Source organism: Cryptomeria japonica, chromosome 7 (assembly GCF_030272615.1).
Source record: "Cryptomeria japonica chromosome 7, Sugi_1.0, whole genome shotgun sequence".
NCBI classification, from domain to species: Eukaryota; Viridiplantae; Streptophyta; class Pinopsida; order Cupressales; family Cupressaceae; genus Cryptomeria; species Cryptomeria japonica.
This window is the reverse complement of record NC_081411.1, coordinates 187400980-187545158: the sequence shown is the minus strand read 5'-3', so window position 1 is coordinate 187545158 and position 144179 is coordinate 187400980. Positions and strand designations below refer to the sequence as shown.

The window sequence follows — 144179 nt, the reverse complement described above, 5'->3', positions numbered from 1 at the left end:
CACGGTGGGGATGAATACCCACAAGTATTCTGAACTCTTCTGAATTTCACCCTGTTAGGAGCCAAGCCTGTTAAAGCTTTACAAAATGTCCTGTTAAGAACGGATCCTGTTAGGGACCACCCGGTTAAGGGATTGACTATAATGCCATGTTAGAAGCAATAGCCTATTAGGAGTAACCTCGATAGAGGATTTGAAATCCAAGCTAATGGATCACTTGGTTAGAGGGTTTAGATAAAATTAACCTGTTAAAGCTTACCCAGTTAAGGAATTTAACTATTGTAATTGTTAGAGAACAACAAGGGTTTTTTGATCTGGTAAATAGCACTACTCTACTTGATAAGATCTTTTTCATGCTCCTATCTTCCTTCACACATACTACAAATACACCTTCTAGTTTGGCAATCAATCACACTGACACTTAACCAAAATTGGCAATACTACAACAAAACAACTCATCGACCTTATAAGCAAAATAATAGGTTTGTAACACATCACAAACCTAAGATCTCATAGAGATTACAAACAAATCAGTTCAAGTATTACCATTAGATTACATAGCAATCAACAACACATTATTTAAGACAACCTCAACCACTCCTTGATCACTGCTCATCGATTCCTATAACTCATCATGTGGTTTCCTCTTCATGCAATGTACTCACTCATTCCCAAGATAAAACCGTTATCTCTATGCACCAAAAACCACTTGAAACTTATCACATACAACATGCATACATGGCATAATCATTACCGATCACCATTTGATCATAAATCAATACAATTGATTCACCAAGCTCCATTGATTAGGGTTTGGCACATCAATAGGTAGGGTTACCAGTTGATCTCACTGCTTTTAAAGTAATACTGGTTTCCTTCACTTGCACAACTACCGGTTGCAAAACAGCATCATAACAACACCATTACTAGTTACAACTGACATCAATGATAATAAAATAGTTCATCAATGCAATCTTCAATCAAATACAAACATTTACGTCATCTTTGGTTACCACTGCATTTAAATGGGTATTATCTTCTTTGTTGACTAGGGTTGGGATATGATTTAAAATATTTAGATCAATTTGATCCACAATGCCATTATTGCATAGTAATTCTTATAAATGTTGTATTTTGGTATCTTGAATCTCCTTTGGATTAGTTAAAACCTGACCATTTGGTCATTTAATTTGGGATATCTTATTCTAGCTTCACTTACTTTTTGTGGTATTTTGATTTTTTTTGCTGGTTTGGTCACCTTCAGCGAGCCATAATAATTTGGATTTTGATCACCATTAACATTCTTATCAAGCAAGGATTTTTTCATATTCACCTAGAAGACTTTTCTCTTCTAAAAACTCGTTATTTGTCATACCATGGTTGATGACGTGGCTACTGAGATCTGCCATTTCTTGCTCCACCCGTTATCTTTCTATGAATATGTCTTTGAAGCCTACTTTGTTCTACACCTTAAGCTTGTTCTTGAGGAAATGCAACCTCTTACTAAATGTGAATATCTCAAAGCCATAGAATACTTTTGATTCCTTCCATCATGAGTTAGCAATTCCAAGAGGTCACCTAATCTGAACCATATCTTTTCAAACTAAAATTGGCACCATGAGGGATGAGATTCTTCTATAATTTGAAGAACCATATGGTAGTGATAGAAAATTACAACTAGCCAAATACAAGAGGTTAGCAACATTGTCATATTGAGCCAATGCTCAAAAATCAAGAAGCAATCAAGCCTCTCTGCAATGTTTGTAAAGCCATCTCTTATTTTACTCCATGTAAGTTTCCTATTAGTTGGGACTATATCAGTTATAGCATTGTTGTGAACAAAGAGCCTAAAATTCTTTTGGGTTTGGGATGGTCTTTTTAGGCCACCTGACTTGTCTTTAGCATTTAGGATAACATTAAAATCACCCACCACTATAAAGTGGTGATCAATGGCAAAAATCTTTGCTTCAATGGCATTCCATAGTACTTTTTTATCCTTGGTCTTTGTAGGCCTGTATACATTAAATAAAATGAAAGACAAATTAGAGGATAAGCTTGAGACACGTACCTAAATCCAATTATGATCGTGTTCTTGATCATTTATACTAAGTTTGTTTAATTTCCACATTATGCCGCCACCCCCTGATGCATGTACAACATTGTTAAACCAAGCCTTTATACTACTTGACAAAAACTTCAACTTCCTAGCTTGATATCTTGGATTCTTGAATGAGAACTAAGTTGATCAACTATTGTTCTAATTGGCATTTGATTGTACGTTGTCTATTAGGGGTGTTTAAGCCCCTAACATTCCACATGAGAATCTTCATCTTCCCCTAAGGGAGGCATTGGCTCCCTTGGATCGAGCGAGGTAAGAATAGATTGTGCTTTGTTCCTTGCAAAGGGAATCTTTGTCTCACTTTAATTTATTAGTTTTCCTTACAATTATTTTTTAACTAGTGTAGAATAAAGCATTATGGTTATTGACTGGGAGATGGTTCTAGGATCGACAATGTCTAATTCATCCTCCACCAATTCCTATTCCATTTCATTTTCAAAATCTTCAATTTTTTTATTTTCCCTTTCAATATTGTCAACCCTATTTGGAATGGATGACTTTTCCACATTAAGATTTCCTCATGTAATGGATTTTCTAGTGCGCTATCTTCTTGGGGTGGAGCTTCAATTAGGGACAAAGTGAGAGATGGTTTCGAATCTTGAACCCCTTCCTTTTGTCTCTTCGATGTCCATCTTTGAGGTATAGGCCATGCATAATTTTCACAATTATGCTTGTGGTTCCTACATCTAGAGGAGAAGAATTTTTATGCTCGGTCTCTATAGGTCAATACAAATTACCAGACTAGGTCCTCAATCAAATTTCGCTTGGTATCTTGTACAAAGTTATAATCTTCATTCGCACATATAGAATTGAGTCCCTATCACTCATATCCATCTACAGGGTGTGTCCAATTGAGTTTCTAATACATGTTAGAACTTCCTCTAACCAATATTCAAAAGGTAAGCTATACAATCTTAACCATATAGCCTTTCTGTATGGACCTATTCCACAAGGATCAAAATTTGGGAAGCAATTCTCAATATAAATATTCTGATCATCAATTTTCCATTGGTTGTTTTGATGAATTTTGTTGTGATCTAATTTGTCATTTAAATTGACAATGGAGAAATACTTTGACAAGAAGTAGATTTCAATTTTTTCGTCGTCCTAATTTATATTAACCCACCTTCGGATATCAGCCCTAGTTTCTATTTTTACTATGATTCTGCAAATAAGGGTCATCTTCTCCAGGGATTCTAAGTCATGATTTACAATATGTCTGACATCAATTGTTACCCCATGTCCCCATGTGGTTGCTTATGAGCATTTTTTGCTTAAATTTAAGTAGCTGGAGTGTTCCCATGTAAAATTCTAATTAAGGGAAAAGGATAAATTGGAATCTTTCCCTATTTTAGTGGAGCAACATCTGCTTAAAAATTGAAAATAAGCTTTAAAAAAAATGGGGGGCTAGAAATAAGTAGTGGCTACTTATTGAAAAAAAAGACACATGGCTTCACCATATTTTTTTTCTCTCCTATTTACTTGCCTAGAATTTTGCTTATGAATTTTATTTATAAAAAATATTACCAATAATTTCATTTACAAAATGATTTAAGAAGATTGCATAAAAATAAGCAACCCTTTGATTATCCATGGGGCCACCTGCTCCACAAATTGCTCCTTTAAAAGTTGAACAATTGTTGCTAGCCAAAATAAGCTAAGTAGCAACATTGGGACATGCCCTTATACTCGACTTAGGGTTTTCTTGATCAAGTTTACAACCATTCAATTTTGCTTGTGCGATATTATGCTTTTTTTTAGTCTTCGACAAAGCTCTCTCTCTCTCTCTCTCTCTCTCTCTCTCTCTCTCTCTCTCTCTCTCTCTCTCTCTCTCTCTCTATATATATATATATATATATATGTATATATATGTATATATACATATATATATACATATATACATGTATATATACATATATACATGTATATATACATATATACATGTATATATACATATATACATGTATATATACATATATACATGTATATATACATATATACATATATATATATATCTGTATATATACATATATACATACATATATACATATATATATGCATACATACATACATATATATATATATGTATGTATGTATGTATGCATATATATATGTATGTATATATACATATATATATATATATACATATATATATATATATATATGTATATATATTATCTCTTCATTTTCTTACTATGTATTTTAATAACAAGTTCTAACTTTTTTCAATATTTGCTTCATCAATATGGAAAGACAGTGTCCTCTCTTGCAACTTGTCTTCGTACTAGTCATGAATGTCATCAAAAGTAGTAATTTCATTATGTTTCTATCCTACTTGAAGTTAAAAAATTATACATTCTCCCAACCTGATTTTCTTTTGAAAGCTTCCAAATTTTCATGTCACATCTATGTTGGTGTGAACCGATCTTTAGTTACACAATGGCATCTTAATCTTCAATTTGCTCTTTGACTGTCTATTTTTTTTTGTCATGTTGTGCTATAACCCAACTTGTTGATTGAATCAGTCATACAGTATTATATGGGTAGTTAGGTTATCATGGATGACATCCATGATATAAGTATGATATATGTAGATGTAGAGGTTTTTTTTATCATTTAATATTATAATTTATGTTCTTATAAGATGTACTTTTAGAGCATTTTTCCTTGAATTGGCTTCTTATTATTAAACATTATCAAGTACTCATTAATTATTCTTATTCTATTATTCTTTTGTGCAATTAATTTAAAATGACAAGTTGTATCAAAGCATGATCTTGGCATCTATAGACAAAAAACAAGGTATTTTTTTAAAAAAATTAAGAGGTTAAGCTATCAAACTCTTATTTGTAGTTTTTTTTAATTCTAAAGGTTGATCAAGAACATATTGAATCATCTACAATCTATACTAAATGTTACTTGAAGTATTTTTAAGGAGTTTCAAGAATAGATTTTCATCCTCATTTTTTAAGATATGCTTGGATATTAAAAATTGAAGTGGTGATAAAAATTCAGAGTAACTTATTTCAATTTTAGAGATTTTTATAAGCTCATTCTACAAGCTACATTTTTTAGAGCATTTCAAAAAAAAATTATATTTTTGGAAACACACAAAAAATAATTAGGGATTTTCTCAGTGATTTTTTTAATTTTGGGGATAGCGTAATTCTAAAATCAAAATTTTCAATACATTAAAATGTATTTGATACAACACCCTAGAAGATTTTTGATAGTTGCAATAAAATTACATGAGTTTTCTTTCCACATATACAATATTCACGATAATCAAAATATTACAATCATCTAACTCTTTAATGAGGATTTTATTTTTTAGGGATCTAAGATGGGTCTCACCAATATGACCAAGTCTTTAGTGCCACAACCTTGTCTTCTCAACAAGAGGCTTGAGGGATCTAAGGCAGGTCTCATTGGAATATGACCAAGTCTTTAGTGCCACAACATTGTCTTCTTAACAAGAGGCTTCATTTCCAAGGAATGAGCACCCTTAGTTACTCATATTTAGCATGACCATGAGAATTAGGTGCAACACATTTCTTCACTACTATTTATAAGGGTGACTATGAAGACTCTAAAAATCTTTTCTTTGAACCAATAGAAGAATTATTAAATTGAACCATGCATGGAACTAGCTAAAATAGAGTGTTGATCCAAACACCCTTGCCAAGCACCATAGCTCACTATCTTATATCCTCCATTCGATAAAATAATCTCCACACCCATGTCATTCAAATTACTCATAGAACCTAGGTTTCATGCCAAATCTAAGATATGCAAAACAACATTGATCCATTTCACTCTACCATAAAGGAATATGATCAATACTCTTCAATGAAAAAATACCTTTAGATGAGTTTCATCACCCAAGTACACCTTCCCAATATTAAATTATTTCATACTTAGAAATTGAACCCCTATGTGAGATCATGTGGAAAGATTCACCAAATTTAATAAGCCACATATTTTTCAGATGCGTGAGTTGCCAAGGTTGTGATTAAAGCATCACCATCATTTTGAGAGGATTTGTCAAAAATCAAAATCAAAGGTATTCTTATTTTTCTCCTTCTTAACTCTTTTTGAAAATTCCATAGTTTGCAACAATTCCAACATTTCACCTTGAACTTTCTAAGAGACATATCTCTCATGAGATTTAGATCTAGATTATTCTTTCTTCTTGTCCTTCTTCTTTCCCTTCTTCTTTAATATACCTCAAATTGTAAGAGTCTCCTCAATTATTTTGAAAGTTTTTCCACACCTCTTCAAATAGTATTCCCACAAATATGGCAACCAACAAAGAAAAATCATGAAATTAACCCCCCTATGTTTTCACACCAACATAACCCAACTAGGCAACAAGCAAGTTAATGTATTTAAATGATCAACTATAGATGCTCCATCTCCCATCCTTAGAGAGTGTAACTTGTTTCTTAGGAATAACTTGTTCACCAAGGATTTATTTTGATAAGCATATTCAAGATTCTTCCATAGTTTTTTTATTGTAATATCTTCATAGACAGTCTAGACATAAAATAGAGTCTACCAAATAGAACCTTATGAGACCCTTGGCTTTTCAATCCACTGATTCTCAATCTTCTTATTTCATATGGGTAGGTTTGACATTAGATATTGTAGCCCACAGGTCTCAGTCTATGAGCATATCTTCCTTTTTAAGCTTGCATAGCTTAAAATTGCCATTGTGAAAATTATCCTTGAGTGTTTCAATTCTTTTAAATGTGCTAATCATCTCCTTCCTCTAATTAGGTCACAAAATACTCTACTATTGTAATTGACACTCATCCAATGGTCTCTGATGATTTCTGGTGGTTTTTTGGTGGTTGAATATTGGTTTAGAGTTGTCATTGATGGCAACTCTTCTTGGAGATCTGATTCAACGGTCATAATTTTTCTTATCTAGAAGTAGGTGTTAACTGGTAGCCAATTAACTGGTATTTCAGGAAGAATAGTGCTTGGTCCAAAAATATTTTCAGTGATTACGGTGATTTTGGTGACTAAGTTCGAGGTGAAAATGATGAGGCCGACAAAGGTGAAGCATTTTGGTAAATTGTTTTGGTCCAGTGTTATGTTTTGTTAGAGATTGAAGCAGACTTGAAACAACATGTTACATTTTTGATAGCCGACTTGGAGGAGATTATTTTTGATATGACCGGATATATAGTATTGAATTGGTGATTGATTTTCGGTGTAATATAGGTGTGGTGATCCATTTTGGTGTGATTGAGCGCAGTTTCATGTGTGCATATGATTCCCAAGTGATCTGGTAGCTAACTAAGATAGAAACAAAGCATATTGCAGAATGAGTACAGTCAGAGATCTTGTGCTTAACTGGAACTAGTTCTTGCATTGTTAGATGCTATATCAGAGTTCTTTAATTGTTTTTCCTCATTTTAATCAAATTGTAAGTCAGTGAGACTTCCCTAAAGGTTGTATCCTTTTGGGTCATTGTAATTGAGTAGTGAGCTCTAGGTAGTGAGCCTGAATGCAAGTGCATTCCCCATCTATGTAATATTTATGTACTCTTGGCCATAGTATATGAATATTGTGATTTCGAGCCCCACCGTGGTTTTTCCCTTTCCAAGTTTCCACGTAAAAATTTCGGTGTTGTGGATATGTGGTTTATTTATTGCTTGCTTATGTTCTTTACTATTATTCATTGCTAACCGATGGATAAAGAATAAGTTTGTGAATTTGATTTCTAGTAGAACACTTATTCACCCCCCCCCCCCTTCTTAGTGCTCCTTGACTCTAACAATTGGTATTAGAGTCTAGTTCCTCTGAGGAAGCTTAAATGCTTGAGGAAGGTCCCGAAGATTGATTCAATGGATTCCAATTTTCAGAGACAACTTAGTGTGGCACTTGAGGATCTTGATGTAGATAGAAATGAGATCTGTACCTTGAAGAAAAACCTAAATGTTGCTGATGATTTCATCAATGAATTGAAGGATCAAGAAAACATCTCTAGAGAGAAGAGGAAAGAATTGATGGACAAACTGAAGGAGAAAGAAGATCAGGTCATGGAATACCTTGATAAAGCTGATGAAGTTAACAAGCTTAAAAGAGAGAATGTTGCTTTGAACAATGAGATGCAATCCATTGTGATGAGGCTGACTAAGGAGATTGAGGACTGGAAGAAAAATGAAGAAAATATGGCACAATCATTGAAGGAAAGAGCTGATGAATGTTTCAGGCTTACCAATGAGAATGATCAGTTGAAGCTTGAGTTGTCACAGTCAAGAAATAATGGTCAAGAAATTCAAAGACAGATTTCTCCCTTGAGGGATGAACTTGCTACTACTAATGAGTACAAAGACAAATTTAAGGATAGCTCAGCAAGGCTTGATGAGATGCTGAATAATCAGAGGCATGGAAAGGACATGCAAGGACTTGGATTTGACAAAGGTGAATCCTCTGGATCTGGACAAGGCAATGCAAAACCTGATCAAAAGAAGAGCAATAATCCTTCAGTAAGACAACCTAATGCTCACAAATTCAATGGTAGATGCTTTACTTGCAATAAATTTGGTCATGTGCCGAATCAATGAAAAAATAGGATGAATAATGGGATGAACAACATGAATAATGTTCCTACCTTTACCAGTCAGTATTTCATATGCAATAATTTTGGTCACAAGTCAAATGTGTGTAGAGCAATAATGAATAACTTTCAAAATAAAAGATGCTATGCTTGTGGAATGTTTGGACATATCTCTAATCATTGCAGAACAAGACCAAATCAAATGAACTTCAGACCTATGCAAAATAATGTTGTTTGCTGAGCATGCAACAAAACCGGTCACATTGCAAAGTACTGCAAAAGCAATAATAGTGTTTTGGTAGACAAGAGTAAATTAAATGAGAAGGGAAAAGTAAAAGTAGAAGAGATCAAGGAGAAGCATGAGAAGATGTGGGTAAGAAAATATGAATCCAGAGCTGACAATGGGTCTGCACCCAAATCCGGTGCAGGATCTTCATTCGACAACTAGGGCTTTATGCCTTAGGGGGAGCTTTTCATGAAGATTTTAAGAACCCCCTCTTTGGTGGTTTGTAATCATTTCTGGAAGGTTGTAGAAGGATTGAATCATATGTGTAGATGATATCCAGAAGTTTTAGAAGGATTTGATGCTCCGGTATGCAATTTCATGAAAATTATGATAACTAGTTGCTGCATTTATTACAGTGGAAAATTAGATTTTTGAGAGATAAAAGTGCATTTTGAAGTTTCATTTGTCACAATGCGATCATGCGATTGGAGCAAAGAAGAGAAAAGCAATTCAGCAACTCCAACAAGCGATTTTAGTGACTCCTAAGCGAATTTCAATGTTTGGTTGTGTAGCAAGGTATTTATTTGTTCAAGCTTTCTATTTATGCAAACCCTAGCATTTGAAATGGCTTCAGCTTCTGGTGTTGCTACCCCATTGATGGTTGAGATTAAGGATAGGGCCCGACCAGTCTTCAAGAAACACCCTTTTAAGTCGGTTGAGGATGATCCAAAAGGTGCTTTTTCATCCATTCCCTATAATGTTCTCTACAAAGAAGACATTAGGTAGGACTTACATTCATTGCGATCTCGAGGAGCTTGGAAACACAAATATGTTGGATCTTTACAACAAGCATTTGGCTGATGGTTTGGGAAATCTGAAACTAGAATACAAGGTGCTTCAAGACAAGGGTTTCTCATAGTTCATGCATTTTCCATTATTCGATGAGGCAGAATGGATTTGGTACATTCTTAGCCATGTACATGATGAATTTATATGACTTGATAGGCCACACAAAATCACCAAGCAGGCAATCCAAGCCGTAACTGGCCTAGCAGAAATCGATGATGTGCCCAATTTGAGGAAAGTATCAAATGACACCGTGATAGCCACCATGGGTTCCAAGTTTGATAGTCTAGCCATGACCATTAATAACATTCTGGATAATGATATAAAGTTTTCATCAATGGTAGTCGGTTACAAGGTTTACCAATCCAGTAGGTACAACTTTGTTTTTAGTACTGTTATTTACTCTGCATACTAGATGCTTAAGGATGATAAAAGGTACGACTTGTGCACTACCCTCCTGAATGAATTACTGAGAAATTTGAAGAAGATCAAACAAGACAAAAAGAACACATTTAAATATGGTTCACTTCTTATGTGCTTGGATTTGTACTTCTCGAATGAGATACCCGATATAAAAGATAAGGTCTAATGGTCCAATGGGCCTATGACAGACCAGTGGCCATGTAGATCAAGAAAGGATTATGGGGAGTTAGAAATGTGACATTGAGGATACTTTCTCTTTGGGGATATTTCAAAACCTTCCAAGTTGCAATGAAGAGCAAGGAGAGGATCCCCGAGGAGGTTGTAGAAAATTATGAGAAAATAATTTGTTTCATGGTCGATAAGGATCAATGTCAAATGGAAGTAGTGGAGCCTCGGATAGTATGGATCAGCCCATGGGGTATGAAGTTGACTCTGTTACACTTGAGGCATATGCCCCACACCTACTGATTCAACTGGTGGATCCCAAGGAAGGGAGATTTGGGACTTACAATGAGAAAGACCTCGGTTTGCACATGCAATTTACTACTCCTGCCCAGAAAAGAAAATTTACTAAGATGGCAGAGGAAGTGGCAGTTCAGATGGGTTTCACCCAGGAGGTGGTGAAGAAAGCAAGGGAAAGTCATGCACAGAAGGAGACTAAGTTTTCTCCTGCTCTGGTAGCCCAACCTGCAAAACCTAGCCCATACGGGAAAGGTGTACTAAAGCGGAAGGAGAAGCCTAAAAGAACCTATGTTGCAGTATCTTTGGTGGCCTCAGAAACTAAGTCTAAGGAGGAAGCAGGAAAGGCAAAGAAGAAGGGACAATTTGTCAGAGTGGTGAGGAATTCGTAGTCCAATGGAGCCCAACAAAGCAAAAAGGAAAAATCAGATCATGTTCCTACTGCAAGGCCCAAGAGAGAAAGGAAAGTCAAGAATCAATCTGAGTCTGATACACAACAAGGTAAATCTGAATCTGTTCCCTCATTGACAACAAATCAGTTAATTGATGAGAGAATAGTTGATGGTAATTTGAAGAATCTTTGAGCATGTTATGGAAATTTTGTTGAAGGAGATAAGAGAAAAATTGAAGAAACAATTGTATTATATCTGCACAATTTTAGTAAAATATTAATTGAATTGCAAAAGTCCACTCCAAAAGACTTGTACAGTCTGATTAATGCAAGAAGAATGAATGCAAGTAAGATTGACAAGGAGATGAAAGAAACAGAATTAATAAATGTTTGCACCTGTGTTTCACAAAGTGAAGCAAAGAGGCTAATTGAAGAGACAAACAAGAAGGAATTTAGAAGTAAAAACGAGATTAACAGATTGATGATTGGAAATGTAGAAGAGGTGAGGAAAGAGATAGAGGAGATATGGAGGAAGATAATTGTAAATGACCCTCTATACAAGGATGCATTCAAGCCATCTTAGCTGGAAGATAAGCAAGGTGTTTCTGAAAGTCAGAAGGTTGAAACTCAGTCTGTTGGAAGACCAAGGTAATACTCCACTAGATGTTGAGACTAGTGATGATCCTCTAGTGGTAGATAGCTCTGCAACCCCTAAGATCCAACAAGTTGATACTGCACCAAGTGGCGATATCGGTGCAACAGATATAAGCGACAAGGGAGAGAAGAAGGATGTTGAGACAACAGAGACTAAGGTTGTTGAGGTTGCCAAAGGCAAAAGTATAGCTGATCTGACAATTGTCACTCCTCCAGTTTTAGGGACCCCGCCTTAGATTCCCATTAATCTTGATGGTTCTATTGATCTTGGGAAGATGTCTCCTATTGAGAAGCTCATGCTCGTAGTTGTTGTACAAGCTCAGGCTAACCAAGATTTGGTGAAGTCTAAATCAGAGGATAAAAAGCTAATTTTGATGTCTATAGATGCTTTGCAGAAGGTGGCCACTAATGTACAATTAGATTCAACTAACAACCCCTATGGTGAATTGTTACAGTTAATTGATAGTGTAAATACCAGTTTTGATTCTTTGGAGAAGATGACTTCACATAAAGTTTTGGATAAGCTCAAGGATGTTAGGAAACAAACATTTCAGAAAATGATTGAAGATGATAGAGTGAGATTAAATAAGAGATTGCAGATTATTTCAGACACATTGTCAAAAGCCAGTAAATTGTTTAAATCTTGCCTAAGTTTGTCTAAGTTCATTGTTGATATTGATAAGTAGATAGGTGTTTGCCATGGTAAGCTTGCTGGAATTTCTCAGTCCTTTGCAACTCTAACTAGAAGTATTGAAGGACAAATTATAGCCTTAAATGATTAGATCTCAAGCCTTCAAGTGGATAACGAGAAAATTTTGAGAGAAGTAGGTGAACTCCGGAACCTAATTGCCACCCAGTTGGACACTATATTAAGTAATAAGGTGGATTGTATGAAGGAGATGACCTCGCCTTTATCATCTAATTTGAGAGAGTTACAAATTCATGCCACTATATTTAGTGTATTCATTATAGTTTTGGACAACTTGAAGAGTGGGTGGGATACTCACCTAGGATTTTTGAAGACTATTTATGCTGACCTCTTCAAGTATTTGTAAAGTGTTTGTCATCTGTATATAAATTTTGGACAACACCCCATCTTTGGCATTGCTGTCAAAGGGGGGAGGAATGATGAAAAATGTATTGAAGAGTGCAATTCTTTGTCTAAGGGGGAGTCTTATAAATTCTTTTGAACCGGTGTACAGTGCTTAACACTTAGTCATTTTTCACAAGTGTTGCCATCAATGCCAAAGGGGGAGATTATTGGCAATTGACACTCATCCAGTGGTCTCTGGTGATTTTTGGTGGTTGATTATTGGTTTAGGGTTGTCATTGATGGCAACTCTTCTTGGAGATTTGATTCAGCGGTCGTAATTTTTCTTATCTGAAAGTAGGCATTAATAGGTAGCTGATTAACTGATATTTCAGGAAGAACAATGCAGTTTTGGTCTGGAAAGATTTATGGTAGTTGTAGTGATTTTGGTGACTAAGTTTGAGGTGAAAATGATAAGGCCGACATAGGTGAAGCATTTTGGTAAATTGTTTTGGTCCGATGTTATGTTTTGTTTTAGATTGAAGCTGACTTGAAACAACACGTTACATTTTTTATAGCCGACTTGGAGGAGATTATTTTTTATATGACCAGATATATAAGATTGAATTGGTGATTGGCTTTTGGTGTAATATAGGTGTGATGATCTGTTTTGGTGTGATTGAGACCAGTTTCACCTACGCATATGATTCCTAAGTGATCTGGTAGCTGACTAAGACAAAAACAAAGCATATTGTAGAGCGAGTACAGTCAGAGATCTTGTGCTTAGCCGGAACTCATTCTTGCATTGTTAGATACTATTTCAGAGTTCTTTAATTATTTTTCCTCATTGTAATCAAATTGTATGTCAGTGAGACTTCCCTAAAGGTTGTAGCCTTCCGGGTCATTATAATTGAGCAATGAGCTCTAGGCAATGAGCCTGAATGCAAGTGCATTCCCCATCTATGTAATATTTATGTACTCCTAGCCATCGTATATTAATATTGTAGGTTCCAGTCCCACCATGGTTTTTCCCTTTTCGGGTTTCCACATAAAAATTCTGGTTTTGTGGATCTATGGTTTATTTATTGCCTGCTTATGTTCTTTACTGTTATTCATTGCTAACCGATGGATAAATAATAAGTTTGTGAATTTGATTTCCGACAGAACACTGATTCACCCGCCCCCCCCCCCCACAGTGTTCCTTGACTCTAACATCTACAACAAGATCCCACTCAAATGAAGATTAGTACAAAGAACCCTCTACCCAATAATGGGACCAAAATTGGCCAAGCTCTAATACTAGCTAAAAGGAGGTAAGGTAAGAAAAAATATCTTCCTACACCAATCTATTGAGGAGAGATAGTGCATTTTTAAAAAAACCCTCAAACAATCACAATGTAGAGACGCAAAATGATAAAATAAAACATGCAAAATAATTATGATACCACAAGGCAATTATTTATGTGGGGAAAGTCCTTTTGGTAGAAAAAAACCACACTCCAAAACCCCAATCAAATATATTATCTATAAACAAAGTGGTTACATGACAAACTCAAAGCTAAGTTATTTCAAGAATCTTTAACAATAAGATGACTTCTAGAGTAATTCCAATAGCGTGATAGTACCAACAAAAACACTTCAAACAAACTATTTCACAGGTCTCTAAATTATAACTTTACAATGCCAAAATACACTTCTCAAAATTGGATGCCATAGATTGCCACATGGGATAATTTGGGTGCCTAAAAATAGAACCTTTACGTGCATGGAATCTACATACCTAACATTCACAACACCTACATGCATGCATACCCCTTACAAGCACACACATCCCACCTATCATAGTCATTTCCATTTTTAACTCTTAGACAATCATAATTTGTCATATGATATGATCTTGTCACAATCCATCATAATTTGTCATAGAATCTTACATCTTGATATGTGCCATAAAATTAGCTTCATAGTGGGTGATGCACAAAGTGGGATTACTATTTCCACAAATTTAACTTGCATTTCATCCTAATCATCTTCCAAGTAGGATTCCAACTCATTGAGCTAGGTCCCAAAAAGTGACATCATAAGATGAACACAAAATAGATATAAATAAATAAAAAAAATTACATAAATGAATGCTAGAATATTATAAGGTTGAGACACCCTAATTGATAACTCAATGATGAATGAATAGTACCAAACCGGTACTAAGAGGGGGGGGTGAATCAGTATAGACAAAATACAGACCTAAACCGGTTTAGCAACAATCACTCCAAATGACTGGCAAACAGTGACACCGATTTGAAATAGAGTGCAACCGGTAAAACTCAGAACAACTAAAACAATCATAAACTCGTTACTCACTGAGCTTTCCACTCAACTCAAAACTACACTACCATTTCACCCTTATGTATGAACAGGTAATCTATCATCATATCTTCACAACAACTAGTTCAACATGTTTTATTGACAGGCATAAAACATAGAACCATCATATGCTTAACAGGTAATAACAAAGCATCACAAGATAAAAGCATCACACATGACACACATATTTTTCATGTGGAAACCCAATTGGGAAAAACCACAGTGGGGATGAATACCCACAAGCTTGTTGTTGAACTCTTTGGAAATCCGCTCTGTTAGAAGCCTTGTCCAGTTAAAGACATTACAAAAGGTTCTGCTAGGAACCGATCTTGTTAGAGATCACCCGATTAAGGGATGGTTACAATACCCGGTTAAGGGTTAAATCCTGTTAAAGGTACCTTGTTAGAGGATTTCAAGAACTCAATAGCTAAAGGATTTCCAAAGCTCTCTAGCTTTCCAAATCTCAATAACTTTGAGTTACCCTGTTAAGGGATTTACATCAAGTCGGTTAAGGCTACCCTGTTAGGGGATTTTCCAACTGTTGAGGTGGTTAGAGATCAATAGGTATTACAATGATTTGGTAACAGCACTCAATGCCAATGCAGATCTGCTTAAGCTCCTCTTCACCTTCTGCACTTACACTCTGCAGGTATCACTTCTCTCTTCTAGTCTGGCAAGGATCTTGTATCCCTTCTCTTGGATACTCACACATAGCTTTTGCCAACCACCTCTAAAATAATCACAACATCAACCTTATAGGACAATAGACATGTCGGTAGCATAAACCCTAAACCCTAGACCTATTAGGTTAAGGAATTCAAACAGTTCAATCCTGATCGTTGATCATACTGTATTAAATGCAGCAGATCTTGAATAAATCTCAAGACATTCTCCATCGTTCATTATCCACTGATTTCATGGCCGCTGATAATCCATCACGCATTTTCATCATTTACAAACTTCGCACATTCCCGAGGTAGATAGGGATAGTCTTCTTCATGCAAGATCCTTCACACACGCAAGGCTGACGTGGCAACACGATCTATTCTTTGATATACTGCTTACTCATTACATAAAGATCACTGATTGAGCCATATAGGCTTGAAGCACTTCAATTGGAAACCCTGAAGTTGAGACTACCAACCGGTAGTCATACAACGCTTCCATGTGCCGGTTCATCTTGAACAAGCACACCACTTCACTTTGGCACAAATGTCGGTTCACAGTGTTATACCGGTTCTCACATATGCTAGTTCCCATAACCATATGCAGATTCATCTTGAACAAGCACACCACTTCACTTTGGCACAAATGTCGGTTCATAGTGTTATACCAGTTCTCACATATGCTGGTTCATACCTCTTCAACATATTGACATCAATGACAACATACAATGTCATTATGTCCACATACCGGTTCACATAATGCCAACACTAATCCCAAAACAAAATCTTCTCATTTGATCCAAGCCAATAATTTTAAATGAGTCTCAACCCTCCATTTCTCTCATCCTAATTTTATAGATTCATCATCCTCCTCAACTAAAATAGAAAAAAATTCTTATGAAAATACATGTAACACATTGAAGACTCCATATGAGCAACTTGACATCTAGACACATGAAGAGCACATTCATTCATCATAGGTTTGTACTATTTTTTATTTTTTTATTTTAATCTACATTATTCTTGCTTGCTCAATTAGAGGGAATGGTAGGACTTGAAGTACGATTTGATATTTTTACATTTCCTTTTTTATTCTTTCATTTTATCCCATTACAAGAATTTTTTTTTATATATAATTGTTTGTGTTTTCTTTCTTTTCTTGTCTATCAAGTGTTTGGTGAATAGCTCAAATTTTATTTCTAGAATGCTTAAATATAAATATATTTCCCACCAAGTTTGGGTATCCTACACGTGGAAGATTACTTTTGATATGCAAGACCAAGTTCATCAATTTGTGGTGTCATGACTGCTTGCATTATGGTTTTGGTTATCTAAGAATGAACTCGACATTTACACGGTTCCCTCCTTGATTCACGATTAGTTTCTCAATCCATGAACTTAGTTGTGTTCAATTCAATTTCACATGTTAAATTGACTAGTTCTTTGGAAGAATTCCCTTTTTAACATGGGAATTTATTAATCTCATGCGTTTGGGTATGAATTTCATCTTGGAATAAAATCTTGAGTTTAAATTTGTATCCTTGAGGGGAGGTCCAAATTGACAATTATTGAATTAAACTAAGTATATTTCCATGATCCATAAGACTATCTAAATGTGCTTCTAGATTTGATCATGTGAGTTTTTTTGGCATCAACATTTTGGATCACACTCCATGATCCATCATCGGAATGATAAGAGAGCATAAGGAGAAAATCTCACACAATCATCCTGATGATGGATCATGGAGTGTGATCCGAAATGTTGATGCCAAAAAAACTCACACAATCAAATCTAGAAGCACATTCAGAAAATTATTGAATTATAACTAGAATTCAACTCACACTCTTTCTCCTTTTTTCCCTTTTTAATCTTTGGTTTGAAATGTTGCATGAATTTTGATGATTTTTGAAGGTTAGGCATCACATTATAGAGATCATACAATTATACTTGAATTTCAAATTGAAGGAGGATTTGTTTCTTAAAGTTTCTCCTATTTTCTCTCATTTCCATTCTTTTATAATTGTAACTTGAATAAACTTACTTTGCATGCACCATATTTGAAGATTTTGAGGAAATTCAATGTGGGAATGAAAAATGAAAGAATGCTTATTTCTATTTAGAAGCATTTTATCAAACTTGAAAGCATATAACATAATATGATATAACATTATAATTCTCAGAACATTGACAAATAAAATCAACATCAATTATTAAATTAATGTATTATTTAAAAATAATTACCATATACAAACTTTCTTACTAATTTGGATGCCATATTTTCTAGTCTCTATTATTTGTAACAAAAATTCTCATAAAACTACTTTAAAATCATACGAAAAGAAAATAATCCATTAATTAATACATATGATAAAATGTAGATCCTCATTGTAATCCTCCTAACTAACATTCTTGCTAGTTTGAATGCCACGCTCTCTATCATTTGTGGCACTATCTATGAAGAGGATAGAACACACCAGTCCCATAATGACATTTATAATTGTACATTCTATCTACCCCATAGCCAAAACCACCATTTACAACAAAAATTACCATAAAACTGGTTTAGAATCGTGTATAAAGAAACTCAGTTAATTGATACATTCTGTGAAAATGTGCATCCTACTTGTGTGTGGAAATGCGCTCATGGTCTTGTTATGATCTCTTACTGAGCTCTTAGAAAAATTCCCAGATTGGGTTGTTTGCACAGCTCCTCATCGTTATACCTGAAATGCAACATACAGGGAAAAACAGAAAACAGCTCACTTCAATTTCATGTTGGAAAGACTTTCTCGTAGGACACTGAATTCATTGGGAAACCATTCGCACCAGCACATTATCAGATCAAAATTATTGAACTGCAATGTTTGTAATGCTAGGTTAGCTGGACAGTTTGAACAGAAAGGAATTATTGAATTTTCTCAAGATGTTAGCAGCTCTTGTAAGCACGAAAAACGGAATGAACCGCAAAATTTTATAAACCAAGGAAGCACTCTGGCAGGTTCCTATACATATTATACCTTATTGCAAGATTGTATAAGCATGAAATCTTTGGAAGATGGAAAAATTGTTCATTCCCACATGATCAAAGCTGGCCATAACCAAGAAGTATTTGCTCAAAATAGCCTTATTAATATGTATGCAAAATGTGGAAGTTTGACAGGTGCATGCCAAGTGTTCGACAAAATGTCTGATAGAAATGCATTCTCATGGGCTTCAATGACTGCAGCATATGTTCAGACGAGGCAGTTTAAAGAGGCCTTGAAGCTATTTTCTGCCATGCAACGGTCTGGCATACACCCAAATGAATTTGTTTTTTCAAGCGTTTTAAAGGCATGCTCATGCGTAGAAGCTCTAGAGGTAGGAAATCAGTTTTTTGCATACATTATAAAAATTGGATGCCAGTCCAGTTCTTTTGTGGGAAATGCACTTATTGACTTGTATGGCAAATGTGGAAGGTTTAAGAACGCACGCCATCTATTTGACAAAATGATTAACCGAAATTTAGTTTCATGGAATTCTATGATTACAGGATATGCCCGAGGTGGGTTGTATGAAGAGGCTCTAGAATTCTTTGGGTACATGAAAAAAGAAGATTTGGATTGGGACTGTACCACCTTGGCCACAGTTGTGGGAGTATGTGCAAATCTCGAAGCATTTGAACTGGGTAAGCAACTCCACTGTCGCTCTCTAAAAACTCAATTTGATTCCAATGTTGTTGTGGGAACTGCCCTTGTTGATATGTATGTTAAGTGTGGGAGTCTAGAGGGTGGACACAGAGTGTTTAATGGAATGTCGGAGCGAAATGTTGTGTCATGGACAGCTATGATTGCAGGGTACGCTCAACATGGCAATGCTGAGAAAACTCTGAAACTCTTCCCTGAAATGCTTTCAGCGGGGACGAAGGCTGATGAGTACACCTTTTCCATTGTTCTTAGTGTATGTGGAGCACTTGCAGCTCTCGAACATGGGAAGCAACTCCACAATCACAGCTTGAAAACTGGATTTCTGTCTCACATACTGGTAGGAAATGCTCTTGTTGACATGTATGCTAAAAGTGGAAGCATAGTGAAAGGACGCAAAGCTTTTGACGAAATGACTCAGCTTGATGTTGTTTCTTGGAATTCTATCATTGCAGGCCATGCCCATCATGGATATGGCAAAGAAGCCATCCAACTCTTTGAGCAAATGCAACAGGCAAATGTGGTACCCAATCACATTACCTTTGTTGCTGTCCTATCTGCTTGCTGTCGTGAAGGCCTTGTCAGTGAAGGACGCTTCTACTTCAATTACATGACTAATCATGGTATTGCACCTCACATGGAGCATTACACCTGTATGATTGGGCTACTTGGACGTACTGGACATCTGGATAAGGCAGAAGAACTTATTAACCATATGCCATTTGAACCCGATTTTGTGGCTTGGCGCACATTGCTCGGTGCCTGCAGAAACCATGGTAATATTCGGCTAGGAAAGCATGTTGCAGATTGTATTTGGAAGATAAAACCACAGGACCCTGGAACTTATGTGTTGCTGTCAAACATATATGCTGAAGCAGGGAGGTGGGATCATGCTGCAGATGTGAGAAAACTGATGAAAGACAGGGGAGTGAGAAAGGAGCCAGGTGTAAGCTGGATTGAGGTGAAAAACAGAGTTCATGTTTTTACTGTAGAAGACAGAAAACATCCGCAAACAAAGGAGATCTATGCAAAGCTAAAGGAACTTACAGAGCAGATGAAGAAGGAAGGATATGCACCCGACATGACCTCTATGCTGCTTGATTTTGAACAGTAATAGATTCAGCAATCTCTGCCTTGTTAGTGAGTAAATTGCCATTGTTATCGCTCTTTTGAGTATCCTTTCTTGAATATTTATTAAATTAACCAAAAGTATCTTTCATAAAGTTGACCTCGAGCACTGATCATAGATGAATATGATTGGAATGTTTCTGGTAAAAATTGTGCGATAGTCAATATGGTTCTTAATAATTTTATCAGGATAAGTCTTGTTGAGTGTTAGGCTCTGATATCATACATGCACCAGGCGTAGCGAATTTGGTGGAATGGATACCTCTCAGTCTTTGCCTCTTAGTCAAAAAGATTTCAGTCTAAAGGCTTGTGTTCCCATACCAGATAGCTACACGACTTTGTGAATGATATAAAATCCTCTATAAAAAATTAAACGAAAATTTTTCAATCAATATTTTAGATCTCTCTGTGATCCATCCTGATGCAAAATTTTGAGTTAGATTGCAGAAACGAGGTCCCTAAAAAACTGAGAGTGGGGAAGGGTATCATTTTTGAGAGACACGTCAATTTCTTCCATTCTCTTCAAGGGAGAATAGTATTCTGGTGGGGTCCGTCTATCATGTTAGCTGAAATAAGCAACAGTCCACATGTTTCCAAAGTTATTGCATGGAATCCCGTGACAACTTCCATCTTGATTTTGTGGCTAGAGTTATTGCTGGCAATGAACCGTCTTGCTTCTTACATCAATAGTTGCTGATCAAACGAACATTGGAATACTTCAACTATTTTTAATAACTAACAAGTTGTTCTGAAATTCATTTCCGCTAGGCCATATCTCCATATATCACATTGTCAAGGATGAAGGAAAGAGATATGGTTGACTGCCAACTATGAGCTTTATTATATATAAATCTTCCATCATCGAAAAGGTTTTGTATATTCCCTCCATGATTGGACTGTAAAAACAGTAATTCAAGTGGACAATAATTACTATTTGTTCAGAATAGATTCCCTTTTTCTTGACCACATTTTTAAAATTCTTTCTTAGCATTCTTTGATGAGTTATATAGTGTACCCTTTCCCAGAGTTACCTCTGTAGATTTACTTATGTGCTTGTCATTTGACCGTTTGAAATATGTGATTACAAATTGCAGAATCCAGATCATTTTTGATAAAATGGAAATCATGATAAACATGTTGTATCTGTTGAAACTTGAAACTCATTAAGATCTCTCTTGAAAATGCTCACCAGTATTCCTAAAACTTCTGGAATGGTGGCTGAAAATATTGTAAATGTGCATATTTAAGATAAACAGTTTATGGTAAATTACGGATATTATTTGTGTTTGATAAGTACATGGTTTTAGTTGGCCAAATACAAAAGAGTCCATATTGGTCTGGTGTCTATTATACACATCCCATATTATTAATTTATTTTCCATTTTCACAAGATTGACTTACCCCAATGGCCTTTTGGTCAAACCTGAGCGCTGGTGAGATCAGTACTTCATATAGTTTTTCAGGTTCCAAGCTCGGCAGTATTTTAGGGAAAGGGTGGCGCATCGAATAGTCTACTACACACGGCACAAGTAAACATCATTTCATAGGGTATAACATAATGTGAACAAGCATACATACTCGTAATGCATCTTTGACGAACACATGATAGCGAGATGCTTGGATTTGCTTGAGTTAAATGGTATGCTATAATGATACCTCTCTGATGCTTGGATTTGCTTGAGTTAAATGGTATGCTATAATGATACCTTTTTGCAAAGCATACCAGCAAAATTTGAATGGGTGTATGCCACAGACATCAAAATACTATTTTACTCCACTTTATTAGCGTCTCCTCTCCCTTGACAAAGTTGAGGCATTACCCATATTTTTCCTCCTCTCGAGGATTCAAAATATTACCGACTTCCATGAATTATTTTTATTTATTTATCTATTATTATTATTATTATTAGTTGACTTTAAAAGGGTTATATTAGACTATTCTATTCAGGTAAGATCTTCTATCTAGATCACTAATTTGTCTTTTCCTTTATGATGTAGTAAGGAAATGATTCTTTAGTTGAGCATATTACAATAATTGTAATAGTATTTGTTGATTTAATGTCTAATATTTTTAATAATATTGTACTAATAGTTGTAACTTAAAGTTGTTAGTGTTGATGATGAGTACCCATAATTAAATGAAATGTATTCTTAGATCTAAAAAGCAATAAGTCACATGATGCCACATCAGCACACCAATAAAATATGACTTAGTGCACAACTAACAATCTAATGTTTTTTTTAGCCTTTTTGGACACCTCAACATAAAGCGTGTTGGTGTGGCCCTAAAACCTTAGTTATAAGTAGGGGACTTGCCAAGTAAGCTGTTGTAAAAAATTAGGAGGTTTGAAATTTTCACATGGGATTTTGAGAACTGTGAAATTAGGGTGCTCAACTACTAGATCATCTTACCTATATTAGGTCTTTCAATTCCTATTAAAGAAGGTTTATATTACTCACACTTGAGAATCTCAATTCTTCCATTAGACTACTACATTTGTTAAACTTTTCATGAATCAGATAGGAGTTGAACCTATAACCTCTCATTTGTAAGTGCTCATTTTATAGCACCCCTCCTTGAGCCATATTGTAAGTGCTTGATGATCTTAGTTTTGCTGACTTGGGCTTTCATACTATGTTAAATTTCTCATGGACTAGCTTGGAACCACAATAAGCTATAGTGTGCCTTAAATATTGTTGGAAGTTGAGCCATGCCCAAACCAAAGATAGACCTTAGGGGTAGGGTACCCCAATAGAAAATGAGAGGTCCTAGGTTCAAATCCTTATTGGACCATGCAAATTTTAACATAGTATTAGAGCCAAGCTAAGTTAAGATCCCCAAGAATCTACACTATGGTTCAACAGTTAGTGTTGGAAAATGAAAATGTTGAACAAAAGATGTACTGGTCACCAAGAGGGCTAGTAGCTTAATGATAGAGCACCCCAATAGCAAATGTGAGATTCTAGGTTTGACTCCTAATTGATCCATGAAAATTTTAACACGATTAATATAATTTTTACATTAAATTTTCTATTCATCTACATCAACCTCCCTTGTGATTGTTGGAATCATTATAGTGATCATAACTACCTACTTCATTTAGTCCTAGCCATTTTGTATTTGATTTAATAGCTTTTTGATTTGGTACCAATGTTTATGGCCAAACATTAGTGTACTACCTATTTGACACTCGTCTCCTTTCTTCACACCAAAATCAAGTTGGTTGTACATGTCATAGCCTATGCAACCACACAAATTCATATCAGAAGAAATATTTAACGACTCTCTTCGGTTTTTTGGATGGTGAGTTTTTTTTCTAAATTTTGGAAATGATAAATAAATTAAAAAAAAAAGAATATTGAAAAATATAGGATCAAATAACATACATAATTCAAAATTGAATGACATTAGCCTCTTACATTGTTACAAAGAGTTGAAACTTCAAAATTGAAATTCAAGTACCATTGCTCTAATTTTAAGTTACACTTATGACAATCCATCATCATCATCAAATACAAGTACAAAGTATAAACTAATAATTAAACAACAAAAATCAAGCTCTCAAATTGAGGCCTACTTTTCAATTTATTTTATTTAAATTCTTAATTTTTAAAAAGAAACCCAACCATCAAAGAGGACTACGCATCCCTAAGATGATCAAAAGACACATTGTCATTGCCTATCAAAGACTTCAAAAAGTAAACATTGGTATGCCCTAAAGCTCGTAGGCCTTCTATTAACATTTGATATGCCCGTAAGATGTTGATTGTATCGAGGTATCTATAGTCAACTTATGACTATCATAACTCTTAATTAAGTTATATGATCATTTATATAATTTTAAATAGGTAGTTAAGTCATCTTGGGTGCCAACTAAGGCATACATATGATATGTATAGGAGTTAGTGGTTAGTTTATAACCATATTGCAAATTGTATTTTTGTTAGAGAATTTAGAGGTTAGCCCCCTAGAAGTGGCTTAGTATTCTCGAGTATTATCATGTTTTTGTAGCATATTTCCCTATTAGATTTTTTTCATATGAAAATTATTCCATTACAAGTGATATTAGAACATAATCTTGGCATTTATACGACAAGAAACAAAGCAAACAAAATTATTCAAGAGGTCGAATTGTGAAGCACATATCTCTCTTGATTTAGCGAATCTTTTTATATTTTTTATTTTTGAGAGGCTGATTAATGACATATTGAAGTTGTTACAATCCATATTTGAGGTCATTTAAAGAAACTTTGAAGTTATTGTGAGAAATTAGGGTGTCCACCAAATTCAGTCTCAAACCTATAAATATTGTTTTTTTTCTATATTTAAAGGGTTGATTAAGCACATGTTGAAGGTGATATATTCTAGATTTGAGATAATTTCAAAGAGAATTAGAGGAGTTATTATAAAATTGTATTTACCCCCAAATTCACTCCCAAGGTTGCAAATCAATGAGTTTCCTGGAGATTTTTCTTGACAATTGATATCCAAGCCCTTGTAAGTTATAGCAGTAATTTTATATTATTTAGATTCGTTTCATGTAATTGATTGAAATTATTTTTTTAGACCACAATAGGGGCTTCAACAAGGGGCAAGGCAAGGAATCCTAACACATGGAAAATCTATAGAAAAGAATGATCTAATAATTGAGGAGAAGAGTTCACTAGATGTGGAATCTCTTTAGTATTGAAATGGTAAGCAAATTGTATATGCAGATTATACTATTTTTGTACCCAAAAAAATAAACACAAAATAATTCGATTGGGGATTCCGATACATTCAATCTAATGATTTTTTCTTTACATTGCAATGACTCATAAAACATTTATTTTCCCATATCAAACTAGCTAAACTAGCCTATGGGAATTTGATTTCTCAAAACTAACATTCTAACTTGATTATCTATATATTAACAATAGTTTGTTGTTATCTTTTCTAACCTATATGCTATAGACATAATACTAATTCTAACAACCCTTCTTATCACATCAATCCAAACAAAAGACAAAAGACAAAACATTGCATGAATTGAAAACAATAGCTCATCTAGAAACTTGATCAAGCACCTCCACCAAATCTTCTTGCTCATCCAAGACGCACTGAATTGAACCTATCAATGGATATCTTGACTATCAAACCTACAATCTTTTGTAACAAATGAGAGAACATTATCTCATCCTCAATGCAAAATGAGAGAAAAAAATCTCCTTTGAAACTACATCACTCCTCTAAGTGTGTTAAAATCCCCCCTCTAATGCACAACTCTCCTTAAAGTGTCCACTTTCCTTTGAAAGTGTCAATATCCCTTCTTAAATACTATGAGAACAAATTCATCCTTTGGTGTACAAAAGAAACCAAGTGAATGTAGATCCACTAATCACACCCTATTTCAAAGATTACACTAATATCCACAAGTTTTGCCAAGAAATGTAAGTCCCCCTTATTCCATGAACAAACACAAATTGAAATTGGTGTTTTTCATTTAAGTATCATAAATATAAAAAATCATTACTTCTTTTAGGAAGAAACATTTCCACACACATCTTAACAAAAAAAAATTAACAAAAAAAATGGACTGCATACCTCTTTTAACAAAGTTTTATTTGATTTTGTTATGTCTCTCTTAACTTCTTACCTTCTCGATTCTCTTGCTGGTCACAAGAAGATATCTCTACTTTATGAAAATGATGGCAATTAAGACTTTATCAAACATGAGACCTTTCATCTGCGCTTGAATATTGACTGACTCCATTTATTAAAAATTAAAAATTATACTAAACCCCATGCTTATACAAAGGTCCTCAGATTTGATATTTGATGTACCCAATCACTGAAGTCATTTCACCGTATGCACTTATAATAATAAAATCCTTGACATTGGATGTTCATGCGCAACTCTTGTAAATGGCATATAAAAAACACATATTGACTATACCAACTTTCATATAAAAGAATAGATTGACAAAAAAAAAAAAAAAAAAAGTACCATAGCCAAATTGCATTCGTTTGTAGGTATGTTGGTGGCCGTAGATTTTGGTAGTCAATATGATGGACTTGAATGTTGCATATGGCAGCAACCACTTGCAGAAATATAGAACAATGGAGAAGCTTTTTAGAAATTGATTTTTCAATACATTCATTCAATCTTATGATTTTTTTAATTTTTTTTAATTTAAATTACAATGGCTTATAAAGACTTTACTTTATCATATCAAATTAATTAAACTAATGTATGAGAATGTAACTTCCTAAAATTAACATTCTAATTCAATTATTTATAAACTATTGTTTAGCCTATATGCTATAGATTAATATTAATTTGAATATTAAAGATGATATTTTAGCATTAAGGAAGGAGATGAAGGGGTCTACAAGGAGTGAAGATGTCCTAGCTCATTAGTGAAAATATTCTATTCTCATGAGAATTTGGAATTTAAGTGGGTGTATTAACATCATAAGATTTGAGAAAAATGTGTTTCTTCTAAGGGGCTTGATATATCTGGGATTGATTAATATCTAAAGATGAATCACCACACAAACTATTTTGTGGCTAGGCATTTTATGTCAAAGATGGATATGTGAAAGTTAGATGATAAGGATTCAACTAGCTGGATTTTCCAAATGAAGTAGTTCCTTGATATTCATCATATTTCATGTCAATAGAGTTTCCAATGGTATCTTTATACTTGGAATCAAACCTATTCATTTTGTTCAATGGCCATATGAAGAGAAAAATACGAAGTATTCTGTTGCCATATGGTCTACCGTAAGAGAGTCAATATACATTATGGAAATAATCATATAGATAGCTCTACTTCATGTAGATTGTCAAATTAAGACAAATAGTACAATCAAGTTTACTCAAGAATTCCAAACTTTGTATTTAAGAGTGGGCATGTTATAGAGGAAATTTTGAAGGAATTATGTTTGGGTTGTTTAGAGAACCACACAAAATGTGAGGTGCATGTGTTCATTCCAACTTCTCTGCCCCAAATAATGATAATTGCGAGGTAGACAATTTTATAAAAATGGCCAACAAAATGCTAGGGTTTGTATTTACATAAGAGATATAGAACACTCCTACGTAGTCATTTCCTCAATCTACCAAATTGATTCCACAAAAAATTAAAGAGAAGAGACAAAACTATTTATGTTTCAACTATGAGAAGATAGAATAAAGGGGGTGAACTCACAAAGTTGGTTCCCACTTTTTGGTACGTCCTGATTTTTGCTGAAATCATACATTTTTTTTTTAAATAAAATAATTTAAGCTTTAAGAGGTCCCATTTGAAGTAATTAATTAAAGAGAGTTAAATCAAAGGCTCTTAGAACAAAATTTCTTGGATAGAACCTCTCTACTTCTAAATCATACTTGCAATGGAGTCTCCTTTGCATATATCAAATGCTGATAAAAAACCAATTTTACATTAGCTTTTAGGGGGTCAAATTAATTCATTTAAAAGTTTTTTTTTTTTTAAGTATTTAGTCCTTATTATAAGCTTTCCAAATAGTATAACTTTTAATATATTTAATTTCATTAATATATTTTTATTTTATATCTTATGAATATAGGTTTTCCACCGAACATGAACTTCTTTGTTCAATGCATTGGAAAAAATAGTAAAATAATTCAAAAAAAATCTAAAAAATATCTATGCACTAGGTATTGGTGTTTTCTTTCTAACAAAAAAAAGAAAATTGAATTTTGATATATATAGAACAAGTTATGTGTTCAAACGTACACCTATATCCAAATTATAATTAGTCAAACTTCAAAACTTAATAAAATAAAAAAATTTCAACATATCACTATCAAACCAAGTGCATGCCCTGGGTATTGATGTTACAAACCAAAATTCAAAAGAATTAAGTTTTTATCATTTATAGAAAAAAAATTATGCATTTTGGGATACACATCACTCTTAAAAAATGTTGTTTGCTGTAAACAACTACTTTTTGAGGGAGATGGAAAAATCAATAAAATTTTATTCAAACAAATTTGAAAAAAATATATTTAGAATCTACAAACAAGATGCTAAAAATCACTAGTTTATATCATCTTCAAATTCTTAACGGTTTAAAAGTTATAGGTGTCAGAAACTGAAGGTTTTTTCCAAAATATTCATCTAAGTGTCAAAGTTGATCAAAAAGTGGGAACCAGTATTATGAGTTCACCCAAGGACATAAATGTATTGAAAATAAATCAAGTTTTAAAATGAGGAAGGAGAGAAGATAGAAGCAATATTAGAGTGTGACAATGAGATACATGAGGGATTTGGTGATACCTAACAACCATTTCATGCCATGTTCTTTTTAGGATTAGCACCCTACCAACTCTTAAGATAATAGTTTTGTTGGAGAAAGAGAGAGTAACAATATTGATAGAATCAAGAAGCATCCACAACTTCATCAAGAAGAAGTTAGATACAATTATCTCTATATTATTTTATTTCTAGCTCTAAAATTTTAGATCCCAATTATAGATAGAGGTACTATCAACTATTTGAGGACATTTCACAACATTAAATTATCCATGGGAGGATATCAACTTGATTTCCCAATGATTTCTAGCTATACGAGTCTAAAATATCTTATGTTGGGAGTATACTGGCTTAATACATTAGGGACAATTGAGAAGAAATCTCAAGAGCTATTCATGTGTTTTTACTCAAAAGGAAAGATAGTCGAATTGAGAAGGTTGCATGCAAAGTCTCTTCATATCATGAGCTCTTATTAAATGCGAAAGATTGTTAACAAAGGAGCCGATGGATGTCACCTAATTATTTTCATTAGCAATCTACTAGTCAATTTTTTCTACTTAGATTGATTTGCATGTAGTTATAGATAGTTGCTTAATAGATATTAGAGATATATGACAAACAAATTATCTCCTAAAATAAATCATGATTATATCATTAAACTAGTAGCAAGGAGCCTAAACTTAACAATAGCAACTAAAAGTACCTTTATGTATAGAAAAGTGAGATCATGAAGATGGTGTAAGAGATGCTAGAGCCAACAAGTATTATTAAGCATATTTAGAGTGCTTGCTGTACTTTGGTGGCAATGGTGCACAAGAAAGGTGACACGTGGGAAATGTGAGTAGGTTATAGAAATATTAACAAATACACTATAAAGATAATTTTTCTATTTCAATAAAGGTAAAAGTGTAGTCTTATTTTGAAAAATTCTTACATGCTTACAAAATTTATTAAATCCTATAAAATAATATTTCCCAACGTTGTCAAATCATAACACCCCTACCTCATAATCTATTTGATTATTAAATAAAAATTTAAATTATTTAAAATTAGTAAAAATTTCAAATTTAGAAGGCATAAAGTAAATCCAAAAGTATTTAGAAACATTGTCAACAAATTTAACAAAATATTGAGATTTACACATAAAATAAACATCTATTTGACTAAACACATTGGATCAAAATTAATGATTTATAATAATCTCTCACCTCTATTTCCTCCAATGAGAAAAGGAGATCTTTTTTCAAATACACAATTCTCATGAAAATAAATTTCACCAATAGAATAATAAGAAAAACCATCAAACAACTTCTTATTAATAATGGTCTTAAGACCTTTCTCATATATATGATCCAAGCATTGGTGCAACAACATACATGCATTTTTAGTTCTAGTTACATTAATAGAATTACAAAAGGTGGAGGCATTCAACTTAAATAAGGTCTCAACTTGAAATCGTCTAGCAATCACCAAGTTCTCTCTTACCAACCTACAACTATACTTGCCAAATGTCACATGTAATCCAAAATCATTTAACTTGGATATAGAAAGTACATGTCTCAAAAGTCTTGGAATATGCAAAACATCATCAATGTTGAGAGACTAATGTAGAGTTTGACTAAGACAAGTCCTTGACCAACCACCAAAAATATTTTCTTTCTTTTGGTTAATTGTATGTTTAAGTGAAGGAAGATAATTAATCTACACCCAATTTTTAATGAGAATTTTTTTGCCATTTTTTGTTTCATACCTTTTATCAATTTGATACCTTATTAAATTTTCAAATTTTAGTTCAATTCTAGTTATTTCTATTTCTTTTCTCTTAAATGTCTATTTCTTATGCATGCATATTCGTCTACATGAAACTCTATCCTTGACTCTAATTGTATGACTCTCCAAGTGTATCAAACAATAATGTATTATACAAACATCTCTATTATCAATACTTTTCATTTATGTAGCTAGAAAATAATTCAAGTTTCTCTATTTTTACTAATTTTCACTAGTTCTTGAGACCATTTCAAGTTGCTTTCACTAGCATCATTTCTATTTTTGAATTAAATTTTAGGAAAAAGATTATTAGCATAATAAAATGATAAATAGATTAAATAAACATAAAACTTTTTTTCCTCAACCCAATAATTGAATAAAATAACTCTCAAATCTTACTATATAATCTCATTAAAATGATTTCTTTAAATATATATATTTTCCTTATAATACATATATAACTTTAATCTTTCAATTTTTTTTAACAATTTACTTTTATTTTTTAACTTTGATCAAATTGAACCGCACACGCAACTTAGTTTTAAAAACAGAAATCATAACTGAACACGTCATGTCTACGACAATGAATGCGGCTTAATATGAATAAAATGACAGCATTTTAAAATAATAATAAATACGGCTATACAGCCATCAAATTTAATTACATGAACGAAATAAATTCTTACATACAGAGGGCAACGGTAATTTTTTTTTCGAATTTACGTTAATATAATCTGTATTAGATCATTATGCTCCTAATTCAATACCCACAAAAGACATGCATACAACGCTAGAGCTAGGAAAAATTGATTTAGGGTTTTATGGAGCTTCTCGAGGATGCCAAAAATCACGCTGATTGCGGTCACAGGATCGAATCCCTTAAGCGTTTGAAGGACATTTTCCTGCAAAATGACAGCGATCCGGCACTGCTAAACCAGTTTCTGTCCAACTTGACGGATCTGCAGACGGCGCCGTTCATCCCGGTGAGAAAATACCTTGCGGTAATGATACAGCAAATCGGATCAAAAGACTTGGAAACTTTGTCTCAGATTTTTCCTGCTTTATTGCCGTTATTAAACGATGAGGCGCCGACTGTTGTTCGTCAGTGCATCAGTAGCGGAACAGTTCTGTTTCGGAGGGCTTTAGACTTAAAAAATGTTGAAGCGGACAAATGGCTGAAGAATTTATGGCCTTGGATGGTGAAATTCAAGGACGCAGTTTACGGCTTCGCCTTCTGGCAGGGTATTTCAGGCGGAGTTAAACTCGCAGCGATGAAGTTCGTCGAAATAGTAGTTCTAGATTTCACGCAGGATTCCGGCAATAATTTGAGCGTTTTAGGGCCAGCGGGAGGTCACATGGAAGAGGGCGGCAAGAACCTAGGGCTTATGCTGGAGCAATTTGATGTGCCTTCTTCACCTTCTTCTCTGATAATCGTCCTCATCAACTGTGTTGCAGAGATCGCAGCGGAAAGGCCAGGGTTTTGCTGTCGTATTTTGACGGCTTTGCTGGGGTTAGACCCTGCACGCTACGGTCACATGGCTAGCGTTCGGCACGCGCTAAAGACTGCGTTGCTTGAGCTTTTGAGGTGCGCTCACTGGGGGGCACTGCCCTGGCGTGACCGCCTGCTAGAGTTTCTGCACGCATTAAATGCCGGGGAAGCTGCGACTCAAGCGCTTCGCAGAGCTGACCGCGCGCTTAAAAAACTGAAAGCGGAGCGGGCAAATCGTCCTAGGGATCTACGTGGCATTGACAGTGATGGCGTGGATGGAGTGCTGCCAGGTCTGCAGAATTTAAAGGTCCAGCAGCAGCCCGGATGCCAGCTGGACGAATTGTCTTCTAACGTGGACCAGATTAAGGGTTCGTCCGATGGAATATCAGCACACGTGGACAGGACAAAGAGTTCTTACGAGGGTGATGGAGTAGCGTTGTTACAGGTGGACAGAGAAATTTGTTGTCCAGTTCAGCAAGCGATTGGCGGGATAGCTGCCCTGCTGGCACAAGGACATAAAAGCGGGGAGTCAATAGAGAGATTGGTGCGGAAGATGGATCCGGGTTTGCTTGCTGACGTGGTCATATCTAACATGCAAAATCTGCCTTGTATACGTTGATAATAACTAATCTCCGACGGCACCGTTTAGGTAACTTCTTATTCTTTTGCCATGCCATTATTACTTAGAATGACCATTGCTGAGCTAGAGCAAAATCTACCAGTGATTTGACTTATCTAATTATTCATATTTTTATGTCAAAGTTTCTAGAACGTTTTTTGACACCTGTTAGGCTGCCATAAAGCGCACTAGACCTTTGTTTGGACACCTACCCTGAGCGTTTTTAACTAACCCGTCAAAGAGTCGGTGCAATGTTTCTTTGGACACCTAGCTTAACCTTTAGAAAACATCTGTTTCTGCACTTTTTTTTGGGATTAAGAAATAGAAATGGTTAAGAAAATAACTGTAGAAAATAAAATAGTTAATGCAATCAGATTTTCAAATTTATGTTATAATTTTACTTGATATTTCTGGATTAGATTGTGTAAAGATTTTTTATCATCAATATTTCGAATCACATTTAGTGATTCAAAGATGAAAAAAGTTTTATGGTGTCATCCAAAAGAATATGAATTATAGACTAAGATATTAAAAAATTCAAAATTCTTATGAAGCATTGTGTTATTAACTTTATAATTTTTTATTTTTTTTAAAAAATTTTGGTTCTATTGTTTTGTAAAATATTACATTTTATATTAATAGTTAGTAATGAAAGATTAAGAGTCACAATTTTATGTTCTATAACAAATGTTCCATTAATGGTAATTTATTATAGTATAAGTAATCACTTCAACATTTTCCAGTTATTGATAAATTATGAAACAATTTAAAATTTAATTTGAGATATGAATATTGAAATATATTTATCCATACTATATGTGTTATCATGAACTTATATTAAAATCAAGTAAGAGTCGAAGGGGTGTATAATTATATAAAAAGATAATTGAATCAACAAATAGTAAGTTTTAAAAAAACTCAAACAATGATTGTGTTTTCGTTTGCCCTTCTGTTTGCCCTTCCCACCTAGTAGAGTTTAAACCATTTGCCCATTGCGCTCTCCTCCTCTGTTGCGTTTGTGCATGTTGTGCCCTCCTTTGCTAAGTTGGTGGGCTTTGTCCCCTTTGCGCCTTTGTCTGTTGTGGGGGTAGATGCTTGTGTTGCCCTCCACTTGATGTTGGCGTTGTGGCTGCTTTGCCTAGTGGTGGTGGTGGTGTTCCTTGTTGTGGATGGTGGCCCTGATATGAGTGCAAATGTCTCCTCCCCAGACCTTGTATTGTTGGTAGAAGAAGTTTTGCTTGCGTGGCCAAATATGCTGCTCATCCTACCAAGGGGAAGTTTTGTCCTCTTCCTTGTGCCAAGACCTCCCCTATGATGGTTTGTGGTAGAAAATGTTGGTTTTTACGAATACTGTGGACTGGTGTGTAGATTTATTGGGTTATGGCCTTCTCTCCTTAATCTCCATTGTTGGGTGAGTGATTCTTGGACGCCTTTGGTTGTTGGTAGCATTGAGCTCTACCCTTGTGCTGAAAGTTTTTTCATTGCTTCCTTTGCTTCTTCTGATGATCGTGATTTGGTGCTGGGCAAGTTGTGGGCTTGGGGAGTTAACTCTCTCTCAATCAAACCCTGGACAACCTCTTTCAACCCTCTTATTGAACCACTCAATGCGCATCTAGTATGAGTTCACCTTCCCAATCTCCCCTTTCATTTTTGGGAGCATTCTTGTTATGAGGCCATTGGTAACTCTATTGGCCGATTCTTGAAGGTTGATAATGCCCAGTCCTCCATGGGTCATTCTACCTTTGCTGCATTTTAGTCGACATTGACATCTTTATGTCTCTCCTTCGAAATGTGGTGCTTATGGTTGGGGATAGGCCATGGACTCAATCGTTGGATTATGAGGGCCTCCTCTTTTGCTGTCAGAGATGTTTATCAATGAGACATTTAGTTTTGGATTGTTCTCTTTCTCGCCATAAAGGAGTTGCTACTTGATGGAAAGGTCTACTACTAATCATTTGACAATCAATGCCTCTGATTTTGTTGATCCTGCTGACGCTTTACTGACGGATAATGTCTCCTCCCGGGATGAGTTTGTGCCTCTTATTACTGAGGCCCCTGTTAATTCTTTGGTTATTGTTGGAGTGGCCTCTTTTAGGCTTGAGGCTCCTACCCACATTGCTCTTGTTCTGCAACAACATTTTTCTCCTGGTGTGTCTGTTCCTGATGTTGTTTTGCAGCAACAGTCTACTCCAGTTGTAGACAGAAACCTTGTGGGAAACTCCTTGCTTGATCCCTCCTATGATGTCCCTAATAATAATATTGCTTAGACTATTGTTTGTTATAGGCAGAAAGGTGATTCTTCTTCCCCCTCTCCTCTCCCCCAAACTCCTTGTTGTCAAGTTTTGGGTATTTCCCTCCACTCCTGAGTTGGGTTGTTGTTGGTTTGCTAGGCCTTCAACAATGGTCTTTTGATTTGTTGTTAAAGGCATGTCCGACTTGGGTTTGTTTTGGGTTAGCACCCTTGTTTCATTGTCTTTCATTTTGCCGCCTATGGGCTATTGTATAAAGGGCCAACACCCCTTTTTTTTGCTGTAAAGGGGAAAATTGGATTTGGCAATTTGAAACATAGAGGGGAAAAATCACCAAATCAATTTAGCTTGTAACCTTTACATTCAAAAGAGGGAAGGGAATCCACTAGATTCAGTCACAAATCAGATAAGGATTGAATACTGAATGGATTGGATTAATTTTGTGAATGTATTTCCCCTCTTTTGTAAGTTGAAATGGTGATTTAAGTTAAAGTGCTGAAAAATGAAGATAAAACTAAGAAAACAATGAGCTACAAATGCGAGATTGAGCTGGGCACTTAGAATTGAGTAGCATAAGCTGAGTTGGATCTGACCCTCGAAGGAGCTTTTAAAAAGTCGAGACTAGGACGCGACACCATGGTCCCTCGAACTTTCCGCGTGTCGAAAAGGGTTGATTTGTCTCTGTGAATGAAGCTTATTTTGAAGAGTACAACTCTGTACCTATTTCTTGCACACAAAAAGAAAGGGAAATAGGTTGGGAATAGGGGCTTGCTTTAGGTCAAACCTTGGTTTTGGAATTAACTATGAAATTGGAATAGATGCAATTGAAATGACTGTAATGAAAGGTTCTCCTTTTGAAGGAGATGTTGAATTATGACTGAAAATTGAATGATTATACCTCTTTGTGAAGTTTTGCTTGCCTCTACATAGAATTAGGGTTTCATGAAATAAGATGTAGATCTCCACTTCAATGCTTGAATCTTGACTTTATTGCTGCTCCAAGGCTTGAAGGAAGACTAAAAATGCTCAATTTCTTTTGAATGCTTGAATGCTTGATCTCATGTGTGTGCTCAATAATTCTTGATTCTTGTGGATGTTCAAATGAGAGGGGAAATCTTCTTTATATACTTGCCAATTGAGAAAATTGATTAATTTTCCGACATGAGTTGACGTGGAGAGGGAATTCCTGCTCATATTTGAAATTTGAAAATGAGTTAAAGGGGCCCCAAAAATGAGGGGGACCATGGCGAGGCACCATGGTTATATTGAGAACCAGGGGCCACGCCCTGGGCTTGCCCTATTTTGCCTCGCCATGGTCCTATTGAGAACCAGGGGCCACACCCTATTTTGGGGCAAGGATATCAAATGGCTTATGAATAGGAAATGCCAAAAAATGATGCAATATGGAAGGGGCATGAGCATAATTAGGTCCCAAGCAGGCCAAGGGGCACAAACGCTAAGGTAAGGACCCAATGCGGTCAAAATTGCAAAGGGGTGCAATTTTAGGATGCCACAACTGCTTATTTTAATAAAAAAACAAATAGTAACTTATTTTAATAATATATATTTTTGTAAGGGTGAAAATTGTATAAATTGTATTTCTTCCCTTTTAATTTTATATTATTTTGTGCGGGTGTTCTAAGTATTGTCCTAGTGACTTATTTGAATTGATTTGCCATTTCCACAAACCCCAAGTGTAATTCAAAAAATGAATCTTATCCCAACTCAAAGTATTTCTAAACTCCAAAATATCATAACTCCTATATGGCTCAATGTTGCAGGTGTAGTTTAAGGTTGCATGTGTAGACTTGACCCACTTTTCAAATTTAAAATTTAATTCTATTTCAAATTATGTGTTTAGGACATGTATAAACAACATCATGCTCAGGTCATTTAGGACAATTCTTCATCATTTAGAACACTTGCTACTAACATTTGTGCTTGTTAGTGTCACCCATAATCTTCTCATAACATTATTTTGCATCAAGCATTTTAATGTGTGAACCTTTATATCAACAAAAACCAAAACCTTAGTTCTTGCACTAGGTCATTCTATCACATATTATATTTTTGTTCAACCTACAAATCCTCATTGATAAAATTGCATCATTATTAGTTGCATTGGTTGCTTGGTGTGTCTTTCAACTTTATCAAAATCAAAGAAATAATTAGTAGGGCTTGATTGAGACAAAATATGGGTTGTGCTAGTTAATACCACCAAGTCTTCTCCTGTAGGTTGTTGTCATTATTGTAAATCACCCTTGTGTTTAAGTGTCATTATAACAAGTTAATGTAGTAAAAATGGTGTTTCAACCTTGCGATTACATGAGGTTACTATTTATAGTAAGTTTTTGTTTGAGCATGAAATGGTGCAAAATTTTCTCCAAAGCTTCGAATTGGCTATATAAGCATGGCGGTAATTTTTCGTTGCAAGATCATAGCTAGTTTTGAAGATATTAAAGTTTATGTTTTTGGTAGGTGCAATGAAAGGTTTAAATTTATCTTTGAGGACTTTAGATTGTTTGAAATGCCTTGAAAAGTAGGCACAACCGACATAGTGGGTTACGAGGTGATAGAGCACTTCTTGAGCTTTTTGGCACTTCAAATGATTCGTCAATCAGACACGTGGTTCACAAGTTATGGCCTTCGGAAGTTTGGACCCTTGAAATAAGAAATATAAAATGCATCAGACACATAAAAAGGGAGGAGCACGTGTTAATGTGTGTTTTGACATGTCATAGAGCATCTAGATTGGAGATAAAGTTGGTTTTACTTTATTAGGTGGTTTTAGCCTATGGTTTTGTAATACCGTTTGATAGTTTCTTGTATTGTATCTCCTATATATGAGGTGCGTGAGATAGATGTTGTATGCAAGAGCCTTATGACTATTGAGTTACCTTTGAGTCTTTGATTAGTGGTAATCTCGTGAAGAGCTTGCTCTGCAAGTATATTGTAATCTGTTATTGATTGCTGAATAGTATATTTGACGGCTTTTGGAGTGTGGGTTTTTTCTCCCGAAAGAGTTTTCCCCACGTAAATCATTGTGTTGTGGTATGCATGTTGTTATGTCTATTTTGTTAAGTTTTTGTAACTGTTGTAACGATCTGTAAAAGTTTTTGCATTACTCTCCTCTCAAGGTTGGTGTAGGAAGTTGTTCCATTACTTAACTTTTTCACAAATGGTATCAAAACTTGATCACTTTTTGTTTCAGTTGTGGATTGTTGGATTTTTTGAACTAATCCAGATTTGAGTGGGAGTTTGTGCAAAAGATACTTTTTGATCTTGTTGCAAGAATTTTCAATTGGCAAGTTTGTTAGTGAGAACAAACATGGACAAATTTTCAAGAAGTAATTTTAAGATGTGTAAGTTGAAAATAGAAAATCTGCTAATAGATTGAGATCTGTGGGATGTTGATGATGCAAATGTCTCAAGACTTGCAAATCCTACTGTGGCTGCTCAGTATGATGTTATGGGCCGAAAAGCCAAGGGTTAAATTAAATCGTGCTTGGCAGTCTTTGTTCTGATTAATGTCCACGGAGAGAACTCTACAAAGAAGCTATGGACTAAGCTTGGTGAAATATATCAAGTGAAATCCTTCTTGAATTAGATTTTCTTGAGGAAGAAATTGTATTCCTTGAGAATGGAAGACAGTGGACGAGTTACAAACCACCTGAAAGCATTTAATATGTTGGTGGCTCAATTAGTATTTGTTGGTGTTAAGATGGATGAAGAGGAGAAATGTCAGATCTTGTTTTGTTCTTTGCCTGATTCGTGGGTTTCTCTTGTCATGGCTATCAGTAGTACTTTTGTTGTTTTGAAGTTTGAAGATGTGGTGGGTGCCCTACTTGGTGAAGAGAAGTGGAGGAATGTATCTATTAGTTCGAAGGAAGCCCTTACTACTATCTGTGGAAGACCTAAGGAAAAATGGAAGAAGAATGAGAAGCATAATAAGTCCAATCTAGAGGGAGATCGAAATCTCATGGAAAGTCCAAAGTCATCTACTAAAATTGCAATAAATCAAGACACATCCGTAAGGACTGCAAAGAAGAATTTAAGAAAAAGAAAAACAAGAAGTTTGTTTTTTTATTCTGAGTCCGATAACGAAGATGGTGATGCATTCATTGCAGCTTTGACTACTCATGCAAGTAATGATGCATGGTTAATTAACTTAGGTGTATATTTTTATATGACTTCTAAGAGAGATTGGTTTTTTGAATATGAAGAATTTAATGGAGGTAAGGTGTACTTCGGTGATGGTTCACATTTAGATATTGTTGGTCATGGTAAAGTCAGGATCAAGTTTTTTGATGGTAGAGTAAAAAGGATTAGCAGTGTGCTGCATATCCCTAGATTAAAACAAAATTTATTAGATGTGAGCAAACTAATAGATGTGGGTGCGTAGGTAGTCTTTTCCGATGCAGGATGTAAGATGATTAATGGTGCTATGGTGATTGTTAGAGGTGTCATGTTCGACATTTTGTATAGGTTAGAGGCATACATTATTGAGTGTAATAGCACTCATGTAAAAAATAAATCCGTGGATACTTTGTCGGAAGATTTGAGGGTTTCACCTTCAACGGATGGACATGGCTTTTAGGTACTTAAGGGTGCTCTTTCTTCTGAAGCAAAGTTACCTACAAAGAAGACTTATGTTATGGCACCAGAGACAGTCACATTGGATAAAAAGGTCTAAGGACCTTGAAAAATAAATTTTTTGTTGAAGGTTTGAATGATTGTAGTCTTGACTTTGATTTATGTGAGCATTGCATTTATGGAAAACAAAACTGCATTCAGTTTTACTCGTTCTCATAAATCTTGTGGTGTTTTGGGTCTTATTCATTTTGATGTGTTTGGTCTTGTAGATTTTCCTTCCATTGGAAAATCCACATATTATGTTTCATTTATGATAATTTTAGTAGAAGGACATGGGTATACTTTCTGAAAAGCAAATATGAAGTTTTCAATTGATTTAAAGAATTTAAAGCAATGGTTGATTTGTAGATTAGAAAGAAAATGAAATGTTTGAGGACTGATAGTGGTAGTGAATTTTGCTCTAATGATTTTGATAGATTTTGTAAAGACTATGGCATTAATAAACAAAAGACAACTATGTATTCTCCATAACAAAATGAAGTTGCAAAAAGAATGAACAAGACATTGATGGAGAAGGCTAGGAGTATGCTGAGTGGTGGTGATTTAAAACAAAAGTTTTGTGTTGAAGTTGTTGCCACTACTTGCTACATGATTAACAGGTCTCTTATATCAACTCTTGTTGATAAAACACCCATGGAAGCATGGTCGGGTCACAAGCCTTCATTGAGACATCTTAGAGTTTTTGTTTGCGAGGCATATGCACATGTGTCAAAGGAGAAGCAAACAAAGTTGGAGAACAAGGCTGTGAAATGTATCTTCATTGAATATGGTTATGGTGTGAAAGGATACAAGCTTTGGGACTCTGTTGCACAACAGGTAATAGTAATACATAGTAGGAGTGTTATTTCTAGAGAAATTAAGTCTCCTTCTATTACATTGCAGTCAGGATAGACTAAACAAGAATATGTGATTCAATTCCCTTCTACACTTGAAAAAGTTGAATCGAGACCACTTGATAGGCAAGAAGTTGAGGAGAGTTCGTCTAGCTTTGAATCTTCAGAAGAGGAGAAAGAACCTCCAACTCAGCTTGTTCGAAGGTCTATAAGACATAGACAACCATCTGAAAGGTATTCACTTGATGATTAAATATGTATTTTTGCTTTGAATACTAATGTGGATGAACCTAGATATGTAGAAGAGGCATTAGGTGTGAATGATGCAAAATCTTGAAAGATTGCTATGGAAGAAGAAATGACAGTTTTGAAAAGGAATGATACGTGAGACTTTGTACCATTGCTTGAAGGACGGAAACCTATTGGTTGTAAATGGGTGTTCAAGAAAAAGATTGGTTCATATGGAGGCATTGAGAAGTATAAAGCAACGTTGGTTGCAAAAGGCTACTCTCAAGTTGAGGGTGTTGATTACAATGAGACATTTTCTCCTGTTGCAAAAATGACATCCATTAGATTTTTGCTTTCTATTGTTGCTGCTTATGATTTAGAGATTGAGCAAATGGATGTGAAAACTGCTTTCCTTCATGGTGATTTGGAGGAAGATATTTATATGACACACCTAGAGCACTATGTGGTGAAAGGTAAAAGTAATTTGGTCTGTAAATTAAATAAATATTTGTATAGCCTCAAATAGAGTCCTAGGATGTGGTACCAAAAATTTGATACATGTGTTGAGGTTTAGATTTGAGCGTTCTAAATCAGAACACTGTGTTTATTATAAATCATATAGTGATCATTACCTGTACGTTGCATTATATGTTGATGATATGTTATTCATTGGTAAAGGGAAAGGTATGATTTCAAAACTAAAGTCTCAACTTGCTACTAAATTTGAAATGAAAGATCTTGGTGTAGCAAAACATAATCTTGGGATGACAATTAGAAGAGATAGAGTGAATAGAAAGCTATGGCTAGGCCAGAGTAAGTATGTGAATTTAGTTTTACGGAGGTTCAACATGCAAGATTGTAGACCATTGTGTGTTCCCTTTACAGTTGGAACAAAATTATCTATTTTAGATTGTCCTATATCTCCATCAGAGATGAAAAACATGAGCAAAGTGCCTTACTAGTGTGCAGTTGGAAGTTTGATGTATGTTATGGTTTGTACTAGACCAGACATTGCCCAAGCAGGGAGTTCTTTCCAGATATATGTCCAATCTTGGTAGCCTTCAGATATTTGAAGGGTACCTCAGAATATTTTTTGTGTTATCATGGTAATTTGGTTGGAGACATGATTTCCCTTGATATTCATGGTTATGTGGATTCAGACTAGGGAGGTGATATTGATAGTAGAATATCCACCAGTGCTTGTGTTTACTTTATTTGGTGGTGCAATTAGTTGGATGAGTAAACAATAGGTTGTGGTTGTTTTGTCCACTACGAAAGCAGAGTATATAGCAGCTACGCATGCTTGTAAATAAGTCATTTGTCTTAAGAGACTGTGTTCAGATATTAGAAGAAAACAAGGTGCAATGATAGTTTATTATCACAGTCAAAGTACAATCTGCCTAGTTAAGAACCCAACATTTCATGCCTAGACCAAAAACATTGATGTTCAGTATCATTTTGTTAGAGATATGGTCGAAGATGGTAGGGTCAAGCTGGTTAAGGTAGAGGCTTTGATGAATGTTGCAGATTCTTTAACTAAAGTTGTGAGCATAGAGAAGTTCAGATGGTGTTCGGAGTCTATGGGTTTCATGGCCCCTAACAATTAATGTATTGTGTATATACTCCCTTTGCTCTTGCAAGGTGTTCGTCAAGTGGGAAAATGTTGGAAAAATGGCGTCTCAACCTTGCATTTATATGAGGTTACTATTTATAGTAAGTTTTTGTTTGAGCATGAAATGGCGCAAAATTTTCCCCAAAGCTTCAGATTGGCTAGATAAGCATGTCGGTACATTTTCGTTGCAAAATCATAACTAGTTTTGAAGACATTAAAGTTTCTGTTTTTGGTAGTGTAGTGTCATAAAATTGCGACCCCTGCAATTTTAGCTACATTTTAGGTCCTCACTCGGCGATGACATCTTCCTTCCTAACCGAGACCTCTTTTTTGCATTTTTCATCCTTGAACCCTCCTTGTCTAAACTCTAGACCCTGTCTGGGCCCCAAAATAGGGCAGGACAGGGGCGTGGCGCCCCTGTTCCCACCCCGTAGGGTGGCCCTAAGTTAGGTCTACCCAGTCTCCTATGCATAATTTGCCTTCGGGGTTTGTAATTCCTCTTTGTCAGCCTTCAGTGGTTGAAAATTAATCCTCGAGGCATGTATAAAAGGGGATTCAATTTCCTCATTTAGGGGGATGAGAGGCATAAGGATAAGATATGAGATTTTAAGGTCATCATCAAGCATTCAAGCATTCAAGTCTTCTTCATTCATCCATTGGAGCAACATTACGACATTCATTTGCAAGCATGTGTGTGTGTGTTAGAGTTTTGTCATGTTACATGCCATTTCATACAACATTTGTGGTTATATTCAAGACGCAAAGTAATCATCATCAACAAGTTGCAGATCTACAAGGTATACATTTCCATTGTTTACATTCAAGCATTTGCAATTACTTTCTTTCAAGGTTGATTCTTCAACTGAGGCTTGACTGAGTCAAACCCCTATCTACAACCATTCTCCCTCTCTTTTATGTGTGTAGGTTGCAGGTGTGCAACTGTAGTTGCAGGTTTGTGCTTCATTTGCAGATACAAAAGAACTCTTTTCATTTCACGGATTTTGTGGAGGACCATGTACATTCCCACCATGGTCCCGACGACTTCTCCAAATATGTAGGGCAGCGTATCAATCTAATTAGCTCAGATCCAAAGTTACAGCGCAATCCCGAATTGGTAGCTCCTCATTTCACTCATTTCCTCTCTCTTTTCCGCATAGTCAACAAGTCAACTTTCTCATTTACAAAAGAGGGTAAATCACACTTCAACCCTTGCAATCCATTTGGAATTCACATCCTTGTTTCCCTCGGATTTGGATCTAGTGGATTCAAGCCCTTCTTTTGAATGCAAAGTTCCTCCCAAGTGAAAATCATCCTAGTGGCTTCCTTTCTCTCTCCTAAGTGGGGAGTCACTAGGATCCAATTTTCCACTTTACATTTTGGTGAACCCAACATCTTACACATTAATTCTAATTTCTCATTCTTAGATTTGATTAATTGCAATTTGAATTTCAAATTTTCATTTTCCAGTTTGATTTATTTGCAAATTTTAGAGATTAATTGCATAAAAAACCTAATTTTTCATTTTGAGAAAATTAAGCTTGTGAGGTGTAAAATTTTAACTACTTGTTACAAATCTAATTTCTATTTCAAAATTGCAATTTAAATCTGTCTCTTTATTTTGAAAATTCAGTGGTTAAATCATAAAACCCTAATTTTTAAGATTCTTCTATTTTCAACCTTTGACTGCAAGTTTGATCGATCTAGACATCTCCAAATTGGCTGTTTTTTTGGATTCCACATTAATATCATAATTTCTATCATTCTTGAAAATTTCAAAAGAAGTTGGTTAGACCGTGTGCGCTCCCGCCACGGTCCTCAACTTTTTTCCTGAAATTTTGGGAGACGGAATGGACTGTATTTTTCAGCTCAAATCCAGAAAATCAACGTACTTTATCAATTTTAACACTCTCTAAGGTTAAACACAAATTCAAAATCCATCAAATTCACATCTTAAATTTAATTTTAAGAAAAGGTCCTAATTTTAGATCTATTTTTTCAGCAAATTCGGATTTCACTTAAGAGGCTTTTAATGGCAATTAATCAATTGGATTTACTTGCTCTTTCGCATGTGATTACATTGCTTTTTGCATATATTTACTACAATCATGTGTCGGATAAGAGTTTCTTTCATTTCTTGTTGCTTCTATTCATTCATAACACTCGGTCATATTTTGTTGTTAGGATTTCCAATTAAATTATTTTCTTTTCAATTTGATCTCAAAGCTTTCATGTATCATCTGTGTTGCATTATGATGATGTTGTTAACAAAATGCATTTCCTATGTTAATCATCTTAGATCTTTTGTAGATACTAAACCTAGAGATCCTAACCTTTGTACCTCTCCTAGGGTATCTTGTGTAGATGAAATAAGATCTAATGCTTTACCCAATGATCTTTCTACAAGAGAGCAAGCATTGGAAAGTAATATGGACTCGTCTTCTCCTCATATACATACCCTTGAGCAAGGGGGGCAATATGAGAACATCAACATTCTTACATCTTTAGATCCTTGTTATTCTCTTAAGACCTATCTTCAACATCAAAGTCTATGTAGGGAGGATGATGTCATGCATTTTATTCATGACCTTTCCCCTTGCATATAAATCACTAAAAATGAGCGTTTAGATGATGAAGATGTTCTTCCCCAATCTTCCAAAAAGGATAAGCTTGATAAAGGAAAAGAGATTGCCATTTCACATGATACTCCTCCTTCATCTACAAATCCTTTTCTACCTCCTTACACATCAGATTTCAAAGAAATTCATGATCGTGTTCCTCCACCTAGTCAATTGCAACATGCTTATAGTCATGGTTTTCATATAATTACAAAACAAGGTTTTAAAGGACAAGGAATTGGGAAATTTGAGCATGGAATTCGTGTCCCTATAAACCCTCCTACACAAACTACTACATGAGGCCTAGGAAGTGGTACCCCTCTTTCTATGGACGAGTTGCTTAGGCTTCAAAACTTTCAAGATTACCTTAAAAAACAATAAATCAAAAGAGCCCGCAAGAATGCTTCTTCCTCAAAGCGTCCTTTTTGTTCATTTCATCAAACCCATGACCATAATGCTGATGATTGCCTGATTTTTAAAAATCTATTCAAGATGGCATAGATAGTGGCAAAATAAGAACTGTGGATAATGAAACTTCTTCTCCTAACAAACCCTCTCCTTCATGGCAAGACGATATTTACCATCCTGTCAGATTAGCTGCAAGAATCTATTGGAGGTTGAATTATGACAAGAAAATTTCCTTTCCTCAAAATAGAAACAAAAATCTTAAGCAAGTGAAAGGTATTGAATATTGCATTTTTCATGATTCATATTCACATTCTCTTGGAAAATGTTATGCATTTGAGAAATTTGTTGAACTGCAATATGATCTTGCACAAATTTGTCTCACAGAAGATCTAGTTGTATTTCTCGGTAAAAACATAATGCCTTAGCACTTCTTTTCCCTTCATGTTACTCTTCACCCTATGGCATAAACAATACATTTAATAGGAGCTCTTTATCATTAGTGGTGGTATTGTTTCACTTTAACATACTTTGGGGCAGCAACATGAAGTCCATTTTTCTTCTTCTTTCTATACATTTATCTCTATCTTTGTGCATTATTCATTATTAGATCTTTTTTCTTGCATAGGGTTATTCTTATGCGAGCATATAATTGTTCTTTGGTTTCCCTCTTTGCTTGGAGAGGGGCATCTTTAATGAGTACTGCACTTCTTCTTTTTCCTTCATTCTCTTGGAAATCTTACCTCTTCTATGGTTTCGATTATTCGCAAGTATGATATGTCCCTTAGCAGGGAATGATCTCTTGAGAAGTATGTATCCCTTCCTTGAAAGGATTTGTTCCACTAGGATGGCATATCACTTGAAAATAATCATCATCAGAAAATGTGTAATGTTTCTCCTTGTTCTCCTCACTTGGGGGGCAAGGATTTTCACTCCTTTCCCTTTTCTTTCTTATCATTATTTCTTTTAGGGGCTGCATTTTTCATATGTGATTATCATTTCTTACAATGGTATTCTTTTATGATTAATCCCCCTTGGGGAATATATGATGTTTTTTTCCTTTCGAAGATTACCACTTCTTGAGACGTGTATTTTACATTTACTAATGTCTTTTCTTGCATATGTTCATGTAAGTTCATTGGACATTTGCTTATGTTTAATCTCTCTCTAGTAGATTGTGTAGGCTCTTCTCATTGTCCCTTAGATTGGGGGGCAATGATCCTTCTCTCTCTCTTTCTCTAGGGATCCACTTTGCCCTATTAAGTGGATGGTGTGAGTTCTATTACTTGATGTCATTCCTTGTGTGGAATTGTTGTTGTTCACTCAATGATTCTCTCTTATACAAGAGGTGTTAGTTCTTGACTACAACCTCTTTTACACTTGGTAATGTACATCTATGATAAATTCAACCATCCCTCTACGGGCTAAAAGTGAGTCATCCCTCATCAAGAATCCCTTTCACCTAGAAATAGGAGGAAGGATTGCATTCTTGTTCTTTCCTTTTCTTGTTCTAGAAGATGTTATATCTGTCTAAGACAACTCCTCTTGGGGGTAGATGTCTTTTGAACAAAGATTTCTTCTCCTCCAAGGATCACCTTTACACTTACAACAAGATATCTCCTTTCAACTATCTTATCCTTGCTTGAAGAGTAATCCCTCTCTTGCTTGGATTTATGACATTGTTGCATAACAGATATCTTCTTTGTGATGGAGGTAGGCATCCTTGTTCTTATTTCCTTAAGATGTCAACATTACCCTATGTTGACATCGACATCTTAAGGGGGGGGGCACCCACACTGCTCCTTTGTACTATATTTCTCTCATGCATTGTACAGTGGGACATTCTTGGAATCAGAGGGAAGCCTCTTAGAGAAAGATGTCATCACTTTTCTTGTACAATGAGACATTCTTGGAACCAGAGGGAAGCCTCTTAGAGCAAGATGTCGTCACTTTTCTTGAACAGTGAGACATTCTTGGAACCAGAGGGAAGCCTCTTAGAGCAAGATGTCGTCACTTTTCTCTTGTACAATGGGTCATTCTTAGAACCAAAGCATAGACTCTTAGAGCGAGATGTCTTCACTTCTTCTTTTCTTGTACAATGGGTCATTCTCAGAACCAAAGCATAGACTCTTAGAGCGAGATGACACCACTTTTCTTTTATGTGGGGTGATTATTATTGGAACCAAAGCACTAACTCTTAGAGCGGGATGTCACACCTTTCTTGACATTTGTACTATACATTCTATATAGGTTGTAGCATACTCGGGCATAGACTCCTATGAGGCGCTTTGAACCTCACTTGCACACATGTGCATGAGGTTGATTGGAACTAACGTTGTTCTCACTCTCTCCCTTTACATGGATCACCTAGACAGGCTCTAGGGGCGAGATTTTCCATGTCCTTCTCTCCATGGATCACCTAGTTTTAGGGGCGAGATGTCTATGGTTTCTTTCTTCTTCGCTTTTCTTCTCATGGATCACCAAGGTGTGTATTCATGTTCTCTCTCTTCTTCCTCTCATGAACTCATAGTTTTACTATTGATGGTTCATGGGTGATGTCATCTTTGCTCTTTATGTGATTGCTTGTGTTTATGTGATGGCATTCGTCTTTGTGTCCTGATTAGTTGTTGAGACATCTGAGTATTGAGGTCTCTTCAGCTAGTTAGTTTTGTGTCTTGTTCTTGTCGTGTGTCTTTTGTGCTTTGTCTTTGTTTTCATGTGTCTTGTGCCTTTTTGTGTTCTCTTGTGTATGTTGGCGTGAGTTGAGACCCTAAGATTGGGGGCTTTTTGCTCCTCAATATTAGTGGTGTCTTATACTCCTTGTGGTATTGCTCCACGTCCCTCATCTTCATCTTTCCTTTTCTTCTACTTTATCGACAATATTGGCGTAGGCCATACTCCTGCTAAAGTGGGGGCTAAATGTAGTGTCATAAAATTGCGACCCCTGCAATTTTAACCACATTTTAGGTCCTCACTCGGCGACGACATCTTCCTTCCTAATCAAGACCCCTTTTTTGCATTTTTCATCCTTGAACCCTCCTTGTCTAAACTCTAGACCCTGTCCGGGCCCCAAAATAGGGCAGGACAGGGGCATGGCGCCCCTGTCCCCACCCCTTAGGGTGGCCCTAAGTTAGGTCTGCCCGGTCTCCTATGCATAATTTTCCTTCGGGATTTGTAATTTCTCTTTGTTGGCCTTCAATGGTTGAAAATTAATCCTTGAGGCATATATAAAAGGGGAGTCAATTTCCTCATTTAGGGGGATGAGAGGCATAAGGATAAGATATGGGATTTCAAGGTCATCATCAAGCATTCAAGTCTTCTTCATTCATCCATTGGAGCAACATTACAACATTCATTTGCAAGCATGTGTGTGTTATAGGGTTTTGTCATGTTACATGCCATTTCATACAACATTTGTGGTTACATTCAAGAAGCAAAGCAATCATCATCAACAAGTTGCAGATCTACAAGGTATACATTCAGAAGGTTACATTGAAGAAGCAAAGCAATCATCATCTACAAGGTTTACATTCAAGCATTCACAATTACTTTCTTTCAAGGTTGATTCCTCAACCGGGGTTTGACTGAGGCAAATGCCTATCCACAACCATTTTCCCTCTCTTTTCTATGTGTAGGTTGCAGGTGTGCAACTTTAATTGCAGGTTTGGGCTTCATTTGCAAAGACAGGAGAACCCTTTTCGCTTCACGAATTTTGTGGAGGACCATGTACATTCCTGCCACAGTCCCGACAACTTTTCTCCAAATTTGTAGGGCAGATCCATATCAATCTAACTAGCTCAGATCTGAAGTTATAGCGCGATCCCGAACTGGTAGCTCCTCATTTCACTCATTTCCTCTCTCTTTTCTGCATAATCAAGTCAACTTTCTCTTTTACAAAAGAGGGTAAATCACACTTCAACCCTTGCAATCCATTTGGAATTCACATCCTTGTTTCCCTCGGATTTGGATCTAGTGGATTCAAGCCCCTCTTTTGAATGTAGAGTTCCTCCCAATTGAAAATCATCCTAGTGGCTTCCTTTCTCTCTCCTAGGTGGGGAGTCACTAGGATCCAATTTTCCACTTTATAGGTAGGTGCAATGAAAGGTTTTAATTTAATTGAAGGCTTTAAACCATCTAAAATGCCCTAAAAAGTGGGCGTAACTAACATAACATGTCACGAGGTGATAGAGCACTTCACAAGCTTTCAACGCTTCAAACAATTCGTTAATCGGACACCTGATTTACAAGTTATGGCCTCCAGAAGTTTGGACTCTTGAAATAGGAAATATAAAATGCATTGGACACATAAATGAGCTATAAAAGGGAGGAACGTGTGTTGATATGTGTTTTGACACGTCATAGGGCATCTAGATTGGAGATAAGGTTGAGTCTACTTTATTGGGTGGTTTTAGCCCATGGTTTTGTAATACCATTTGATAGTTTCTTGTATTGTATCTCCTATATATGAGGTGTGAGATAGAGGTTGTGTATAAGAGTCTTATGACTATTGAGTTACCTCCGAGTCTCTGATTAGTGGTACTCTTGTGAAGAGCTTTCTTTGCAAGTATATTGTAATCTGTTATTGATTGCTAAATAATATATTGGGTAGCTTTTGGAGTGTGGGTTTTTTTCCCCACATAAATCACTGTGTTGTGGCACGCGTGTTGTTATGTCTATTTTTGTTAAGTTTCTGTAACTATTGTAACGATTTGGATTTTTTTTTTGCATTACCCTCCTCTCAAGGTTAGTGTAGGTAGTTGTTCTGCTACTTAACTTCCTCACAGTTAAGTTGTGTGTAGAATTAGTGTAAACTTGATAACGAATTCTTGCACATATTTGTGAGCAAATTGTATTTCCATGCACCTTTAACTACTGGGGTATAGCAAATATAAAACCCTACTCTATAATTGTAATTCAACACACTAATATATATCAAATTTGAGCTCTATTAATAGAAATTCATATAATTTATATTTATTTCAAACTTTTTAAGTTCAAGGTTGATTTTCCCTTGAACATTTTATTTCCAATGATAGGCAATATTCACCATTTTGGTTGATAGGTCTAAAAACCAAAAAATGAATCAAAGTCATCTAATTACCTAAATTAGTTTAGTTAAAATAAATTTCTATGCTCATGGAGGCAAAATGAGGCTTATGTATATAAATCATAAGCCCTTTTCTTCACACTATCCCTTTGAGAGATTAAGTATTTGAAGTCAAATAACACCTTCTAAACTCATGCCACATAACTTAAGTGGAAGACAAAGAAGGCCCCCATTAGGTCTAATTCTTTTCATTCATCAATCCTTCCCTCATGTTTGGTTTTGTGTATAGGGCTAAGATGAAGTATCCTGGAGGGGTGTGGGAGCAATAAGTAGTTGAATCTCTGTCTAGCTTTGAAGTTGGATATTGGGTTGAATGCACAAACAACAAGGAGGGACGATCCAAGCTAAAATCATATTTTCTAACTTTTACATAGATGTAGAAATCAATGGATATTCGTCTAAGTACATTGTGTAGCTATGTTTATCTTTGGGCATGTTTAGTGTACTTGATAGTTATCTATGTTATTTTTCAATTCAATGCATGAGTCTTTAGCAAAGATGTTGAGGTGAGAGTTTTGAATGTAAGCTAGTGTGTAGAACCTACAACAATGTTTGAGCCATAATAAATGGAGTAATGCTAGGTATTGGATGGTTAATGTTTTGGTTCCATTGCTTGGACCTTCTATATGTCTTTTTTTAAATTTACAATGACATGTTGATAGATAACATGCGATGATATCCATAGATGGTTCTTACTTGAATTAAAGTTTATTAAAGTTGCAATGCTTACTAGTGCATAGATTTGTAATTGGAAAGTGAAGGAGGTGTTTGGCAATAACCTATATGAAGAATCTTAGGTCAATTTACCTAAGCACACGTTCATTTGATTGTCCAGATGCCTTTGTTGGCATTGAAGTGTTCACTAAGAGCTTGTTACCTTGATCATGGAGTCAATCAATTAAGCGAAGCATCCTAATTTGGAATGGACATGCATGCAAAAGTTCATGAAAGGTTTAATTGATTCCTACATCTTTTAATTAATGGTATCAACCTACTTATTGCTTAAGGAAGCTTTGACTATGTTTTTGACTCCTTTGCATCACAAATTGTTTAAAGAAATTTCACTTGAGTAGAAATGTTGTTTGTGGAGAAGCATTTTGAAATCCCCCCCATGGAGTGATTCCCTTACCATGCTAAGGGTGTCTAGTCAAAGACGTGACTTGTTCATGAAGTAGTGTGCAAAGATGGCGACTGTAGTACTTAGCACAAAGTGTATGAAGAGAATCATATGAAAGGTTGCAAGACTAGTTTAGTTGGAATGGTAGCAAAGAAACCTAGGAAGACACATTGCACAAATGGGGCAACACAAGTGTGAAAGCACTAATAATGCACATCACAAGGTGTCTTTTACAAATGGCTGAATTGAGTACACTTAACACCAATGCATGAACCATAGCTTACTATTGTTGAGGTTGTGTATATGTGCTCACATGTTGATGAACCAAGTTGTTGCCTAAGGCTAATGTCTCACACATACCCAATCTAAAGAAGAAAATCCATCAACAATTGAGAGGGAATACATGAATCTACAACATCTTTCTTGCTTTTGCAAATTCAAGGATGTAGTTTGGAAGAGGTATCAAAAACTCCCCATGATAATATTTATAAATTATTTTTGATAGTATTATTCCGAACTTCCAAAATTTCTCTCATACTACCTTGCGAGTAGATAGAGTAATTGCACAAGCATCAATAGTCATGGATACTAACATGTAGAATCCTATAGTCATTTATGAGTAGGGCTCATTATAGTGAAGCCCTACACTAGAGTTGAAGATGCCTCTAGACATTGTAAGGCTTACATGATTTCTTAGAGAGAGGAACATAATAAATGATATCTAAAATATTTAAATCCTTGCAACCACCCTAATTGAAAGAGCATACAATTTGTACTCATGCCTTGATAAAGATGGGGCGTGATTACCTAGAGATGTTTCAAAGAATCATTTCTACATTGAAAGATATCAAGTGAAATTCCAAAGAGATCATGAGAAAATATGACCAAGGATTCAAGGAGTTGCACTCGAAGTTCCCCCAAGGAAAAAGATGAAATCATTAGGAAGGAATGGTTCATTGGAGGCTTAACTATGCATAGCCAAAGAGAACTAGTTGAATGTATGCTCTCGACACAAAAATGAGGCTTTGGAAATTGCATGGATGGAACAAATATCTAGTAAATAAAAAATTCAACAAAGTCCCTATTGCATGGGGTATAGAAGTGAAGGTCACACAACTATTTTTTTCAATAATAAGACCCCAAGTGTTGTTCGAGTTATTTATTCATCTCCAAAAGCCCATGAATTAGCTACAAGCAAAACACCTATCACATCTGAAGAGAAGAAACCATGATTAATATGCAACCTTGAGAGAGAATTGATCCAAAGGGGAATCTGATATTAAGAGTAAACTGTAAATGATTTGGATAGATTACAATGGATATAATGAATGTTTATAAAAGCATAAAGATAAAATCTTAGATGCAAACCCTAGGACAAGATTAAAAAAGAGCTTGACAAGTGTCTACATCATAATAAAATAGACAAAATATGCTAAATAAATCTCAATCTAATAAAAGATAAAAAACACCTAAGTTTAGCTTAAGTGAATAAATTAATAAAGGACCTAATTAGATAATTAACTAGATAATGTCCTAGTTACTCCAACAATAATTAGGTGTCATTTCATTTCCCTAACTTCTACATATCCTAGAATGTGCCCTATGCCAAAATAGGCATGCAACCTCATCTTGTACCCAACTACCAAAAATACAAGGCGTTAATGTTAACTTCTTCTGTGAAGTTTGCTAGTTTGCACCCATTATACCAAATCATATAGAGTGGTCCACAAAGTATAGTAACAATGTAGAAAAACAATGATGAAAAAATAATCAAGACTATGCTTGACAAAATCAAGGATGGTCACTGTGGATGTGGAAGTCATAAACGTGTTAGTAGTGATAGTCATAATGGTGGCCAACATTGTTTGCTACTAGCATCTTACAACTATAGTAAAGTATGCCATTCTTCTTGCAAATGTGTTAATGATGTAAGAGCATCCCCGGTCGATGAGCAATCTTGCATCAACCAAAAAAATTTCCTTTCAATTTTGTTCTTGTTTAGTTCTTTGTGCAGTTTCAGTATTCTTACCGGTAGTTGCTTGTTCTTCGTGGCAGATCTTGTTTGCAGTTTTTTGGTGGATTCATGTGGCTGATTTCTGATTTCTAGTTCATATGGGTTCTTCTCCAGTCAGTCATCGCTTCCGGTTGGTTTTCCTTCATTCCGACGCGATTCTTGGCGTGTGGATCCATCTTGGGTCTTGTCCAATGTTCTTTGGTGTGTGGCCAACCTTCCTGCTGAACTACATCACTTGGTTGTTATTTTTTGGAAATATTTCTTAAATCTTAGGGCTGACCTAATTATACATTTCATTTTCCTGCATTGGTGAATGTAATCCTTTGAGGCCAACCCGAATGTGTTCAGGTGGGTAATAATATGATGTTATGTAATCATTTGTGGAGGCAGAGGAAGTAGAACTAAGAATAAGGATTGAGATTCGCATGTTGTGATCCGGTTGATTCTTAGAGTCCCAGTTGGATTGTATCTGGCTTGAAGCGTGCATGTAACCGATTAACTACCGTATGTTCTTTGATGATAATACGAAGATTGCCGGATGATTTTCGGAAGTTCTAATTTATGTGAATTTGTTATGTTTTCTTACTGCTTTCGTTGTGTCTCTCTTGTTGCATAAGCCGATTGACTCTTTTGAGGGTTTTTATTGGTTATGACTGCATCAATTGGTATCAAAGATGGTTATGGACCGGCTGGTGGAAGAATCGTATGCGAACATTGAGACATTCCTTGAGGTGGACGGATCGCTGATTGGAGGCAAGATGCGTGTGTGTTCAATAGATCGCCAAGGGGAGGCCATTGAAACCGATAGTCAGATTGTTGAGTTGAGGCAGTTCGCTGGAGTGGAAGGAGAGATGTCGTCGAGGAGAGCAAACCCCCAGAGGGTAAAACAGATGATGGAAGACTTCAAGAATGAAGTGAGGAATGAAATCCAGAGTGCTTTGGCTAGTTTGCGAAGAAACCTTGATTCTAATGATGAATATGTGGAAGCCGGTGAAGAGCTTGAGGAAGCTGAAGGATCGGAAGATGAGAGAGAGGAAAGATTCCTAAGAGCAGTGGCACAAGCAAGTAAAATGCATAAAGTTGAGGTTTCTAACTTTTTCGGAATGCTGAACCCAGAGGATCTAATCGATTGGATCAAAGAGTTGGAGGACTACTTTGAGTTTGAGGATGTCAAGGACTCGCAGAGAGTCCGACTGGCACAGACCAAGTTGAAAGGGCATGCTGCCTTGTGGTGGAAAGAGTTGCAGAAAGACAAAGTGGAGAATGGTGAATTGAAGATCACCCAGTGGAGACAGATGGTTGCAAGGTTGAAGGCCAAGTTCATATTGGGAGACTATGAACTGGAGTTGTTCAAGAAGTTGCAGAACCTGAAACAAAGAAACATGACTGTGAAGGAATATACCGAGGAATTCTACAAGGTGGTAACTAGATCTGGAGATAGAGAGATTGACAAAAAAAAGGTGGTGAGGTATATCAGTGGACTTGCTTTTAACATTCAAGATGAGATGAGTATGTTGAAGGTTTCAACAGTTGAAGAAGCTTACCAATTTGCTTTGAAGGCTGAGGAGAAGGTGAGAAGAAGACATCCGAATAAGGGAAAGGAGAAATTCAAGATGAATGATAGTATGAAGAAACTGGTTGAAGAAGAGGGGGCAAAACCTAAGTGGAGTAAAAAACCGGAGCAAAAGACACCGAGGAAAGGTAGCAACAATACTGGTAAAGAATTTATTGGCAAATGTTTCAAGTGTGGAGAAACCAGACATAGATCCTATGAATGTAAGCAAGGAATGGCAAGAAGTTGTGTGGCAAGTGAAGAACCATATGGTACCGGATCTGACTGTGCACCAGAGCAAGGAGAATCCCTTATGTTCAGAAGAAAGGATACCGGATCTACTCAGAGGAGGAGTCTTTTCTGGACTGTATGCAAATCAAGTGGTAAGTGTTGCAAGGTCATTGTAGATAGTGGAAGTATTGATAATTTAGTATCTGAGGAAATGGTTGAGAAACTTGGGTTGAAGAGGCTTGAGCATCCTTGTCCTTATGAGGTAAGTTGGTTACAAGATGATTAGAAGGTAGAGATAAAGGAGCAATGTTGGGTGAGTTTCAATATTGGGCCTTTCAGAGATGAAGTTTTATGTGATATTGTGTCAATGAATGTTTGTCATGCCTTGTTGGGAAAACCTTGGCAGTATGATAGAGGAGCTATTTATGACTATAGAAGAAACCTAGTTACCATTGAAAAAGATGGGCATAAGTTCTCATTGATTTCTTTGAAGGAGAAAGAGAAGGAGGTGAAGAATTTGAGTCCTAAGAAAAGTTGCAAGAAACCGGTGACAGAAGTTATACTGGAAGGTTTGAAAGAACCGATGGTAGAGGTTATACCGGAAGGTTTGACATAACTGGTTGTAGAGGTTATATCAGAGGTTTTGAAGAAAGATCTGATAGAACCAACTGCAGAGATTATATCGGGGGTGACATGAGTTGGCAGAAGGATCTGACAGATGAGTCTGATGGACAGATGGAACCGGGTGACAAGGAGCTGATGGTAACAAATTGGATAAAGTCTTGTGGCACAACCAAATAAAAAATTGCAGAAACAAAGGCAATGTGTAGATTTGAAGCAAAGAAAGAAAAACAAAGAGAGTCATTGTTGGTATTTTGGATATGTTGATATGGTTTTGTCATTGATGTCAACACTTGTCATCACTTGTCAACACTTGTCAACACTTATTAGCACTTGGAGATTTTGGTTATGTTCACCGACAAAACAGAGACTTATGCAAGTCACTGGTATTTGGTTCACCGACAGATTATATTGTTCACCGACACTTGGAATGACTTGGAAACTACTTGGTTATGTCGAAAACATTGTTCGATCACTTGGTTTTGGCGATTTGGTTAATTGTTTATTTGAGTTTGCATATTTGTTGTTATCGGCAAATAGGTCCAGGATAAGCACCGATAGATTTATCTATTCCAGATCAGCACGACATGTTATGGAAATGATTTATTATTATTGTAAATGCATTGAGCCGACATCATGCATCGGATATTGATTTGTTTGTAATTGATTTTATTGTAATATCTTTTAGTGAGCCGACCTATTCAATTGGTCTTAGGTTATGGTATATATGTAAGATCTTATTTGTAAGATCAGAAGGAGAAGGGATTGTGAATGCGAAAAGGATTGCAATAAGGTATATGCGAAAATAAGTAGAGCTATACACACAAACATCATTTGAAAGTTGAAGGAAGGATTTTGTGAAGGCAATCAGAACTTAACCGGTACTGAATCCAGCATATGAAGATGCTATTTTGTGCAGTACATTGTTATTAGATTTAACCATCCAATTGTAGTTAGTCTGACTCTCATTTTGTGATTGAGCTGTGAGCTCTAGGCAACTGGCCTCTCTGCATGTGCAGAATCCATATTGTACACACATATTATCTGCAGTAGTATCATTTGATTGTGGGTAAGGCTTCCCACCGTGGTTTTTCCCCTTGCAGGGTTTCCACGTACAAACATATGTGTTATGTGTTGTGGATGTTGTTGTCTTTCTATTTCATGCATTAATATTTATCGGTATTGCAATTAACTATTAAAACTGTCTACCGGCATAAAGTTTGGTTTATCGGTATTAAGCATTAAGTTTTGGTTAAGTTAATTTTGGTTGATTTTATTGGACAACTGATTCACCCCCCCTCTCAGTTGTCTCTGAGACCTAACAATTGGTATCAGAGCATAGTCCTTTTTTTGCAGAAGTTTAATAGCTTGAGGAGATCCAATGTCTTCTAACTATTTTAGGAAGGACAGTCCGAAACTTTATGGAACTAACTACGACATATGGAAGATCAGGATGGAGAGACACTTGAATTGCATTGGAAAGGATATATGGGAGGTTACAAAGATTGGTTATACTACTCCTACTCCCGGTCAGCCTAATCCACCAACCTTGGGAAAAGATGAGGAAAATGATTGCAAAACAAGAGAAGCACTTTTGAGCGCATTGTCAGATAGATCTATTGCTAAAGCTATTTGGGACAAACTGAAAACATTGAATGAAGAAGATTCCACAGTCAAAATTGCAAAACTTGAATGCTTCTGGGTCAGGTATGAAAGTTTGAAAATGGAAGAAGAAGAAAGAATTTCCGCTTTTATGGAAAGAGTAAATGAAATTGTTTTGGGTATACAATATTGTGGAGGAACCTTAAGTGAAGATGAGATTGTTTCTAAAGTTTTAAGAGCTTTTCCACCGGCATATAAAATGAAAGTTACTACTATAAATGAATTAAGAACAATGCCTAATGCATCAATATCTAGAGACACTTTGGTTGGAAAACTTTCAGCTTTTGTGCTTGAGGAATTTGGTCCTATTACTACTATCAAAACAAATCTAGCTTTCAAGGCATCATCATCAACTGCATCACCATCATCACATGATAAATCTGATTGGAAAGCCTTCTATGCAAGAGAACTTCAAGAAAGAAGGAGAGAAAATGAAGAACTTGAAGAACTTGAAGAACTATTTGCAAGGAAAATGCCTAAAGGTCCAATTAGAAGTAAGTATGAAGGTAAAGCACCCTTTAAATGTTTTAACTGTAATAAGATTGGTCATATGTCATCTAGATGTCCTAATAGACATGCAAGATTAAGAGAAGAAGCTAAAAGAACATATAAGCCTAACCCTGACTATCAGAAATACAAGTTTAAGAAGAATAAAGACAAATCTTGTTATTATGCTGATGGAGTTACTGATGAGGATCCGACAGACAATGGATGGGCTTTTGTTGCTATAACAGAAGATCAACCGACACCCACTGTTCAACTGGTAGAGCAGGCCTTGACAGCTAAAGTTGAAGATAAGGATGAATGGATCATTGATTCATGATGCTCACGTCAGATGACTGGTGATAAGAGTAAATTCTTAACCTTTTAGGAATACAATGAAGGTCTAGTAAGATTTGGAGATGACAAAGTTTGTTTGATCAAAGGAAAAGGCACCATATCTTTTGATGGTAAGCACAATATTGATAATGTTTACTATGTTGAAGGTTTGAAGCATAATCTTTTGAGTGTTGGTCAATTAGTTGAGAAAAGATTTCAGTTACAATTCAAGAATGGTAAATGCAAAATCTTAAACAGAATTGGCTTGGAAATTGCAATCGGTAATCAGGCTAGAGGTAATATATTTCATTTGAACAATAATGAGAAAGCATGTTTGATTGCACATATTGATGAAAGTTGGTTATGGCATAAGAGACTTTGTCATGTAATTTTTGATTTCATTGTGAAAATCAGTACTACTAAGGCAGTTAGAGATTTACCTAAGATTGTTAAACCTCACAATCCGGTACGTAAGGAATGTCAATTTGGAAAGCAAGTTAGAGCATCTTTCAAGAGTATTCCGGAGAAGTCTAACAATATTCTTGATTTAATTCATACTGATTTATGTGGTCCAGCAAGAACTAGAAGTATACAAGGAGATAGGTATTTTATGCTAATCATTGATGACTATTCTAGAATGTGTTGGGTTACTTTTCTCAGAGAAAAATCTGAAGCATTTGGGAAATTCAAACTATTCAAGGTGGTGGTAGAAAATGAAACTGGAGAGAAAATCAAATGTTTGAGATCAAATCAAGGAGGTGAATTTACATTTAAAGAATTTAATGCATTCTGTGAAGTGAATGGGATCAAAAGATAGTTGCCAGCACCCCAGACACCCCAACAGAATGGAGTTGTGGAAAGGAAAAACAATACTATCTTGGATGCAGCCAGAAGTATGATATCAGAAGCAAATCTACCTCATATATACTGGAGAGAAGCGATCAATACAACTATTTATACATTCAATAGAGTTCACATTAGAGGAGAAATCGGTAAGACCCCACATGAACTATGGTTTGGTAATACCCCTACTCTTAAATATTTTAGAATATCTAGAAGCAAATGCTATATTAGAAGAGATGAGTATATTGGCAAATTTGATCCTAGAAGTGATGAAAAAATATTTCTTGGTTATTCATCGAAGAGCAAGGTATATAGATGTTTTAACAAGAGACTGTAGAAAATTGTTGAGAGTGCAAATGCGAAAATCGATGAACAATTTAGAGAAAATTCAAGGTATACAAACTCTGAACCAGCAATAGAGATAATCACAAATGAACCTACTGTGAATACACTGGTACAGAATGGTGATCCAGTTACACCGGCATCATCTGGAGATTCAACAGTCACTGAAGAACAACAACAAGTAAAAACACCCCGGTATGTAAGATTGGATCATTTTGAAGATCAGATAATTGGAAACAAATTTCAAGGAGTTATGACTAGAGGAAGATTGACAAATGAGGAGGTATGTCTTATTTCTCAAATTGAACCTACATCAATTAATGAGGCATGTGAAGATAAATATTGGATTAAAGCAATGGAAGATGAATTGGAACAAATTGAAAGGAATAACACTTGGTCATTAGTTCCCCGGCCTAAAGACAAAAATGTAATTGGAACTAAATGGGTTTTCAGAAATAAACTTAATGAAGATGGCATGGTAATCAGAAACAAAGCAAGATTGGTGTGTAAGGGATATTCTCAAAAAGAAGGAATTGATTACAATGAAACCTTTGCACCGGTAGCTAGAATTGAGGCAATCAGACTTTTATTGGCTTTTGCAGCACACAAGAACTATAAAGTATATCAAATAGTTTTAATTTTTCCTTTCCTGAATGAGATCTTGAAGAAGAAGTTTACATTGAGCAACTTGATGGATTTTCTTTGATGGATAACAAAGACATGGTTTGCAGGTTAAGGAAAGTTTTATATGGATTGAAACAAGCTCCTGGAGCTTGGTATGCTAGATTGGACAAATATCTTTTGAAGTTTGGTACACTAAAGGTAATGCTGACAACAATCTATACTACAAAGTGACTAATGATGACATCTTGGTTATTGAAGTTTTTGTTGATGATATAATCTTTGGAGGAGAAGATGGTTTGTGTAAAGACTTTTCTAACAAAATGCAACAAGAATTTGAAATGTCTATGATTGGAGAGATAAAATTCTTTTTAGGATTGCAGATTTCACAGACTGATAAAGGTATATTCCTATGTCAATCCAAGTACTTGAAGGAATTACTAAAGAAATTTGACATGGAAAACTGTAAACCGGTAAGCACACCTATGGTTACAACTAATAAATTATCTTTGAAGGATGAATCTACACCTGTTAATCCGACTAGATACAAATCTATGATAGGAGGTTTACTGTATTTGACACAAACAAGACTTGATATTATGAATGCAGTATGTATTGTTTCAAGATTTCAGAGTAATCCTAAAGAAAATCATGAATCAGCAATGAAAAGGATTTTTCGGTACCTATAGAGCACTACAAATCTTGGTTTATGGTATCCTAGAAATGAAAATTTTGACTTATGTGCATACACAGATGCTACTTGGGCAAGAGATGTGGATGACAGAAAAAGCACCACCGGCGGAGCATTTTTTCTTGCCAGCAGACTAATTTCATGGTTGAGCAAGTAACAGAGTTGTACAAGTCTATCAACAACAAAATCAAAATATGTTGCAGTAGCAACCAACTGTACACAAGTATTATGGATCAAGCAAATGTTGAAGGACATAAAGGTAAAATGCAAGGAACCTATAACTATCTACTGTGATAATATGACAGCAATTGATATATCTAAGAACCCGATATTTCACTCTAAGACTAAACACATTTCTATCAAATTCAATTTTCTAAAGGAGAATGTTGAAGCAAAAGAAGTGAAATTGGTTTATGTGAATACTAAAGAGCAAATTGCAAATATTTTTACAAAGCCTTTGCCTAAGGCAACATTTGAGTATCTCAAAGAGCAACTTGGAGTCCTACCCCCACCGGTAGAGACTTGGACAATTGATGTTTGTCATCAACCGACAAAATTAACAGAGAAATTTTTTATTCCGGCTTTGATGAGGAGAGCTACTTCTCGGGGGAGTATTCGGTATATTGAATGAATTGGTATTTTGTGATAAGTTCTTTGAACTAATTGTATTTTGTTTTGTATTGCTTTGACATTTGATGTCAAAGGGGGAGAGATTGATATGGAAAAACACATGGATAACACATATTATTCCTAGGAGGAGAGACTTTATCCCTTGGGGAGGGATATTATGTATTTTTTATTTCTGGTTATCATCTCTTTGGGAGATTGTTGATTTTTGGTTTTTGGCATTTCTATTTTGGCACTTTGATGGTTTTTCCATCTTGTGTTGCCATCAATGCCAAAGGGGGAGATTGTTGGTATTTTGGATATGTTAATATGGTTTTGTCATTGATGTCAACACTTGTTATCGCTTGTCAACACTTGTCAACACTTATTAGCACTTGGAGATTTTGGTTATGTTCACTGGCAAAACAGAGACTTATGCAAGTCATTGGTATTTGGTTCACCGACATATTATATTGTTCACCGACACTTGGAATGACTTGGAAACTACTTGGTTATGTCGAAAACATTATTCGATCACTTGGTTTTGGCGATTTGGTTAATTGTTTATTTGAGTTTGCATATTTGCTGTTACCGACAAATAGGTCCAGGATAAGCACCGACAGACTTATCTATTCCAGATCAGTACGTCATGTTATGGAAATGATTTATTATTTTTGTAAATGCATTGAGCTGACATCATGCATCGGATATTGATTTCTTTGTAATTGATTTCATTGTAATATCTTTTAGTGAGCCGACCTATTCAATTGGTCTTAGGTTATGGTATATATGTAAGATCTTATTTGTAAGATCGAAAGGAGAAGGGATTGTGAATGCGAAAAGGATTGCAATAAGGTATATGCGAAAATAAGCATAGCTATACATATTTGATTGTGGGTAAGGCTTCCCACCGTGGTTTTTCCCCTTGCAGGGTTTCCATGTACAAACATTTGTGTTATGTGTTGTGGATGTTGTTGTCTTTCTGTTCATGCATTAATCTTTACTGGTATAATTGCAATTAACTGTTAAAACTATCTACCGACATAAAGTTTGGTTTACCGGTATTAAGAATTAAGTTTTGGTTAAGTTAATTTTGGTTGAATTTATTAGAAAACTGATTCATCCCCTTCTCAGTTGTCTCTGGGACCTAACAGTCATAGGTTAAAGAAGCCGGTTGAAGCACAGAGAGAGATAGAGAAGAGATTGGTAGATAAAGAAGATATTTGGATAAAAAATGAGCACGGGATCTTCATTCTGAATCCTTTTAGATGTTCATGAGTTGCCTCTCATGAAACATCTTTTTCTACCTAGGTTGTTTGATGTAGGAGCATCCTCGGTCGATGAGCAATCTTGCATCAACCCAAAACATGTCCTTTCAGTTTTGTTCTTGTTTAGTTCTTTGTGCAGTTTCAGTATTCTTATCAGTATGTACCGGTAGTTGCTTGTTCTTCGTGGCAGATCTTGTTTGCAGTTTCCTGGGGGTATCATGTGGTTGATTCCAGGTTTCTAGCTCATTTGGGTTCTTCTCCGGTTAGTCATCGCTTGCGGTTGGCTGTTTCTAGGTTCCTTCCTGGGGTAGTTCTTGTGCTTACTGGTTGGTTTTCCTTCATTCCGACGCGATTCTTGGCATGTGGATCCATCCTGGGTCTTGTCCGATGTTCTTTGGTGTGTGGCCAACCTTCCTCCTGAACTACATCACTTGGTTGTTATTTTCCAAAAAGATTTCTTAAATCTTAGGGCCGACCTAATTACACGTTTCATTTTCCTGCATTGGTGAATTTAATCCTTTGAGGTCGACACAGATGTGTTCCGGTGGGTATAAATATGATGTTATGTAATCATTTGTGGAGGCAGAGGAAGTAGAACTGAGAATAAGGATTGAGATTTGCATGTTGTGATCCAGATGATTCTTAGAGTCCCGGTTGGATTGTATTTGGCTTGAAGCCTGCATGTAATCGGTTAACTACTAGATGTTCTTTGATGATAATGTGAAGATTGCCGGATGATTTCCGGAAGTTCTTAGGCTGTAATCTGATCTGTTTATGTGAATTTGTTATGTTTTCTTACTACTTTCGTTGTGTCTCTCTTCCTGCATAAGCCGATTGACTCTTTTGAGTGTTTTTACTGGTTATGGTTGCATCAGTTAAATTCCCCCTTTGTAGTTATTATGATGGTAATAAAAAAACACGAGTATGTTACTCTAATTTAGCAACTATGTTATAACAAGAAGAGAGCATGAATGATCTAAAAGGGCCATGTTATTACTCTACCAAATAAAGATGTGTAAGTAGTCACATAAATTAAAGCTAGGAAGAGAGGCAGGAGGGAAATCCTACAAGATACAATAATATGCATGGAAGGAAGAGGTGAAAATTGTTCCACATTGCTTAACATAATCTTGCTGAGTTCAATGAGATGAAGGTGAGCTATGCAATCCTTAAACTCCTCCATAATGGAGGATCTTTGACAAAGCTCAAATCCTTCCTAAAGAAGTTAGCTTCATAAAAGATAAAGAAATACTATCCACTAGTGCCTATCAAGAAATTTACGTGCACAAGCTATATGCACGATGGAGCCTAAGTATATGGTATTGAATTACTATTACATTTTACAAGCTGATATCTTCCTATCACAAAATGTATAAAGTAAAATGAGTATTGCAATAATACTTTTTGAAGAAAATAGCATAAGACATGATGGGCCAACCCCATTGCGACATGCATTGTTTATGGTGAGCAAAACCTAAGAAAGACCACCATACACTATATAACCAAGTTGGATGGAACACCATTAGATACTAGAAAATACAAATCCATCATGCATTGTAGTAGTGGGAAAGGGACACATATACAAAATACTATGTGAAGGACCAACATGATATGCAATAGGAGGCAAGAAATCACTAGTTGACAAGAAAGTTATGATAGATAGAGTGCATACATATACACAAATGGACCAATAGCAACACATCAACTAAGCAAGAGGTCCTCTTAACATTACAAAAGATGTCACGTACAACCAATTTTCTTGATTATACATGGCAAAATGTTGCACACTCACTACTTTAGTACTCATACCTCATATGAAAAACATGATATAAAGGTTGTGCAAAATGTAATCAAGGTTTCACAAATATAATGCATGTGGAAGCCATAAGATGTAACATAACCCCAAAATGATACAATAAAGTGATTATAGAAAATGTCTTGTTTTTGAAAGGAAAGTATTCAATAATAATGACTTATAAAGGTACTAGACTATAGACTTTGAATGATGTAATAGGGAAAACCAATCAACATAAGATTAGAAAATCAACAACATTACAAAGGACACTTGTACATTAAAACAATGGTTTTAGCAACAAAATGAAGAATTATAAAACCATGAAGATGAAATAGGCTAAAACCTTGCAAAACTTAGTATAAAAAATAGAACACTCTAATAGTGGCTCTTGGTTGAGGATCTTTGCTCCAATGGAACATAGCCAGGATAAAAGAATCCTTCAAGATGTAGATCTCAAGACAAGACACACAAAATGACAAAAAAAAATCATGAGTCATAGATAGCCATGGCTATACAACACACAAATAAGGGTACAAAAAGTATGTATGGAACAAATATGCCAAAGATGAAGAAGAATAATGCTTCAAGTATTATCCATGTACTTGAAATTCTTGAAAATTTCCCATCGATATTTTAATGAAAGAATTTTCACCATGAATGTTCTCAACAAATGGACCTAGAAGTAGTTAAGGCTAAGATGTAAGTAAAATCCAAACCGTGTTGTCAAACCTTTCATATTTGTCAACATTACATTGATAGGGTGAAATTTTATCGTAGCATGACATATAGCCTCGAGGGTCTAGCTTCTAGTGTCCTACTAAATGCATCAAATGTAGGAACAATTGGTCCCTATATGTTCTTGCATGGTAGCTCAATTATAAAATAAGTAATTATAAGAAAACATATCCTCAATGAAATGTGCATAAATACGAGAAAATGTCAAGTTGAGTAACAAGATTGGGTCAAGGTATTGATCCAATGAAATAGAGTAACATGAACAAGGTCGTTACAAGGGAAAAAGGTCTATGATCAATTGATAAAATATTTGGGGAGTAGAACAAAATTATTTAGGGGTAAACAATATCCAAGGTAAGTTAATAGGTACCAAATCTTTCATTTAGTACTCATACTAGATGTCATCCACATGATACACAACATATAAGAATATTTAAAGTAAATTTTTTAATTATTACTTATTTAATTTCACTAAATCCATACACCTAAGAGAATCACTTTAATACCATAATTTACAAAATCAAAAGCAAATGTATTGCAAGTACGTAAAACATTTCCTTACATAATCTTTTAAGACAAGGTTTATTTGACAATTCACATTGTTCATACATATTTTAACCAATGCACATCTCAAGCACCACATCACAAGATTTATATCACAATGTTCATAAAATCAATCTACAAGGATGCTAAGTATTAGAACCATGTAACCAAAGAGACATAGATACATTAACCATATAATTATACAACCTATAGACATATAACCATTTAGATAGATCGTCTTAAGGACCCTCCATACATTTACAAGTACCTTTCCCTTGTTTGTCTAAGGGGTTTAACTTCCAAGATAGTTAGAATAATATTATGCACGAAACATATGGAGAATGGATTATGACCATCCCATACTAGTCTCATTATAGCACCCATCCTCACAACAAAATTAATTACACCACCTACTCCCTCATATGATCTAGAGATCCTTATGAGATATGGTAGTTTATGCCAATATGCTTGATATTCCACATAAACTAAAAGACTTAGACACTAACAAAATTGACCATGAGAAAGAGAATCTCCATCAATAAGAAAGAAAGATAAGGATCAAAGGAAACAATAAATAACTGCAAATTTACAAATAATAATTTCGCTAAAGCAACAAATTCAAGAGGAAAAGAATCAATCACACTATAAGAAATTGACACATGCATTCTTAAAAAGTAAAATTACCAAGATATAAAGATTACACAATAAAAAAATATAAAATGATCAAGGTATAAAGAATAAGGAATGAAAATATAAATTGATAAACAACCCACAAAATGAACTGTGTGGGGGAAAAAGTGACACTAAGCAAACATGCCCTAATCTCACTTTCAACCACACACTTGTGGAATACGAAAGAGCCTAGAGGTATCACACAATTGGCTACTTCTTTTTGTGGAAGAGAGAGCCACGTGATACCTATTAGGATTTCTATTCCCTTGTTGCAAATGATAGATAAAATGATGCAAGTTCAATCCTTAACCCCAAAGTGTAAGTATGAACTAATAACAAGATTACAGAATTGAACTTAAACAATGGAAAGCTGTAAACACAAGGACAAGACAAGAATGTAAACGCGTACCCGGAGTTAAAATCTGACTGAAAATGTTCGGGACGGGGGCGCGGGCGCCACTGTCCTGATTCTGCCCCTGAAATTGCTCTGAAAACTGCTGTTTTGCACTCTGGAAAAGCTGTCAAAAATGCTGAAAATGCTGTCTGTCAGGAGGACCAGGGCGCCCAGCACCCCTATCCTGGCAGGACCAGGGCGCCCCACGCCCCTGTCCTGGTCTTTTGCTTTGAGATTTGGTGTGAAGTTCGGTCTCCGTCTGCTTCTTCCGGATCTGTAACTTGCGGCGTCGTCCGAATTCCGAAACCTGCACTTATATCTGAAAAGGTGTGGTGGGCGGCTATATAGGGTTTTGCCTTAGTCAAACCCCCGCTTCGGCGATTTCCACCTCCACGAATAGCCAAGTTGTATTGTAAAATGTATTGTGTGTGCAGACCTAGTGTGTGTGCAAGGTCCTAAAATGCAAGAAAGCAAACTAGAGCAACCTAGAAAGTAAACCCTAATTGCTTGTAAATGATAATGTGAATGCTCTAAATCAAGATGCAAAGTGATCTAAAGCATGAATAAAGGATATATTGAAGCTTATGCAAAGACATGAAAACAACATGAAATCATACCCAACCCTCAAGGGAGGAGTACAAGCCAATCTTCAATCGGTAATCTCCTATTGTTCTTCAATGTCTTCAAAGCCCTAAATGTATGAATGAAATTGATAAATGCTTGATAGATGGATGTTGAATGTTATTGAAGTCTTCAAAGATCTGCTCTTTCGCTGCATATGAGGTCCTCCAAAACCAAAATTCGGATCCTTTCAAATGAAGAAAGAGAGCTCTTATATATGAAACCCTAGGTCTTAATTTCAACTTTTGGCCGACCTAGAGATTGAATCTCCCGCCAATTTCTTGGGGTTAGGCTTTATTTTATGATTGGATCGCGCTCCTAAAATTTTGGGAAAAATGTCCGGGACCATGTTGCACTCCGGGCGCCATGGTCCCGACAACTTTTCACCAAATTTTCAAGGCCGTCGGATATGATGATTTTAGAGAGAATCCTGAAGTTACAACTGATTTCGAGATGTTTTGACCCTCGAAATCAAGCCCCCAAGTTCAAAATAGGACCTAATTAGGGTTTTTGATTAAATGATGTATTGGAAGAATAAAATGAAAGGGGCACACTTTAATGAAAGGGCCCAACTTTATGATGTGGGAGATGATGAAATAGGACCTTAGACCTAATTAATTAAATTAATTAAGCGCTAAGGGGAAATGCAATGCAAAATGCAAAATGCGCCAAGGCGGGTGCTAAACTAGGTGTGAAATTGTACCACCCTAGCAAGTGCGTACAATTTACGACGCTACATTTAGCCCCCACTTTAGCGGTCATATGAACACTACGTGCATATGCAAGCTAAAGTACAGAAAAGTAAACATTATTTGAAAAAGGATATATCCATAAGTCTGTCGAACGAAGCCCCCAGCGGTATCTGCAGTACACAGTTAGGAACCGCACCCTACAAAACACACGTTAGATCACAAAATCACCTAATGCTTACTAAGGAAGGTGATGAAAATTCAAGGGTAGCTATATGCCCCCCCCAGTTTCGGCTTGCTAATTTTAGTGAGTTGAAACAGGGTATCATGTTTACCACTCCGAATTGTTAAAGAAAATTGATGACAAATGCTCACAAGAAGATTTGATATGAGATAAAAAACTAATGGAGAATCATTTGGTAAGAAAGAGGACTAAATCTCAATTCCAACACAACAAAGAGTGTGAGGATTTGAGAGTTCTCTAACACAAGATGAAGGATGTAAACATGGACTTCTCGCCCCTAGATCTTGTCTAGGTGATCCATGGGAAAAAGGACATGGAAAACTAGCCCCTAGAGTCTGTCTAGGTGATCCATGTAAGGGAGGAGAGTGAGAAAGTCTAGCCTTATGCCGCTAGTTCCACTCAACCTTGTGCATGTGTGTGTAAGTGAGGTTAGAAGCATCTCATAGGAGTCTATGCCCGAGTATGCTACAACCTGTATATGTATAGTACAAAAGCGTGACATCTCACTCTAAGAGTCTGTGCTCTGGTTCCGAGAATAATCACCTTGCATAAAAGAAAAATGGAGACATCTCGCTCTAAGAGTCTGTGCTCTGGTTCCGAGAATGAACCATTGCTCAAAAAGTGTAATGTTTATGTCATAAGCAAAGTAGAACAAGGATACCTACCTTCATCACAAAAGAAGATACCCCAAAAATGCAACAATGTCATAGATCCAAGCAAGAGAGTTTTACACTCTTTAAGCAAGGATAAGATAGTTGAAAAGGGATATCTTGTAGTATGTGTAAAGGAGATCCTGAGAGGAGAAGAGATCTTTGTACAAAAGCCACCTATCCCCGAGAGGAATTGTCTTAGACAAAAATAAGATCTCCTAGAATAAGACAAAGCAGAGAATAAGAATGCAATACTTCCTTCTTTTGCGAGGTGAAAGTGATTCTTAATGAAGGATGACGCTTTTTTTAACCCAATTGGGAGAGTGAATTCATTATGGATGTATTTTACCAAGTGCAAAAGAGGTTGTAGTCAAGGACTTACACCTCTTGTAAGAGAGAATCCTTGAACAAACAACAACAAATGCATACATGGAATGCATCAAGTAATAAAGTTCACACCATCCACGAAATAGGAAAAGGTGGATCCTTAGATAAAAATAAGGAAAGATCATTGCCTCAATGAGAAGGACTTACACAATCTTCTAGGGAGAGATTTAGACATAAGAAAAAGAAGAGATGTATGAAATCACTCTTGTCCTCCTAGGAACAAGAGATAACATAGAAAATTAGGCTATTATGTTGCTTCAAAAATATGATTGCACTTGAAATTGTACCATGACAATGAATGACAATGAGCCCCCAGTAAATGAGCTACCAATGTCACATAATGATGATCAACATAATAGCCATTAATGTTATTTAAAGACATGATGGATTGAATGAGGTATTTGAATATGACATGCTAAATGCTCAACTATAAGTGAGATCAAAAACATGTATAAAATGATAAAAATTGAAGAAGAAAAGTCACAAGAAATCTTAGAAGAGGGATGAGTGTAATTTATTAGAGCCTTATCCCTGGAGGAAAGGACTTTGTGATGAATAGGAGATAAAGATTCATAAGTGGATTTAGAAATTTGAGGGGATTCATAAAGAGATTTGTTCATCGCCAAGATTTCCTTATGAGGGGAATGAGAGTTGATAGAAGTAGAAGATGATTTAGTTGAAGTGAGATCATCATCACTACTAAATATAGCATTCACATTGAGAGATGGTCTTTTAGATGCTTTGGTACGTTTGCAGGGATTATAGCCGAGTCTAAAGGCATAATTGTGAAAATTAGTCTCTAGAGGAACTTTTATCCCTTGTTCATGAGCACCACAACCATTTCCGTGATACCCATGCTTAGCAAAAATGCGAAAACCATGACCATAACGATCAGCCATTTCAGGAAGAGAGGGTGGTTTTTCATAAGACAAAGAATCAAACTCTTCATAATTAGAGGTGTGAGGAGAAGAAGTTTGAGAGGTGGCCACAAAATTATTGCTCATAGGTTCAGGTAAGACTGATTGATCTCTAGTTTCTTCCTTCTCTTTAACTTTAAGCTCTCTAGGAGAAACCCTATACTCACCTACAAAGGTGGGATTAAAATCAAGAGATCCCCAATCGTCTTCTGCGAGAACCTTCTCAGGATCAAAAGCCTTTTCATGTGTAGATTCAAGTTGAGAAGAATCTTCTTGATTATCAGAGGGTGATGATTCATCCATAGGTATCTTGTTTAAAGAGTCATCATTAGAAGAGGAAGATTTAGAAGAACTCCCTTTGGAAGTAGATGTTTGCAAACAAGCCTGAAGATTAGTATCACCTATCAAGGTATATGTCTTATTGTTATAAATAAATTTAACTTGTCTATGCAATGTAGAGGGGACAGCTTGCATACTGTGAATCCAAGGTCTCCCTAATAACAAGTTGTATGTTAGATTTCCCGACATAACATGGATAGGAGTAGGCAAAGTAACAGGTCCCACTGTGATGGGTAAGGTGATAATACCTAATGAAGACTTAGCCACATTATCAAAGCCTCGAATGGGACGAGAGTCAGGCTCAATAAGGGATGTATCCACATTCATCTTATGCAATAGATTAATGCTACATACATTAAGGCCAGAGCCATTATCTACTAGTGTTCGTCTTATAGCCGTGTCATTTATGATGACCACAATCATCAAGGGATCATATTGATGTTGAATTTCACTAGTAGGCAACTCATCTTGAGTAAACACAATTTGAGCTTTAGGATTCATCACAGAGTTAACCAAAGACACTATATTACTAGATGTATTAGGTGGAGGAACATTCAAATCTTTCAAGGCATCTTGTAACATTCCATGATGAGCGGAAGAAGTTTGGATCAAATCCCAAAGGGATATCTTAGCAGGGGTAGCTTTAAGTTGTTCTATGAGATCATATTCCTTACCAAGAACTTGTGAAATCCGTGGAGCTTGGGGAAGAATAGGTTGGGAAGGAGGAAGTGAAGTTGGGATAACTGGAGGAGGATTAGGTTGCCTATTGTTTCTAGTATTATAAGTATGGGCAAATGCATGATAACTCTCTCTAGTCAATTGCTTAGCATACTCATAAGGGCTCTTAGAGGAATAACCTCCTTGCACAGTAATAACTGGTTTCTTAGGAGTGCAAAAAGAATCATTAGCATAACCACCTTGAACCACTAAGATAGGCTTATTTAAAGGTTGAGAATTTTGAGAAGGACAAGCACCTTGGACAGTGAAGAGAGGTTTGTTAGGTGTCTCATTCACATGTATCAAATTGATTGAGGATGGTTTAGAGGAATGAACAAAAGTGTTGGAAGGATTATTGATAGTCTTCTCTTGCACTAAAATTTTATCAATTTTAGGAGAGAGACAAGGGATAGGCATTGATGTTCTAGTAGGAAGAGGAAAGGTCATATCATCCTCTATCATCAAATGACCTACATGGGGAATAAACTCTCTAGGAGAAGGATCAACATTACTCTCTAAAGTCTCACTTTTGAGAGGGAGATCTTTGAAAGAGATGTTAACCATCTTGCTTTGAACTAGGGTATCCTTATGAGTAGAACCAAGTTGAGGAGAGGGAGATGCTTTATTTTTAGAGGGAGAATGATTGAGATTCAAGGAAGATGAGAAACTATCAAGGGAGTTTTCAATCTTGATTTCATCCCCTTTGGCCAGGGTTCTCTCACAGGGTAGAGAATAATCTACACCTTCTTCTAATGGTTCATCCCAAATAGTGAAGTTGTTGAAAGGAATGTTTGAAGTATTGTCAATTTCGGGAGAGAAGATAACATTGTTTATTAATTCCTCATCCTTAGGAGGGAGAGCATCAATAGATGTGTTAAACTCATCCTCTTTCCTCAAAATATGTTCAATATGATCTTTAGGGGAGAGAGAATTAAGGAAATTGCTTATTATTTCATCTTCTTTCTCTAAGGGATGCTTATGTGTAAGACAAACTTTAGGAGAAGGGTAAGCATTTATCATTAATTCATCATCTCTAGTGGGAATTTTGTTGGAAAAGGAAATGCCATCACTAGGAAATGTAGGGATAATGTCATCTTCTTGCACAAAAGGATCCTCATGAAGGGAGTGTTTTTTAGGAGGAACATGAACATATTTCTCCAAAGATTCATGCTTAGGAAGGAGATCTTTGAAAGAAGTGTTCATAACCTCTTGTTGCACTAACATGCCCCCATTGGAAGGACCAACTTTAGGAGAAAATAATTCAATGTCCATCAATACCTTTTCACTTAGAGAGGCATCATGGAGGGAAGGTGAAGTAACATTAAGAAAGGTGTTTATGATATCATTCTCTTCCTCTAGGATAGCTAAATAGGAAGGGCACATTTTAGGAGAATTGTCAAGATCACTCTTAAAGACTTCATCCTTAGAGCATGGGAGAGTCTCAAAGGGATTGGTAGAAACTCTTTTAGGCACTAAAATGTTGTTATAGATGGGGGGAGGTTCTTTAGAAGAAGGAAAAATTGAAACAAGGGAAGCTAACCCATTATCACATCTATGAAATGAATGCATCATGACAACAATTTTCCTCTTTCAAATGATAACACATGCAAAATAGAAGGAAATGTTTAATTTTAACCAATGCAAGCACTTAGAATGTAGATTTAGAAAATGAAATTTATGATTCAAATGAGTACCTAAATCAGATTTGAAATTATTGATCCCAATTAAGCTATCCACAAGTTCAACTTTGAATTGAAAAATTAGGGTTTTAGCAAAAATTTCCTCTAAATTTTTTTGAATCTTGCAAGAAATTAAAACTTGTAAATACAAATTTGAATTTGAAATAGCATAAATACTCAAATTTGAAAACATAAATCAGAATTAGAGAAGATTGGAATTCACGTCGGGTTCACCAAAATGTGTGGGGGAAAAAGTGACACTAAGCAAACATGCCCTAATCTCACTTTCAACCACACACTTGTGGAATACGAAAGAGCCTAGAGGTATCACACAATTGGCTACTTCTTTTTGTGGAAGAGAGAGCCACGGGATACCTATTAGGATTTCTATTCCCTTGTTGCAAATGATAGATAAAATGATGCAAGTTCAATCCCTAACCCCAAAGTGTAAGTATGAACTACTAACAAGATTACAGAATTGAACTTAAACAATGGAAAGCTGTAAACACAAGGACAAGACAAGAATGTAAACACGTACCCGGAGTTAAAATCTGACTGAAAATGTTCGGGACGGGGGCGCGGGTGCCACTGTCCTGATTCTGCCCTTGAAACTGCTCCGAAAACTGCTGTTTTGCACTCTGGAAAAGCTGTCAAAAATGCTGAAAATGCTGTCTGTCAGGAGGACCAGGGCGCCCAGCGCCCCTGTCCCAGGGACCAGGGCGCCCAACGCCCCTATCCTGGCAGGACCAGGGCGCCCCACGCCCCTATCCTGGTCTTTTGCTTTGAGATTTGGTGTGAAGTTCGGTCTTCGTCTGCTTCTTCCGGATCTGTAACTTGCGGCGTCGTCCGAATTCCGAAACCTGCACTTATATCTGAAAAGGTGTGGTGGGCGGCTATATAGGGTTTTGCCTTAGTCAAACCCCCGCTTCGGCGATTTCCACCTCCACGAATAGCCAAGTTGTATTGTAAAATGTATTGTGTGTGCAGACCTAGTGTGTGTGCAAGGTCCTAAAATGCAAGAAAGCAAACTAGAGCAACCTAGAAAGTAAACCCTAATTGCTTGTAAATGATAATGTGAATGCTCTAAATCAAGATGCAAAGTGATCTAAAACATGAATAAAGGATATATTGAAGCTTATGCAAAGACATGAAAACAACATGAAATCATACCCAACCCTCAAGGGAGGAGTACAAGCCAATCTTCAGTCGGTAATCTCCTATTGTTCTTCAATGTCTTCAAAGCCCTAAATGTATGAATGAAATTGATAAACGCTTGATAGATGGATGTTGAATGTTATTGAAGTCTTCAAAGATCTGCTCTTTCGCTGCATATGAGGTCCTCCAAAACCAAAATTCAGATCCTTTCAAATGAAGTAAGAGAGCTCTTATATATGAAACCCTAGGTCTTAATTTCAACTTTTGGCCGACCTAGAGATTGAATCTCCCGCCAATTTCTTGGGGTTAGGCTTTATTTTATGATTGGATCGCGCTCCTAAAGTTTCGGGAAAAATGTCCAGGACCATGTTGCACTCTGGGCGCCATGGTCCCGACAACTTTTCACCAAATTTTCAAGGCCGTCGGATATGATGATTTTAGAGAGAATCCCGAAGTTACAGCTGATTTCGAGATGTTTTGACCCTCGAAATCAAGCCCCCAAGTTCAAAATAGGACCTAATTAGGGTTTTTGTTTAAATGATGTATTGGAAGAATAAAATGAAAGGGGCACACTTTAATGAAAGGGCCCAACTTTATGATGTGGGAGATGATGAAATAGGACCTTAGACCTAATTAATTTAATTAATTAAGCGCAAAGGGGAAATGCAATGCAAAATGCAAAATGCGCCAAGGCGGGTGCTAAACTAGGTGTGAAATTGTACCACCCTAGCAAGTGCGTACAATTTACGACGCTACATGAACACAATAAGGCACTAATAGTTTTAAATAAGAAGAAACTTACCAATAATAAAATTAAGGATTATCAATTTTCATGAATTTTAGCACATCGTGAACACCATGTGGGTTGGATTAAGCCACCTAAAATGAGGAGTTGAATACCCTAAATAATAATAAACAGTAGTATTAAACATCATGTGCTACAACTACATGATTACATGCCATGTAGCCACATACCATGGTCTCAACCCACATATAATCATATAAGGTGGTCCCTAACCACATAGACTAAATAAGGTGTGGTATTAAACCACAAAGAATAAACAATGGAGTACCAAATTTTATAGAACTAAATAAGGTGGTCTCTACCCACATAAAAGTGACTAGGGTGGTATGAAACCATAAATAATCATCAACGTGGTCTCAAATCACATACAACTAAACAAGGTGACCTCTTCTCAAACTAGAAAGAACATTACCTCACATTAGGTGGAAAACATGTAATACAACTAGTACTTCGTATCAGAATAAGCATGAAACAAACACATAAATACACATTACTATCATTATGAATGGACAATGCATCCCATGCACTATAGGCCCATTTACCTTCAACTATTAGAAATTGATAGCTATTGTATGCTCCATCTAATGACCATATGCCATAGACAAAGATGATTGTTATCTTTTCCAGATCATCCAGAGCATTTAACATAACATAAGAGTACAACACCTACATAACCATACAACTAAACCTCCTTTTATGTCACTATACACATGCAAGACATAAGAACATTAAAAAAAATATGATTCCAACATGCAAGTAATTTTTCTTAATACAATATAGTTCAAATTTAATAACCAACATTTCATTTTAATTCGATTTAGCATTAAGCTCAATATCCAATTGTTAGTACATAAAATCATTAATTTAGTTCTCAATAATTATAGCTCTATTCACCAACATACAACATCTAGTCATTACCAAAACAATTCTAAGCATGCATTAACTATCCCATAATAATTTTCAAATGAAATCTAATTGCTATAATTTAGGTTTAACAAATTACATTTTGAGAGAAAAGAAGAATGAGAATAAGAGTTAGATTAACACAACTGACAAACTAAGATGACACATTCTCAAATACACAAGCAAGTATAGAAGGTCTCCCTCGTAAATCTCCCTAGGTGCCACTATTTTGCATAATACCATTATTCAATTGGAAAAGAAAAAGTCATTAAAAGAAACATGAATACACAACACAAGTAAAACAAATACCATTTACACCTAATATCTCAACTTCAATGGGCAAGTGATTTGCATGACTATTACTAACTATTGTAGGTACACCAAAGTTTTCTCAAAATTTTCAAATGGCTATACTGTACTTGAATATTATTATCTCAAACAAGGATCATATCTATGTGGGAATGCTCTAGCAATATAACCCAACTTTCCACAAACAAAACTGCTAAGAAATATGCAAACTCTAACTCTAAAGGTGGAATTTTCAATCTCTATTCAAATAATCAATTTATGACTTCAATGGATCAGGTACAAGGTTTGGACTACTAAAATATGAAAATCCAAAACTAATATGCAAATCTGAAAATTAAGTTGCCTTAATATGGAATTACAATGATTAAATCCATTGGACATTACTGCTGCTAGGATATGTTGTTGTTATTGATGTCAACATATTCTTGTGAATTGCTCTGGTGATTGCAGATTGAGAAGATCTCATGATCCGGTTTGCAGTTTTGATTTGTTGTGTTGGTGCTTTGCAAAGTTTGGTATTTCCTTCGGTATATTCCACTGTGATCAAATCTTGATTTGGGTTTTTGGGATATTGTTTAGGATGATCCTGTGTACCTTCATTTTAGATGGTTCATGATTTGGTGCTCCACAAGTTATCTTTCTTTGTGACAGTTGCTGATTGACTGTGTTCTCGAGTTTTCAGATGTTGATCGATGAAGATTTGATAAGTGGTGTTGGTGTAGCTATTATTGATGATTCTAACACATGTGTTGGTGTTTCCTAATTGTATCCTATTTGTTTTGATGATCCGCATTGATCGGTATGAGTTATTGGTGGTTTTCATGATCCGGTGATGATTTTTGTGTTATGCGATATTTCTGGTGGTGTATCATATTGCAGTTGATCTTGACATGATTTCCGGTGGAGTTGAGCATTTGGAAATTTTATTTAGGTTCATGTTATGTCATGTAAATCATTATATTGGTCTGGTGGTCGATCTTTGTATCGTGTGATGTAATTTTGTAATTGTGAGTTGAGGGTTTAGCCGACCTTCTTGTCAAGGTTGATGAATTGTATATATAGGTGATATACTCATGTAATTTTGGGTATCGAGATTGTGTCTGCCTTATGAGAGAGTGGTGTATATGCAAGCAAGTGATTCATCCTTCTGTATTGTGATCGAGCAGAAATTGGTGTTGCAGAGTAGACAATTGTGCTTAACCAGAACTGTAATCAGGCATTTGGAGATGCTATTGTTTCACTTCATTTCTTCTAGATTGTAGTCTGAATCTTGTTGTAAGTCAGTGAGACTTCCCTGAGGGTTGTAGCCTTCCGGGTCATTATCTTTTGAACAGTGTGCCTGAATGCATGTGCATTCCCCATTGTAATATTTTCACATACTACTACAAAGTATCATCTTACCGTGGGTAAGTTCCCACCATGGTTTTTCCCTTAACCGAGTTTTCCACATCAAAATCTTGGTGTTATGTGTTGTGCTTTCAATTTTCTTATCTATGTTATTACTGTAGTTTGTCAGATTCTAATTTGTGATTAAGTTTGTAGATACGGTGAAAACTGATTCACCCCCCCCTCTTAGTTTTATTCATTGTTGTTGCCAATAATTAGTATCAGAGCTAGATCATCCAAAAGAAGCTTAACCGCTTGAGGAGATACGGGATGGCAACTAGAGGTGTTATCTTTAAGAAGGAGAGTATGAGATTTGATGTAAGTAACTATGCTATATGGAAGAATCAGATGGAGGTGCATTTGAAATGTCATGGAGAAGATTATTGGAAGATCATGAAGAATGCTTATTCTATTCCTCAGAATGGACCGGTTACTGTTGATGAGATCAAGGAAGCTGAAAATAATATTAGAGCAAAGGAAGCGTTTCTTAGTGCCTTGACTGATTCAGAGATGACAAATGTAATGGGACTTCAGACCACACATGAGATCTGGGAGAAGCTTGAGACCCTATATGAAGGAGACAAACAAGTGAAAGTTGCTAAGCTGCAGATTTTGAAAGGAAAGTATGAGATGTTGAAAATGGGGGAAGATGAGAACATACACTCTTTTATGGATAAGGTGAATGACCTTGTCCTAGGTATCAGATGTGCTGGTGGAACCCTTGAAGAAGATGAAATTGTTGCCAAGGTGCTGATATCATTGCCTCCTACTTATAAACACAAGGTAGCTGCTATTGATGAGATCCAAAGTGTGACTACAATGACGAGATATGTTGGTTGGAAAGATTGTTTCTTTTGAACTAAGCGAGTTTGGTGAATCATATGGAAAGTCTAAGACAACATTTAGAGCATTAGCATCTGTATCCAGAAAGAAAAAAGTATGATCCTGATGAGTGTAGACTATCCAAATATGAAAGAGAGAAGAGAAATCGAAGAAAAAGAAAGAGAGCTAGATGAGCTTGAAGCATTGATTGCCCGAATTTTTCCTAAAGGAGCTGGTAAGTATGATGGAAAATTTCCTTTGAAATTTTTCTCTTGTAATAAGATAGGACAAATTGCTTCTAGGTTCCTAGAGAGAATGGCTAAATATGATAGGCACGATAAGTTTGATAAGCATGATAGGAATGATAGATATGAGAAGCATGCGAAGTATGATAAGCCTTACAAGTCTAACTAGAAGTATAGGAATCCGAAAAACTGCTATTATATTGGTGATGAAGGTGTTACAGATGAAGAATCAGAAGAAGATGAAGTTGTGTTTCTTGCCATTAAAGAAGATGGACCTATAACTGTTGATTCGACTAGCTGTACTATTGAGGAGAAAGCTTTAGCTGCTAAAGTTGAAGAAAAGGATGAATGGGTGATTGATAGTGGTGGTTCACATCATATGACCGGTGATAAGAGCAAATTTGTGAGTATGAAAAGGTATGATGGTGGAATAGTAAGATTTGGAGATGACAAAGTCTGTGTGATCTGTGGCAGAGGTTCTATTTCCTTTGATGGTAAGCATAATACTGATGATGTCTTGTATGTTGAAGGTTTGAAGCATAATCTTTTGAGTGTTGGACATATGGTTGATAAAGGTTATGATCTACAATTCAAGAATGGAAAATGCAAGATCCTAAACGCCTTTGGTATAGAGATTGCATCTGGGACTAAGATTGAAGGTAACATTTTTCATTTGAATGTTGGAAGGAAAAGTTGTTTGATTGCTCAGATTGATGAGAGTTGGTTGTGGCATAGGAGAATGTGTCATGTTAATTTTGATTCAATGATTAAGATCAGTTCTACACAAGTTGTTAGAGATTTGCCTAAGATTGTTCAACCTGCTATCCCATATGTAAAGAATGTCAGTTGGGTGAGCAAACAAGGATTTCTTTCAAGAGAAAACAATATAAATCTAATGGATTGCTAGACCTTGTGCATATTGACCTATGTGGACCTACAAATGTTAGAAGTGTGCAGGGTGACAAATATTTTATGTTGCTAATTGATGATTATTCCAAGATGATGTGGGTTGTCTTTTTTAAGGAGAAATCAGAAGCATTGGATAAATTCAAGATATTCAAAGCAAAGGTTGAGGCTGAGTCAGGATTGAAGGTGAAATGTTTGAGATCTGACAAAGGAGGAGAATTGTGTTCTAATGAATTTGACTCATTCTGTGAAAAGCATGGGATTAGAAGACAATTATCTGCTCCTAGAACCCCTCAGCAGAATGGATTTGTTGAAAGGAAGAACAAAACTATTTTGGATGCTGCAAGGACTATGTTGATTGAAGGAAATGTTCCAAAGATCTATTCGAGAGAAGCTATTAGCACTGCTATTTACACATTCAAAAGAGTCCATATCAAAGGTGATACCGATAAGACCCCTTATGAGCTATGGTTTGGTGAGATATTTCAGAGTGTTTGGTATCAAATGTTATATCAAGAGAGATGAGGATATAGGAAAGTTTGACGGAAGGAGTGATTGAGGAATTTTCTTGGGGATATTCGTCAAAGAGAAAAGCCTAGCGATGCTACAACAAAAGATTGAGAAAGATAGTGGAAAGTGCAAATGTGAAGGTGGATGAGAACCTTGGAAAAGAGATCAGAGAATGTGGATATGATGATGGACAACATGTTGTTCTAGCCCCTATTCAGACTGAAGAACTGAAGAAGACTGATCCGGTAGAGACAATTAATCCAAATGTTGTTGCTACCAGCGAAGAGGTGCAAGAACCTGAAAATTAGAACAATCAGAAGACTCTTAGGTCTGTGAGATTGAATCATTCTGAAAATTAAATTATTGGTGATAAAAATAAAGGTGTGATGACTAGAAGAAGGTTAGTTGCTGAAGAAGTACGTTTGATTTCTAAAGTTGAACCTAAAGATGTTGCTGAAGCTTGCAAAGATGAAAATTGGATGAGAGCTATGAAAGAAGAATTAAATTAGATTGAAAAGAATAACACATGGGTACTTGTGCCTAGACCTAAAGATAAGAATGTTATAGGTACTAAATGGGTATTCAAGAATAAATTGAATGAAGCTGGTGAAGTTATCAGGAACAAAGATAGATTGGTATGCAAAGGATATTCATAAAAAGAAGGAATTGACTATGAGGAGACTTTTTCTATGGTGGCCAGACTTGAAGTTGTTAGACTGTTGCTTGCATATGCTGCTTATAAAGATTTCAAGGTATATTAGATGGATGTCAAATCTACCTTTTTGAATGTTGATCTTGAGAAAGAAGTCTACATTGAGCAACCTAATGGATTTTCATTATCAGATGATGGAGACGTGGTATGTAAGCTGAAGAAAGCTCTTTATGGATTGAAACAAGCCCCTAGAGACTAGTATGCTAGATTAGATAAGTATTTGTTGAAATTGGGATTTAACAAAGGTGTTGCTGATTGTAATCTGTACTAAGATTGAGAATTATACCATCTTGATTGTTGAAGTCTTTGTTGATGATATTATCTTTGGAGGAGATGATGACTTGCACATGAAGTTTGTCGGTGATTTGAGATGTCTATGATAGGTGAGATGGAATTTTTCGTAGGTTTGCAGATTTCACATACTAGAAAAGATATATTTATATCTCAAACTAAATATGTGAGGGAATTGTTGAAGAAGTTTGGGTTAGATGGTGACTGGCTGCCAATTATCTAAGAATGATGAATCTCTGAAAGCTAATCAGAGTTTGTACAGATCTATGGTTGGTGTACTACTAAATCTTACTCAGACCAGACTAGACATTATGCATGTTGTGTGTATGGCTGCTAGATATCAAGCTGATCCGAAAGAGAGTGGATTATGGTTTGTGGTATCTGAGGAATGATGATTTCGTGTTATGTGCTTACACTGATGTTGATTATGGTTTGTAGTATTCGAGGAATGATAATTTCATGTTATGTGCTTACACTGATGCTGATTGGGCTGGTGATGTAGATGACTAGAAGAGTAGTACTAGTGGGGCATTCTTTTTGGGTAAGAAATTGGTTTCATGGGCTAGTAAGAACCAAGATTTAGTATCTTTATCTACTTTTGAAGCTGAGTACATTACTGCTACTAGTAATTGCACTTAGGTAATTTAGATGAAGAAAATGTCGAAGGATATCAATGTTATCCATGATGAGCCTACTATCATATACTGTGATAATTCCAATGCTATTAACATGTCAAAGAATTTGGTGCAACATTCAAAAACTAAACATGTGTCAATCAAATATCATTACTTGAGAGAACAAGTCAGTGAAGAGAAAGTGAAGCTAGAGTATGTATCTACAAAGGAACAGACTGCTGATATTTTCACCAAAACTTTGCCTGTAGATAAATTTGTCTATTTGAGAGACAAGTTAGGGGTATCTACCCCTCCTGATGAAAACTAGATGCATTGATTTGCATCAATCCGGTGGACTTCACAGTCTTATCTCTTTATCAAGATTGATGGGTTGGTGCTGCTCTTCTGGTGGAGTAGTCTGGTTATGTGTTTTAGGGGGAGAGATTCATTTTTTCTAAAGGGGAGAGTTTGGTTTTTTGTTTTGAGGACCTTTTTCATTAATGTCAAAGGGGGAGAGAGATCATGTGAAAAGCTTCTTTATCTGTCTTGATCTTAGGGGGAGTTTGCTGGAGATATCTTATTTCTTTGCATTGATTGTTTTTCACATTCATATGTTGCCATCAATACCAAATGGGGAGATAGTTGGACATTTTTTCTACTATGATATGTTGTTGCTATTTATGTCAACATAGTCTCGTGAATTGCTCCAGTGATTGCAGATTGAGAAGATCTCATGATCCGGTTTGCAGTTTTGATTCCTGTGTTGGTGCTTTGTAGAATTCAGTATTTCCTCCGGTATATTCTGGTGTGATTAGATCTTGATCAGATATTTTGGGATATTGTTTTGAATGATCCCATGTATCTTCATTTCAGATGGTTCGTGATTTGGTGCTTTGCAAGTTATCTTTCTTTGGGATAGTTTTTGATTGGATGTGTTCTTGAGTTTTCAGATGTTGATCGATGAAGATTTGATAAGTGGTGTTGGTGTAGCTGTTACTGATCATTTTAACATTCTTGCTAGTGTTTCCTAGTTGTGTCCTATTTATTTTGATGATCCACATTGATCGTTGCGAGTTATTGGTGGTTTTCATGACCCAGTGATGATTTTTCATGTTATGCGGCATTTCTGGTGGTGTATCGTATTGCGGTTGATCTTGGTGTGATTTCTAGTGGAGTTGAGTGTTTGAAAATTTGATTTAGGTCCATGTTATGTCATGTAAATCATTATATTGGTCCAGTGGTCGATCTTTGTATCGTGTGACGTAATTTAGTAATTGTGAGTTGAGGGTTTAGCCAACCTTGTTGTCAAGGTTGATGAATTGTATATATAGGTGATATACTCATGTAATTTTGGGTATCGAGGTTGTGTTTTCCTTATGAGATAGTGGTGTATGTGTGAGCAAGTGATTCATCCTTCGACATTGTGATTGAGTAGAGATTGGTGTTGCAGAACAAACAATTGTGCATAAGAGGAACTGTAATCAAGCATTTGGAGATGATATTCTTTTAGTTCATTTCTTTTGGATTGTAGTCCGAATCTTGTTGTAAGTCCGTGAGACTTCCCTGAGGGTTGTAGCCTTCAGGTCATTATCTTTTGAGCAGTGTGCCTGAATGCATGTGCATTCCCCATTTTAATATTTTCACATAATATTGCAAAGTATTATCTTACTGTGGGTAGGTTCCCACCATGGTTTTTACCTTAACCAGGTTTTCCACGTCAAAATATTGGTGTTGCATGTTGTGCTTTCAATTTGGTTATCTCTGTTATTACTACAATTTGTCAGATTTGAATTTGTGAATAAGTTTGTAGATCTGGTGAAAACTGATTCATCCCCCTCTCAGATTTCTTCATTGTTGTTGCCAACAAAATCCATTTCTTTATGATGCTAAAATTCAGCCATTGTATCATGCTTAACAACACTACCTTGTGTGAACTTGTACCAACAATAAATAAAGCATTACATCATCATAAGAGAGCAAAAAAGAGACACAAATCAACAACATAAGAACATGACATAACACAATATTTATGTGGAGAAATCGTCGTGAAAAACCTCCACCAAGAAAAAAGGACAAGTATGCATTATCTTCAAATAAATGGGATTACAATACATTCACTTCCATTCTCCTCTTTGCCTCCCATATGGAAGCACATGTGAACTTGTGGGCAACCTCTTTATGCCTCAACTTATCCTTATTCTTGGAGAGTAACTGTACATTCAATTGTTCCTCATAATTTCTACATCCAAAATGTTGATTTTCGACTTGCCAAGAACTATAAAGCACTAAACAAGGTGCCCAAAGAAGAATCTTCATTCCAAACATCCCCAACTCTTGGATTGCCTCCTTAGAATTTGAAGGGATACTTTTGGCTCCAATACTTTCCCTTTGTTGGTGTAATTATTTATTTATCTTGGATATAATTACACTTTACTTAAGTTTACCTAGGTACATGCATTACATTGTAGTTTGCATATGAGACACTTAGGAATATGTGCATACATTGGGAGTGTGTTTGTAGAAGAATTTCCACCTTTTATGGTGTGATATTGTTGTTACTTTATCATATCCACTTATTTTGGGATGATAATTCCACCTTCGGTGGGTGATCCATCTCATGTAGAATATTTTACTATTTCTCCTACCTACCCCCACCTACCCTTGCATCTCATTGATAGGAATGCAATTTATTTTTGTCATATTTTATCTCTCTTTATTGTACTATCTTTTGGTCTCTTTGATCTTGGTTGCTTCAAGCATAATCTCACATGATATCAAAGCGGTTAGAGCACCTTTGCATAGCCTTTGGAGAGATTTTATTGTGTCTTTGAAGGAGGTCAAGAGGCAGATCTAAGGAGCAACATCTTATAGATGCATTCTAGACCAAATTTGACCTCACCATTGTGTTTGGAAGGCCATTTCCATGAATTTTAACTATAAATTCGGCCTATTTTGAAGAAAATCGGTTTTGGAGGAAAAAATTAGCCTATTTGGCTAGGCAGTACATATTTTATTAAAAATATATCTATATATACATTTTTTAATATGTGAATTTTTTTAATTTCATTATATTAACTGCAGTTTTTTTTATATGTAAATTGGGGGCTCTGTAAAAGTTTTGTTTTAAACCAAAATATATCGTACTCTATCCATTGCATAGTTGTAGGGTATGTAGACTGTAGGTTTGCAAGGCTTGCACACTTTCTGGCCATTGCACCTTTCAGATCCGTATGCTTGCTATCGACGCTGCTCCAACAACCTCTTCCGACACTTCTCTCCCGACCGGTGACAACCTCATGACTCCTTCTTGGTTGCCGACCACCTCACGGCTCTTCACCGACGTTTTTGCTCCCCACACCGACGATCTCCTGGCCCCCTCTGCTTTGACGATTTTTTTCTCGGCGACGTTCTCTGCCGCCTCGGCTGTGTTCCCATTCTAGGCCCTCCATGACACTAGTCCCACCGCCCTGCCACTTGGCATCCCGACCACCAATGACTTCATTTCACCGCGCACGAAGATAGTGTGACCACCGCCACGTGGCACACTCACATTCAACACGCGACTGCCACATGACCCTCCATTATTCGCCCATGTGACTTGTTCAACTGCTAGCTCAGTGCCTCATACAACATAGTTTGGCCGCCACATCGGTTGCATAATTTACACTTTTACGACACATGTCACATGTTGATTGCGCCACGTCACTATACGACCACCCAGTTGGCTACCACGTCAGCAAAAAATAAGCAAACACATCAGAAAACATACTGCCACCTTTGCGCTCAGTCATTGCCACGTCACCAGACATGCGGGACCACTATGTCATATTCCGTATGATACATAATTAATCATCGTCTGACACGTGTCAGTCCGTACAGTACAGACATCCGCACAGGTAGGGAGGTGAAGTTTTGGTGATGGCCATATGACCATCAAATTTAACCCTATGGTTTGCTGACGTCATCATTTTAAAAAATTTATCAGCCCCTCATTGTTGAGCAGTTTTGATTTTTTGCCCAACTTTGAAAGCTCATATCTTGCTCATTCTGTCTCCTTTTTTAGTGAAATGTTTTTTGAAATGGGTTAATTTTTTGTGTACTTTATTGTGGGGGTATTATTTTTTGATTTGGGTGGATATATTTATCAAAAAATTCAGTTTTTGGTGACTGTACCTGTCCAATCCTCATTTCCGCAAGTTCCAGGACTCCGTTTGGGCTCATACGAACTCCCTTTTAGGTGCCCTTTTTTTTTTAAAGTGCATGATTTTTTTTCTACTTTCATAATAATTTATCAGTTTGTAGCGATTTGGAGTGTAAATTGTACTTTCAACATATGGTCTTTTTTTGGCCAATTTGGCACTTGTATTGCATAGATCTATACTTTTGGTCTTTTGCATTGTAGTTCTAATCCTATTGGGGTAGTTGTAAAAAAAAATCAGAAATCCACTTTGTCATTGTTTGCAAGTGGCCTATTGTATGCGCACTACATATAAAGTGCCAAAATCATCATTTTTTTTTTGCGGGGGGGAGGGGGGGGTGTACTTTGATTGAGTTTTTTTTTTTTTTTGGTGTCTCTTGTGTTCTTTCATTTTTTTGATATGGGTTCTCCTAAGTTTCCTCTCTTAACTCCACATAATTATGCTACTTGGAAAATTGATGCATGGAGTAAACTAATGGAAAAAGGGTTAGATCATTACATTGATGGAACTATTGATTCTCCCACTGATCCTAAGGCTAATCCCAATGGTCACTTGGATTGGCTCACTAAGAACATCATGAAAAGTGGTACCTTGAGAAACTATGTATCAAAAGATCTCATCTTTCATATTAAAAAATATAGCTTAATTAAGGATGCTTGACAAAAGTTTCAAGACTTGTATGGTCAAGTTGATGAGATTTGGGCATATCAAATTGATAGTGATCTCACCATGTTAGATCCCAAGAAATTTGATACAATACAAGATTATGTCACTAAGACAAAAGAGTTGAGGGCACAACTCAAGGATTGTGGCATTGATAAGCAGGATACTCAATTGATCTTCAATTTGATGGGCAAGCGTCCACAAGAATATCTAGCATTTGTTTCTAGTTTCCAAACCCATATGATGACAATGGATTCAAGCTACACAATGCCTACATTTGATGATGGAGCAAACAAGTTGATAAGCATGGGCATTCTTAAGACTTCTTAGTCTCAAGCATTAGTGGCAACTCAAGGGACCAAAGGAAATGAAGGAAAGGACAACTCAAACAAGAAGAAAGGGCAATCAAAGCCTAAGGACAAAGAACCACCTTCTCCACAACAAGGAGATTCATCCTCTTCCAAGAAGGACATTTCACCAAAGAAGGAGAGACCTTCTTGTGCCTATTGTAAAAAGGTTGGTCACGAGGAGTGTTGTTGCCATTCTAAGAAGATTGATGAGCTCCTACATATCCTCAAAAAGAACAACATTAATTTTCCTAATGCCTACAAGAAGGAGTATTCATCACCTTCTACTTCCTCACAATGAAAGGGGAAAGGGCAAGCATTCATGGCCTCAACAAGTGGAAAAACTCATTTTTTTGGGAAAAGAAAAGGACAAGCTCTCTGTGCTACTACAAGTCATGATTCAGGGAGATGGCTTCTAGTTTCAAGGGCTTTTGATCATATGGCATCTTCGTTGTCTATGTTCTCTTCATTTCAGCCTTGCACCATGTCGCATATTTTGATGGGCAATCATACATACATGGATGTGATTGAGAAAAGATCTATTGCCATTGGGGATAAATCCTTCAATGATGTGTTATGTGTACCCCATTTGACAAACAATATTCTTTCCATCTATCAAATTACACATGGGGTAACAAAGAAAACTGTGGAATTCACACCTGAGTCAATTATCATTAGAGACTTGGAGAGTAGAGCTATCATTGTGACTGGGGTTGTGGATCATGCATCTCGGTTATATTCCTTTTTGGATTTTGTTCCTATTGATGAGGATGATTTTACATATGATGATCACACTACTTTTGATGATTCAAATTTTGAGGAGAACTTTGGGTACTTGAACTTGGGGATTCTCACATGTGACCCCATTCTCGAGCCTTGCATTTCATCTCCTCCTCTTGATATCACATTGCCTATTGCACCTAATGATGTAGATGATGCGATAATTTTGCCTTCTTGTGATTCAATGCAACAGGATATATCTTGTCTTGTAGCTTCAATTTCTTGGGACAACTACTTGACAAATATTGTAGGTTTGTTTGTGGAGTCCTACATTACAGATTTGGGAGACATCATTGATGACATTCATCTTCTCTTTGATGAAGATGATCCTTCTTTTATTTTTGCAAGGGAACACTTTGACCCTCTTGTTCATTCTCTACATGATCATTCTTTTGAGGCTGACATGATTGTGGAGTCTTATGTACAATAGTTGGAGAAGGTCTCTTAATCTTTAGAGGAGACATATGAGTCTTTGGATCATGTTCTACATTAATCTCCACTAGATCTTGGAGTGCCTTTTTCAACAGTGTGGATCAATACACCACCTTCGGAGGGGGTAACTTTCAACAATGACATGGGAACACTTGAGCAGTTTTCAGAGACTTCATTCATCATGAGTTTTTTTCCATCTTCCCTTAATGATTGGGGAGACTTCATGGATACACCTTTGGTTTTGTTTCTTCCTAAGGGGAGGAACATTGTTCATCGTTCATGGAGTAGTTTATTCATTCAGTTTTGAGCTTCTATCATTGGTGCAGATTCTACATTAAGGGGGGGCTACTTAGTCTCTCTTCTTCTCTCATATGGGGGGGAATTTTTCCTCACATTGGGTTTTGTCCTTCGCGTTCTTTTTTTAGAGTTCTTTGTATAGTTTTCATCTCTCTTTTGGGGGAGGATTTTTTCCCATTGGGTTTTTCTCTCTTTCCCCACTCTATGAGAGATTGCATTTGCATTTGTACATGGGTACCTAACATGGCCTTGTAGCTGGGACCCATCTTGCATTGCTTAGTTGCATTATAGACTTAAGTGCATTCACCTAAGTTGCACCTAATGGGGGGTGTTGGTGTAATTATTTATTCATCTTGGATATAATTACACTTTACTTAAGTTTACTTAGCAGTATTCCCGAAAGCTTTCAATCGGTTGATTAAGAGGGGGTGAGGAAGAAGGGCAAGGATGACCCTTTTACTAGAATGTCTATGACCGACCCTGGGAAACGACGAGCGAGGAGTGGGTATAAAAATTGTGTCTTTATTCACAACCGGAAACAAAATATTTCTCTCCACCTGTTAATGGATTACTTTTACGTATTATTCATTCCCATTTCATTTCTTCAATCAAATCCCGAGTGACAAGAAGTGCCTAACTTGCATTGAATTCTGGCTAAAAATTACCTACGAATGAGAATTGATTTGGTCATCTACGTAAGCGCAAGCAACTAAATAGTAAACAACTCTTTCTGTCCTTTTTATTTATTTTTCCTTTTAGATATTATCAGCTAGCTCGATGAGTCTTAGGTACATGCATTACATTGTAGTTTGCATATGAGACACTTAGGAGGATGTGCATACATTGGGAGTGTGTATGTAGGAGAATTTCCACCTTTTATGGTGTGATATTGTTGTTATTTTATCATATCCACTTATTGTGGGATGATAATTCCACCTTTGGTGGGTGATCCACCTCATGTGGAATATTTTACTATTTCTCCTACCTACCCCTGCATCTCATTGCACCACATGCCATCATTGTGTGCTCTCTTGTCTCTTAGCCTTGCCTTTATAAGAAGGCTTATCATACACTGTATGTAATGACGATCTAGTGATCTCTTTTGCATCTTGATAGGAATACAGTTTATTCTTGTCATATTTTCTCTCTTTATTATGCTATCTTTTGGTCTCTTTGATCTTGGTTGCTTCAAGCATAATCTCGCACCCTCCAATTTGGGCATCTAAAGTTGGAAGATAAATATTACATTAAATGCAATAATTGATAGAATACCAAGAGACAGTCATTGCCTCTTTCCATGAGCCCACTTAGAGAAGCATAAACAATCACTTCATTTATCCTCTTCGCATGTTATTAATGATCCCAATCTAGTTGTCAACGCGTGGAGAAAATGATATTAAATATTCATGTCCACAAGTCACTTTTATCACCACTAGTGGAACTAACCACCTCTTATGAATGTATTACAAATAATAGTGAGAATAAATATTATAATTTTATTCTTCCCAATACTAGGCAGCCTAAGTTAGGGACACTTTTCAAGGATGTTGGAACTATGCAATATGACATAGGATTTACAAGGTAGACCCTTAATCTTAACATTCTCCCACTTGAAATCACACATTATAAATACACCCATAAGAATCACGAACAAGAGAAAAACACCCTTTAGCCAATCATGTACTGCATGAATCTTCACCACGCTCTCATACTCCAACAAGATTCCAACAAAAGCAACAATGACAACCACCATCAAACACAAAACCCCTCACATCCTTCAACATGCCACCTATGCAAGAAAAAGGAACATGCCAAGGTGAATCATATAAATTGTTACTGAAACCTACAACAATCTCTACCTAAACACATATATCAAATTGAAATGATAACAAAGACTCCGAGGAGCTACCTTACTCATACTAACTAGAATGACAACTACAACAAATTAAAATTCATCCAAGTTAACCATATTTCAAATTAGAGTATTTCAATCATAATATAACTTCATACCATCAACATATCAACTCAAAATTGTAATCAAGTCTCTAAATATCCATCCTCCTATCTCAAGGCAACATACCAATGCATAAATGGCCACATACAAAAACAACTAACAAAGTCTACATTAAAACTGAAACAAACTTGTGAATATAGACAATCCACATCCGAGTTATCCCACTTCAAAAAATAGGTGGCTAACCCACCTAACTACATAACTCATAGATCTTGATCCAATGACACATGCAAAATCATCATCACACTAATAATCAACAAGACAAAATATCAAAGAGGATAACCCTACATATATCTAGAAACTCCCATTGCACCTGTAATATTAAATTTGAAAATAGATCAAGACATGTCGTCTATCTATAGTATTTTACATAGAGGATGTGAGTAACTCCTCTATTGCATAGCGTCAAGGAAACACACAATGATAAACAAATCCTACAAACAAATATTTTGCAATACCTCTCTTTCTACTAGTCTCCATAGCTTTCCCAAGTTCTTCACACTCAACCATATTAATGTTGGAAACTTGAGTTACGTTGTGTTGTCATTGATGTAACTATGTGTTGTATGAATGTTGTGTATGTTTTGGAAGTGATTGTTATGATTTTGTTGAGTGGTTTGATGGGATTGTTGAGGTGTTTTTGGAAGGTTGGTATAGTGGAAGTTTCAATATGCAGGGAACAATATTTATGTGGGAAGTATTTTTTTTTAATGTCCTAATGAAAGAATGGTTTGCATTACTCTAATATGTAAAGATTATGGAGTGTGTTTGTGGATATAATGTTTATGATCTATGTATGTTGTACTATCAAGTTTTCAAATCCTCTGTTGCTCAAATGGTAGAGTTAGTTGTTGTTGTTTCTGACAATGGTAGTCTATTAGAACTGGTCTCAAGAATGCTTGGTGGTTCTCTAATATGAGGTTTTAAGTGTTGTGAATTGGAGGACATGTTCATTTGGTTTGTGTAGTGTTCCAATTTAGTTTTCTAGTGATTGTTTGATTTTCTAAGTTCTATGTTGTCATATGAGAAGGTTTCTAGTTGATTGAGGTGGTGTATCCCATATGGATCATGACCTTTTTGGTCCATATATTCTTTGGTGGTTGAGTTTGAATGTTGATATGGGTCTCATTGTGGTGTGTGTAGATCTGCATTAAGTTTTGTGTATTGGAGAATGTTTTTGGGCTGACTGGTTGGCATACTACATTGTTCATCTACACTTTTCATTTGATGCTGACTTTGAAGGATGTGTTAACATGTAAGGTTTGTTGGAATCATTTGGAAACGATGTGTTGTGATGTATTTGAGGCCCCTTTACCTCCTGGAGTGGACCACAATGTACGTTATAGGTCTAAACCTAATCAAATTTATGTAATATTGTTTATTTTGTTTTTGGCCGACCTTCAACTAAGGTTTAAATGAATTATCTTGTATATATATGAGTGTGGATGTATGCAAATTGATGTGAAGTGGATATGAATGACGCACAAGCAGATTTGGTGTAATAGAAGTGTGAAAAACAATTATGAAGAGCTTTGAGATAGTGTTTGAGGTTAGATGTGTTTGCCATGATATTGGTCGCTTGACATAATGGTTCAAGGACAATTTTATGATCAAAAGATCTTTGTTCATTTCAATTCATTGATTCTCTACACCTTCCGGAAGAAGATGTGTTCCTTTTGGAAGTCAATGCTTTCATTTGTATCTTATGTTGAGACAATGAGGTTTAGTACTACAAGTCCTTGTATCTTGCCCTAAGGTTGTGCACCTTAGTCTTGCAAGTCATTTAAGAGGCAATGATCTCCTTGGATTTGAGCCTAAACATTGTAATAAACTATTCATATTGTGAGTGTGATTCTCGTCATGATTCTTCCTTGTTTAGGGATTCCCACGTAAATTTGGTGTTCATGTGTTATTGTGGTTTGTGTTTTCTTGTTTCATAATTGCAGTAGTAAGTTAATTGTGGTTTGAAGTTTAAATGATCAGAAATAAAATATTTTGAGGTCCAGGTGGATTCACCCACCCCTGTCAGTCCCATGGTGTGTTCAAAAAGTATCAGAGCCTGGTTACTCTTAAAGAAGCTTAACTATTTGAGGAAAGATTCAAAATGGTGTAGGAAGTTATTTTCAAAGCACTAGAGTTTTGATGGAACATGTTACTCTTATTAGAAGGGAATAATGGAATATCATTTGGAATCTCTTTAGATCGAAATATTTAGTTGTTTAAGTGATTTAGTATTTGTTAGAGTTATAAGGTTGAAGTCAACTAAAGATATCTGGGAGAAGTTGAGTAGTGTATATGAAGGTAATCAAAAGAAAAAACAAGCCAAGTTGACAAATTTAAAGCATGAGTTTGAGAACTTGAGGATGTCTAATGATGAGAACATTGAAAGCTATCTACACCAAGTAAATGAGATTGTGGGAGCAATTAGAGGTATTGGTGATAAAATAGAAGAAAGTGAAGTTGTTAGAAAGGTGACGTTGACACTTCCTAATTGCTACAAGCCTAAGAAGTATGCCATTGAAGAAAATCATGATGTGGAGTACACCTTGGATCAATTATATGACTCACTCTCCACCTTTGAGATTGTTGAGCTAAATGATTTGCGGAAAGAGAAGAAAGAAGCAACATTCAAAGCTATCAAGAAGAATGAATATGAATTTGAAGAAAGCAATTACATGGATGAGATAGAAGCTAACTTTGTGAGAATATTGAAGAAAGGATTTGGTAAATACAAAGGTAAGTTACCCTTAAGTGTTTCAATTGTGGAATAATTGGTCATTATGCTTCTAGATGTACTTATAGGAAAAATTATGGTGGATGGCCTATTGATGATAATAAGGGAAGAGATATAATCATAGATGAAATAATAGAAATAAGAGAATAGATGACATATAGAAGCCCAAGAAGAATTTATGTTCAACGGAGACCTATTCGTCTGAAGAAGAAGATGGTGATGACTCAAATGAAGAATCATTGTTTTTGGCTATACAGGAGAAGAGTGATGAAAGGTTTGGTGAAAAACTAGTAAATTTGAAGACTGCACTACATGCAAAAGTAGAGCTTAAGGCATGGATAATTGATTTTGGATGTTCAAATCATATGACAAATGATAAATGAAAGTCCACTGATTTTGAAAAGTATGATGGTCATTCTATAAAATTTGCAGGTGAGGAAGCTACACCTATTTGTGGTAAAGGTATTATTTCAGTTGATTATAAACATAAGACTAATGATGTTTATTATGTTAAGGGTTTAAGACAATCTTTTAAGTGTGATTCAATTGTATAGTAAAGGCTATAAGCTTATATTTAATGGGTGCAAATGTGAGATAAAAAATAAAGCTCTAAAAGACTAGTGGAAGAAGGTATAAGGACTAATGACAATGTTTGCTATGTGAAAGATAATAATGGAAACTATTGTATGTTGGTGCAAAGAAGTGAATGTTGGTTGTGGCACAAAAGGATGGGACATATCAATTTTGACAATATGGTGAAGATGAGTTCTACTCATGTTGTAAGATATTTACCAAAGATTATCAAACCTATTGTTAGTATGTTTAGGGAATGTCAGCTAGAAAAGCAAATGAAGAGGAGATTCAAGAACAAGGAGTATTAAAAGTCAAAACCTCTGGAGTTGGTTCATACAGATCTATGTGGACCTACAAGGTCTGAATGGTGAAAGGTGTTTTATGTTGTTTATTGATGACATAGGTTACTTTCTTAAGAGAAAGGTCTGAAACATTAGAAATGTTTAAAATATTCAAGTCCATGGTTGAGAATCAAATTTATGTTAGGATCAAATGTTTGAGATCTTTAATAGAGGAGGAGAGTTTATTTTAAATGAATTTGATAGATTTCATGAAGAGCATGGTATTAGAAGACAATTTCCTACTCCTAAACCCCTCAACACAATGGAGTTCTAGAAAGAAAGAATAGGACTATTGTTGAAATGGCTATAACTATGATGAAGGATGCTAACCTGCCTAATGAATATTGGAAAGAGGTTGTGCATACTATTATTTGCATTCTTAATAGGGTTCAAATAAGAGTGAATCACACAAAGACACCCTATGAGATATGGAATGGAAAACCTCCTATAGTCATGTATTTCAAAATCTTTGGAAGTGCTACATAAGGAGAGATGAGGAAGATCTAGGGAAGTTTGATGCAAGATCAGGTGAAGGCATATTTTTGGGATATTCTGCAAGGAGTAAGGCTTACTAGTATTACAACAAAAGGCTGAATAATATTTTAGAAAGTGCAAATGTTAGAGCTAGAGAAGAATGAAATCAAGTTGGGATTGTACCTGAATTAGAGATATAAATAGAGGTTATCCCAATTGTTGTAGAAGGGAAGGAAGTTACAAAAGAAAAAAAAAGAGACGAGTGTAACAAAAAAAGAACTTGAGTAGACACCTAAGACATAAGAAAAGTATGTGCGGAAGAATCATTTAGAGGAATAGATCACTGAGACAAGAACATATAAGAAGAAGACTTGCAAAAACTAGTGAACATGCAACCTATTATTTCTTATCTCAGGTGGAACCGAAGACCTATGTAGAAGCTAAAAATGATGAAAGTTGGTTTAAGACAATAAAAGACATAAACCAGATAGAGAAGAATCAAAATGGGAACTGGTACCTAGATCAGTGGATAAGAATGTGATAGAAACTAAGTTTGTGTTTAAGAACAAATTTAATGAAGATGAAAAAGTCACAGTGAACAAGGAAAGATTGGTATGTAAGGGTTATTCACAAGTTAAAGGCATAGATTTTGAGAATAAATTTTCTTCAGATGTTTCTTGCATTTGCTGCTCACAAGAACTTTAAAGTATATTAGATGGATGCCAAGACATCATTCTTGAATGGAGAACTTGAAGAAGAAGTATATATTGAACAACCAAATGGATTCAAGTTGTCAAAAGATATGGATATGGTTTATAGACACAAGAAGGCACTTTATGGATTCAAGCAAGCTCCTAGAATTTGGTATGCAAGGTTGGATAGGTATTTGTTGCAACAAAATTTTATAAAAGGTACTACAAACAATAATGTTTATTTCAAAGTTGAAGGTGGTAAATTATTGATTGTTGTATACGTTGATGATATCATATTTGGAGGAGATGATAGTGTATGTAGGAAGTTTGGAGAAGAGATGCAAAAGGAATTTGAGATGTCTATGATAGGTGAGCTATCATTTTTCCTTGGTCTTCAAGTTACTCAATTAGAAAAATGCATTTTCATTTCTCAGACCAAGTATATCAAGGACAGGTTGAAGAAGTTTGGGATGAAGAATTCTAAATCCGTTGCAACCCCTATGGCTACTGATTGCAAGTTAAGAAAATATGATGGATCTTTGGATGTTGATGATAAACAATATACATATATGGTTGGGGGATTGTTGTATTTGACTTCTTCAAGACCACATATGATGCAGGTTGTCGGTTTGGTTGCTAAATATCAAGCTAATCCTAAGCAATCTCATGATCAAGTAGTGAAAAAGATATTTAGATATTTGAGAGGGACTTTAGATTATGAATTACGCTATAAGAAGGATGATGATTTTACTCTAAAAGAATATATAGATGCTGATTGAGCCGGTTGTGTTGATGACAAGAGAAGTACAAGTGGTGGTGCATTTTTCTTGGGAGATAGATTGGTCTCTTTGTTGAATAAGAAAAAAGATTCATTGTCTCTATCTACTATAGAAGCAAAATACATTGCAATAGAATCTTGTTATACTCAGGTTATGTGGATGAAAAAAACTCTTAGTATAAGACCATATCCACACTAGACTCCATCCAAAATAACAAGTTTGACATCAATGACAATATAACTCAAATTTATAACAATCTCCCCCTTTTTCATTGATGGCAACACTTGAAAATGAGTACATAATCAAACTATACTGAATCACCAAAATGCCTCTCTCCCTTGGACATCAAGGACGGAGGGCACAACTCAACATGACATGCTCTCTGGAACTACTTTCTTGCAACCAGAAAAAATCTACATACTCAATTGGTCCACTTGAGAGCAACAACAACATTAGTCTAGGAGACAAATAATAAGTCTTGAATCTCCCCTTGGAAAGATGCACCACATCTATGCACCTAATTAGAGAAAGGAGGAGCAACAACCCTTAATTTTAGCTTGAGATAATTAAAAGTATCATTTGCCAACACTTTAGTAAAGATGCCTGCAACTTGTTCTTTTATATAAACATACTCAAATCTAACTTCATTTACTACAATATTCTCTCTTAAGAAATGATACTAGATTGAGATATGTTTACTACTTGAATGCATTACCATATTCTTTGAAATATTTATGATATTAGTAGTACCACACATGATGGGAATAGATTCATAATATACTACTTTGATATCTCTAAGAGTTTGCTTCATCTACATAACTTGAGTACAACAAGATGCTATTACAACTTCTTTTTCTTGTGTAGTAGATAGAGATATATAATCTTTCTTCTTACTTAACCAGGAGAATAATTCATCTCCTAAGAAAAATGCACCTCCACTTGTACTTTTCCTATCATCAACACATAGCCCAATCAACATCTACGTATGATTTTAGCATGAAATATTTATTCTTCTTATACCATAGACCAAAATCTGTGGTTCCATTCAAGTACTTAAAAATCCTCTTTATTACTTGATCATGTGATTGCCTTGGATTAACTTGAAATCTTACAACTAAATATACATGCAACATGATATCTGGTCTAGAAGTGGTTAAATAGAATAATCCTCCAATCATGGATTTGTGCTTCTTCTAATCAACTTCCGAAGATTTATCATCTTTTCTCAACTTGCTACTAGTAGCCAAGGGGCTGCAACCAGTTTATAGTTCTCTATTCAAACTTCTTTATCATATCTTTGACATATTTGTCTTGAGAAATGAAAACTCCATCTTCTAGCTATGTAACTTACAAACCAAGAAAGAATGACAACTCACCAATCATTGAAATTTTAAATTCCTTTTGCATCTCTTCTGCAAACTCCTTACATAGATCATATTTTTCTCCAAATATAATGTCATCAACATATACAACAATAATTAGTAGCTTGTCACCATCACCTTTAAAGTAAATATTGCTATCAACAATGCCATTTTTGAAATTTTGTTGTAAACAATATCCATCCAATCTAGCATACCAAGCCCTAGGTGATTGTTTGAGTCCATACAATGTCTTCTTCCATCTACAAACCATGTGTACATCTTCAGATATTTGAACCCATCCTGTTGTTCAATATATACTTGTTTTTTCAAGTTCTCCATTTACAAAAGTTGACTTAACATCCATCTGATACACCTTAAAGTTCTTGTAACTAGAAAAAGAAAGAAACATTGTTATGGCTTCCATCCTAGCTACTAGAGAAAAAAATTCCTCAAATTCAATACCTTCAACTTGTGAATAAACCTTACACCTTCAACTTGTGAATAAACCTTACATACCAATGTTGCCTTATTCCTTGTGACTTGTCCATCTTCATTTAGCTTATTCTCGAACACCCATTTAGTTTCTATTATATTTTTGTCTACTGATTTGGGTATTGGTTCCCATGTCTAATTTTTCTATATCTAATTCAACTCTTCCTCCATTGCCTTTACCCAACTTTCTTCTTTTCTTGCTTCCTCATAAGACTTTGTAACACCCTCCTAAGGAACCCTAGAGGACAACAACAAATTAATCATTTAACCATAGCATTTTAAAATAAAAAAGTACATTGTAATAATTAACTCTTTGTGAAATTGGATTATATAAATGCACAACAAAAGACAAATATTCAGATAAACTAGATCCTCTTGCGGGTTCCCCAATGTCACTACTTAGTTAAGGATTTAAACAATATCTAATAAACTTAGTCAATGATAAATACCACAACATTACAAAATGCATGAGCATACATGTCTAACACTAGGTTCATTTTAATCCCCAAACTAAGTGTTCCTATGATAACCCTTACAAAGATATAATGATACATCCAATCACACAAGAGTGGTCGGTAGCAACATCAAACCACTTAACACTAATCTAAAATCACATTCATTCAATTACTACACATTACATTATATTACATCAAAGTGCATCAATCTCCCTAAGAGAGTGTCCAAATTACAATGATAAAGAAACAATTACAATGATACAATAACAATGATAATAAAATAAATCACATCTCCTAATACATAACTAAATCATCTACATCAAATACTGAGAGAAAAATGGAAAGAAGATAACAAGATCCATCCAACACTCACGAACAAGGCCATTAGTCCCCAATGGAGGTTGACAACAACCACTCGACCATTTGGAACCCTTAGGTCCACCCCATTTTTCTTAGGAGATAGACACAAGGCCGTGCACAACACAAACAAACAAGGTGCACAATAAATATCCAAAGAAACACAAGAATACAAAATAAACAATAAGGACTTAGCACAAGGTTTCACAAGAGGCTTCTAACACAACCACATTGGATAGGGTCCTAAGATACAATGAGGGAAGAGTGTCATCACATAACCCCAACATTGGTTATCCTAGCTAGCCTCTCTAGGCATTGACCCCCTTTTGGTGACTCATGTAGAATCGAACATTCCTCTCATGAGGAAAAGGAAGTTCGATCATGCCAGCTCCAAACATCCCCTAGATGGATAGACCTTCTCGTTTCCATTCTTATCTTATACGAGCACTAAGGCCATGGGAGCGACAAAATAATTATCTTGATTAATGTGTATTTTCCCCCAAATTCATTTACTTAGATATCACTTAATTAAAAAGCTCACAATAGGTTATCCTGGCTAGCCACTTTAGGGCCCCGACCCCCATGGAGATCCACTCCCCCTATCTTGCACCTAGACACCTCTGACCTAGGGTTCATTTCCAAGATAAGATATACATCAATTGCATAAATAACTCATATGAATCATAAGTCCATGATCAATAATCTGAAGCATACATCATACATATAGGCCTCTTTGAACCTTATCCATCAGGATACATCAATGAGTTCAGTTCCAAATGCCATAACCATTGGATATTCTTACATCCAAGCATAGGAAAAAATAAACAGATATGAATCAGTCTCAAATCAGGCCTTACTAACCCCCATACATTGATACAATAGAGAACAACCTCATGACAAGCCTCTAGAATCCATTCGGATACCCGAACTGATGAACAAAGTCAAACAAGTATGAGCCTCAAATTAAATCATCCCCAATAGAGTATTAAGGATTTATTTCAGATCCAATTATGCTCTCAACAATGTATTAATGATTCATTTCAGATCTGAAAATGGATTCACAATTTATCCTGCCAAATCTATCGAAAACATCAATACTGATCAACTAGACTTGCACAAAGGAACACTAAATAGAATGGAATCTTATAGGACACCATGGAAATGTATTTTTTGATATTTAAAAACAAAATATAGGTCCAAAATCTGATTTACCACAACAACAAATGATATATATTTTTATTTCCAAAATCTCTACCAAACCCACAAAACCATGATAAAACCATAGTACTCAATTCACCCAAAACACCACAAACTGATTTTGTTTGAATTACAAATGAAAATAACAACACATAAATAAGATTACAACCATAACAAGGGAAACATACATCTGAAGCATATCAACAAGACCCTACACAACAAGAAATCCATAAAACTAGACTTGATGATCATTGAAAAGAACACAAAGATTTCTTTAAAGAAACCCATAAAAATTCAAGAAGAGGACATTCAAACATAAAAGTACTCATACATACTTAGAAATCAAAACCATTTTCAGATTGAAAGTAAAGGTAATTAAGTTCACATTCTTTCTGTTCCTAAAGTAATGAGAATAGATCAAGCAAGAGGGAATCAAATCCTACTTGATTCCTATGGAGAATTCAAGAAATGAAGAAAGAAGAGGAAGATTGAACCACAAGGACAATCCACACAAAACCACAAATCCTTTCAATCAACAACCAAGCAAATGTAGCAGAAAATAAACCAACAAACCCCCTGAAACAATCTTAAGAAAACTCCAACAATAAACCCTCACCAAATGCACAAAGAATTGGAAACAAATTCCAACCAAATTATCTCCTCACACTTCAAAATCGTAAACCTCTCAAAATCTAGCAAAAACCACCATTAATGAGCAACCTTTTCTCTCCAAAAAAAACATAAAATAATGTAAAATCTCCTCACAAAATTGTGTACGGAAAAACTCAACCAACTCTCACAAATAAACTTAAAAATTAAAGCACAAACCAAGATTAAACTCATAAATAGAAACCAACTCCCCACCAGTCAAAATCAATTAAATATATATCCAAGGCATAATATATATCATCCCGCTTAAAACATATCTACACAAATAAATCTTTTATATCATTTATTATTTCCCAGAAACATAAATCAATTAATCTTTGTCTCATAAACAATTAATCTCATAATTAAATAGTAGGAATAAACACTTTGATATAAATACAAATAAATCATATCTTTAATTAAATAATAATATTAATAATAATACTAACAATCATCAATAATTACATATAAAATAACATTATCATCCCAATAAAATATTACACATAAATACTTACATCATAAGCAAGATAAAGACAACATTCACCACAAACTCAAGCAATTGACTCAAGGTAGTGAATCTTGTCTTTAGGGGAAATTCAAACAGGTAAACACATGATGAAAGATAACTATCATATTATGGGACAATGGTTAGGGTTAAGTCAACGTGGACCTCTATGCCATCTCCATTGGGACCATCTGGGATTGTTAGACATGCTCAGACCTGTGAAGCTAGGTGGAGTTGATGCCTGGTGCTTGCAACCAAAACAAAACACAAAGCACCCACATACATACACATCCATATATATACATCTAGGAAATAGGATTAGTAACCATAATCAATCCTTATACACAGTGATTCGAACATATGTTAGTATATCATATACACAATACATCATCTATCATATAGCCATAAGAGATTATAACATAAAACCATAACATCATCATCGTATCACTTCATAGCACGTCTAATTGTCAAGTAACCTCAAGCATTAAACCCTAACACTTCATTGTTAAACCCTCATCATAGATACATCACTGAAACATCATGGAAGTAATCATAACCCTAATATCACTAAATGGTCCTTAAAATATAGATCATCATAACATAGTCATGCCTTAAAACATAGATCCACTATACATAAACAACTAAATCAACCAAGAATGCCTACCTCTGATAGGAAACATGCCACATAAGCCAACATTAGTCCATAAGAACATAACTATTGGCATTAGATTGTCATTAATGTCAACAATTGGGAAGATGCAACAAATGAGTGTCCCAAAATGCAGATCAGACTTGATGGAAGTGCAAAAAGGATAAGTGCCCTAGAGGAAGATGAAGATACAGTGGACAACAAGTTATGTAGGTTAAATATACATGCATGGAGGTTGCATGGAGTAAATGGCCTCAAATAAGATAGAGAGGAAAATTGAGTCAATTATTGGACTTGCAGGTGGTTAGAGGACCAAGAGGTGAAATGACATGGGGCAAACAAGATTGACTAGAGGGATTTTGTGAAACTGTGCCAGTGAAGTGCATAACATGATGGTTATGTAACAGAGGCTATCAATAACGTGATAGGTTTGCTGACCCACTATCCCACGACAAAAAATGCCAAAGATATGTGGCTCTGCAGGATAAGATCACTAAAGAAGATAGAGGTGTACACAAGACAATTTCATGTTCTATAGGTATCCCAGAGTGTGTCTGATCCATCACCATTGATGTGTGCAAGTTGCATAATTGAAACATGTCAAAAATCCCTTGGTTTTGCAGTTTTTGGTGAGACCTTACCTTTCAACAAGACTCACTTCTTGTTTCGGAAGGCTCTATTGTCACAACAAAATGCTTTCCCTCTGGTGGGGCCTTGACCGAGCCCACTTTGTCAGACTTTTTGCATGGCGATGAAGTAGTAGGATCTCTGCACTCAGTGAAGTACCTTTTTCATGCTTATTAGAGTCCCGGATTTGGGCTACGTTGCAGGTGTGATGTGTTCATGTGGGGCCCATAGTTGTGTGGAAATAAATGCCTTTTAGGCATGACTTTCCCTTTCGGTAAGATCCTTTCTCTCTCTTGGCAGCCGATGGAGGTCATCTATTAATAATATGGGCAGAGATAAACAAAGGAGATGCAAATAAATTAATCATGATCAATATAGTGCTTCTTTTTTCATCTCTTTTCATTCAAATGCTTTACATATATATAGGAGTTTAATCTCCTACATTATAGGAAACTCCTAAAAAAACTCCCTAAATATATTTGAGTTGTTTTAACAACTTAACACACACAAACCACCAATACAGTTACCTATAAACAAACCTTATGGCTATTAATAATATTAAGTTGTTTGACAACAACTTGTTATTATTATATTTATTCATTACCCATAATAAATATGCGAGTTATTTTATTTAAGTCACTTTACCTCACACACTCTATTTGAACACTAATTCCCAACACCCCCCCTTAGTGTGAACATGGGGTGAGAGTACATCTCAATACTTGATGACCACACACAATAGCTCACCAAACACTATAATATAAGATTAGGGACACACACATCTACTCATGACAAGCAATATTAGTGGAACTAGCCTCAGTACGCTTAGTATTTTCATCCAAGGATAGGGACAAACACACTTACCCATAGATCCAAGGATAGGGACTAACACATCTATCCAAGGTCTTGCATCAATTTTGAATAGGGACAAACACATATACCCAAAAACAAGGGCATGAATAGGGACATACACTTCTATTCACAACAATTATGATTGGGGACAAACACATCCAATCATAATTACCAACTCTTGTGACTGGGGACAAACACATCCAATCATCTTGTGAATTGGGAAAAACACATCCATTCACAAACAACCAACAATATGTTGGCATATGTGCAGAGATGACATGATGACATTGTATGTTGTCATTGATGTCAATATGCTGAAGAGTGAACTAATATATTGAAGTAAGCAACTTGCAAGAGAACTGGTATGATGTTGCGAACTGGTATATGTGAAAGAGTGAAGCGGTATGTTTGTCCAAGTGAACTGGTATGTTGGAATATGAACCGGTATATGTGAAAAAGTGAAGCGGTATGTTTGTCCAAGTGAACTGGTATATGGAAAGTTTTGTATCAAGGTTTCATATGGTATGACTACCGGTTGGTAGTCTTCGCTTCAGGGTTTCCGGTTGAAGTGTTCTATTCCTGTGTGATTCAATTGATGACATCATGTGATGAGTTGGTATTGCAATGAAGAATAAATTGTGTTGCCACGTCAGCCTTGTGCACGTGAAGGATCTTGCATGAAGGAGATTGATCCTATCTACCTTGGGAATGTGTGAAGACTCTGTAAACGGTGGAGAACGCGTGATGGGTTATCAGCCTCTAGAAGTGGTGGAGAACAAATGATGGAGAACGTCTTGAGATCTCTTCAAGACTATTGTAATCAATGCAATATGTTCAACGATTAGGATCAAACCGACTGAATTGCTTAACCTAAATGTTTAGGGTTTAGGGTTTATGCTACCGACCTATCTGTTTCCTATAAGGTCGATGTTGTTTTTCATGTTGAGGTTGTTGGCAAATGTTGTGTGTGTATCTAAGTTCAGAGATATGTGATTCTTGCCAGGCTAGATAAGAGAATAGATACCTGCAGAGTGTGATTGCAAAAGGAAGGAACTAAAGAGGATCTGCATTGGCATTGAAGTGCTGTTACTAGATCATTGTAATACCTGTTGACCTCTAACACTTCAATAGTTGGAAAATCCCTTAACAGGGTAGCTCTAACCGGCTTGCTGTAAATCCTTTAACAGGGTGACTCAAAATCATTGAGTTCTTAAAATCCTCTAACAAGGTAACCTTTAACAGGGTTTAACCCTTAACCAAGTATTTTAGCCATCCCTTAACTGGGTGATCCCTAGCAGGAACAATTCCTAACATAACCTATTGTAAAGTCTTTAAACAAACTAGGCTCCTAACAGAGCAGACTTCAAAAGGGTTCAAAGAACAACTTGTGGGTATTCATCCCCACCATGGTTTTTCCCAGTTCGGTTTCCACGTGAAAAATATGTGTGTTATGTGTGATGCTTTGTTATTCTCTGTCAAGCGGTAAAGCATGTTGAACTAGTAAGTCTTTACATTTCTGTTGATGTATTACTAGTATATGCATATGGGTGAAATGGAAATAAGATCTTAGATTGTGTGGAAAGCTAAGAGTTACCGGTTTATGTCAGTCACATTCTTACTGTGTTTAACTGGTAGTAATCTGGTTTGGACCGGTGATATTGCTTGCTAGTCAAGTGCAGTGTTCTCAGTCAAACCAGTTCAAGGAAAAGTGCTTTTGCCAGTACTGATTCACCCCCCCCTCTTAGTACCAGTGTGGTACTAACTGTTCATCATTGATTCATCACAATAGCGATTAGGGACAAACACATCGAACCACTTACATCATCTTATGAATGGGGACAAACACATCCATCCATAACTTACAAAGCTTGAAAACCAGGTCTTTGTTGTCATGTATGTAGCCACCATTTGAGATCATTTCCACTATAATCATAAATTATATGAGATGGTTTCCACTACCACCTGGAAACCGATCTTGGCTTTAGTCATTTTGGGACAAGTTGTTTTGTCACTAATGCAGTTTCATGACCCTGTTACTAGTGACTGACAAGGGCCGCTAAATTTCCTCCAGCCTCTCGTGCCCCCATCCTCCAGTAGGTTTGATTTAGAGAACATATTCCTCCTCACTATCTTCATGTGGGGGGTCTTCAATATCCATCCCATGAAGGCATTCTTTATCATCATCTGCAACCAATGCCTTATATCTATTCAACTTGCCATTAAGAAGATCCTTAACACACTGCATGCAATTCATAACAATGTGTCCCTTCTTGCAGTAGTAGCACAAAATTCTATTCTTGAAGGAATGATTTCCCTTTTATTTAGAAGAACTAGATTTGGAGGAATGGTTATTCTTATTTTTACTATACATTGTAGTTTCCTCTAAAGTTGGGTCCATTTTATTAGCTCCTTGTTCAATTAGAGTAGATATTGTATCTTCTAGGCTAGTATTTACTTTATTCAACATGAATACAATATTACTATAACTAGGAGACATGTTATTTAACATAATAGATTTAGCATCATCATCATCTACTGTAGCATTTATCCTAGCTAGTTGATTCAATAGAGAGTGAAACTTACTGATATGTTGAACAATATTATCACCTTCCACCATTTTTAACCTGACCAATTTCTTCTTTAAACTTGTCTTTGCGCTTGTTGCTTGTGATCCAAACAAAGCATTCAAGCCATCCCACACTTCCTCTGAGGTTTGTGTTAAGTTGATATGATGGAGGTATGCATCTGATAGTCCAAGACCAATTAGAGCTATTCCCCTTCTATCCTTTGCAGTCCACTTTGCGAGTTCATCAACATTAGTTGTCTTTGTTGTTGCTCCACTTACCACATCCCACATATCCTTCTCAATAATGATTAATTGTAACTTGATCTGCCATCAATGGAACTCTTAACCTTGAAACTTTTCTATCAATATACTAGTTTCCTCCATTTAAAGAAACATTGTTAGACTCCCCAAATCTAAATAATGTTGAAGGTGACGGGTTCCACCGATAATGAACCTTAGTTGACACAATTTAAATTTTAACACTTTTACAAATTTGACAAATAGACCGTACTTTAGAATAATACTTGACTTTGACAACATGTAATATTTTTTTGACATTTAAACCATCACACAAAATATCTCCATCAAGACTAAAGTTTAAAAGTATAAAAGTTAACTTATAATATTAATCCACCCATGGACAAATACCTCTAAACTTGAGTGTGTTGAAAAAAAGTAAATACCCAATCCACAATGTGTTGATGATGCCAATCACGGTGAATCACCAAACATGAAAGTGCCTAGCTGAAGGAGTATACAAAACCCGCAAGGAAACTCGATGCCAAAAAAACAAACTTCCACTTCACATGGATTTGTAACTTATAGCAAAGACAAATGTGGACCAAATTTACTAATTGAGCACCAATGAAATGACATAGAACAAAAGCCCAATTGCCACACGGTCTTCCCAGACAAAACAATTGATAGTTTAATATAGATGCATTAGTCAACACTAGATCTTCAAAAAAAAAACACCAATGAAAATCTATTTGAGGTCGAATGAATGTTTGTGCAGTGTGCCCGATCCAAAATGCAAAGAAATTGCAACACATTTAGACCGAGATATTCACAGTGCTAGTGGAGATAAATCCTACAACCATATATGTGCTCCCATTCAAATATGTGTAGGCAAATAATTAAAGTTGTTGGAATCCAAGAACACTGAGAGGGGGGGAGGTGAATCAATGTTCTATTGGATTGCTCAATTTTAAACTTATCAAAACATGCTTTCACCAACCAGTAAACTTGTACATATAAGATTGAAATAATTAAAGCAACCAATAAGCCAATCATACAAATGAATACCATAACACAGAGAATTATATGTGGAAAACCTCATAAAGGAAAAACCACGGCGGGATTTGTGACCGACAATATCAATCCATTAGCCATATGAAAAGATATTACAAAATATAGGGGCCTACACTTGCAGGAAGGGTTACAACCTAGAGCACACTGCTCAATCACAAAAGGAGCCTCATTGACTACATAAAAATCTAGACTACAATCTGAAGAAATGAGTGAACTGCAAAGATAACATATCCTATACTTGAATACAGTTTCAATTAAGCTCTGTCTATTCCGGTCTGAAACCCTAAACCCTTGCTGGAATAACCTCATACATAAATATCCTCACATACATGATCTCTCTCATATATCTTGTATATTCTTCACACTCTCTTACATTACAAAATGATCTAATCAACTAGCCTATATACCCTTACAATCCATCATGCCTTATGTCGACTTATAAAGATAATTACAAAGTGAATATACATGTCGAATCAATAACATAAATATCAAAATCAATTGCTGATGCTGGATCTCTCAAATTGGTGTCTTCCTCCAATAGCGATAACCTGATGAAGTCATGTTGGTCTGCAATGCCGGTACCCAAAGAATTCCTTCCAATCGATGCAGATACCTGCTAGTGCCGATGCCGATAAAGTGTGTGCCGGTAATCAGCCAAACCAAAATGTGAAGCCGGAACATGTTGCCATCAATAACAACATATTGAAACCAATCAATTGAGTTTCAATTGCAAACAATCTCCCCCTTTGGCATTGATGGCAACACTCATGTGAAAAATGATAATGGTTTCCATCTGTCAGTTTCATCTTGAGACTACTCCCCTTGAGTTGAATATCCATCTGAGATCATGACCAATACAAAAAATACTCCACATCTCCATATCTCCCGATGCCAAGAATATATTTTTCACCTATACTCCTCCTTTGACATCAATGCCAAAAATAACAAAAACCAGGACGAAGAATGAAAAGACTGTACAATGAATGTCCCAAAATACCTTACCGGAGCTGAATATATTTGAAAATTTCCAGATAGGCTTTCTCCAAAAGCTTTAGATAGGTATCCCAACCTGATTTGAATGTGCCGAAAATAGGTACAAGTCCATTAAGCATATGTGCATATGACTCTTTATCCTTAAGTTCTATCGGTGTGGGCTTACCAACCATAACAATACACTCCTTATGCACACTTAATGAATCCAACCGGGGACTCACCAATCCTCTAAGACCTCTAGCTCTCCTTATAATTTAATCTTTATCCCTCTCAAGAGATAAAACTTGGGCTTCCAAAACCAAAATTTGACCATCAATAGATGTAGTCAAAGAATGTAAACCATCAAAAGAATTGACTATACCTAAAATCTCCTCCTGAATATCCTTAATCCTTTTATCTGTCTCAGCTGTAAGTAAGCCTGTGTTACAACATACTCTATAAATATTAGTGCATTGCCTCAAAGCATTATCAATCAATTTCAACTTATCATTAATCTCCTTCTTCTCTGACTCAATCATTTGATCAAATGTTGCTCTCTTAGCTTGTGTAAACCTTTCAAGTGCTTGTCGGTTTGATATCTGTTGTAAAGATTGAAAGTCCTTTGAAATGCTCTCTGTGATTATCTTAAGCTTGCTGGATGGGCTTGCTTCTTTGTCAAATTTGCACTTCGGGACAAGTCTATGCAAAATAGTGATAGACTCATCAATAACTCCTTTGTCCATAGATCCTTCCTTCATGATTTTCTGTGCAGTCATCATTATGAGCTCAGTGGAACTCATCTCAGTTAAGCTTTCTTTTCAACCTATGAGGTATCGATTGACAACAATGATGGGCTCATTACCGGTTCCCTTTCAGATTTCTCTTTCTTCTCCTCTGATGGTTTAACTTTTATAGCTTTCTCTCTTGCAATGGTGGCTTCACCACTTGGTGCAGTATCTGTTACTGTCAATTCCTCCTTATGAACTGTGACGTCAACCTGTACATTCGGATCCGGAGGACTATTGTCCTCAAAATGAGTAACCTGTGCACTATGATTTTGTCGGTATCTCAACATTTTCCTGTACATTAGTTTCTACCGGGGGCTCTATATCCAATATCTTAATATTTTTCAAAATTGTAGATGTGGTACCCATTATACCTTTACCTTTCCCTTCAACTGGGATGTCTATAGTATCAATTTTAGCCTTTGATGAAGTATGCAAACTAGGGTTTGCTGCAAAGAATTGAACCAGTTCCTTGTGGGTCTCCTTGACTATCTCATTAACCCTACCTAACATAAGACTGACTATCATGTGCTTGTTGTGAAATATTTTCCTGGCTGCAACCTCAAGATTCCTGTCCAACTCCTCTGGAGTAATAGTTGCACAAGTAGATAACAACTCTTGAATGTTTATATGCTTGTCCTCCATTGGTGATAATCTTCTAGCATCTAATTTGTCATATAACTGTGCCGGTATTTGATTTTAAATTTCTAACAAGGCTTTCTTATATATATTCAGATACAACAAAACTGCTTCCTCAACTTCTCTATGTTCATCATCATCCAAATGCTCATAATAGAATTGTACATTCTTCAACATACCATCTTTAGTTATTTCATCAACCAATTTTGCACAAGTCTTGGGTGAAATAAGAGTTACATTACTAGATACAAGTGCAAGATCAATGTCATCCATCTTCTTTCTTCTTCTAGTATAGGATGGGGCAGAAGGTGTTTCCTTAGGAGCTCGTTTCTGTGTTGGTACCCTGATTGTAACTTTCCTAACTGGTTGCTTCCTAGCTTCTACCTTAGTCTCTTCTCCTTTCTTCCTCAATACCCTCTTAAATGCTAAGGGTGTGTCATCATCAGATTTAGTTTCTGATGGAATGGGACCAATAAAAATATTTGGTTCTTTCCTCTTTCTTCTTTTTTCTAGAACAACATCGATTAATGCCTTGATGTCCTGAGATACGTGTTCCATAAATTTGTCTGCCTTTCCCCGTTGCTTCTCCCTCTTCTTCTAGTTAAACTTAGTTTCAACCTCTTTCTTTTTCTTCTTAGCAGTACCAAAGTTTTTCTTAAATTCATCAATAGGTGCATTAATTAGCAACTGTGCATAAGCATCTAGAATCTATGCATCAACTCCATAACCCATCTCTTCAATCCATATCTTCCCGAGCTTGATATTCCATTAAAGTTTCATCTTTCTTAACCATGAAGCATATCTCGGTTGAGTATTTCTCAATAATTTGCTTTGGAACCCTCTCCCTAGAATTCATAGCCTTCCGGAATGCCTTAAATTAACCCCATACTTTTTCATCTCACTGACTACCCAAACTCGCAATAGATTGTTTTAGTTGCCTTCCTACCAGGATATCAAATGCCCGTTGTCTCTTCCCAAAACCGAGAGTTTCATTTATGATAAATGATGAGTTGAGACTTTGTCATATTTTTATCTTCAAAACTCTTGGGTTTTTGTTACCTTTTGGTTTGCATAGTAGTAGTGATGTATTGGAACTTGACTATATGTATTCCATATGTTAAACCTGAACTTATTAAATCATGTTTTATCTTTTCCAGTCTATTCCTGCAGCCATGTCATTTATTCCTGCAGCCATGTGATTTATTCCTGTTGCCATGTGGATTATTTAGGGAAATATCATATGTGAATTAATAGATGTGTTAATTAAATAAAATGTGTATGTATGTACTTATATGTTATTTCTGTTGTAGTGCAGGTAATAAATGATGCTGTGGTGGATATTCTCCTATCACACCTGATGAAGGGAAGGATATGTAAGAGATAATTGAAGATCAAACTGTAGAAGAGCTGAGCAAGCGTAAGGGATGACATTAGCGGAGCAGTCAAGCGACACTACCAATGTCTAACTTCAGTGGGCATTGAATTTGCAAATACCGCCATGACATGCAATGATTGTGGTTTGGTTTAGATCCACATTTCCTGCATCATAGCTCTAGTTATCTCTTCTATAGGTCAATCATTCGCCTCTTCTTCTGGGCGTGATTTGTGTTGTCTATTATAGTTAATTTCTTTTTAATAAGAAACTCTTCTTCTTCTCAGGGTTAGCTAGCCAGAAGAAAGAAGAATTGGACAGAGGATTTTTGATAATCATTCTTGACTTTCTTTTTCATATTAAAACTATGTAATCACTTTCAGAAAGCAATGAATAAAGTTATGTTATTTTGATATGTTAAGAGTTGTTTTCGGGAAGCCTGGTATCACTCATCCAAGGGGTCCCACTTGGTGAGTGATCCTATATGTTCGTTAAAATTAGTTTTCTTTCCTTAAGCTGCAATAGAAGTTCTCGTGTTGACTGTTCCTGCAGCCACTGAAAACAGATCCACTGATTGTTCCTGTAGCCAAGCCAGAATAGAGTATTTTCTATTTATCCATATTGAATTTATCCAACATTGCTTTTATGAATTTATTCAGAAATTTTCCTATAGCCTTTCCATAGTTTCCATTCTTGTTTACCTTTTTCCGCATAATGTTAGTTATTGCAGTAATGCAGAATAGCTATTGTAGGAACTTAGTGCATATATAGTACAGATCCATTTCAAGTACTATGTCCCTGGGTTGACAATCAAATGAACACTAGCTATGGAAATAGTGACTTTACCAAATGAATGTCCAAACTTCGGATTGAGACTTCAATTAGAGTTATTATTCTTATTGTTGGGGTGAACATTTTTGGCGCCGTTGTCGGGGGATGGTGTCAAACTAAGAACCTGTTATGGTTATTATCTTTTCAATTTTCAGTTAATTATTTTTTTGGCATACTTGAGTGTTCGAAAAATTTCATGAATCTGCATGCATAGACGAAGAAGAGATGTCCTAAGTAGATTTCTATCCAGTCATCCTAATCATGCAGAAAATAATTCCTCAGATATAAATCCTTTTGTTGAACTTTATCAAACCCCAGAGAATTTGAATCACCCTAAATCTAAATTCCCAGAAGGTAGTCTTCATTTCCTCTTTGGATCTGAAGAAGAAGAATTTCATATAGTAACAACCCCCATAAGTCCAATGCAAGGAAACCCACCTCCTGGTGGAAATAATCCACCACCACAACCAGACCCAACATTTGAGTTCCCCATATCTGATCAACATGATAATGCAAATCTCAAGAACATTACAGCTTCTTCCCTCCCTAAATTCTATGGATTGGTGACTAAGGACCCATACACATTTCTGTTTGAGTTTGATGTTCTTTGTAGGAGTTTTGACTATACTACATATGCCCATAGACTCAAAATTTTTCCTGCCACCTTGAAGGAGTCATCCTTGAGATGGTTTATGAGCTTGGGTTGTAGCACAATCAATACATGGGATGAGATGAAATAGTTGTTTCTTGCAAAATACAAAGATTTTTGTAGAGGCACTGATTGTCATGGGGATGATATCTTTAGAATGACACAGAAAGAAGATGAGAGTCTTGAAGATTATCTGGAGAGGTTCTTGTTTAGTGTCAAAAAGTCCAAACATAGTAATCTCAATGAAGATTCCCTCAAGTTGATATTTTTGAGGGGAATCAGTGATGAATGCACTAATTCTTTGGATCTTATGGGAGGAGGTGGAATTACACAGTCCACTTGGGCTGAAATAGGACAAATTTGTAAGAAGTATTTCAGGTCTGCTGCTAAGAAGAACAAGCATTTCAAGCCAGGAACACTTTTATCAGCATCTGGTACTGGAGTTTCTAGATTGGAACTTAGCCATCTATTGAAGCACTTTAAGGAGGACATTATAAATAATATGGCCACCCAGTTGGATACACTTGTAGCTAAGAAGAAACATGAATAATCTAATACATTTCTTGCAGAATTTTTCCCTCATTGTAGACAGTGAAAGAAGAATTGCCGATGCAAAATGGTTGCAAATGTGGAAGTTCCTGACTTCAAGCCAATACAAGGTGAGGATGAGCAAGTCTTCTATGTTGCTCAAAGAAGGCCAAATTTCCAAAGACAAGGTATGCCTCCAGATCCAATTTCTTTTTCTGGTTATAGTGGAAATTCTTATGTACCAAATAACCAATGGCAACCATCTTATGCTCAAAATATTGGTAATTATGAAAACTGGTATGGTTCTCAAGGTCAAGGGCAACATTTCAGTAATCAAACGCCACAGTAGTAGCAGCCACAAGGGAATTGGTATCCACCTCAAAGTCAAGGAAGTTAGTTTCAAGGGAATTGACAACCTATTTCTCAATGGAGGGGGAGTCAGCCATGGAATACCCAATCTTCTGGTTATCAACAGGCTATTTAGCAGCCACAACCTCCTGCAGCCACTGTTGTCCCACCTAAACCAATGCAGTTGCCTACTCAACCACTGCCAAATCCTAATATTAAATCTCAACAACAACAAGAAGCTTATTCAGCTGATCTTAGTCAATACCCAACCTATTCTCTATCTCTAAGTGATATTCACCTTCGATCTGGGACAAAACTACCTAATCCATCTCCTCCGATTATCACCGAGGTACAAGAAGAAAAAGAAATCTCTGATCCAACAGATGCAATACCTCAGAAGAAGATATTACCACCATTTCCCCAGAGATTGCAAGAAAAGGAATTTCCCATAGAACAAGAGCAAGGCTTTGATATTATAGATCAACTAAAGCATATTTGTGTTAAAATTCCATTGTTGCAAGGAATAAAAGATGTTCCCATATATGGTAAGGCACTAGGAGAAGCATATCTAAAAAAAATTGGCACGAAGAAGAAGGACCCACAAACAATGCATGTTATGGCTCAAGTGGCAGATATTATGTTAGGCAAGGTTGCAATTCCAAAATATTCTGATCCAGGTAGTCCTGTTGTAAGTATAGTCATTAATGGCAACTAGATAAGAGATGTTTTAATTGATTTAGGGGCAACCATTAATGTGATGACAAGAGAAGTAATGAAACGGCTTGAAATCAATAGTCTAAGGCCTACACCCACAGTTCTACAACTTGTTGATAGCTCTACAATGAGACCTGATGGTATGATTGAAGATGTAGTGGTTATTTTGGACTCCTGGGAATACCCTGCAGACTTTATGATTCTATCTCCAAAGGCAACATTGGGAGGATATCCAGTGATTTTGGGAAGACCTTGGCTTGCCACAACTGATGCATATATTGGATGTAGATCAGGGGATATGACTATTTTAGATGGGAATTCTACAAAAACATTAGCCTTGTATTCTCCTGCATGACCCCAGCTTGATCAACAACAAGCCGTTTGACCTATTTTGGGAGAAGAATCTGAGGGAGTTGACTCTATTAATCACCTTATGATGATTACTCGAGGGCCATTCATGCAATTATATAATGAAGAATCAATTCTTTATAAAATTCTAATAAATGAGTTAATAGAAGAACAAAAATTGCAGGAGTTGGTTCCGAATATTGCAGGTTTGGACTTTCCTGTAGCCATTGATATATTACATACTCTGTTGCCGCAAGAAGTATCTTCTTCTCATTTTTCTGATCTGAACCAGATTGATCTTACTATCAAGATAGAAGTTGATTTAAATAAATGTTTAAATATCAATATAGATCTTTTAGATACTCAAAAAGAGGCCCTTGTGGACTTGTTGAAATATCATAAAAATGCTTTTGCATGGGATTACAAGGATATGCATGGGATCGGTCCAATAGTTTGCACCCACCGTATCTATATAAAAGAAGAGTATTGCCCACTCAGATAGCCACAAAGAAGAATCAATCCTGCCTTAAAGGAGATAGTTAAAGAAGAATTGCAGAAGTTGTTAAAGGTCAGGTTTATCTATCCTATCTCTGATAGCCAATGGGTATCACCTTTGGTCATAGTCCCTAAGAAAGGAGGAAAATGGAGGGTATGCGTTGATTATAGAGCCCTGAATTTAGCAACAAGAAAAGATCATTTTCCATTACCATTTGTGGATCAGGTATTGGATTCCTTGGCTGGTAAAGGATACTTTTCATTCTTTGATGGATTCAATGGTTATAATTAGATTCGGATAGCCTCAGAGGATCAACAGAAGACAACATTTACTTGTCCTTGGGGCACATATGCATATTTTGTTCTTCCTTTTGGATTGTGTAATGCTCCATCCACTTTTCAAAGAGCAGTGATCAGTATCTTTTTTGATATTTCTCAAGACATTATGGAAATCTATATGGATGACTTTACAACTTATGGTTCTAAATTTGAACAAGCATTGGGGAACCTGAAAAAGGTTTTGCAGCAATGTGAGTACTATAGTTTGTCATTAAAGAGTGAGAAATGCTTCATCATGATGCAGGAAGGAATAGTCCTTGGTCATCATATCTCCGCAAAAGGAATACAGGTGGATCCAGCAAAGATTGAAGTCATTAAGCATATCAATGCCCTTGTGAATCAAAAAGATGTAAGAAGTTTCCTTGGACATGCTAGATACTACAGAAGGTTTATCAAAGATTTCAAAAAAATTGCAAGTCCATTATATTCATTGCTTACCAAAGATATGGAATTTAAATGGACCTCTGCATGCAATGAAACTTTCTTAAAGCTTAAGCATGCCTTGACTCAAGCACCAGTTCTTAAAGGTCCAAATTGGTCTTTACCATTTCAAATTCATACAGATGCATCTGATTATGCACTAGGGGTAGTGTTAGGACAAAAGATTGACAAATTGGAAAATGCAATATATTATATTAGCAAGAACTTACAAAGGCCTTAGTTAAATTACACAATCACTGAAAAGGAAATGTTAGGTGTTATATATGCACTCGACAAATTCATGCACTATTTCACAGGATATCCCATATTTGTGCATACAGATCATATTGCAATCAAATATCTCATGAATGAGCCTTCAATTACTGGTAGATTGGCTCGTTGGTTATTGTTGATGCAGGAATTTGATATCACAATTGTTGATAAACCAGGGAAGTCTAATGTGGTTGCAGACTATCTTTCAAGACTTCAGTTACAAGAAGATTCTACAGTGATAGATGATGCTTTTCCAGATGAACATTTATTTCTTATCCAAGCTCACACTCCCTGGTATGCTGATATTGCTAACTATTTAGCTGCTGCTAAAATGCCAATTCACTTCTCTCCTAAAGAAAGAAGATTGTTAGTTGAAAAAAGTTTCAACTTCTCATGGATTGCTGATTGTTTGTTTTATACTGGGCCTAACCAAGTCATGAGAAGATCTGTGAGAGAAGATGAAACATATGATATCCTGCATGCATGTCATGATGAGCCATGTGGAGGGCATTTTTCTACCAAAAGTACAACACTCAAAGTACTAAATACAAGATACTATTGGCCCACATTACACAAGGATGCAACACAATATACAAGGAAATGTGATAGATGCTAGCATATGGGAAGACCTACAAAATCTGATGAGATGCCATTATACCCACAAATATCAATAGCACCATTTGATAAATGGGGTTTAGATTTTGTTGGCCCAATTGATCCACCTTCTAATGACAAATCCTACATTTTGGTATGTACAGACTATGTAACAAAATGGGTGGAAGCTCATGCCGTGACATGCAAGAGATAATAAGGTGGTTGAGTTTCTTTATGAAGAGATATTTACAAGAAATGGAGTACCAAGAGAGATTGTCTCAGACCAGGGACCTCAATTTACTTCAACATTGGTAGTAGCTTTGGTCAATGAAGACAATATAAGACACAGGAAGTCTACTCCATATCATCCACAAGCTAATGGGCAGGTAGAAGTTACAAATAGGGAGCTTGAGGCTATTCTTACTAAAACAATATCTGTTCATAAAAAAGACTGGTCTCATAGGCTTTTAGAAACAATCTGGGCATACGGAACAACTTGGAAAACACCAATTGGTTTTACACCTTTTGAGATGGTTTATGGAAAAGTGGCAATGATGCCTATTGAATTTGAGCATAAAACTCCAAGGACAACTTTGCAATTAAATATGACATTATCTAAAGCACAGAAAGAACGTATTCAACAATTGAATGCTCTGGATGAATGTAGGAAAATAACTATCCAGCAGACATAACTAATTCAAAATCAGAGAGCAAAGTGGCATGATAAGTATATCAAAGAGAAGAAGTTCAAAGTAGGTGACTGGGCACTACTATATGATTCCAAATATAAAGATGCTATGGGGAAGCTGCAAACCAGGTGGTTAGGTCCATATAAGATAGAAGAAGTTTTCAATAATGGAGTTGTTCGTTTGACCACAATTGATCCTGTTTGGTTTAAGCTTTTGGTGAATGGTCACCGACTGGGTTTGTATCATAAGCCGACCACTAAAGAGGAGTTCGTACAACAATTTGACAAAAAGGATGAAACAAAGGTTCCTGTAGCAACTACCGAGGTTCCTACAACAACAAACAAGGATCCCACAACAACTGATAAGCTTCCTACTACAATTGAGCAAAGTAATAAAGGTAAGGTTCCCGCAGCCACTTTAGTGAACATGCTTGCCACTTTATAATTCTTATTGCATGATTTCACAATAAATATTTCCATATCTTATGGGAATATTCTTCTCTGTAAATAAAATTTCATCCATGTCATTCCATCCCACTTTCTTATCTGTCATTTCACTTCATTTCACCGTCATTTTCATACGATTGCAGGTATGTACATATTGTGTTTTGTTTTAATTACGCATTTATTATTTCATTATGATTAAGCCTTTTTAAATCCGTGTGCACTCCCCAAAATCTTGTCAGCTTGTGTGGACACGTGCTAGGTTAAGTTGGGGGGGTGTTTTATGGTTCAGTTTCTAAAGTTAGTGATTATCCATCCTTTTTAGTACTTAGAATTGATTGCTTGCCATCATTGTTTAACAAGTTATTATTTCACGCAAGGAAACAATAATTTCTGCCACCGAAATTGAGCTATGTATGAAATTTTCAATTTAGCAAGTCTGTCAGATATTTTGTTCCTCCATTTCTCAGCTACAGAGTGTTCAATACCAACAGAGTTAGAAATGGGTGGTGATCTAATCCGCCATGAGCCAATAGTCCATGAAGTGTTGCTGCAGGATGCTCTTTGTGAGCATTATTTTAGACACCATGGATGGATTGATTACTTTTTGAAAATCAGAGAATTTAATGAAGAAATAGCTGCAGAATTTATGCATTCCTTTAACGAAGGAGAAGCTACGGTTAAAGGTTTAAGGGTTATTGCTACAAAGCAGCGAATAGCTGAAGTAACAAGGTTGCTGCAGGAAGGAGAATTGTTTCCAGAATCAAAAGATGCAAGGAGCGCCAGGGCAAAATTTACAATTCCCACAGATGGACCTCTAACGGTGGACAAGCAAGGAACTAGAAGAGTTTCCCTACCAGCAGAATGGTCTTAGGTAGCTTTGTATGTCATGAAATACATTACTTGTGAAGGGAGATATTCAAATCTACATTCACCACATTTTAAATTACTTAGCATGGCCAGAGGGTGAATGTCCCTAATTTTCTATACCACCTCATTTCTACAAGTGCTAAGGAGACACGAAAAAATGGAAATCGTTCCGTTAGCCATCATGGATTGGTTAAACTGCTTGTAGAATGTTTCCTTAGAGACATTTCACAACTGGAATGGGGGGTATTTGAGGATATATTGCAGTTTGGGGATGAGGATGTTCCTATTGTAGAGGATCCACCAGTTGAAGAAGAAAATATGGCATAACCCTCTTCTCCCATAGTTGTTGCAGAGGATGATTTGCTCATTGCTGAAGGAGCTGCGGTTATTGTAGAAAAAGAGATGAGTGAAGCAAATATGGAGCAACCCTCCACTTCTCTTCAAAGAGAGTCACCAATTGCTAAAAGAAAAGGGAAGGAACCTATGGGCCAACAACATGCAACTCAAATTACTCATGCAACCAAGAGACACAAGATAAAAAGAAAAACTCCTGCAGCAACTGAGACTATTCTTGCAGCCACTCCAAAAGTTTATGTGAGAAGAACATGAAGTAGGACACAAAAAGCTCATATAGTAGGTGATCCGACAAAGGTTATTGCAGTGGAAACATCAGAAGAAGGAAGCCCCATAGATATTGAAATACAAGAAGAAGAAAGCCTTGCGGATGCTGAAATCCAGGTAGAAGTTGATGAAGATAGATTGTCAAATATTGCTTTTGTTGCACAATAGCTTGAGGAGGTTAATGAATAAATTCCATAGCAACTTGAGGAAACCGTTGAAGAAAATGCATAGCATCTCGAGGAAACTGTTGGAGATATTTCACAGCAGCCTAAAGAAATAATTGGAAAGATTCCAGAGTAGTTTGAAGAGACTGTTGGAGACACTTCACATCAGTTTGAGGAAAATGCTGGAGAGATTCTAGCACAGATTGAGGAATTTATTGAAGAAATCTCATGGCCTAAGGTAACACCTATTAGACCTCCTTCATCCCTAAGCAGTTTATCTATTGCTTTAACATTTTATAGACAATGTGAAATAGAGAGGGATAGATTGCAAGAGATTATTGATAAACAACAAAAATAAATAGAAAAGAGGGATAACAAAATTGAGGAATTAGAGGCTAAGGTTGAAACAATTGCTAGTATGGTCCCCGAATTGATGCAATGTAGGGCACCTCCAAGGGTTTATTCTGTGCATTTGAAGGAGCGGTATTTGAATTTCAAATTGAACTGCATTGTTAGGGACCTTAGCCCCTCTTTAGAAACCCCTGAAGAATTCTTTTATGCTTACCAGACCTCTCTACCAGTTGTGAAGAATTTGCTATGTGAATTTTATTTACATAACTATGTTGTACCCTCAGATAGTGAGTGGAACCCTTTATTATATATTGGGGATATCCATATCAAAGCTTTAATGTCATGGATCCAAAATGAGATCAGCATGGGGGCACAAGCCAGAGCATATACAAATTTAGAGTTTGACTGTCCATTGCCATTAAGGAAAGAATCAAAAGAACCAAGAGTTCTTTATTATGAATGATAGAAATTACTGGTAAGAGATGATGTTAGGAAACTAGTGCTTCTAATGAGAGAAGAGATATACCAGGCATATGAGCATTTAGTTCAGACTAATAGTGCAGCTACAATAGATGGGTTAACTCAACACTGGAATAACTTACCAGATAAATTAAAGTAGGGGGAACCTTATTCACTGCAAAATTTTCAAGTAGCTATGCAAAGAGACCCCAGATATATACAATTAGGTAGAGAGAAGACCAACAACTGGCTATCACTGATCTTTCAGCCTCCTATTCTCATTTGGCCACTATTGGGATGTCAGCCTATGGATCAACCTTATAATGCAGTTATAGAAGAGTCAACCAGATGGTCCAGGCTGGAAAAGATGAAAGGATTCTACTGGAATTTAGCTTCAAGAGGAACAGGTCAAGGAAACATTGGTGATCTAAGAGTCAGTGCAAGAGTCAAAATTTTTCCTTTTGCTGTAGGATCAACAAGCTCTTAAAGTTGGGGGGCATGATGACTAGAGACTTTGTCATATTTTTATCTTCAAAACTCTTGGGTTTTTGTTATCTTTTGGTTGGCATAGTAGTAGTGATGTATTGGAAGTTGACTATATGTGTAATGCCCCACCAGGAAACCCCGAAGGGATAAGCCAAAACACAAGAATAGAGTGCAATAATTTATTTTTATTTTTATTTTTTAAGTTACACCACATTAAGATACAACAAGATATCAAAGATTCAGATTACATAGCGGAAGACTTCAACTAACACCTAAAGAGTTTCCCAACGAGATTACTTAAATTTCACAATTCACTTAACTCACACAAATTAATCCAATAAGTTGATTATCTTAATAACGAGATAATTCTTAATCAGGATAATTTCTTTCAAAAGATGGAAATATAAATCACAAGCAAAGATCTCATCCATTAAGATCTATTCATAATCTTCATTCAAGCTTTTCATTAAAATACAAGCCATGCATCTACTATTCTAACACACTAGAATTTCATCATAAACATATGAGATCTTTTCAAGCATACTTAATTTCCTTAACAACAATTGAATATATTCCATTACTCTAAGTTACATTCTTTCATATTCCAATTTATTGCATTTAAAAGACGATTGCATACATGCATCTATGATAAATGTCATCTAAACCACTTATGCATTCGATCAAAAGGCATTCAAGAAAGAACTGCATATAAACATTTAAAGTTAATACCATCTTATCCACTTATACATTCTAACATAAGCTATTCATACATGATAAATTGGATAAGGGAAACATAAGAGAATAACATCACATAACACCATAATGATCTCGGAGTTCACCCCTAAAGGGCTACATCTCCGGGTCTGCTCAACTACAAGACCCCTCTAATAATTAATAAAGTTAAGAATACAAGAGGTTACACCATTTACAATCTTGCCATCAAGGCGAAACATAAACAATATACAAACGACCACATCGGTCAATTAATACATAAACGATCTCTAAAAAGAAAAGGATCCAGCTGAACATAATCAAAGCTAATACAAAGGTCCATTGGAGCATCCACAAAACTGAGTCATCACCACCCAAGGTCTAACATGAAACCAAGTACTCACAAGGGTAAAGACAATAGGGTGACCCACAACGTGCTCCTAACAGGACAAAACGACAACACACTAGCGAACGTAGGGACAAGTGTCATCACACAACCTGGTATGGTTACCATGGCAGGTCTTCATAGGTTCCGGCCCCATACGCTGGGTTACCCTGGCAACCTAATCCGAGCCTCCAGCCCATCCAAGCCTCATGTGGACCCACACATCCTCTCGTGAAGACAAGGATGATGGATTGCCATTTCAGGCCTTCTCACAGCATGTCAGGTCTATGTTAGCACTCGTCCCATGTGTGAGGCAAATTTTTATCTTACTTAGAGATTACATTCTAATCTACTGTTAGGTTATCACTTATTAGACTCACCTTCGGTGGGTTACCCAACAGCCACTTTGGGTGCAGCCCCCAATCGAAAGCCACTTTCCCATACGACACTAGACTATGTTGGGAAAAATGGTGTCTCAACCTTGCATTTATGTGAGGTTACTATTTATAGTAAGTTTTCATTTGAGCACGAAATGGTGCGAAACTCTCCCTGAAGCTTCTGGTTGGTTAGATAAGCATTCCGGTAAAGTTGCGTCGCAAGGTCACAGCTAGTTTTGAAGATATTAAAGTTTTCGTCTTGGAGGGGTGCAATAAAATGTTTAAACTTAATTTTGGGGACTTTAGAGGCTCCGAAACACCTTGAAAAGTTGCCGTAACCGGCGAAGCGGGTTACGAGGTGATAGAGCACTTCACGAGCTTTCCGGCGCTTCAAACGGTTCGTCAATCGGACACCCGGTTCTCAAGTTATGACCTCCGGAAGTTTGTACTCCTGAAATAGGAAAAATAATTTGTATCGGATACATAAATGAGCTGTAAAAGGGAGCGACACGTGTTGATGTGTGCTTTAACATGTCATAGAAGGGAGATAAGGTCGGCTACACCTTATTGGGTGGTTTTAGCCCATGGTTTTGTAATACCGTTTGACGGTTTCTTGTATTGTATCTCCTATTTATGAGGTGTATGAGATAGAGGTTGTGTGTAAGAGTCTTATGGCTATTGAGTTGCCTCTGAATCTCTGATTAGTGGTACTCCTGCGAAGAGCTTGCTCTGCAAGTATTTTGTAATCTATTTTTGATTGCTGAATAAAATATTGAGCTGCTTTTGGAGGGTGGGGTTTTTCTCCCGAAAGGGTTTTCCCCACGTAAATCATTGTGTTGTGCTATGATTGCTATTATATCTATTTCTATTTTCTGTAACTATTATAATGATCTAAAAAAAGTTTTGCATTACCCTCCTCTCAAGGTTAGTGTAGGAAGTTGTTTCCGCTACTTTACTTCCTTACAGACTATACTCAAATGAACTCAAAAACCAAGGAATAGACATGGTCAGACGAATGGAGTTCAAAATGGAGAAATCCACCATTTGGTCAAACATGACTTCAAAGAGGTACACTAATGATGGTACTCTAACTAGAGACCCGACCAACTATGGTCAACCACAAATCATCATTCGACACCCACACAAAGGATATGACCAAATACGACACTACCACAAAACAACAGTCAACTCGGAACCGAGGACTAAAACAGGTACCCCAAGTCAATCCATATGACAGGGACCTATCAAACAAAGCACGAGTTGCCATTACATAAGCAAAAGCGAATACAGAAATTAAACTCGCATAGGTAATATTCAACAAATACAATCTTTTCCGAATTGATCTAAACATTAAAAGTCGATCAAGTTTTCTACATGATCTATGTTTCCAAAAATACACTAGCAAGAAATCATCATTGCAAGGTGAATACAATATCACAATTTGCAATAGTACCATTGTCTATTTTTCAAATAGAGGAAAAATATAAATTAACCATTCATTTTACTAAATGAGACTATCAGTAACTAAACAATTTTCCCAAATGATACTTAATTAAATTTCCAAAAGCACATCGTTTAAATGATCAAATTATCCAATGATAAAATATTTCACTTACTTCTCAATTACTCAAATGATATGTTCTTGAATATTTTTTTAACATAATCAATTAGTAAATATATCATATTTCAACAATTTTCCAATAACATAATATTCTATTTTTTTAAAACAATACTTCCTTAATTAGCCAAATACTCAAATTAGCTATTAGGTAAGGTATATATTTATTAATCCAAGATTAATCAAAATATAACCAATTAATATTTAATTGCGAAATTAGCAACTCTAGAATTTAATTAGAAAAAGTGCGTTAATCATAAAATAAAATTTGAATATTAATTAACGTATATATTCCATTATACGATTAATTAATTTCAAATTAATCATGAATTATAATTTATGCCACATTAATCATAATAAAAAACTTAATTAAAAATTACCATTAATAATATTAAAATATTATATATATATTTTTTTGAATTAAAAAAAAATACATTAAAAAAAAACATTTTTTTTTAAAACTAAAAAAACAACATTATATGGGGGAGGGTACCCACGTGGACCCCCATGTGGGCCCCCCTTGGGAGCTCATGCTGCTGCCCAATGGGAGCACGCAGCCCCCATGGGAGCGCTGCTGTTCCCAAAGGGAGCACGCAGCCCCCATGGGAAGCGCTGCTGCCCAATGGACAAGCAACACCCCTCCACGTGGTGGGGTACTCTCCCACATGGTTGGGGTTTCAATAATTTTATTTTTTTCATTTTTTTTTTAAACTTGCTTATTGTGTAAAACACAGTCTGGAAAAAAAAATAGTCTCCCAGAGACTAACAAAATATTCATTTTTTTGTTTTAAAACCAGAACCCCATTTGACATATATAATTTTTTTAAAACACACAACTTCATATAAACTTAAAATGAGAATTTTCCCAGCAAGAGTAAAGTTTTCAAATCCTTAAACAATTTGAAGAATATCAAACCATAATTAATTTCTTCAACAAAAAACCCATACTTGGGCAAAATGGGCATTTAAACTCAATACTCAACCATTCTTTCTAACAACATCTAATTTCTAAAATAGAATTTGAATTTGAGAACACCCAATGGAAATTTAAACAAGAGTTCCTCATGAACAGCCATTTCCAATTGATATCCAATATTTGGTTTTTTTTTTTTTTTTAAAAATAAGAACAATACAACCAGAAATCAAAGAGATGGTTCTAAATCCTACCTTATCTCGCATTCCTGGCAAGATCTGCTGAAGAGCCCCAATCTGCAACTCCAGGAATCCTTCCCCATCCAAAACCCCCAAATTTTCATCCAAAAAATATTTTTCCAACAAAACATTTTTCCCAAAAATATCCATCCTCCAAATTTTCCAAAAGTCTAGGTTACAAGGAAGAGTTGACCAAAATTTCATTTTTGGAATTAAATTTTTATTTAAAATAATTCTCAAAAATAATTCTTTTCTAACTATATCAATAAATTGAATTGCTTTTCCCATTTAAAGTTGATTTTCTCACTCAACTGAAATTTAACCTTTCTATTTCAAAAATGCCAAAAGATTAAATTAATTCTATTGCAATTAAATTTAAATCTTTCTTTTCAACAACATATACAAAATGCATTTAATATTCAAAATCAACCCTTTAATTGAACTTACTCCCAATTTAAGACGAGCAATCCAATATCAACGATAATCGCATAACGAAAACCCGATTAATTTAGTCCATTAATATTTAATGCACAAACACATATTTAATCAAATTAGATACTAAGGACTAATTAATCAATTTAACCATACAAACCAAGCACGCAAACCAAGAAAGTCAACCATACAGGCAACTCGCAAACCCAAACAAAAAGGGAATACCGACGATGACTGACGATGCTCACTTGAGCACGACTATGGTCAACTAGGGTCGTATGACCACCTAATCCAACTCTAAGGATTAAAGAGGTACACTCAAACCTACAAATCCAGGTGAAGACGAACCTCGCACTCATGCGGCATTGTACCTGAAATCTCCCGCAACCAAGAGTCATACATGCATACATATATAAACTTAATGAAAGTGTTAGCCCGATATTAATACCACGAAATAGAAACACTAACCAACTTGCATACAACTAGTGCGAAAACCACATCAACAACTATGCATTAAATCAAACATCTGACTATAACATTATATTAAGATAAACTAACCAAGATTAAACCAAGATTAGAAATTGATTAGGGCAGGGGTACTACAATATGTATTCCATATGTTAAGCCTGAACTTATTAAATCATGTTTTATCTTTTCCAGTCTATTCCTACAGCCATGCCATTTATTCCTGCAACCATGTGATTTATTCTTGTTGCCATGCAAATTATTTAGGGCAATATCATATGTGAATTAATAGATGTGTTAATTAAATAAAATGTGTATGGATGTCCTTGTATGTTATTTCTGTTGTAGTGTAGGTAATAAATGATGTTGCGGTGGATATTCTCCTATCGCGCCTGATGAAGGGAAGGATACGTAAGAGATAATTGAAGGTCAAACTGTAGAAGAGATGAGCAAGCGTAAGGGACGACATAAGCAGAGCAGTCAAGTGACACTACCAATGTCTAACTTTAGTGGGCATTGAATTTGCAAATACCACCACGACATGCAATGACTGTGGTTCAGTTTAGATCCATGTTTCCTACAACATAGCTCTAGTTATCTCTTCTATCGGTCAATCATCCGTCTCTTCTTCTGGGCATGATTTGTGTTATCTATTATAGTTAATTTCTTTTTAATAAAAAGCTCTTCTTCTTCTCAAGGTTAGCTAGCCAAAAGAAAGAGGAATTGAGCAGAGGATTTTTTATAATCATTCTTGAGTTTCTTTTTCATATTAGAACTATGTAATCACTTTTAGAAAGCAATGAATAAAGTTATGTTATTCTAATATGTTAAGAGTTGTTTTCGCGAATCCTAGTATCACTCATCCAAGGGGGCCCACTTGGTGAGTGATCCTGTGTGTTTATTAAAATTAGTTTTTTTTCCTTAAGCTGCAGTAGAAGTTCTTGCATTGACTATTCCTACAGCCATTGGAAACAGATCCACTGACTGCTCCTGCAACCAAGCCAGAACAAAGTAATTTTTGTTTATCCATATTGAGTTTATCCAACATTGCTTTTATGAATTTATTCAAAAAAATTCATGTAGCCTTTCCATAGTTTCCATTCTTGTTTACCTTTTTCTGCATAATGTTAATTACTGCAGTAATGCAACATAGCTATTGCAGGATCTTAGTGCATATATAGTGCAGACCTATTTCAAGCACTACGTCCCTGGGTTGACAATCAAATGAACACTAGCTATGGAAATAGTGACTTTACCAAATGAATGTCCAAACTTTGGATTGAGACTTCAATTAGAGTTATTATTCTTATTGTTGGGGCGAACAATAAACAACATCAAATAGATAATAAGATTTCCATACCAAAACGTTCCCTTCTTCTCTCCTTTGATCTTCCCTAGGTTAATTAACAATTCATCTAATGTCCATCCAGAAAGATCTAACTTCTCATTTTCCCTCATCATCTTATGTGCTGCATAAATGCAGGATCTAGAAACATAATTCAAATGGTTTGATTGAGTTACCTTGTAACCAATAATCATGCTTCCAAATATGATATCTATGTCGGTGATAGTGCTAACCCTCATTGATTGCTTGTCAATGTTGCATCGATGATCTTGTTGACCTGATCATTAGAAACCTTCTTCTCTAGACGTTGCCCAATCTATGGCAAACCGATGATTTCCTTGATGGCCTCCTTCAAGATCTTATACGATCTATCCAACCAGATGAATTATCCATGCATTTGGCTTAAAACATATCTAAAAATCTCATCTTCAAATTTGGGAATAGCTAGAGTACCGGTAAACCCTAGATCCTCAATATGCTAATACTCGAGCTTAATCTTTCTAGAATCTCCCATTAACTCACTCATATACATGCTCTTAATATCACTGGTTCCCAAATCCTCAATATGATAGTGAATGTAAGCTCTGTCATATTCAACATATACGACTCCTTTTGGGACACAAGAAAAAGTGCCAATCGAATCATCCAAGGTGGGTATATGCGCACATTGTTTGAAAATCAACGTAGGATGGTCCTTAACCTCAACAACAGTAGGATTTGTAATAAAAGTAGGTATAGAGGATGATCTCGCTTCCATGATGAAATATAAATACCTATGAATAGTTGTTGGTGAAACCCTAAAGAACTCTTCTGATTGTTGGTGAAATCGCTGAAGAAGATATTGATCGCACTGAATTGCCTTAGACTCGCTTTGAATCGCTTTGAATGCAAAGTGATCAGAAATGAAGTGAATTCAACCTTTTAACCTCCAAGAAAAACCCTAGTCACTCATTGATATGATTGACTTTCGGTGAAAGATGGGATCTCGGTCTAACATCTCCATGCCAGATAAGCATCTCCAATGTCTAGAACATCTTCCAGAACCTCTTCCCAGGGCGTAAGAAGTATTGTCATGAATTTTTCCTACCCCTAAGGCATCTGCCTCAGTTACCGAATGAGCTTCCTACCGGTGTAAGAGAAACCTCCTTTGTCGGTTGAGTAACCAGAGCATTTCCATCTGCTGATTGATTTTCTGACTTCCTGACCCATTTCTTGATATGATCTTTCCAGTTTTCATTAACCTTCTCTTTTCCTTTCTCATTTGATCCATCATAGTTAATCGGTGGATTTCTACTTCTACAAAACTTAGCTATGTGTCCAACCTCATTGCATGCATAACATGTAAAATTGTTCTTTTGAATTGATTTACTAAAACCCGTATAATTGCTTGACCTGCATTGATTATCCATATGTCCAAATTTTTCACATGCATAACATTTAACATTCATTATGCAATCTTTTGTCTTATGTCCATACTTATTGCATTTAGAACATTGACTGGGAGTAGAATTATAGTTCTGATTTGCTCTATTTCTACATTGCCTATCCATGTGACCAAATTTATTACAAACAAAACATCTACCATTAAATTTATAAGCATTAAGCTACCTTACCCATGCCTTCTGGTTTTGATCTTCATTTTCAATATCGGAGCTCTAACCTTGTTCAAATTGAAGTCCACTAGAATCTCCATTCTGTCTTTGACATTTTAATAACTCATCTAGCTGTGATGAACTTACCTTGAATATTTTATTTATACTCACTTGTAGCAGTCAAATCATCTCTCAGAATTATCATTTGTCTCTCAAGTTCTTGTTCATTACTTAGGGATTGTACTAAATCTGATCTCAACATCTCATTCTCATGAACCAACGTGGTGCATTCTTCAAAATTGTCTTTCGGAGATATGACAAGATTTTCTTCCTTCTTCTTCCCGTCCTTAATCTCTTTTGACATCCTCATAGTTAAAGCTTGCATTTCATTCCTCATGACCATGTTCTCCTAACTTAGCTTCTAACATTTCTCATTAAGGGCATCTTTCTCTTCATTATCCTTATTCTTCAAAAGTTCGTTCCTCCTAGCTTGAATAGATGAAAACCTCTCCTGTAGGATAAGAATGAATTCCTGAGTAGAATTCAATTCATCTTATAACTTCAAGCTATTCGTCCTTTTAGCATCATAATATTCAAGTGCTACCTCAAGTTGCTTCTCCAAACTAATCCATAGATTCCAGATTTAGGATCTTCCTCAAGATGTTAAACTTCCTCCAAGGCACAAGGCTTTGATACCAATTGTTGGAATCCAAGAACACTGAGAGGGGGGGGGGTGAATCAGTGTTCTACCAGATTTCTCAAATTTTTAACCTTATCAAAACATGCATTCACCAACTGGTAAACTGGTACATATAAGATTGAAAGAAGTAAAGAAACCAATAAGCCAATCACACAAATGAATACCATAACACAAAGAACTATACGTGGAAAACCTTAGAGAGGAAAAACCACGGTGAGATTTGTGACCCATAATATTTATCCACTGGCCATATGAAAAGATATTACCAAATATAGGGGCCTACTTACACTTGTAGGAAGGCTTACAGCCTAGAGCACACTGCTCAATCACAAAAGGAGCCTCACTCACTACATACAAATCCAGACTACAATCTGAAGAAATGAGTGAACTGCAAAGATAGCATATCCTATGCCTGAATACAATTCTGGTTAATCTGTATCTGTTCCGGTCTGGAACCCTAAACCCTTGTCAGAATAACCTCTTACATAAATGTCCTCACATACATGATCTCTCTCACATATCTCGCATATTCTTCACACTCTCTTACATTACAAAATGATCTAATCAACTAGCCTATATACCCTTACAATCTATCATGCCTTATGTCGGCTTACAAAGATAATTACAAAGTGAATATACATGTCGGCTCAATAACATAAATATCAAAATCAATTGCCGATGACGGATCTCTCAAAATGATGTCAGTCTTAAATACCGATAACTTGATGAAGTCATGTCGGCCTACAATGTTGGTACCCAAAGAATTCCTTCCAATTGGTAAAGATACCTGTCGGTGCCGGTGAAGTGTCTGTCGGTAATCAACCAAACCAAAATGTCAACCTAGAACATGTTGCCATCAATGACAACATATTGAAACCAATCAATTGAGTATCAATTGACAACAAAAGCAACTACCAATGAAAAATGACAAAGGTGACAAACCCAACAAATGCTGACTAAGCCCAAAATGATCGATGCTAATACTTCACACCTAATCAAATCTTTCTCATGTGGGAGCCAAATCTGATAAAATAAATATAGCCTACAAATTGGTCCAAGAAGGTAAGATCCATACAGATACAATGAAACCTTGGAGAAAACCAATAAAAGGTCGATATAGTGCACTGTCATACAAGTCGATGGAGTATTATGATGAACAAAATTGAACTACCTTACTTAGATCATGACCCAATAGATTTTACCAATCCTAGTCACCGACAATAAAGGTTGGTTTAACTATAAAGAATGGGCATTAAATTAACATCATGCCAAAGTCAAGAACATGAATCTCTAGATTATAGAAACTCCGTCAATGCTCCATGGATGGGTTACAAATTATAACATGCTACTGTTATGTGTACTGATATATCGAAGCCTCTACTCTATGATGAATGTTGTTGAGGATCTGAGAGGTGCAACCGATCTTGCATGGATGCTGTTATTAATCTCCAAAGGAATTGCTGATATAGATCTCCAATTCTTAGTTCCTGATTGCTATGAGATTCAAGACATACAAAATGCCAATATGCCCTCACTAAATAATAGGCCCATAGAATAGTGTGGCTCTGATACCATATTAATAATATGGGTAGAGATAAACAAAAAAGTTGCAAATAAATTAAACACAATCAATATGGTGCTTCCTTTTTCACCTCTTTTCATTCAAATGCTTTATATATATATATATATATAGGATTTTAATCTCCTACATTATAGGAAACTCTCAAAACAACTCCCTAAATATATTTGAGTTGTTTTAACAGCTCAACACACACAGACCACTAATACAGTTACCTATAAACAAAGCTTAATAATATTAAGTTGTTTGACAACAACTTAATATTATTACATTTATTCATTACTTATAATGACTACGCAAGTTATTTTGTTTAACTCACTTTACCTCACACACTCTATGTGAATACTAATTCCCAACAATATCGATATGTGAGATCCCTGATGATGTGACATCATCATCTTTATTGGGTCCACTTCGCTCCATGTCTGTAGGAATCCATGTGGTGACCGTTTGTTTGTCCACCCAGATTGTGACTTGTTCATATAGGGCCCACTTTGCCCATGTGTTCATAGGTATCCAATAGGTGACCATTCATTGATCCATTCTAGTTGTGAGTTGTATGCATGGGTCCATTTGGTAATGTAGCGGTTAATGTTCTTTTCTAAAAATAGGAGTTTTTGCAAGAGCCCTTTTGCCTTTTATCGAACTTTGTCAGTTATACCAAAATGGGGCCCAGAGTGGATGCCTAAAGGCTCTAATGTGACTTGTTTATTGTCACATCAACAAATAAATGTCTGCCTTGAGAGGCACGTGTATTTGTTGGGGCACATTTATTTTCACCTAGACCTTCCCTTTTGGCAAGACTGATCTTGCATCTTGTCATCTGTGGGAGATACACCAAATGATTCTTTTTTGGTGCAACTTGTGTTAAGTCCTATCGAGACACCTTTTCTTTTTGGTGTAACATGGCACTTTGCCATGACCCAAATCGTCTCTTGTAGACCTTTGGAAAGCTATAGCGATAAGAATTCTTCTTTGTTGTGATAGGAGAACAAGTCTCAATAATGAAACCCTAAGTGTTGTTTTGACTAATAGAGATGATTTTGATGCCACATCTGAATTCCTATAGACACAAAGATCTAGGTGGCAGTTGATCGACGTTGATTGAGCGACCTAGATTATGAAAAGAAAGACAACTAGTTGAGAATAAAATATGATATACAGAAGTTTGTGCTTGCAGAGAAGATGGTAGATTTTAATGAGGTAGTTATCTAACTGATCAGGACAAATCATGAGAAGATGGAGATTTCATTAATGGCAAATTAGTTGTAGATGGTTGAAGGGCTCAAGGCGATCGACAGAGGAAGAATCAAATTTGTTAGATAGATTGAGTCTGCTAAAAATATCAACCCAGTACAGAGAACATTCAAGAAATTAGAGAAAAGTCATTTAATGCAGATGTTTGGTCCAAGAAAGAAAAATCCAATCTACTACAAATCAGATCTCAGAGAGACAAAATGAATTAATTTTAAAATGTAGATTTGGAGGGAAAACATTCTCTGATGTAGAGATGATTGAGAAAGGTAGTAAATGTGATTTGGTTGAGGTAGTTGATTCATTGAAACAAAGATAAAGGTGGAAATAAAAAAAATATCGACAAGACTACGATGAGTAGTTGAGAAGGAGAGTGAGTCACAACCAAGAGAAAATAAGAATCTACAAAAGCAAAAAGTGTGTGAATAGAGTGAAGAGAACATTCAACAAGGTGAACCACAAGCAGTTAGAAGAAGACAATCAAACAGAGGAAGAACATCAACAGGCAGAGAAATCCATTCTCAAGGTGTGAGAAATTTGTGAGGAAGTGAAGAAGCTTTTCTGAAACAAAACAAAGACAATAGATAAGAAGAGATACGTTGTAGAGAGGCTGATGAAGCGGGTGTGCATAACATGAAGCCAGTGATGTCATTATCCTATAAAAGGAGATTACAGATAGATTATTCTAAAGTGCATAGGAGACAAGAAGAAGTTCAAAAGAGAGCAGTGAGCAGATAGAAAAATACAGAGGCAAATATTAGAGAGTCGAGAAAAGAGAACAGAGCAGAGAATAAAAGCAGAGAGCCAAGAGGAGAGAGAGATAGAGACAGAGAACAAAGAGTCTTCAACAGGGTCACAACATTTAGTAAAGCCAAGAGTGTGTTGGCAAATGCACACTCCAATGAGATATTGTAGGTGATTGAAGGTATTATCATTGATGGAAACCTTACAATCATGTGACACAAGCACCGACACTGACAGACTCTACATCAGCATACAGAACACCGACATCGAAAAGGAAGATTATCGACACCCTAGCTGACATCAATTTTGTATTAATGTATCTTATAATTAATTGTAAAATATTTTGTAAGCCAACATGGAGGATTGTAATATGACTCATATATGTATGAGATCATTGTAGATCATTTTAGATATGTTAGGGTATGATGTGAAAGATAGAAGGTAGTAGACCTATTATGCGAATTATTGGATAAGGGTTTATGTATGCAGCAGAACTTAAACCGGTACTGAATCTAGCATAGAAGATGCTAATCTGAAGCAGTACAAGACATTGGATTAGTATAATTTATTTTTGTAAGTCAGTGTGACTTCTTTTGTAATTGAGCAGTGAGCTCTAGGCACTTGGCCTTCCTGCATGTGCAGGCCCCTATTGTAGCAATAATATTCTCTTATTGGCCAATAAGTGAATATTGTGGGTCACAAATCCCATCGAGGTTTTTCCCACACTGGTTTTCCTCGTAAAAACATTGTGTTATGGTGTTCTTTTCATGTTGTGGTTGTTATTCTTATTTGCTGCATTATTTTTGGTTTACCGGTACACAGTTTTAATATGCTTGTCATGTTATAAGTTAAGAAAATATTATTATCGGTAAGATATTGATTCACCCCCCCTCTCAGTATCTTTGGGAATCCTAACAATTGGTATTAGAGCCTGGTCCTCTACTTTTAGAAGCCTAACAGCTTGAGTAAGGTCTTGTCACCGGTAGAGATGGAAAACTTGAGAAAGCAATTGGAAACAACTCTTTCAGACTATGATGCAGAAAAGGTGAAAAATATCAAACTTGAGGATGATCTGAAGGCTGCTCAGGATATCATTCAAGAACTTAAAGAAAATTACACTATAACAAGATATAAAAGAAGAGAACTTTATGAGAAGATGCAGAAAGAGGAAGATGAAAAGGAAACTCTTAATGATTTGGTAAACAAGCTGAGACAAGATAACTGTACAACAAAGAATGAGATGCAAGATATGACTGAGATTTTGTAAAGAAATTGAAGACAGAAAGAAGAATGAAGATGACTTGACTAGAAGACTAAATGATGCTGGAAATGAAAACACAAGACTCGGTCATGAAAAATGATATGTTGAAGACAGATTTAATGCACACACAAAATGATAGAACTAAACTCATGAGACAGAAAGGGATCTTAGAGAATGAACTGACTGCTGCAAATCAACACAAGGAGAAATTAAAGAAAAGTTCAGAAGAACTTGTTGACATGCTGAAGAATCAGAAACCTAATGGTGATACAAATGGCCTTGGCTTTGAAACTGGTGAAAGCTCCAGTACTGCAATCAATCATGATCATAGAAAACTGGTAAGACAACCTAATTCTTACAAATTCAATGGGAAATGCTTTAACTGTAACAAGTATGGTCATAGAGAAAATCAGTGTAGATCTAGAAATTATGAGAACACTAATACACCCACCGGTCAATGTTCTAAATGCAACAAAGTTGGTCATAACTCAGGAAATTGCAGAATGAATGTAAGATGTTATGATTGTGGAAGATTTGGACACTTATCTAATCAATGTAGAACACATACCGGCATAGGATATGGGAAAGCTATTCAGAAAAACAATGTGACTTGTTATGCCTGTAACAAAATTGGACATATTACAAAATTTTGTAGAAGCAAGTCCCCACCGGCAAATAACAAAGGTCCTAGTTTGAAAGGTAAAGAAAAGGTTGTAGAGGTAAAGAAAGAATTCTCAAAACAATGGATCAGAAAGTTAGATCATAATGTTGAAGGGAATACCCCTCCACCGGTAGAATAGAGTATCACTCCACTGGCAGGAGACTCTTCATCTAACTGAAGGAAAATCCTTTGGGGGTTTAGCAACAAAATGAAAAACATGCTATTATTCCCTTGGATGATGGTAAGAAGTTGAATTACTTCTATACCGGTAGATGAGTTAAGTTGTGACTTAATCGACAAGCATTAAATGTGGTATTTGGAGAAAATAACATTATAAAGAAAGCGTTTTGGCTCATTTTTCATTCACCAAGCATTCAAACCATCGAGAGCATGAAAATTCCCGAGCGAAGGCATCCTTAGCAAAAAAGTGAAGCAGTTCATCAAAGCATTCATCCTAAAGGAAGATTGAGGTATTTATAATTATAGAATCTTCATCCACTCCTGAATTTATTGCAAACCCTACTGTGATTGAAGTAATTAAGCACCCTAGACCTGTATTCAAACTGGTTCCTGAAATAGCGAAGAAAGATGATAGTATAGGTGCATTTTCTCAAATTCCTAATGGAGCAGTATATGCAGAAGACCCTAGGATGTATATACATTGTCATATAGAGGAATTAGGTGATGATGAGATCAAAAACATGTATAGCACTGCAATTTGTGATGAATCTGGAAATATCAAACCAGAACATAAGATAGTGGAAACCCTAGGTTTTACTGAAATCCTTAATGTCCTGGATTTTCCCAAGGATATTATAAGGATTGTGCTAAGCAGAGTTCATTGTGAATTCTTCTAGTTGGATACAATTCATAAAATCACAAAGGAAGCCATTAAGGCAGTAACAAGGTTACCTTTCACCGGTAGCAGACCTGGCAGAACAAAGAAGGTCTCAAATGACACAGTGATAAACCTAACTAGTGCAACATCCAACAAAATGTCTTTAAGGGTAAATGATGTAAAGGACATAAGTGTGAGATTTATCAGTATGATCTTAGGCTACAAAGCTACACATGCAAATAGGTTAAACTCAGTTTCTAGCCTATGTATTAAAAGTGCTTATGACATGGTTAATGATAATGCAAGAATAGATGTATGCGAATGGCTCAAAGATGAATTGATAGACAATCTGGGAAAGATTAAAGGAGATAAGAAAGGAACATTCAGATTTGGAAATTTGCTTGTTTGTCTAATGTTGTACATAACTAAACAAGTACCCGGTATTGGTGCAAGAGATTTTGGCTTTGACATACTAGTAGGAAAGCAACTATTGGATCTACTAAACAACATGGGAGAAAATAGGGAGAAAAACCTAAATGAATATTTTCAAGCATTGAAAGCTCAAATGAAAACTAGAATAAGACTATCTCAATCTATTGTGGACAAGTATCAGAAAGAAATTTGTTTTGTAATTAAAAAGGATGAAATATGGATGGAAGCAATTTTCCCTAGAACTATCTGGGTAATTGAAATGGGCTATGAAACAGATGACAATATTATTGAAACTTATGCAAAATCCCTCCTTGAAGCACCAAAGGAACCCACTGAGAAAGTTTTTGGAAATGCTGAAACAATTGAGAGTGGAATTCAGTCTAGAAAAAGGGTTAAGAAGGTCAAAGAAATAGTAAGAAAAGGAACCCGACAGGCAAAAGCAATTAAGGAAGATGTTTTGAAGAAAACTGGTATAAAGGAAAGTGAGTTGGAAGGACTTCAACCGGAAGCTTATCTTTCACCAGTTGGAACCTCCTATGTGAGTGATATGCCAGCGATATTTAAAAGTTAGAAAGGAAAAGAAAACCCTCACCGGTACCCTCACCTACACCCAGGAAAACAAGGCAAAAACAACAAGCAATGAGGCCTCCAGTGAAAAAGAATTTGCCTCCTAAGAAGAAAAGAAAGGTAAAACAAGATATTGCTCCACTGGATAAACTTCTAAGTGAAATAACTGAAGATGGTAAATTGAAGAACATCAGCAAAATATACAACACACTATCTACAGATGACAAGGAAAGCATAGAGAACAGTGTAATCTTACACTTGGATATATATAAGAAATTTTTGATGGATGTTGTTGATGAAATACCAAATGATCTTTATAGGAGATTAGAAGCTAGAAGGTTAGCCATCGTTGAGCTTGACAAGAAAATTAAAATTGAAAAATTACTTGCAGTACATCTAGTCAACTCACCTGATGAAATAGATAAACTAATCAGTGAAGCAAACCAGACAGTATTCTCCACTGCTCACCGGCACGTAGCACTAATGGGAGGTAGAGTAAATGAAGTCTCTAAGGAAACAACAGATGCATGGGATATATTCTTTGTGGAAAAAGAAAAATAGGAAGAATTAATCAGACCAAAGACTATTAAAGTATACCAAAAGGATAGGGATAAGGGGAAAGGTAAGGTAGGTGGACCTCCAAGCCTGAAAATAACAGATAACTTAACCCCACCTCCTTCGGATACTCCGCTGGTAGATACTATAGACAGTCAACCGGCTACTGAGAGTATGGAGACTCCATTAGAGGATACAAATCTTGAGTCTGAAGTTTTGTACACTGTGAATATAGATACTCAAGAAGTAAATGTTGTGGTTGATAGAGAAACCACTGAGGACAAGAAGATAGATGTGACTACTGAGTCATCGACTACAGATGCTGAGGTTGAGGTAAATGAAACTGTAAATATAAACACAGAAAAACCTACTCAGATAGAGCAACCGACAAAGGATACCACTGGTAAACCATTAGAGAAACTGACAGATACAACTGATAAATAGTCAGGAGAACTGGAAATGGACAGTGCAGAGGTACAAATAGAGAAACCGGAAGTGCATACAGAGACACAGATTGAGAAATCGTCTATTAAGAGCTCAGAGAAACCTTTTGAGATATAGATGGAAAAACTGGAACACGTATAGGTTGAGACACAAGTTGAGACAGAGACAGTGCCACCGACCAAAATTGAAAAGCCCAAACCTTTGTTTGTAGAAACGCAAACACAAACTGACCTACAAGAGGTCGAACCAAGCAAGGTGATTACTACAACCGGTAGTATGGCTATTGTGAAGATAGTTGGACAAACATCTGGTACTTCTATGGCAGAATTCTGACCTACAAATGTAACAGAGGTCTTATTGGAATCAATAAAGAAGATCACAGAGTGCAATGCACAAGCCTATAAGGCTATTGATGAAACAATTCCCATTCTTAAACTAATAGCACAAAAGTGTATTGTAGATAACAAAGATTCTTTAGGTCAACTAGACACATTGTCTAAGTTCATCACCGACAACATATTGACTATTGATAAAATAAATGAGGACACATTCAAGGAAATAATGATTAAGGAAAAAGAGAAATTCTTTGAGGAAAATGTGAAGAAGAATAAGGAGAAAATGGAAACATTATTACCGGAACTTGGAGAGATAATTCTTGACTTCAAGAAACTGTATAGAGATTCTTGTAAAACAAATATCTTAACAGAAGATCTAGACAAGGAAATCAGTAAAGCACAAGATAAGATTAACAATATTGCTGACAATCTAATAGGTACATCGGATTCATTTTTGGAGATAGAGAAGAAGATTGCAGAGCAAGAAGAGAAAATCAAGCAGTTAGAGAAGGACAAAGAAATAATAAAGGATAAAGCAAAGGACTTGAAATGTAGACTTGGTCCAAAACTAGATTACCTCATTTCTTTGAGAAAAGAAATTTCTAAGGCTCTGGTTCCTAGACTTAAGACACTGGAAGAGAAAATGAACATACTCACCGGTATAGTGTAGAGAACTCAAGAGGCACTAAAAGAAAGCAAATCATTCAGTAATGGTTTAAATTTGGTTTTGACATATATTTTTCATATTGTAACCCACTGGTTACAAGAATCCATGCAGGACTCCACTGACAGTGAATGCCAACCTTTGTCATTGATGTTAAAGGGGGAGTAGTAGAGATGAGAAAAATCTAAAAATAGAGATCATCTGCTTAGGGGAAGCACATATCTGGTATAGTTTTTGGCAAAATTTTTGGACTTCAATTTTTTGATATATTCTTGAATTTTTTTCATGAGTGTTGCCATCAATGCCAAAGGGGGAGATTGTTGGCAAATGCACACTCTAATGAGATATTGTAGCCATTGATGGAAACCTTACAATCATGTGATACCAACAGACAAACACAAGCACTAGCACCGATAGGCTCTATACCAACATACAGAACACCGACACCGAAAAGGAAGATTATCGGCACCCTGGTCGACAACAATTTTGTATTAATGTATCTTATAATTAATTGTAAAATCTTTTGTAAGCCGACATGGCGGATTGTAATATGACTCATATATGTATGAGATCATTGTAGATCATTTTAGATATGTTAGGGTATGATGCGAAAGATAGAAGGTAGCAGACTTATTATGCGAATTATTGGATAAGGGTTTATGTATGTAGCAGAACTTAAAATGGTACTGAATTTGGCATAGTAGATGCTAATCTGAAGTAGTACAACACATTGGATTAGTATAATCCATTTTTGTAAGTCAGTGTGACTTCTTTTAATTAAGCAGTGAGCTCTAAGCACTTGGCCTTCCTGCTTATGCAGGCCCCTATTGTAGCAGTAATATTCTCTTATTGGCTAGTAAGTGAATATTGTGGGTCACAAATCCCACTGAGGTTTTTCCCACACTAGGTTTCCTCATTAAAACATTGTGTTATGGTGTGCTTTTCATGTTGTGGTTGTTATTCTTATTTGCTGCATTATTTTTGGTTTACTGGTACATAGTTTTAATATGCTTTTCATGTTATAAGTTAAGAAAATATTATTACTGGTCAGATACTAATTCACCCTCCCCTCTCAGTATCTTTGGGAATCCTAACAGAGTGTTGACAAAGAAGTGCACAGAGGTGGAGTGTGAAGATCTAAGACCAGAGAGAAATGAGTCGTGTTAGATAACATAGCTAGTTATATACACTATGAGAGGTAGAGAAGGAAGTGTGATTAGAGAAGAATACATAGATTGATAACAAAGATCAGAAAGAAATGATCCGAGCTTGGGAGTAGAAAAGAATCAAGTCAATCTCAAAGGTAGAATTTGGAAGGTATTACAAAACTCTTTTGTAACAAGGATTTTCATTGTATCAAATTTATTTATTGAATCATTGTAAATCTATAAGTGGGTGCTCAGAGGAGGGGTAGGTAGTCCTTTGGGTTGGTGCCCATAAGGCTAGGGGTTGGTGCTCCTTTGGGTTGGTGCCCATAAACTTCAGGGGTTTGTGCTCCTTGGGTGGGTTCCCTAAACATATTGTAATTAGTGATTTCATTGTGAGGCTGGATTGGAGTAGTAGAGTACTCCAACAACATTTCTCACCGAGGTTTTTCCCCACCATGGGTTTTCCTTGTACATCTTGTGTTATGGGCTTGCATTTTATGTGTGTGTGTGTGTTAATGTTCTTAAATATATCTGCTCATAGGTTCATATTCTTGATTGTTAATGTTTTAACCATCTAGATAGTTAAAGTTTTTTATTACCACTGACTCACCCCCCCTCTCAATGGTCCATTGTGTTCCTTCAATTGGTATTAGAGCCCTAGGTTTCGGGTTAGATAAGATTTCTCTAGCTTTTGCAGATTCTAGTGTGTTAACATAGTAATCCTTTGTTGGTCTTCCAATGTTTGATGGATCAAACTATGTCATTTGGAGTATTAGAATGGAAGTCTATTTGTCCTTCCTAGGTTATGATATTTGGATGTTAGTCAAGAATGGATACTCTAGATCTGTTGGTTCTCCTACTAAACCTGAAGCTAAAAGGGAATATGAATGCAATGTTGAAGCTAAGAAGGTTATACTTAGCAGGTTGTCTGATACAGTGTTCATATTTATGAACAACTTCTCTTCTCTCAACCTCTGCAAAACTTGTCTCACATGCCACAAGTGCTCCTCTTTTGTCTTACTAAAAATCAAGATGTAATCCAAATACAAAATCAAAAACTTATCCAAGAATTTCTTCAATACCTCATTCATCAACCTCATGAAAGTATTTAGTGCATTAGTCAATCCAAATGGAATTACCAACCACTCATATAGTCCTTCATTTGTCATAAATGTTGTCTTCCATTCATCTCCTTCTCTGATTCTGATATGATGATATCCACTCTTGAAATCTATCTTGGTAATATATCTGGTCACTCAAATAGTCCATTATGTCATCCATCCTAGGCAAAGGAAATTGATACTTCACTATAATCCATTTTATGGCTCTAGAATCAGTACACATCCTCCATTCTCCATCCTTCTTAGATGCCCACACAACAAGTATTGCACAAGGGCTCAAGAGTTATTTGATCAAACCTTTCCTCAACAACTCTTGCACTTGTCTATTCAACTCTTCATTTTCTATTGGTGTCATCCGATGTGCTACCTTGTTAGGTAAACTAGCTCTAGGAATCAAATCCATGCAATGATTGATGCTTCTCACAAGGCGTAACTCATCAGGTACATTATCTAAAATGATATCTTCCTACTCTGTTAGCAACTCCTTTATCTCCTCCAGTTGTCCTTCCTCTAGTTTCAAATCAGACTCCTTAGGATTCAATGCTTAACACACATTTTCACTTCTCAAACCATCCAAAAATTTCCTTCCATTGACCAAATAGATTCTAAAATTCATGCAAATCTCACTCTTCAGTGGTTCCTCCAAAGGCAAAAAAGTTTTCTTCATCCCATTTGCAATAATAGTGCATATATTATTTCTCCCATCATGCACAACTTGTCGGTCATACTGCCAAGGTCTTCCTAATAGAATATGGCATACATCCATAGGCACAATATCACACAAAAATTCATCATGATATGTTCCAATTTTCAATTTAAACAGACATTGTTCACTTACCAATATCTTGTGATCATCCTAAATCCATGCTATCTGGTAGGGTTTAGGGTTCTTCAACCTCTACAACTTTAACTTGTTCACCATCTCCCTCGAGGCTAAATTATTTGAACATCCACTATCTATTATGACTTTACAACACTTACCTTCCACCTTACATCTTGTCCGAAACAAATTCTTCCTCTGCAATGGTTCCTGATCTATCTCATTCTGACATAGGGTTCTCCTTATCATCAAAGATTCTATCCATCTTCCAATCTATTAAGGGATCTGATAGGTTCTTCCTCAGCAAAAGCGATTCTTCCACCATTCTCACTCCTCTTATTTGAATTTCCTTGTCTACATTCGAAAGCTCAATGTCCTTCTTCACCACATTTAAAACAAGTTCTGGTAAACTTCCTCTTCTCATCTCTCTTGAAACCCTCATTCCGATAACCACCTTGTCCACCATTCCGGTAGTAATTCCTATCATCTCTCTGGTATGAATTATCATCACCTTTGTCTTGTCTTTCCTTTGTTTTGCTTTGCAAAAGATCTTCCACCTCCGATAAAGGTTTTGTCTCTCTGAAATCTTCCACCCCTTCCTCTCTGTTTCTACACATGTCTCTTATTCAACCTCTCTTCAACTTTCACAACATATTGATAAGCCTCTTCCATGCTTTGCAACTTCACCAAACTAATCTCATCTTGTAGAGACATCCACAAACCATTAACATACCTTGCAATATGTTCAAATTCATCCTCAGCATGTCTAGATCCAATATTCTACTTGTAGAACTCTTTGGTATACTCTTTTACACTAGATTCTTTCTGTTTTAGATTCTGCAACTTCCAGAACAAACTAACTTGGTAATTTATCGGTAAAAACTTCGCCTTCAACTTACTCACCATTCTATCCCAAGATTTGATTTTCTCTTTTCCTTTCCTCTATCTACCAGTCTGCAAATGTTCCCACCATAATGAAGCATGTCCTTTCAACTTAGTGCAAGCAAATTTCCTCTTCTTCTCTTCACCCATACCCTCAAAATAAAAGTTTTTCTCCATTTCGGTAATCTAGTCTATCAACTCATCAGAATCCAACTTATCACTATACTTCGGTGGGTTAAAATGTGGTTTAATGTTCACACTAGTCAAAGCTCTTATCAACCTCTCATTATCTTGCACCAACTCCGGTTGACCTCCATTTTTCGGCTCAATATTGTGCTCTACTTCATCATCACTCACATCTTCAATATGTTGATCTCTTCTGTAGGCCGTTTCAACAACTTCCAAGTGAGTTGCGATTTGTCTCAACATATCCATCAATGCCGAGTCTACATCTCTCTGAGCTTCACCTCTCATATTCCCTCTTCGCGATATCGAAGTGATTCCTCTGCATCTACAAGATGGATCCGCAATTTTCTACCATACAACAAAATCAATAAGACGTAACCTTGCCCCGATACCACTTGGTGCTATCATGGTGAGGAGGATCCTCAATGAGGATAGTCCAGACTGTGCAATAATAATAAAACAACACAATAAGGAGAGAGAGAATTCCAAATCAGGCGTGGATCATATCATTAAATCAACTACAACTATTGGTAATATGCAGGCTTACATGCAGTCCAATTGCCTTATTACAGAATTACATCCATATGCATCAATCCATAATCACTGATTGGATCTACATGATAGTCTAATGATCATACTATCAACTACCCCTATCCTAACATAAGATAAAACAATAAATAGCATCCGGAAACACCCGAGTCGGCCAAGAAAGTTCTCATTCCCCAAGGTGGGAAAATGAAACGTGCAAATAGGTCAGCTCAAAATATGAAATAAAATCCTCTAAAAAAGAATCACCACAAAGAGCGGACCAACAAGAAGTTCGGTCAAGCATCGAAGATCATCTAACAAGGGATCAGTTAGCTCCATACATCAAGGAATTTCTCTGCAAGACTCGAGAATGCCAACTAGTTTTTAAGCTCAAATAGGTCCAGAAACAAGAAACTGCCAGCCAATCCAGTAGCAGTAACTTGCTAGAAAGAGATTCAAATGAGATGTGGTTTGGGAACAAGGTAGAAGAAATGGAATGCAAGACAAATCTAGCTCTGCACAAGAAATTATCATAGCCGAGGAATTTGGTGAAATATCAGAAACTAGACTACTGAAATGAACAAAGAACAAAACTGAAAATAAAATATTTTTGGTTGATGCAAGATTACCAAGAATTGGGGATGCTCCTACATCAAGACAGATGGAAGAAAGCAGGATAGATGGAGTTACTGGTTTTGATTCCCAAGAGGATATCATTTATTGCCACTCAGGGTCAACAAAATGCATATGCTAGTGATGAATCATAGGGGGAGCTGAGCAAACCTGATCAAAGTTCACTTTTGTAATGTTGGATTATTTCCAACA

The 144179-nt window shown here is 35.9% G+C and overlaps 2 protein-coding genes across 4 annotated transcripts; both read left to right on the top strand.

Moving 5' to 3' along the window:
• Window positions 1-18167: 18167 nt before the first annotated feature.
• Window positions 18168-20649, top strand: LOC131056404 (putative pentatricopeptide repeat-containing protein At1g68930). 2 transcript variants are annotated; one of them, XM_057990778.2, is made up of 2 exons: window positions 18168-19410; window positions 19579-20649. In XM_057990778.2, exons 1-2 carry the CDS (start codon window positions 18519-18521, stop codon window positions 20538-20540), a joined length of 1854 nt encoding a protein of 617 aa, XP_057846761.2. In that variant the 5' UTR covers window positions 18168-18518; the 3' UTR covers window positions 20541-20649. The 2 variants fall into 2 exon arrangements, with proteins under 2 accessions (XP_057846761.2, XP_057846762.2); XM_057990779.2 differs by having other exon boundaries at window positions 18737-19103; window positions 19276-20649.
• Window positions 20650-31337: 10688 nt separating this feature from the next.
• Window positions 31338-111351, top strand: LOC131056384 (uncharacterized). Of its 2 annotated transcripts, none has more exons than XM_057990750.2 (2): window positions 31338-32724; window positions 110880-111351. In XM_057990750.2, the coding sequence occupies exon 1, from the start codon at window positions 31408-31410 to the stop codon at window positions 32692-32694; it is 1287 nt and encodes a 428-aa protein (XP_057846733.2). In that variant the 5' UTR covers window positions 31338-31407; the 3' UTR covers window positions 32695-32724; window positions 110880-111351. The 2 variants fall into 2 exon arrangements, with proteins under 2 accessions (XP_057846733.2, XP_057846734.2); XM_057990751.2 differs by lacking the exon at window positions 110880-111351 and adding an exon at window positions 53569-53961.
• The last annotated feature ends 32828 nt before the right edge of the window (window positions 111352-144179 follow it).

Excerpts from the sequence above, each read along its gene's own strand:
- LOC131056384 (XM_057990750.2), top strand. The coding sequence starts at position 31,408 with ATGGAGCTTCTCGAGGATGCCAAAAATCACGCTGATTGCGGTCACAGG.
- LOC131056404 (XM_057990778.2), top strand. The coding sequence starts at position 18,519 with ATGTTGGAAAGACTTTCTCGTAGGACACTGAATTCATTGGGAAACCAT. Across the intron at positions 19,411-19,578 it reads TCTCGAAGCATTTGAACTGG|GGTACGCTCAACATGGCAAT; the intron begins GTAAGCAACTCC and ends CTATGATTGCAG.